Source organism: Gossypium arboreum, chromosome 12, assembly GCF_025698485.1.
Source record: "Gossypium arboreum isolate Shixiya-1 chromosome 12, ASM2569848v2, whole genome shotgun sequence".
In the NCBI taxonomy this organism is placed as follows: Eukaryota; Viridiplantae; Streptophyta; class Magnoliopsida; order Malvales; family Malvaceae; genus Gossypium; species Gossypium arboreum.
In genome coordinates, this window is record NC_069081.1 from 15,673,382 (window position 1) to 15,817,560 (window position 144,179).

The following is a 144,179-nucleotide window of genomic DNA, read 5'->3' on the forward strand; positions in this document are numbered from 1 at the left end:
ATTGTCACACCTTAACGTCATGGATATTTCGCAAACCGATTTGATTATGTCATTTTTAGGAAAAGTGATTAATTTTGGAAAATACTTTCATTGGAAGCTTTGCTTGTTGTCATGTTATTTTGAAATCAATTGTTATTTTTGAAAACGCGCCTAAAGCTATCCAATTTCAACAGTTAAAATAAGTAATACCTATCTTAGTAATACATATTAAAACCATCAAAAATAATTAAGCGGCCTTATTACATTTAAAACCCAAAACTTCAAACGTAAATAATAGGATGTCCAGTTCACCGAAGAAAACCAAACATTCGTAAGCGGATGGCCACTCCAATTCTCTCATGACTCCAAGCCCACTATAGTTGGGGATTTCTACGTGGATGAAAATAAAAGGGGTGAGTTTGGGGAAACTCGGTGTAAGGAAAACCCATTCAAAGCCCAAGTCACTCAAGCCTATTGGGCCTAAGCCCATTCAGTAATAAAGTGGTAATTGGACCGAGCCCTTTTCAGACATAATAAACCGGGCCTTAGCCCTTATTCAGATAACAAGATGACCCATAGGCCCATTCCAAAATACATGCAACATCAATAACATATGCAAGCCCATTTGGGAGACTACTCAACCCACCAACCACTACACTCCACCCGCATCAAATTTCTACACTCTATGTGGGGAATAGCTCAACCCACCCAAATTTCAACACTCAGCTTGCACCTTTGCTCGTCAGTTATCAAAGAATTGAGGCAAAGCCTCCAAAGATGTGGACAAGCCACTTTCAGTACTTCCTCCGTCAATATCCCAATCCCATGCATTAGATAATAACAACATGGCATGCAAGAATTAACAACATCAAACATGCACTTAGGTCAATTTAACCCTAGGGTATTTCGATAATTTATCTACTAGGGTAAAACTATAAATTTTCCACTTTTAAAGGTATTTCAATAATTTATCTATTTTAGGGTTTTTCATGCATATTCCTACTTTTCACGTACTAATGTAATCACGCATCGAGGGTTCTTCTTGAATTGGGCTGTTGGCCTATCATTCCAATTTTGGCCCATTAAGCCCAAAAATATCGAGGGCATAGAAATCATGCACTTTGCGGTCAAATTTTGCAGCTTACCAAAAACATTAATCGATTTACCTCACGAGCATTCGTGACACTCGCAAATCTACAAAATACCGGTTTTTGGCATTTCGCTTTTCGACTTTTGCGGATCCAGACTAAGAAAGAGGGTGTTAGTTACACACCTATTTGCGACGATATGTCGACGAGATCCACACACTAACGCCTACAATTGGATTACTAACACATTAATCTAACTATTCAAATACGAACTACGATTAACCCCTTACAATATTCGCCAACCACACCTACAGATCGAGTAAGCTTATAAGAAATCAATAAGCAACTCATTAACAAATTTTTGTCAGTGTTTACCACATAATCATAATTTCACTGCAAGCTGTCTTCCTGAGCAACAGTCACTAAATCATTTATAACTGGAGCTACGATACCCCAAATCAAGTGCCGTTAATTTTACCTGAAAATAGACTCATATATCTTCTATCCATAAAATTTTTAGAATCTTTGGTTTATCTAATCAATACCAGATTTTTCTCAAAGTTTCGCATGTTTCAATGTTTGACTAATCTGACCACTCTTCATTACGAATCAAATTTCTCATTGTACAGAATTCAAAATATGTTCTCGTTTATTTCATTTGAAACTAGACTCATTAAGCTTTAATTACATAATTTATTCAGCTTCTAATTCATCTCTCACAATTTATGGTGATTTTCCAAAGTCATGTTACTGCTGCTGTCCCAAGCCGATTTTTTACCAAATCACTCTTTCACACATACCTTGCATGCATGTTATTTAAACATGTATATCACCAATCAATCATTACATATCTATGATTTTACTTAAGTATAATCTCCATTTCATCATTTTAAAGCACAACGTGTTAGCCGATTTTTCCCTTTAGCATCTAAGGCACATGCATGCTCATTGGTTTGGCTCAACTTCACCTATCTTCCATTTTTCATCAAAAGAACATGAAACAACAACCATTTCCTTCATTTTAATTCATGACTAAATGCTCACAACACAACTAAAAACCAAAATATGCTTCAAGAGTTAAGGTAGAATCAAGAAGAACTCATGAACCTCAAGATAGAAGCAAACTACCATGAACTTACCTTCAATTTTCTTCCCCAAGTGACCGAACATTCAAGAGCTTTCTCCTCTCCTTTCTCTTCTCTAACTTTAGGCTATGATGAATAAAGATGGACAAAACTTTGTTCTTTTCACCCCTTTTTTTTAATAAAATTTCATATTTCATCCATTTAATTCTTTAATACAAAAGACATAAAATTCCCATCATGAAACATTTACCTAACCCATTATCATGGAATATTTACCTAACCCATTATCAATTTGTATCAATTTGTACCATAAATTATGGATATCAAGTGCACATTTTGTCTACAACAACATGATGGCTAGTCACTTCATGTAAAATGGGAGGTTTGTCATGCAAATCCTCCTATTTTGCACTCCTATTTACTTGGCCACTTCAATTTAGCCTATAGCATTTTCAAACATTTTCACAGAGGTTCTATTTCATAATTTCACCCCTTTTTCTTATGGAACAAAAATTAACTAAAATTGTCGTGTTCTATCTTAAGCTTGGGCCTTCTAGAGGCCCACTAACATAATTAAACCTATGCCAACATTCACAAAATTCCCGAAAATTGGGGCGTTACACTTGTGGCGTACTATGATAAGTCTATGTTAATGGTATGATCTATATGAAGTTATTTTGGTTTGAAAAGTTCTATGATGTAATCGCATAAGCCTTGAAGGAAGTTTCTTGAAAATAAGTATGAATCTTTATGTTAAAAATGGATATCCGTTGTGGTTATCTGTCAATTTAGAATATAGGCGTATCTTCAGCTATAAGGGGTATATAAATATCCATTTTTCTGATTTCTTCTGAGTTATGTAGGGTTGGAAATTTGAGATGTTTGGTATCCGCCATATCTAAATAGGATATTGTTTCGATTCTAAAATAATATTGTATTTGAGCTATTTGTTAATTCGAGTATTTTCGTGCTTATAGTAAGAGTTATGAAGAATTCTTCTGAACAATCTAGTTAGTTCATTATTAGTATGATCTTGTCTTGAGTATTGAATTGGGATATGAATTGATTGGTTAACTGATAGTATCAACTCAACATGGAAATCTGAAAAATGTGTAAGCATCTGCCAGTGAATAATACCTGTGATTAACTATTTTGGATTAGCTAAAGAAACTCGTCTAAAGAAAAGAGAAAATGTGGTATTGTTTGGTAAGATCTAGATTCATCCATTTAGTTAGATGAAAGATGACATGTTAAGAAAGTATGTGGCATATAAACATGTGTTATCCGATGATGTGAAGGTATCCGCCAAAGATGAGAGTGGGTAATCTAAAATAATCAGGATTAAAAGTTTAGCATGAAATGTTTTAAGGTAAGTTTTATTTTAAATTCACCAAGTTCATGTAACTTATAAGTGTTATGTTTATATTTCAGGTTATGTTTTATGAATGAGTTCACCAAGAGAGACAAGCTAGGGGTTTGCCAAGAAAACGGTGATATGAGATACTATGCCTACAATGGGCAATTTGGAAAAGTGGCGTATTGTAGAATTACACCCTAAAGAGTATGTCTTTAGTAAACCTATGTGTTGTAATAAGTTTGATATATATATTATTTTTAAATACTTCTGTTTTTTCCTCTAATAGTGAGAATTTAGATAAAATAATAAGAAAAATGTTTTAAGCCAAGAGTTCAAGAAAGTTGTTTGGATAATTGTTAAGTTTTACGTGTGGTAATACCCGAGATTTGGACTTGGTGACTTAAGTTAGGTTAAGGGTGTTACAAATACAATGAGAGGCCAAAATCTCCATCATAATTCATATGAGGGAAGCCCACCCTATTAGCCCCTCTCTCTCTCCTAGTTGGATTAGGAAGATATTCTTCTATTTGAACTAAACCTCTACAATTCAACAAGGATTCTACCTTCTCTCCCTATAAATAGATGGCACCGATAAAGCTATTCACATAACTTGAATATATTGTTACTCTGCTAAAAAATAGAGAGAATTAATTTTCAACTATTATATATATATATTTAGAATAATAATTTTGCTGATTTCTATTTTGAAGAGAGAATTTTTGTTTTCACCCCAAAAGTAAGGTAAATTTATTCTAGTTTTGTGTTTTGATTCGATTGGTTCGAGCCCACACTCAAAGCAATTCGTGGTACGAGAATAGCGGAGAAGATCACTTGGTTGAAAGCCGAAAAATGTCAAGGATCCACTTATTAGAAAACATAGTTATGATTTCGGTTCAAAGTATATTGCTGCAAATATCACAAACCGGGTCAGTTTTCAAATTTTAATTTTTCGCTGTACAAGAAAACTATTTTCAAACCAGATTTTTTTTTCAATAGTAGCATTATTCAAAATAGTGGAATTCACAACCCAAGTTATGGATAAATGATATCCTCTCATTGGAATTACATAATAGATGAAAAATAAACGTGACCACAGGTCTTTTGTCTTTGCGATAAATGACTTAATTAGTATTTAATAGTTATTGAATTTTTATGAAGGAAGATGTAATGATTACCATGAGATAAAATTTGGAGAGCGAATAATATCATAAAGAGATTAAGGATATCCTATGAGAGTAACATACTTATGGCAAGGTCAATAGACGAGCACTAATTGAGTAACTTTTTAATGGTATGTGATTAGGAAGAGCTCAGTCACGATACTATAGTGGTATGACTTCGTGACAAAATAAGTTTATAATTAATAGGCAAAAAGTTGAAACTTAATTATAAATCATTTGGACCCTAATTATATATGTTCAATCGGTCCTTCCTCTAGCTTGCTGGAACTAGAAATTAATTGCATGTATAGTCAAATGAACAAAAATGGATGGAAATGATAAAGTTAGAGAAATAGATCACATTCACAAATGAATGTGTTTTCTCACTAAGTATAGAAATGACTTGATGATTGCCATTTATTCTCTTGCTTTTAAGTTAATGATGACGACTTAATTTTGTAGATGCTAGATTAATTGCAATTCCTTGACTTATGTTATTCATACTCTGCTAATGTTGTTCTAAGCATTTGGTTTATTTATTCAATCAAATAAATCATTTTCATTTTTACTTATGCATTAATTAATGTTGGGAAACATATGAACTAATTATTTCATCCAAACAAGATGGTAATTAGTGGGCATGTAACAGCCCGTTTTCCAGCGGTTTCGGGACCACAATTTCAAAGTGTCAGACCGCGAATAATAATTATTTAATATTTACGAGGTTATTAGTGTCGTATTAAAATTTGGCTAAGAAATTTTAATGTTTAGATAATTAATTAAGAAAAAAGACTAAATCGTAAAAAGTTAGAAAAGTTTTTTGCTATTGATTTTTTTTCTTAGCTAAATGACTTAAATATTTATGTTGGTGGATCTATGATGCAATTAGACCATAAATCAATTGATATGGCAGTTGGTGAATTCTTTCTTTCATTTTATTTTGGTCGAACACCATTATTAGGGAGGAGGAAGCTTCTGTTTACTATTTCCCTTGCATGTAAGTGTATTGGATACTCGTTTTTCATGAATTTTATGTTTTTGAGATTGTTATAGCTAATCTAGCTAACATGAAAGTTAATTTGTGAAATTGTTAAATGTTTTTGTAATAGCCTGTTTCTAGTGATATCAAAAATAGTAGTTTCGGGACCACAATTTTGCTGATTAAATTATCATTTTATTATTATTTTAATCTCCTCAGTATTATATTAATGTCGTATTAAAATTTTATTAAGAAATTTTGATGTTTTCATGGTTAATTAAGTAAAAATGACTAAACCGTAAAAGGTGAAAAAGTTTAGTTCTATTAGTTAAAAGGGTCAAATGACTATGAAATCTTAAACTGAAGGACTTGAATGGTAAATACACCATTTAATGAGTTAGTGGATAAATTTGGACACAGTTATGTTAGTTTTAAGTTATATTATTAAGGTCAAATTAGTAAACTAATAATTAAGGTTAAAATAAACTAAAAAAAGTGTCATCTTCCTCATTTATTTGTTTCAACCAAGATTGAGGGAGAGAATAGCCATTGCTAAGGCTTGAAGGTTTGACTAGAATAGGTGTTGCATATAAGTGATTCTGTGCCCTTTATGTTTTTGTGATCGTTTTAGCTTAATCTAGCTAGCTCGGCGGTTAATTTGTAAAACTGTTATAGGTTGAGGGACTTTCCATGGATTTTTTTTGCTAGGTTTTTGATCATGTGATGTGATACGTGCAATAAGTTTTATAATTTATGAATGTCCATTCTTGAAAACTAACTATTATCATGATAAAGGCAAGCGCACCTTATCGAACAGTAGTATAGCTTATGGCAAGACCGGGATGTCGAACCCAAAGGAACTAAAAGTACTAGTATTAACTTTCTTTTTATTATCTAGCCTAAAAATAAAGGGGTTTGTTTATCTAAACTAATTACTAAACTAAGAATGCACAGAAAGTAAATTGGGGAAATAACTTTTGGGAAAACTGAATGATTTGGACAATACCTAAGGGAAAAATCCACCTAGACTTCACTTGTTATTGACTCTGAATCAGACGATTTGTTCACTTGACTTGATCCGTAGAAATCCCTAAGTTATATTATTATCTCTCTCGAGACTAACAACATCAAACCCTAGGTTGATTAATTGAAATCTCTTTCTAATTAAAACTCCCAGTGTTGCATTAACTCGATCTATGGATTCCATTATTAGGTTTCACCCTAATCCAGCAAAATTATGTCACCCTATCTTTAGGCGTGCAATCAACTTCACTTAATTATGTTAGATCTACTCTTAGACAGAGACTTTTTCTCCTCTAAATAAGCACATCAATACTTGAATCAATATCCTGGAATATTAAAGCAAGAATTAAGAACTCATAATTTAGAACAAGTCAAATATTTATCATATAATTCAGATAATAATAACAAGATCCGTCTTAGGTTTCATTCCCCTTAGGTATTTAGGGGGTTTATTTCATATTTATGAAATAAAACATCTCAAAAGAATAATGATAACAAAACATAAAGAAAATCCAAGAACTCTTGAAGGGAATTGAAAGGAGATCTTCAGTCTTAAAGGTGAATCCGGCTTCTGAGATGGATCAATCGGCTTTCTTCGGGTAATTCCTTGCCTTCTACTCCATTTGTGTCTTTTAGGTACCTCCTGGGTGTTTATATAGGCTTTAGAATGCTTCAAAACCCTCAAGAGTGGGCTTTTCCGAATAGGACTAGATTTGGGCTCGACAGGGACACGCCCGTGTGACATGCCCGTGTTCGATTGCTTCAAACCGTGTTTTAGTCTGTTGAATGGACACGGGCGTGTGAACTACCCGTGTGAGGAAGTCCAGGCCGTGTTGATTCCCACGTTGATCCATTTTCTCTATTTTTGGCTCATTTCTCACTCTTTTTACTCTCCTATGCTCAGCTAAGTATAAAACATGAAATTAAAGGATTAGGAGAATCGAATTCACCAAATCTAAGGATAATTTATCCAAAAATATGCTAAGCATGGGATAAATATATGTATAAATTACGATTTATCAAATATCCCCACACTTAAGCGTTTTCTTGTCCTCAAGCAAAATCCTCAACTCACAATCAAAATAAATTCTTTTCAACTTATAATTCTCATCAATAGTATCTCAAAATAATCCGTAAGTAATCATACATTGAAAATTCAACTCGAAGAACATCAAAGTTTCAAACATTCCAAGTTGAACATTTTATCACGAAAACATAGGTGTCTCCCCTCATCTAAGTAATCACCTTTGATTCAAAACATCACAGAGTTTCATATCCTCACTAAAGATTCACTCAAATCACTCGAGGTGTTTAAAGAAAAGAAATTTAGCACTCAACAGTCAATATGAAAAGTTATTACCATAGGCTTGCATGAAAATCAAATCTCCACCACTATATATTGAGATGATACATCAATCAAAAGGTCTTTAAAGGGTTGTAACGTGGCTTTGGTTAAGGGGTGTGGCTACAAGCTGAAAAAGAAGGTTAGAATCGAGATTGAATTGAAAAATTACCTTGCTAGAAAAAGACTACAACTTGATAAATTACATTTCTAATTAGAAAATCCTAGAATTGAGCTTTTCTTCATGGGATAAGGAATTTAAATACTTAAGCTTAAAAAACAAAGAATTACTACTAATATGTATATATGTTGTTGTTGTTGTGTTTTTTTTTATTATTTAAGAACAAGTCAAATACATAGAACTTTGCTAATTATTACAACGAAAAATAAAACATAGCTAAGAAATTAATTCAAATAAAATCTTGACAAAAATAGGGATCAAATTAGGGGATTTCAACAATAATGGGTTATGGGTTAATATTGAGAGTAAATCAATGAATGGCTTGTTAGGCTCAAAGGGGTTCACTAAGGGTTAATTATGATGGTAGGCTTTTATGGAGTAAGTGGGTTAAACCTAAGTGCCTTTATCATCTCGACATATCAAATCAATGGTGTGGTCTTGACATGCATAATCAAGCAAGTTCTAGAATAACGATTCGATATTGACGCACTCAAAGCAACAATAAAAGTGAGCATGAAAGAAATAATATATGCTCTAAAGGCTCAAGATCTCACAAAAATTATGGCTTGTCGATGTTTAACCTGTGAATTTCAACTCAAGATAATACCTAAACTTGGGGAAACAACCTAAAAAATTTTTAATTCTCATGAATCAACTTTTCATACTTGATTCCTTAATTCCTTTAAAGTTTAAACAGTCAATGCATAAATGCCTGTGTATTAATTCAAGACGTATCAATAAAAATCATAAATTAATCAAGATCATTCTAATAGTGATATGAGTGATTCACGTGAGAATCAGACAAAATTCAGGGATTTTTTTGATAATGATATAAATAACCCCCCACACTTAAGATGTACATTGTCCTCAATGTACAAAGATAGTATTACTGAACAATATATATATAAGAGAGTGAGAGAAGTGAAACTTCCTGAATTTTTGGATGAATTCCTTGAATTGGAGTTATGGAGAATAATCGGTCAAGGCAATGATGAGAGTGGAGGAGGATCCTCCGGTAGTGGTAGAGGTTCGTTAGTCCATAAGTCCTGCACCAAAAGAATATTATATCTGGTAGTAGCTATGGTCATAGTCGAGCAAGACATGGCAGTTGTGGAGAACCTTTTCTAGTGGAGTTACAATTTCCTAGTTGCAATTTCCTAAGTAATAATGAGCTTTGGAGCTCTTTATAACTGCGATAAAATCACTAACTTTTTAAGAAATATAAAGAAGCATAATCACTCGTAAAGAAATAGCCGAAAACATAAATTATCTAATATTAGTTATAAACTGAAAAATGGAATAGTATTAAATGGAAGTAAAATAAAAAGTACTATAAAGATATAAATAAAGATAAAAGTAAAAATAGAAATAATAAATAAAAAGTCTTTAAACATCGTCATCATTGGATGGTTCGCGAGATGGTGGTGGATGAAATGTGAAGGTGCTGAAAAATCTGATGTAGAGTAGCATCAATGTGATCAAAGTGCTAAAAAAACTCCTGCTCAAATCGAGTAAGGTGCTCAGAGATGTCAGAGTATGAAGCTGCCACATGAATTGGACGATGGATGGGTGGTGGCTGAGACGGTGAGTCCTCATGACATGGAGGGACATCATCAGTAATGTCCTCTGGGTCCTCCTCCTCGGCGGACTGGACTAGGCGGTAATGGGGAGGGTCAACTCCATGTTGTCGCTTGATCATCCTCATATATAGCATACTCGAGATGCCCTGTGGGGACATCTGACCAATGAGGGTGAGGGAAGATGCTTGCGCCGCCGTGTTGAGGAGACCTAAATACCAGGCCAGACGAGTCACATAAGGGCCGATGGATATGACTCTATTCCTATACCGTTTCGTCTGATGGCGAATGGCAAGGGCAATGAAATAGGTAAGGCCGAAAATGTGCCCGTTCGTCATACTCTATAAAACGTAGACGTCGTGAGTGTTGACGACGCTGGTGCTCTCTCGCCGCCCTGTCAGAGTGTGGGCCAAGATGGCGTGTAAGTACCTCAGGGATGGGGCGAGGGCCGATGCCTTAGAGCGGCTGGGGTCATAGGTGGCTGAGTCAGGGACTAAAGCACTCCAACACTTCAAAGGAGAATAGTGGATATGGTGATGGAGGGTGCCGAGTTCGTTGTCGTCCATGAACTCCTCCGTATACAGTCCTAGTGCAATTCCGAACTCAGGTACGCTTAACTGGAGTACTAAATTGTCGAGACAGAACTGGACTATTCCAGGATCATCGAACTATGTCATGACGACTTGAAGGTGGAAGGTCGTACAGAGTTCGAGTGTGAGCTCGAGGTACATCGGCTCAATGATCTCAAAAAAGAGGCCCCATGGTCAGAAGGGCTCAGATCGCGTCAGCCAGTTGGATTTGTTCAAGTGCTTCCCAATCAATGCAGCGGCCCACACTTAAGGGTCAGGCCCGTAGTATCTGAAAAAGTTCCTCTTGTGGTCTCGAGGTAAATTGGAGGAATGGATGCCTGATTTTTGCGGTAGGACCCAACGATGATACTGCTCCTTTCCTCTTCTTCGAGATGAGGACGGCGATTTTCTTGCCACATGGATTTGACATGTATCTGCAATAGCAAGATGAAGTTATAGAAATACCCCCCAAGAATAGCATGGAAAGGTATGTAAGCATGTTAAAATTAAAGAAGAATACTTCATGGGCATCATAGGCAAAAGGAAAGATGTATCGAAAAGTAACTAAATCCTAATGGAAAGATATATCAAGTCATTAGTAACAATAAGAACATGAGAATGGTGCTAAATGGAATACCTAGTGAATGAATGCATGTGTGATTGATAATATGTAATATGGTGTGAGTAAGCATAAAATCCATGGAAATAAGAGAAAAATGGATGAATGTAGCATAATGTATCGACTAAAATGACAATTTTCTAACAAAGAGCATAAGCATTACTATCATTAGAACCATGAATATTAAGCAAAATAGTCAAATAACACAATAAAAAAATCATAAAATTAGTAAAAGAATTGAAGAGAATAGAGAGAAAATAGTGAACAAACGCAATAGCTTGGTAGAGGGAGGAGCTTGGGTCGTCGATGATGGTGTTGTGGTCGGCGCACGGGCATGGCAGGGAGGTTGTGTGAAAGGATTTCGACGGCTAGGGTTTAATATTTGGGGAAGGGGATGATGAATAGTGGGGGGTTTATATAGATTTTGGGGCACACGGCCATGGGACACGCTCGTGTATCCTAATTTTAGCCTGTGTGTATCATGATTTTTAAATTTGGGCACGTCTGAAATTCGGCCCACGCCCGTGTTCTTTGGGCGTGTTGATGCACACAGCCGTGTTCTGCTTCGTTCACTTCTCCCACACCTGTGTATGTACATCCACGCCCGTGTTGTTTTGTCAGTCTTGACCATGGGTAGTGCGACACACCCTTGTTGTTTTTTCAGTTTCAACCATGGTCTTTAGACACGGGTGTGTCGCGCGCCCGTGTTGTTTTGACAGATTCACCCATGGCTGTGGCAACTTATCGAATCCTGTGTTGGGGAAAATTTTTTCCCTGTTTTGACACAGCCATGTTACCTTCTGTGGTATGGGCACGGCCTAAGGCACGCCCGTGTGCCTGGCCGTATGGTTCTGGAAAACCTATGTTCAGTGACTCAGTTAGTGAATTAAATGTTAAAAACTAAAATTTAAAGAAGTTAACACTGTTAGTGCTCGGGTTGCCTCTCGAAAGCGCTTATTTATAGTCTAAGCTCGACTTACCTCTCTGTTGCGTGGTCATAGTGGTACGAGGAGTTTTCACTCCTCATCCCTGCTATCAATTTTATCAAAATAAGGTTTTAGACGAGTACTATTTACCTTAGACGTACCGAATTTGGGATGAATTACCTCGACTGTGCCGTATGGGAAAATGCTAAGTATTGTAAGAGGGATTTCTCCATTAGGTACAAAGGTGGCAATCCAAGGGTCTGCTGCATCTAATAGTACTTTGTCTCCAACCTTAAGTTGATTTGGTGAAATATTGAGCTTGTCATGGCGTGATTTTGGTTTATCGTGTGATATCAGTTTCTGTGTCTGCCATTCATCTAGTTCCTCGACATGTAGCCTTCATTCTTCATAGATGGGTCCTTTTTCGTTACTCGAACGGCTCAGGTGTGTTCTTTGAATGTGTTTCCTGAAAAGAAGGTTTCACCACATGATAAGTATTAGTAGTACGATTTATACAATCACTCTTGATATTTGATATGTTACTTGAATTACGAGCTTGAAGAGCGATTGTTTCCTCACCCACACGAAGTGTGAGTCCACCTGTACCAACATCAATTATAGTTCTAGCAGTTTCTAAAAAGGACCTTCCTAAAATTAAAGGCACGTCACTATCCTTTTCTATGTCTAGAACAAAAAAATCAACTGGGAATATGAATTTGTCAATTTTAACGAGTACATCTTCAATAATACCCCTAGGAAATCTGATTGTTTTGTCTGCTAACTGAATGCTCATCCTAGTTTGTTTCTTTTTGGGTTTCCCAAGACTTAGTTGTTTAAACATTTTGCAGGGCATGACATTAATATTGGCCCCTAAATCAGCCAAAGCATTACTAACGTCTAAGCTACCAATTAAATAAGGAATCGTAAAACTCCCTGGATCTTTCAATTTGTTGGCCAGCTTAATCTGCAGAATGGCTGAGCAAACTGCATTCATCTCCATATGCGACGCCTCATCCAACTTCCGCTTATTTGCTAAAAGCTCTTTTAAAAATTTAACTGCGTTTGGCATCTGTGAAAGAGCTTCGATAAACGGTAAGTTAATATGCAATTTCTTTAATAGTTTAAGGAATTTACCGAATTGTTCATCTGTGCGGTCTTTCCTTGTTGCATTGGGGTATGGCACCCGTGGTTGTACTCTTTACTTACCGGTTGTTACTCACTGTGGACTACCTCACCTTTACCTTTACTGACCACCATTCCTTGCCTTGGTTCTAGTTCAGGTTCAACTAACCCTTCCTCACCTTGAGTGGTAATCACATTGAGTTGTTCCCTTGGGTTAGATTTAGTATTACTTGGCAAGCTACCTTGTAGTCATTCAGAAATTAGTTTGGCGAGCTGTCCTATCTGAGTTTTGAGCCCTTGGATCGATGCTTGTTGATTCTTAAGTGCTGTTTCGGTGTTCTGAAAGTGATTTTCTGACATCGAGATAAACTTTGTTAGAGTCTCCTTAAGGTTCGGCTTCTTTTCTTGTTGGTAAGGTGGTTGTTGAAAACCCAGAGGATGTTGTGGCCTTTGATTCCCTTAACCACCCCACAAGAAGTTGGGATGGTTCCTCCAACCTGCATTATATGTGTTACTATATGGGTTATTTTGAGATCTAGAATTATTATTACCCATATAGTGAACTTGTTCCTCCTCGGTGCTAGGATTGAAAGGCTGATATTATGTGTGCGTTCCTCCTCTATTTGAATCACACCTCATCACTGGATGTACCTGAGTAGAGCCATACAAACCGTCAATCTTTTTATTTAAGATTTCTACCTGGTTAAACAGCCTAGTAACTGCATCGAGGTTGAAAACACCAGCTGCTTTCTTCGGCTTTTTCCTCATAACTTGCCACTAATAGTTATTCAGTGACATCTCCTCAATAAATTCGTAAGCCGCTTTAGGTGCTTTGTTATTCAAAGTTCGACCAGTGGCTGCCTCGATGAGTTGCCTCGTTGACGGGTTCACACCGATGTAAAACGTCTGAACCTGTAGCCAAAGTGGTAACCCATGGTGAGGCCACCTTCTCAAAAGATCCTTGTATCTCTCCCATGCACCATAGAGTGTTTCTAGATCCATCTGCACAAAAGAAGAGATGTCATTCCTCAACTTAGCCATTTTAGCCAGCGGAAATTATTTAAGTAAAAACTTTTCAGTTATTTGTTCCCAAGTAATGATCGACCCTCGTGGTAACGAGTTCAACCACTATTTAGCTTTGTTCCTCAATGAAAAGGGAAACAACCGAAGGCGAATGACATCATGAAAAACGCCATTGATTTTAAAAGTTTCGCAAAACTCTAGAAAATTCACCAAGTGATTGTTTGGATCCTCATCTTGCAAACCATCAAACTGAACAAACTATTGTATCATTTGAATTGTGTTAGGTTTCAGTTCAAAATTATTTGCAGCAATAGAAGGTTTAACTATACTTGACTCAGTTGTTGTTAAATTAGGTTTAGTTCATATTTATGAAAGAAAACATCTCAAAAGAATAATGATAACAAAACATAAAGAAAACCCAAGAACTCTTGAAGGGAATTGAAGGGAGATCTTCAGTCTTGAAGGTGAATCCGGCTTCTAAGATGGATCAATCGGCTTTCTTCGAGTAATTCCTTGCCTCCTACTCCGTGTGTGTCTTTCAGGTACCTCCTGGGGTGTTTATATAGGCTTTAGAATGCTTCAAAACCCTCAAGAGTGGCCTTTTCTGAATAGGACTAGATTTGGGCTCAAGAAGGACACACCGGTGTGACACGCCCGTGTTTTAGTCTGTTGAATGGACACGGGCGGGTGAACTACCCATGTGAGGAAGTCCATGCTATGCTGATTTCCCACGTTGACCCATTTTCTCCGTTTTTGGCCCATTTTTCACTCTTTTTACTCTCCTATGCTCACCTAAGTATAAAACATGAAATTAAAGGATTAGGAGCATCGAATTCACCAAATCTAAGGATAATTCATCCAAAAATATGCTAAGCATGGGATAAAAATATATATAAATTATGATTTATCAGTTTTTATGTTAAATGATAAATTATGAATCTTTGTTGAGAAATAAACAAGTTTTGTTAAGTGATTTTTTGATGAAATTGCATTTAGGGATCTATTTGTGAAAATAGTAAAATTTCATGTTAAATTTATGAAATGATGGTTTAATTGATTGATATGAGTCCCTAAAGAATTCGGTTAGCCTCTAAAGGGGATTAAAATGGTTAGATTTCAAATTATGAACTTAAGGACTAAATTGTGAAAAGTTAAAATGTTGGGGGCAAATTAGTAGTTTTGTATAATTATGAAATGTGGATTAAATTGAATACTAGAAGAATTTAATTGATTGAAATTATCCATTTAGATCAAGATAAACCATGTTTGGATTTAGATCGGAGAAAAGCTAAAGTTTCGGATTAGTTCGATCTAACTTCTACGCCCCTAGTTATCGAGGTAAATTCATATGAACGATTATCATGTTAATATTATTTAAATTGAATGTTTACTATGTTATGTTTAATGAAAAATGATCGATATATAAACATATCAATGCTATGATGAATTGACGGATATCGAGTCTCGGTTGAACCTTAGGAATTCTTAGGATACAAATGACATGTCATTAGGGATTTCATGTTTCGGGTGCTGCTCTTAAATGTCCTACTGAGGTTGAGGTCTTGTATTTGTTGCGGATTCTTCACAACTCATGTAAGCATGACCACTTCACAGTCGTGTGAGCAAATATATAAAGGAAAGGTTACGGTTATGTAAAGGCACACTTCGTGTGAGCTTTCCTGAGTATCCGATATAATTCTAGATGGTTCAACAGGCAAGAAAAATGAACGAAATGGTAAGTATGTAAATACAATGAATCATGATATTATGGTAACAATGGTGTTGCAAAATGCTATGTTTATACATGACAAACCACATGTCTTATAGTTGATTTTATATATATATGAACAATTGTACTAACTTGTGAATTGATGATGTTGTATAGGCTTATGCCAAGCTTATGGTTTCGTTGATTTTATACTTATGTTTTATATTGTGCAAATGAAATGGTAAGGTAAGTTTTGGTTTATACGAGCTTACTAAGCATTCATCACTTACATAGTTGTTTTTCTTATGTTTATAGATCATCGAAAACTCAATTCGGTTGGAAGCTCGTCGGAGATCTATCACACTATCTAGCAGACAATTAGATAGTTTTTGAGCATTTGGCCAAGGTTTATAATGACATGTATAGGGCGTTGTGTATTGGTACTTTGATGTGTTAGGTCTTAAAGATTATGTTTGGTTGGTGCACTTTTATGTTTACCAAATGTTATCATTTTGGGTATTTGTTAAGGTTTGTAGATATGGTTTTAAAATTTATCAAATAACCAACCTAATATCCTAACCAACATATCAACATAGGTATTTCACAAATATTCACTAACTCAATTAATTTAACTTTATTCAAACCTAACCAAATTTAATACTAAATATCAAAATTTTCATATAGTAACTTCATTCATACTTAAATCAAAATATGCCATTTTGTAACCTTATCATAACACATAATCTATGTTTAAGTATATAAAGGGTTAATATTATTCTTTAACATTTTATACAACCATTTCTTAAAATGATATACATTTAACAACCTAGGTACATGCCATATACCAAAAAGAAAAGTACTTCACCACAATGAGTTCAGATCGGCCTTGAATGCTGATTCAAAGTTCGAATTTTAACTTATCCTGTGCACAGAAACAAACCGTACGCTGAGTATAAAACTTAGTGGTATTTCTATAATCTGAATACTTTAAACAAGAATGTATAATATTTAAATATCTAAATACACATAACAATAATCATTCAAAGAAATATCAATTTCATAAGTAATCGTTCAAAATACTTTCAATCCTTATCTCTTACTTATTCAATTTCATAATTGCTATTCATATAGTTTTTCTCAATAGGATACACATATTATCTCACTTTCATGAACCCATTGGTTCAAACATTTTAATTTCATAACTCAATTCAATATCTCAATCCATTTCATATTCAAAATCATCCAACAATATCATTCAATATCATTCATATTGTCAATTCATTTATTTACCCCTATTAACAAGAATCAGACTTTAGCGGATACATGGATCCAACCAAAACACACCAGTATGGCACCTAGTGCCTCATCAGATAATTCGAAGTAATAAGTTGACACCCAGTGTCTCATTGGCCTTGCCAAAGTAAGTTGGTACCCAATACCTCATCAAATTTATCCGAAGTAAAAATATGACACCCAGTGTCATTGACTCGAAGTCGAAGTTTCCTTGAACACTTCCAATCCTATGACATGCCAACTATATCCGACTCAACCTGATACAGTTAATAGGGTTTTCAATTCACTTTTCAAATACAACCAATATTCAATAATCAATTGTCTTTAATATTCACATTTCAATATCAATATACATTTCAAACAATCACAAATTCAACTCAATTCAATTCAATTTTAATTCAATTTAATACCAATACTCACTTAAATTCTAGTTACCATAAATATAAAATAATAATAAATACAATAATTAATTATTAGTTTCAGATTATAGAAATATAAACCGTAATTCTCAAGCTACTCCTCATTAATATTATCTTTTCCTTTCTTAGCCGCGGTCTCCGGCTCAACATTAGCTACGAAAATCGAAACAATTAAAATTGATCAATACACTACAATTTCGCATTGCATATTTCAATTTACATTCAACTTTTGTGTAGATTTCAATTTAATACCTAACCAAAACAACTTTATTTCTTTACAATTTATTCTTTATTTTTCATTCAATTTATCACTTAAAACTAAATTTAACTCTCTAATTTCACCATAAAACCCTAATTTCAAATTTCTCTCAATTTAGTCCCTATTACTCAAAACTTATGAATTGTTTTACAATTCAATCCTTTATTCAATTCTAACTTGAAATTCTATCAATTTAACCCCTCATTCTTCATTTAATTCAACATAAACTAAATCTAAAAATTCACTAACTTTCAAAATTCTAACATAAATCAAGTAGTATTTTGTTTTAGGAACCTAAAAACTCAAAAATTACAAGAAAAGGGATTAAATTAACTTACCATTTAAACTTCAAACCTTTAAAACCCTAATTTTCCTTTCTTTTTTCTTTCTCCCTTTTTCTCCCCTGTTTCGTTTGCCTTCTGTTCTTTCTTTTATTGTTTTGTTTCTTTTATTTATTTATTTACTTTACTTTAGTTATAATATAATAATATAATATAATATTTTCTTAAATATTAAGTATGTATATATTAGTATTTTATACATATGTACGTTGTTTTTCCACATGTATTTTACACTTACCATATGGTTTATTTTCTCATTTAATCTCTCAACTTTTCTTTAATCTATAATTATACTTACACACTTTGTTCAATTTAATCCTTATACCTAATTACTCTTAATTTAAACAAATTCTCCTAACCAAAACCTAATTAAACTCACAACTAACTTCGTAAATATTTTTAATAAATATTTACGAATCTATTTTACGAAAATAGAGGCCCGAAAATACACTTTTCGATTTCTCGACTATCAGGTCATTATAATTCTCCCCCTTAATAAATTTCATCCTCGAAATTTAACTGAAAAGAGATGGGGTACTGAGATCTCATAGTTTCTTCCAGTTCCCAACTTGCCTCATCAATACTATGACTACACCTAATACATTTACTAAGGGTACTCGTTTATTACGTAATTCTTTCACCTCTCATGCTAAAATCTCAACCGGCTCATCTTGATATGATAAATCCGGTCGGATTTCAATATCCTTTGTGGAAATAACATGAGAAGGATCTGATCTATATCTTCTGAGCATTGAAACATGAAAAACATCGTGAATCTTCTGTAATTCAGGAGGCAAAGCTAAACGGTAAGCAACTGGCCCAAATCTTTATGTGATCTCATACGACCCAATGAAACAAGGACTCAACTTTTCCTTTCTACCAAATCTCAAGATTTTCTTCCAAGGTGGTACTTTAAGAAATACTTTATCGCCAACAGAATACTCAATGTAACGCCCCAAAAATTGGGCCTAGAAAGAATTGGGCCTTAAGTTTGGGATTCAGATAGAAGAAAACCTGAATAATTAAGAAGTTTTAAATATTATCGTTTAAGAAAAAAAAATTTGAATTACTACTAGAAAATTTTTATCTGTATTTATTATTACGGATATTTTAAATTTTATTAGTATTATGGGATAAAATTATTACTATTAGAAAAAAATATTATCAGATGTATGTTTGAAAAATTTTATGAAAATTTTATTTTCAGTATTATTTGAAATTTTATTATTAGATATGTTTATAAAATTATTATTACTGGTAATTAAATAAGTAACGAAGGGCTTATAGTGTGGGGAAAAGTCCAGGGTTCGGCCCACAAAATTCTTAAATTTGGCCTCTTAAGGAAATCTGGGTAGTAGGCCTTACTAATAAATTAGGCTGAGTTTTAGCATGAAGGAACGCCTGGCCCAGTGGCTAAGCACGCTAGGAAAGCCATGGGAGGTGCCTGGGTTCAAGGCACGGCGCATAAATGGTTGTTTTTTTACAACCAAGAATTTTCGCAAGAAGGCCTTATAAATATTTCAAGAGGAAAGGTGACACAAAAGAGGCATATGGTCAAGTGGCAAGGAGGTGTTAAGAGTGTGCATGTGGTTAGGAGTTCGAGTCTGGTAAGTAGCATATTTTGTTTTATATTTAAACAAAATCGGGACTGCAGCAGATAAGTCTTAAGATTAATTGTGAGCAGATTATATCATGAGAAGAGCTTCAGTGCAGTGGCAGCAGCGCGTTATAGGGACTGAGAGGGCACGAGTTCAAATCCAGGTGCTGGCGTTATTTTGGTTTGTTTTAGGCGGACCAAGACTTCAGAGTAAGGTTTAAAGTTAATTGCATCATCATATATCCAAGAGCAAGCTACGATGCAAAGGCTGCCAGCGTGCCTATGCGTGTGGAAGGCCCAAGTTCTAGTCATTGAAGACGCAGATGCCCTTTTTGCTGCATGCGTGTGGGAGAGTAGTAGAGTTGGACCAAAACTCTTCCCAGGCAGCAGGCTAAAGTGGTCAAACGGTGGATAAGGCTGCTAAGTGGTTGGATGAATTTCAAATGCCTAATTCATGGAGCAAAGCAAGGGAATTTGAAATCAAACGGTGGATAAGGCTGCTAAGTGGTTGGATGAATTTCAAATGCCTAATTCATGGAGCAAAGCAAGGGAATTTGAAATTAGAAAGAATTTTAATAAGCATTAAGTATCAGATTTGTTCTTTTAATTTTGGCTTTTATGAATTATTCCCTTTTTGTTCATCTTTCCTTCATCGATAATAACCGAACTTATCTTCTTCTACTCTTCTTTTCTTTCTTTTCTTTTATCTCATCTCTTCCTTCTTTAATTTCCTTCAAAGCTGAATCTGTACTGTCATCTCCTCTTTTCTATTTTTCTATTTTTCTATTTTCTCTTTTTCATTATACTAAAATCCGAAACATCCATACTTTGTGATTCGGGAATTAATTTTTAGATCTATTTCCTACTTGCGATTAAGATAGATTCACAGTGGATCTAAGATTTGAAAAGTGTTGGAAACGTTTCTGACAAGAACGTCTTTGGTGGTAAGCATTCAGATCTTATTTTTTCTTTATTTAGTAATTCGAGGATAAGCTGAAAACCCCTAAATACTTTAGGGAGACTATCGATTTTTGCCAAGATTAAAATTAAGTATTTTTCATTCGATTTTTTTTATATGTGCGCATTGAAGGCTAGCGATCAAGATCTATTTAGAGGCTAGTAAGATCAAAAAGGTTAATCGTGGGGGAGATCTCGTTAACGAATCGTCATAAAACAGGTGTGTAAACGACACCCACTCATAGACTAGATCGGTGAAAAGTCGAAAAGCCGAAATGCTGAAAAGCCAGCATTTTGTGAACTTGTAAGCGTGCGAGCGCTCGTGAGATGGTTGTTTGTTAGTTTTGGTAATCTAAAGCAGTATGATTGCAGAGTGCGCAATTTCGTGCACTTTGGTATATTTGGGCTTAATGGGCTGAAAACGGGTTAATGGGCCAACGGGCCCAATTCAGTAAAGACGCTCGGTAAGTGTTTCTGTTGATGCGTTAATGGTTGTAGGATGTATGGAAACCCTAAAATAGTAAATTTTACTAAAATACCCCTAAGTATGAAAATTACCATTTCACCCCTAGGTGCAAAATGACCGTTATACCCCTAAGGTTAATTTTGACTGAAATGCATGATATTCTGATTCTGTTTGTTGTATGCCATGACATGTATATCTGTTGCATAGGATCTAGGTTATGTTATGGAGGAAGAACTCGTTCTGGTGGTTGTGCCACATATTCTGATATAAGCGCTTTTGTCATGGATTATAGTTAGTGCCAAGAACCGGTGCTAACAATCGTAAGTGTAGGGATGGCGTGGTGATTTATTCCCAGTGAAGTGTAGGGATGGACGGAGGCAAGTGCGTGGTTGGATGGGGTTATCATGCATTAATCATATGAGATTGTATTGAAATGGGCCCAACTGTGTTGATATGGGCAAGGCCCAATATATCTCGACTTGTAATAGGGCTACGGCCCAGATTGATACTGATATGGGCTAGGCCCAATATACTCTGATACTGTAAAGGGCTATGGCCCAGATTAATATTGAGATGGGCTAAGGCCCAGTTAACACTAAATTCTGAATAGGGCTTAGGCCCAGTAAAGCTTGAACTGATTTGGGCTCTGGTTGGGATACTTTACACACTGAGTTTCCAAACTCACCCCCTTCCTTAACCTTGTAGGTGAGCCTTGATGTGGGGGCTTGGAGCCGGAGGGGATTCAAAGTGGCCACGGTGATCGCTTTTGGGCTTTTGAAATAAGTGATTGGTTTTCTTAAGTTTACCTTATTTATTATTTATTTTTGGGTTGTAATAAGGCCATTTTAACTTTATTTTCTTCTCTTTTCTGGGATTATTTTATTTTAGTAACTTTAAACTGGTTGATAATAATTCAAATGGGCTAGACTTAGGGCGCGTTTTCAAAATGATACTCGTTTTCAAATAACACAACATCACGATTAATTGGTTTATCAAAGATATCCACTCAAATAAATTTCAACTCGTTATAACCAAGTGTGGCAATGGTTGTGGGCATGTCTAGGATTGGATCCAATCGAAGAGCTTGGTACTTAAGCAGCCTTCATGGCTCACCTCCTCTATTATGGATACCTACCTGGTGCCCAGCTTCCATTCACTTTGTTAGCTTAACAAAAGTTGGTTTTTAAAACACTAAAAACGAAACATGGATTTTAAATTTCAATGTGGCACATCGAATTCGACCATAACGTGTGGGCTGGGTTTGGGGTGTTACACTCAATGTCTCGACGTTTTAAGTCTACATATGGTTTCTGTCTGTCAAAAGCAACTTTGAGTCTATTTTGAATCTTCTTAATAGTATCTTCTGTTTCTTGGATTAACTTTGGCCCAATCATCTTTCTTTCATTCAATTCCAACCAACATACAGGTGATTGACATCTTCAACCATAAAAAGCTTCATACGAAGCCATTTGAATACTTGATTGAAAACTATTATTGTACATAAATTCACTAATAGCAAATAATGTTCCCAACCTGATTCAAAATCAATAACACAAGCTCGGAGCATGTCCTCTAAAATTTGAATAACTCGTTCAGATTGTCCATCAGTCTGCGGATGACAAGCTATACTAAAGTTGAGTCGAGTACCAAGTAATTCATGCAACTGCCTCCAAAATCTCGATGTGAACCACGGATCTCGATCAGAAATTATCGACATAGGAATTCCGTGCAATCTTACTCGAATATAAACCTCAACAAGTTTCTGAAGTGACCAATCAGTTCTGACATCTATGAAATGAGCCAATTTTGTAAGCCGATCAACAATCACCCAAATAGCATTTTTCTTACTTGCTAACAATGGTAACCCCGTTACAAAATCCATCGTGATACAGTCCTATTTCCATTCAGGAATATTAATAGGCTGAAGTAGTCCAGTAGGAACTTGATGCTCTGCTTTAACTCATTGACAAGTCAAGCATTTAGCTACATATTCAATTATATCTCTTTTCATACCTGGCCACCAATAAGATTCACGTAGATTATCGTACATTTTCGTTCCACTCAGATGCATCGCGAAAGAACCATCATGTGCTTCACGAAGTATCAACTCTTTCAGTTCAGAAATAGCTGGAACACAAATCCGATTACGAAATCTCAGGCAATCATGTTCATCAATGCTGAATTTTTCTGACATTCCATTCTGAACCATTTTTTTCTTCTTCATTAACTTGTCATCTTCTAACTGTGCTGACCTAATCTGATCAAACATCATCGGTTTAACTTTCAATTCGGCCAACAGACTTCCATAATCATTAATACTGAGTTGTGAAAACATCTCTCGTAATCAATTGCTGCTTTTCTACTCAATGCATCAGCTACAACATTAGCTTCACTAGGATGATAATCAATAACACAATCATAATCTTTTAAAAGTTCTATCCAACGACGCTGTCTCAAATTCAACTCCTTTTGAGATAAAAGATACTTGAGACTTTTATGATTAGTATAAATATAATATTTCTCACTGTATAAATAATGTCTCCAGATCTTCAGTGCAAAAATCACAGCAGCTAGTTCCAGATCGTGCGTCGGATAATTACGTTCATGAGGTTTTAATTACCGAAATGCATAAGCTATCACCTTTTCATCTTGCATCAAAACACACCCGAGACCATTCAAAGAAGCATCATTGTAAATAACAAAATCCTTTCCCGACTCTGGCAATGTCAAAACTGGTGCATCAGTTAACATTTGTTTCAACTTCTTAAAACTTTCTTGGCATTGATCATCCCAGACAAATGGAACATTCTTTTGTAACAACTTTGTCATCGACAAAGCTATCTTTGAAAATTCATTTACAAATCTCTGATAGTAACCAGGCAATCCCAGAAAACTACTTCTTTCTGACACACTTCTCGGTGCTTTCCACTAAACAATCGCTTCAATCTTCTTCGGAACAACTCTAATTCCATCTCCTGAAACCACATGTCCCAGAAATACAACTTCCGATAGCCAAAATTTATATTTGCTAAGTTTTTTGTACAACTATTTTTCCCGTAATATTTGCAAAAAAATTCTAAGATGTTGCTCATGTTCAGATTCAGACTTTGAATAAACTAAAATATCATCAATAAAAACCACAACAAACTGTCTAGGTACGGTTGAAAAATACGGTTCATGAGATCCATAAAAGCAACTGGGCACTAGTCAATCAAAAAGGCATAACTAAGAATTCATAATGGCCATACCTTGAACGAAATGTTGTATTTGGTACATCACTTTCTTTCACCTTCAACTGGTAGTAACCCAATCTCAAATCAATCTTTGAAAACATAGAAGCTCATTTCAACAGGTCAAATAGATCATCAATACGAGGTAACGGATATCGATTCTTAATAGTCACTTTATTCAATTTTCGATTATCAATTCACAATCGTATTAAACCATCTTTCTTTTTAACAAATAACACTGGAGCTTCCCAAGGTGAAATGCTAGGACGTATAAAACCATGATCTAGTAAATCTTGCAATTGTACTTTCAATTCTTTTAGCTCAATAGGTGACATATGGTATAGAGGTATAGATATCGGAGCTGAACCAAGATAAACTTCTATTGCAAACTCATCCTCTCGGTCTGGTGGTATTCCTGGTAATTATTCAGGAAATACATCAAGAAATTCACAATCAGTTCTGATTTTATTGCATTGACTTTCAACAGAATCTGAATTAATAATATAAGCCAGAAAAGCTATACAACCCTGATGAAGAAGTTTATGAGCCTGCATTGCTGAAATAATATGAGTCGACCCAATGGTTCAAATACCATTAACTTCAATCTTATCGCCATTTTCACCCTGAACAGTGAACTTCTTTTTATAGCAATCTAAAATCACCTTACCAATCCATTCCCAGAATTATATCAAAATCGTCAAACGACATTATCAACAAATCAACAGGAAAGATTATGTTTTGTATCATTAGAGGACACCTCTTACACACCTGATCTATTAACATAGTTTGCCCCAATGGACAAGACACTACTATTGATTCTCTAGATGTTTCAGATTTTAAATTTCCTATCTCAACTAATTTTGTATTTACATATGAATGTATAGATCCCGAATCTATTAAAACATAAACAGGTTTAGATTGCAATAAAAACATACTTGTCACCATATCATGTGCATCACCCTCTTCACATGTCCACACGACATATGCTCAAGCTGGTACTCTAGCTTCTGATTGTTGAGTAGCTACACCACTTCCTCTTCTAGCACCACATCTAGAAAATGAACCAGTTCTGCTAGATCATCGACCTTTAGAAGTAGGCATTGATCTTTGAGATGTAACAGGCCCAGCATTTTCATTTTTCAGACAATCTCTAATAAAATGCTCAGTAGATCCACAATGGAAACATTCTTGAGTTAATTTTCAACATTCACCTCTATGCTTCTTCCCATAATGTTTACAATCTAGTATCTTAATATCCCGTGATAGACCTCGTACACTTCCAATAGAAACTATTATTTGCCTTCCACGATTTCTATCACCTCTGTCTGATCTAAAACTCAGTCTCCAGCTACCACGAGTTTCTTTAGATCTTTTAGGTTGCATATTTGAACTAGTAGTTCCAGTTTGTTTTCCAATCAGACGAGTATTTACAGACTTTTTGTCGAGACTCAGTACTTGTTCAACCATCTTTGGTCCCTCAACTAAATCTGCAAATTCTGTAATTCTGAGAGATACCAGTTGTACTCGTAGTTCATCACGTAAACCTCGTAGAAATCTCTTACAACTATCAGCTTCGGTTGGTACAAATTCAGCTGTATATCTATTGAGTCGTGAGAATTCCATTCATAGTCAACCACTGCCATTTCGCCTTGTTTTAACATCATTAATTCTTGTTTTCTATCTTCAATACATAGTTCACTGACATATTTCTTCTCAAATTCTTTTTGAAATAAATCTTAGTTTACCTGTTCTGCTGGTATATGTCGAATTATCGATTCCCACCATACATATGCCTCACCTTGTAATAAAAATACGGCACACCATAAACTTTCCCGATGAGTGCATTCAAATTGTTGCGGAATTCTTGTTGTAGACTCCATCCAATTTTTAGCAGTAGATGGACCGACTCCCTTTAAACCCAAAAATTCAATGGCACCATACTTACGTAGTTCATTAATCGAAGCTCGTCGGGTAGTAGGTATAGATGTTGTATCAGATGCAGTCCCTGCTACTCGTTGAAGGGCATCAGCTATAACCCTGAGTAGCTGTAAATCATCTCTCTCTAACATTACCTCTTTCAATGTTAGGTGGTTCATTTCTTACCAGATTTACACTAGGTGTTACTGACTCGGTTTCATCCCTTTCATATGATTCATCATCTCCATTGTACATTTCTTGATCAGTATCAGCAATATATTCATCCGACATCTTTAACTATAAAACAAAAACAAACAAATATATCAGCATCCAATCTCGACTCAATTCAACTTAATTATGGCATGTACCTCTAGACTCAATTTCAAGCTCGATTTAGTCTAAGAATCGGCTAAACCTGAATAACTCTGATACCACTAAATGTAACACCCCTTAACCCTTATCCGTCGTTGGAATAGGGTTACAGAGCATTATAGGACATTTCAAAATAAATAAAAATAATCATATAATATTATAACATACACATCATAATTTAATCATAATGTCCTTTTATTGAGCCCTCGAAGCTCAATTCACTTGTTAGAAATAAATCGGGACTTAATTGGAAACTCAAAAAAAAATTCGTGAAATTTCAAATTTTTTTCTATATGTAGGACTCACACGCCAGTATGGTTCAAGGACAAGCCTATGTGACCCTAAACACATCCTTGTCTCAGGCCGTGTCTGACCCCGTGTAACTCTCTGACTTACCTCACACGGCTAAGACACACGCCCATGTCTCTGCCCTTGTGGTAATACCTGAGTATTCTGTTTTAAATTTTTATGATGTGGGGGACACACGGCCTAATCACATGCCCATGTGAAAGCCGTGTATCTCACACGGTCTGGTCATACACCCGTGTGCCAAGCCGTGTGGACTAAAAATGAACCTTATACCTCAAGTTTACTAACCCTGCAAATCTTGAACCTCAAGCAACACAAAAACCAATCATTCAACCAATTCAAAACACATTCAAATACTTCTAAAATTTATCAAATAATCAACCTAATAACCTAACCAACATATCAACATAGGTATTTCACAAATATTCATAACTCAATTAATTTAACTTCATTCAAACCCAACCAAATTTAATACTAAATATCAAAATTTTCTTATAGTAACTTCATCCATGCTTAAATAAAAATATGCCATTTTATAACCTTAACATAATACATAATCTATGTTTAAGTATATAAAGGGTTAATAATATTCTTTAACATTTTATACAACCATTTCTCAAAATGGTATACATTTAACAACCTAGGTACAGGCCATATATCAAAAGGAAAAGTACTTCACCACAATGAGTTCAGGATCGGCCTTGGATGCTGATTCAACATTCGAACTTTAACTTATCCTGAGCAAGGAAACAAACCGTACACTAAGTGTAAAACTCAATGGTATTTCTATAATTCGAATACTTTAAACAAGAATGTATAATATTTGAATATCTAAATACACATAACAATAATCATTCAAAGAAATATCAATTTCATAAGTAATCATTCAAAATACTTTCAATTCTCATCTCTTACTTATTCAATTTCATAATTGCTATTCATATAGCTTTTCTCAATAGGATACACATATTATCTCACTTTCATGAACCCATTGGTTCAAACATTTTAATTTCATAACTCAATTCAATATCTCAATCCATTTCATATTCAAAATCATCCAACAATATCATTCAAAATCATTCATATTGTCAATTCATTTATTTACCCCTATTAACAAGACTCGGACTTTAACGGATACACGGATCTAACCAAAACACACCAGTATGGCACCTAGTGCCTCATCGGATAATTCAAAGTAATAAGTTGACGCTCAGTGTCCCATCGGCCTTGCCGAAGTAAGTTGGTACCCAGTAACTCATCGAATTTATCCAAAGTAAAAATATGACACCCAGTGTCTCATTGACTCAAATTCGAAGCATCCCTGAACACTTCCAATCCTATGGCATGCCAACTATAATTAATTACCATAAATACCAATACTCACCTTAATTCTAGTTACCATAAATATAAAATAATAATAAATACAATAATTAATTATTAGTTTCAGATTATAGAAATACAAATTGTAATTCCCGAACTACTCCTCGTTAATCTTGTCTTTTCCTTTCTTAGTCATGGTCTCCTGCTCAACGTTAGCTACGAAAATCGAAACAATTAAAATTTATCAATACACTACAATTTCATATTGAATATTTCAATTTACATTCAACTTTTGTATAGATTTCAATTGAATCCCCAACCAAAACTAACTTTATTTCTTTACAATTTATTCTTTATTTTTCATTCAATTTATCACTTAAAACTAAATTTAACTCTCTAATTTCACCATAAAACCCTAATTTTGAATTTCTCTCAATTTAGTCCCTATTAATCAAAACTTATGATTTGTTTTAAAATTCAATCCTTTATTCAATTCTAACTTGAAATTTTATCAATTTAACCCCTAATTCTTCAATTCATTCAACATAAACTACATCTAAAAATTCACTAACTTTTAAAATTCTAACATAAATCAAGTAGTATTTTGTTTTAGGATTCTAAAAATAAAAATTACAAGAAAATGGATTAAATTGACTTACCACTTAAGCTTTAAACCTTTAAAACCCTAATTTTCCTTTATTTTTCTTTCTCCTTTTTTCCCTATTTCTTTTGCCTTCTCGTTCTTTCTTTTATTATTTTGTTTCTTTTATTTATTTACTTTACTTTAGTTATAATATAATAATAATAAATATAATAATATTTTCTTAAATATTAAGTATATATATTAGTATTTTAACATATGTACATTATTTTTCCACACATGTATTTTACACTTACCATACACTTGTATTTACTTTTTACTATACAAGTGTTCCATATGGTTTATTTTCTCATTTAGTCTCTCAACTTTTCTTTAATCTATAATTAAACTTTCACACTTTATTCAATTTAATCATTATAACTAATTACTCTTAGTGTCCATTTGTTTGCTAGGAAAACATTTTCAGAAAAATGTTTTCCTTGTTTTCCAGTGTTTGTTTGACTGAAAACATTTTCCATTTGGAAAATGATTTCCAAGGCACAGGTAAAATGCCTTACGTTTTAGGGAAAATGTCTTACTAATTTCATTTCTGTAAGACATTTTCCTGTTCCTCCCTCATCCAGGTAAAAGTCTTTCTCCTTGTTTCGTTCTTCATTCCTTTTCCTACTTTTGTTCTTCATCTTCTAGTCCATCGCATATGTTCTCTTATTAGGCTACTGTTTCATTTCCTCTCTTTCTCTCTTTCTCAGGCAAATTTCATTCTTCTTCGCTAGGTCTTGGCTTAAGGTATGGCTTAAAGCTCTTTTTTTTTTTCTTCTTGTTCTTTACTTGTCCACATTTTTATCGATTTTATGCTTGAAATTTTTCCTGGGTTTGGGTAAATTCTATCAATTCAGGGTTTTGGTGTGGATGATATTTCAATGTTAGGAAATGGTTGCCTCTATCTTCTTTCAAGTTTCCTGTGCTTCATATCAATTTTGATACTTGAACACTATAAAGATAATATGCAAGTATGCCAATTATAGCTTCTGTAATTACAATATCATTTCAAATTTTTATGTTGGGTTTATGTTTGAGCCAAATTCCATGAAATACATGTAAGTCTCTGCGAACAGTAGAGAAAGGTTTTTTTTTTCAGTCATTACAGTATCATGTTTTAAAGTCTCTCCAGTCACTTTTGGTTGAACTGGGATTACTTAAATTAAAACTTAGCTTATATTAGGACACCATTTTTCAATTCATCAACCCTTCCCCACTACTTGTGCTTCAGTTTTGGGTGCTTTCAGCATTGCTTTGCTTTGTTATATATCTTCCTTAGGCAAAACAAGCAACCTTGATTAGTGCCTTAAAACAATTCAAATCTTACCAACTTTCACTATTAACAAAAGCAAAATATATATACATACACACACATATATATACACAGTGCTTGAAAGCTTGTATTGTTTGCTTTCTTTCCTTTTTTGCTCTTTTTATCAAACTGAAAAAAAACTGCCTTTTTTTTTTGTTACTTGGAGCTTTCAAGGTCAGGGATTAAACGGGTGATTAGCCCTTTTTTTTGGTTGATCTTTCTTAGATCCAATTTCCTTGAGGTAAGAAAAAAGAAAAAAAAAAGAAAGTTCATCTTTTCAATTTTTCTATGCATAAAAGTTTGCAACTTTCTCCTTTGCTTAATACCCAATTAATTCCCAGTTTTGTGCTAAAAGATTGAATTTTTCTTTTGGTTTCAAAGTGTACAAATTTCAAGAATCCTATCAGTTTTGTCTCTAAAATATTTGTAATTTTTCATTTTTGATTGATCTACTCTCAATCTTTTATACTATTTGAATAAATTTTGAATTTTAGTTAAGCTGTTTAAGGCCATTTATTTCGGTTATGGTATTTTTAAATGCTTTCTTTATTCATTTCTTTTCCATGTTTATATTCTTAATTTTATGTAATCATACCTTTTAAATTTGATTATATGCAATAATTATTATTCATAAATATTAAAAAAAGAAAGGTATTATATTTATATTATGTCATGAGAATTAATGCAATAAAAAGACAAAGGAAAGTATATGGTCCTTGTTTTCTTCTTCATTAACTTTCACATATAGAACAATCAAAAATTTTATTATCATAATTGGAAATAACATTACCAACAAGATATTTGTATATATTTTAAAAAAGGGAGTCATATCATAGAGTAAATCCTCGGCAGGCTAATTTCATATCCTCATATAAATATAACATTCACAGAGCTAAAACTATAGCAATATGTTTTTGTTTATATATATATATATATGGTAGATATGTTTTTGTTTATTTCCTTTGTGGTGTGATTTAAGTAGCTACAACTGTGCTAGTTCGAATAGAGTAACCTTGAGCTTCATTCGGAGATGTAGACTCCATTTGACCCTTCTTTCTCATAGCTTTCATGAGGAAGAAAGGTTCATGTTCTTTTCTTTAGTTTCATCTATCTCGATTTGTTCTTGTCTGCAATCTTCATTGCAGAAAGGCGTGTAGAATAATCAAACATAATTATACCCTTCCACCATTGCAACATCATTTAGCAGATTGAATGGGAAGTTTAGGAACGGGTAGAATAGTCAAGAATCTCGTGAAGTAGGAGTAGGGGCCATTGCCAACAAATACAAACTAGTAACTTTGGTTACTTGAGTAGCTGGGACTAGTAGAGCCTCTTGATTACATAGACTAGTAGAGGAATTCTTGAATAATTAGCCTACATTTTTGACATGGTTTTATAATGTTTTAGTTGCATCTTTTTTTAGGATGATTCTCGAGATAAGTTGATGTTTTTTACTAAACTTTTTTTGTTTGAAATATGCAACGTGATTTGTGGTTTCAAATTCGCTTAATCCATTGATGTAAGAGTAATTACTAGATTTGATCATTTGATGCTTGAGATTCGACTTTTTCTGTTCTTTCTTCTTCTTTTTTCTTTTTTGACCTAACAAAAAGTTAATCTAATGTTTCAATTTTCTATATTTTTTTATTTAATTCACCCAACTATTTTCTTAAAGTTGAGCTCAACTTAAAATTAAAATGAAGAAAATACCCCAAGTACTATGATAGTAACTAATTATTAATGTTAACAAAATACCCAAGTTTAGCTAAAAATGGAGAATCAGATGAGGTTTTGGCCCATTTTTATATGCTCTTGCTAGGTTTTTTTTTTTTATTTGGTAATAAACTTTGTTTTGTTTGATAAAAGTTTACTGGGTCCGCTCTGTATTGTTATTTTTATTAAAGATTTTATAATTTTAAATTTTCTATAACATTTTTTTAATAAATTTTGTTTATGATTTTTAAAAATAAATTTTAAATTTTAAAATGGCTTAATTAATTTTGTTCTATTGGGTACTACAGTTTGTGATGAATATGTCTTGAATTATGCCTTTTTTTGTCATATGTGTGATATTATCAAAAGTTCGCATCTTTTTTGTAGTGGTCAAATATTTGTGTGGCATTATTTTGTGTAGATGGAACGTAGTCAAAATCAAAATACAATTGTTGGCTTCAGTTTTAGCTTTTGGGGCTCTCTGGATTAAAAAATTAAAAACTAGGAAGGAAATTGCTTCTCATCCTCGTGTGAATCGGGATTATGAAAGAGAAAATTATATTAATAGTATTTTATATAATGGTGACCAGCATTGTATTGATGTGATAAGGATGAGACCGATACCCTTTTTTAATTTGTGTGATATTCTTAGTAGGAATAATTTGTTACAGACAACTAAATCAGTGAATATTAGGGAGCAAGAAGTTATGTTTTTACATATAATTGGTCATAATGTAAGGTTTCGAGTGATTGGATCTAGATATTATAGATCAATTGAGACAATTCACTGTTACTTTAGGGTTGTATTGAGAGCTATTTTGAAATTGTATAAGCTAGTTATTAGATTACCTGATAAGTCAACTCCTAGTGAAATTAGAAACAATCCAAGGTTTTATCCTTATTTTAAAGATTGTATTGAAGCATTAGATGAAACTCATGTTCCTGCATCCATTCCACTTAGCATTCAAGGAAGATTTCGTAGCCGTAAAGGGGAGACGACACAAAGTGTATTGGCTGCCATTACATTTGACTTGAAATTTTCCTATGTTCTAGCTGGTTGGGAAGGTAGTGCACATGATTCTCGTATTTTAAGTAATGCACTTTCAAGCCCAAGAGGATTAAAATTCCGGAAGGTAAGAATTATAAATCATTAAATACCAAATATTTCTAGTAAGCTCATAATTTATTAGTAATAATTATGTTTTGTAAAATTGTAGGTAAATATTATCTTGCTGATGCTGAATTTGGCATCCAAAATGGATATATTACCCCATATTGTGGTGTCCGATATCATTTAAAAGAGTTTAGTGCTCAGGGGCCTAAAAATGCAAATGAACTCTTTAATCTTCGTCATTCATCATTCCGAATCACTATTGAACGTGTTTTTGGAATTTTGAAGAAACAGTTTCGTGTATTAGATGCTGAACCATTTTGGAATTTTCAAACTCAAGTAGATATAGTTTTGGCTTGTTGTATCATTCATAATCATATAATGGGAGTTGATCCTAGTGATTTACTTAATCAAGGATTATACGAGGAGCCTGAGTCTGATTTGATAATACCAACTCTTAAGGAGAGAGAAGAAAGAGAAGAAGCAAGAAAATGGTCTGCTAAGAGAGATGAAATTGCACAAACTATGTGGACTGATTATATGGCTAGAAATATTAAGTAGGTTTAGGGCTTAGGGTTATTGTTTCTATGTTATGTATGTTTTAGTATTAAAATTGTTTGTGTTTTTTTGTTAATGTTGGTTGGATAATTATATTGAAATTTTAGTTTGTTGGATTTTGAAATTATTATGTCTTGAATTTATTATATTGAAATTTTAGTTTGTTAGATATTTAATTTATTATGTTTTAAGCTTGTTAGATATTGAAATGTTTGACAATGAAAATTATTAATGTAGAATGGGTAAGGGCAACAAAGAAGGGACCTCCAAGCAATTCAGGCGGGCAAAACTGATGGAACATCTTTTTCTTGAAATTCTACCAAAGGGGACCCAAAAAGGAAATAAACCTTCTAACACTTTCAAAGCAATTTCTATTAATCAAGTTGCTGAAGCTATTTCTAAAAGATTTCAAGTCCAATGCGATGTGAAGCATGTGGGAAATCATTTGAGGATTGTAAAAAACTAGTGGTAGATTATATGCACAATTCAGGGTGAAAGTGGTTTTGGATGGGATGATAACATGAAAATGATCACATGTGATAGAGCGACATATGATGCAGCAGTGATGGTAATATATGTATATATATGTTAAGTATATTACAAGTGTTTTTTACTTGTTATTCTAATTGTGTATAATATCCAACAGGCACACAATAAGTATGAACCACTTTTGAATAAAAGTATTGATCATTATGATGAAATGGCTTTGGTTGTTGGCAGAGATATGGCAACAGGGATTTTTGCCAAAACATTTGCTGACATAAATTTGGATGATGGTAACTGAGATTCAGTGCCTATAGACTGCGACAATGAAGAGACTGAAGAGGTAAGAACAAAAGTATCTTCATCTGGCACATCCAAACGTAAAAGAAAAAATACTCAAAAAAGTGTCGTTGATGAACAAAGTAAATTTGTGTGTGAACAACTTGGCAAAATTGCTAATGCTTTGGAACAATTTACTGCGGATAAGACACCACATCTCTACGAAGAAGTGATGTCGATGGAGGTAGAAGGATTTGATGATGACTTCCTATGTCCTGTGTTTGATTATCTAGTGAGTCATGAATCCGAGGCCAAAGCTTTTTCAGTTAAAAGTAAGAAGCATAGAAAAATTTGGCTTCAAAAAATTTCTCAAGGTTGAATATATTGATACTTTTAATGTGGTGTAATATTAGTTATGCACTTGGACAATGTTGTTACCATGTGGTGTACTACGAATTATGCATTTGGATAATATTATTAATTTGTAGTATTAATTGTGGTTTGGAAGCTAATTTATAATTATTCAATCCTTGTTTTATTTTTTTATAACACAATTAGAAATAATTTATTTGACTTTGGTTGTTTTCAATTTATGACGGTTAATGTTCTAGCTTAATAATTGAGTATTATTATATATTTAATTTGATTTATTTATTTATAAATAAATCATTGCAATTTATGTAAAAACAATTTAAAATATAAATTTATTAATATATGTAAAAACAACTTTTTCGGAAAATATTTTCAGGAAATCTACCAAACAACAGAATATACTTTACATAAATTCATCCAAACACCAGAAAAGTAAATCATTTCCAGAAAAATAAATCATTTTCCAGAAATCATTTTCCGAAAAACATTTTACTGGCAAACAAATGGATCCTTAATTTAAACAAATTCACCTAACCAAAACCTAATTAAACACACAACTGACTTTGTAAAACTTTTTAATAAATATTTACAAATCCATTTTATGAAAATAGAGGCCCGAAAATACACTTTTTGATTTCCTTTTATCGGGTCATTACGATTATTTCAACACTTACAAAAGGTTTATATCAAACAATCAAAACAACTTGATATGAACATATTCACACCAAGATTAATGGCACATATACAAGCAAGCTAATACAATGCTTAAAAATCTTTGCATCAATGTCATATGTAATGCATGTAAATATTCAAAACATATACAAAACACACCTATTAAATGCAATATAACCCAAAATAAACGTATCAAAATCTACCAAAATATATCTGAATAGTGTGATCTTCAAGTTAATCCAACCGTCTGACTCCACAAAAAGTTATCTGCAAGGAACATGAAAAATGACACGAGTAAGCTTTAATAGATCTTAGTAAGTTCACAGGTTGAAACGATAAAACTTACCTAATAAACATAGCAAATCATTTAATAACAATGTTAATAGACATTAATCTTGTCAACCACAATCATTCAACGGCGAGTTATATATATACAAGTTGTAATATTTCATTTAGTCATACAAAATCATTTAATATCAAGTCACGATATGATATCAGAAAACATGCAAACATTTATACAATTCAATCACAAGTCTTTCAACCACTGAAAATCTACCCAATGAACGATATATCAAATACGGATACGCGATTATCCACCAAAACACACCAAAACACTCAAATGAGCCAAACCAATCGAGAACACGCCTTGGCACCAAGTGCCTAGCCCATAGACTAACATCCCTCTGGTAACACACCTACACATTATGTGCCAAGCCCGAAGGCCTTACATCCGCCCTTGGTAACATGCCAGATTCACTGTAAATATAACATGATAGTCCACAACAAATGCCGGACTCCGGTATATTCAATGGACAGGAATAAGTTTGGAATCATCATCTCATCACATGTCAAACCCGTATAGTATGCTATATAACTTATTGGCATGCCAATTGTATTCTATCTAAAGTTCATCTAGCTCGATACACGTAATCATATAACAACTTCCATCTCAATCCATTTCTCACCAATTCAATCATAATTTTTCAAATATAACCAATGCCACCAAATTACATAATTATAAGTAACAACATTTTTAAAAATACTCGAAATAATACCGTAGAACTTACATAGGCCAAAATGCAGAAATAACAAAAATTCAAGAACTATTCGGCAACCTTCCCTTTTTCCTTGTTTATCTACTTGTTCTTGATCTATAAAATAGATCATTTCAATTTATTAGCCTCAATTTTATTTAATATTCAATTTAGTACATATTTCATCCTATTACAATGTTTCACTTTTACCCCAAACTTTTACACTTTATTCAATTTAATCCTTAAGACCAAAACATGATTATTTACACAATTAAACATTATTCCCTCTAAACCAAATTTATAACTACTCCAAACCAATCCTCACATGTTGAAATTTCATAAGAATAATATGTCATATTTTCACTAGTTTCAATTAAGTCCCTAAACTTAAAAATTATACAAAATTACTTTACAAATTAACTTTATTTAACAACCAAGCTTAATAACATACCACATAACTTCAAAAACACATCAAACTCATCAATGACATGTTCCAAAACTGTAACATCCTTAACCCATCTCCGTTACTGAATTAGGGTTATAGAGCATTATCGTACAATCAGAAACATTTAAAAATCACATCATTTAGTAATTTGAATATATCATAATCCATTCATTCACATGCATACTATCCCTAAATCTATCACTCAAGGCCCTAAAAATAGCTTAAGAGCAATTCAGAACTAATTTGAAACATAACAGGAAGCTTAGGAAAAAGTCACAAAAATTGGAAACAGGGGTCACACGGCCGTATAGAATCACCCCAGGCCGTGTAACTTTCGAACAAGGGACACATGGTCGTGCCCCAGCCCATGTCTTCATCACTGTAACTCTTTGAATAGGGTCACATGGTCGTGTCACACGCTCGTGTAACTCTCTGAGTAGCCCTACAGACTCCTGTGCTAGGCCATGTAACTCACTGACTTAGACCTTAAGCAATCTTCAGATGACGCACGATCATGTCGCCAGGCCATGTACGTCACACAACTGAGTTACACACCCGTGTATCGGGCCATGTGAACCTAAAATTTACCTAAAATCAAACCATTTTATACATAATCATTCAATCTAATTGTGCACACTTTCAATGGACTAAAACATCATCCAAGAAGACAAATAATTGCCATTTCCAAGTCCCTAATTCAACTAACCAATATACCATTCAAAGGCACCACAATTAGCATCCAAACATCACTTATCTAAACATGTTCACATGTCTCATTTCATACATATAAACCTAGTCCATTTAGGTACTAAAACATACCACATTTAAAGTATTTGAATGTGTTTTAAATTGGTTGAATGATTGGTTTTCGTGCTACTTGAGGTTCAAGATTTGCAGGGTTAGTAAACTTGAGGTATAAGGTTCATTTTAAGTCCACACGGCTTGGCACATGGGCATGTGACCAAACCGTGTGAGACACACGGGTTACACATGGGCATGTGATTAGGTCGTGTGTCCTTTGCATCATAAAAATTTAAAACAGAATACTCAAGTATTACCACACGGGTAGAAACATGGGTGTGTGTCTCAGCTATGTGAGGGACACAGCCTAGCACGTGAACGTGTGGCTTTGCCGTGTGAGGTAAGTCAAAGAGTTACAAGGGGTCAAGCATGGCCTGAGACAAGGACATGTTTAATGTCACACGGGCGTGTCCCTGAACCACACGGGCGTGTGAGTCCTACACATAGAAAACAATTAAAATTTCGCGAATATTTTTTTGAGTTTCCATTTGAGTCCCGATTTGTTTCTAACACATGAATGGAGCTTCAAGGGCTCAATAATGGGAAATTATGATTAAATTATGATGTGTATATTATAATATTATATGATTGTTTGTATGTATTCTGAAATGTCTGGTAATGTTCCGTAACCCTGTTTCGGTGACAGATAAGGGTTAAGGGGTGTTACAATCATGGCATGAATGAATGTGAATTAATAAGAAGAAATGGAAAGTTTGGCATGCTTTTTATGGATTAACTTATGAATTTGTATGCAAATTAGTTTGGTGTGACATTTGAATTGAGGTTGATAATTGAATTCTAGTGCCATTGAGGTCATATTGGTTAAGCACATAATTTGAATGTTTTGGCATGTTTTTTGTGACACCCCTAATCCATATCCATTGCTGGAATAGAGTTTCGGAGTACTACCAAAGTTTACCAATCAAACAGACATAAATTTTAAACATTTCATATCATCAAAACATGTCATCAAAGTATCATTTTAATCCAAATTATAAACATACCAAATCCAATCAATTTACCTAGTTCATGAGCACTTAAACATCAATTTAACATGCTATAGTAAAGTTTCAAAAGCAAACATGTGTTTATATGTATATACCAAGCCAATATTAAACTTATAACTTCATTTACAATCAAACCACAAAATAACTATTATTTAGACACCCTAGGTACATGCCGACACAAAGGATAAACATCACCACATTTGAGTTCAAGAGTGTTGTTGGATGCTGAACCGGCAATCAAATTTGAAGTACCTAATCTACGCACGGAAAACAAAACCGTACGCTGAGTAAAACTCAGTGGTATTCCTATAATTCAAATATTTAAAGGCAAGATAATATAATATGCATATTTTAATTATAAGCACATTTGAATATTTAAGACCACATTTATTCATACTATGACATTAGCCATTCAATATTCAATTCATAAATACATCATTTCATACCATTCTCAAATCTCATCACTTGCTATATAATAGCTTTTCACAATTTAATATATATTTAAACAATAATATTATTCAATCCATATCCAACATGAATACGTAATTCATGTGTCTCTTTTTCATGTTTCAATTCACTATCCCATTTTCATTTCACATATAATATCATCCAATATCAATCATAGTACTATTTTATTTAATTACCTCTATTAACACGACTCGGACTCAGACGGATACACAGATCCAACCAACACACCAGTTTGGCATTCAATGCCTCATCGGATAAATCTAAAGTAATAATTGCGCTCAGAGCAATATAAATTTGACACCTAGTGTCTCATCGGTTAAACTGAAGTAAATTGGCACCCAATGTCTTATCAACTCAAAGTTGAAGAAATATCTAAACTCTTCCAATCCTATGGCATGTCAGCTATATCCGACTCAGCCCAATATAGTTAATAGGGTTTAATTTCACTTTCCAAATACAACCAATATTCAATTATCATATTTGCATATATATATATATATATATACACATTCATTTCAATTCAAATAATCAATATATTCATAATATATATATCAATTCAATCCATTCAATCAGCTTTTAATTCAATTCAATGTCAAAATGTCAAATACTCAGCTCAACACTTACCATATGCATTAAATAAAAAATACAACAATTAATAACTAGTTTCAGATTATAGAAATACAAACTAGGAATTCCGAGCTATTCCACGTCAACTTTATCTTTCCCCTTTTTAGTTGAGGATTCTGGTACGACGTTAGCTACGAAATTAAAACAATTAAAATTCATCAATATAACACAATTCAATTTCATATTGAATATTTCAATTTTTCTTCAATATTTTCTTAAATTCCAATTTAGTCCCTAAACTGAGACTAATTTTTATTCTTCACAATTAATTTTATATTTTCATACAATTTCCACTTTAAATTTAACTCCCTATTTCACTTAAATCCCTAAATTTCAAATTTCCACAAGCTAGTCCCTATTACTCAAAATTTACAATTCATTCTATTCTAACTTAAAAATCTATCAATTTAATCCCTAATACTAAAATTATTCAACATTAACAACACTTAAAAACTCAATAATTGTAAAATTTCAACATGGATCAAGTAGTACTTAACACCCGGATTCCAAAAACATAAAGATTATAAGAAAATGAGACTAAATTGACTAACCACTTGAACCTGGAACTTTGAAACCCATAAGCCGTGGGTTCTTCTTTCTCTCTTTTTCTTCTTCTTTCTTTCTATTTCGTTTTGCTTTTATCTTTCTTTATTTCTTTTATTACTATAATATATATATTTACTTAAATATTAAGTAAAACATATTATAATATTTATTTTAACTTTAATTTATTAATAATATATAATAATTTTACACTTTATGTCGCCTCATTAAAGAATAATGGCATAATTGCTTCTTTAGTCTCTTTGATTATTATTTAATCTATAATTCAATTTTCACCCTATATGCAATTTAGTCTTTATACCTAATTACTCTTAATTCATGCAAATTCACTTAATCAAAATCTAATTAACTACACAACTAACTTCGTAAATATTTTTAATAAATATTTACTTTAAAAATATTTACTAGTCCAATTTATGAAAACAAAGTCCTAAAAATACACTTTCTGACACCCTTGACTATCGTGTTGTTACATTTTAGACTTATTTAAATGTGTTTTTAAAGTACGGAAATGGTTGGTTTTGACTTGTCTTGGTACCTAAGTGTTGGATGAAAGTTTGCCTTGTTTTGGAAGCTTTTTAAGGTGCACACGGGTTGTTACATGACTGTGTGCCTTATTAATTTTAGGTGCGGGCACACGGTCACAATTAGTTACACGATTTGAGCACACGGGCGTGTGAGGTAGCCACATGGCCATGTTTGAGGCCACACGAGCTAGTCTATTTCACATGGCTTGTCCTCACTGCCGTGTGACCCCTATTTTTAAAATTTTTTAAAATTTTCTTGTTTTTCTATTTTGATTCAAATTAGTCCCTAGTTGTTTCCAATTTATTTTTAAGGCCTCGTAAACTCGATTTTAGGTTCGTAAATATATTTATGCTATGAATAAAATTTAGTTTTGATTATTAATATTTAAATTAATATTGAATAGTTTAATGATGTTAAATGTTTCAATATGTGTCATAATACTTCGTAACCTTAATCCAACGATGGAAACGAGTTCAAGGTGTTACAACACACATTATTTGAATGGTGCATGTATGATTTCCTAGAAATTAACTTAGTAATAGTATTTAGCAATATTCTTACCTTGCATAACCATGACGTTTGCTTATGAAACTTTTAAGTTAATTGAACATAGAAATATATTAAAAAGACTTAAAGGCTAACAAGTATGACTTCATAACTTAGAAATTCTAGGCTAGTAAATAGCCAATATTGCCACGGATTTTCCATAACATCATTAGCATTGTTTTCAACAATTTTTATGTTAAGGGAAAATAATTATTCTAGCTCTTTCATGTCATAGTAATTAAATCTTGTGGTTTGCTGCTTAGAATTCTGTGTTAATTGTCGAAACCATATTTTTTATTTTTAAAAAAACGGGGATTGACTTTAAAATAAGGTATTGACTTTAAAGCAAAGTATGGAGTCGCCACCAATCCTTTTGGTTTAGGTGTGATCAGATCACCTAATAAAACATTTTATTTTATTAAAATGCCAATTTTGGCCTACGAAATTTGAGAAAATAGGTTCGGGAGTCAGTTACGTATGAGGAAGGATTAACACCCTCGTTACGCCCAAAATTGGTACCAAATTGATTAAATAATGTCCTTATGTCTAAAATTTTAAAAAGATTTTGAAATACGATTTCTTTTAAAACATTTGAATAACTCAAATTGGACGTTAAAAATCTCTTGTTTTGAAGGAATACAATATCATATCCAGCACGTTAGGACATGATCTTTAAACCCTCGAACCCACGAGCAAGTCTTAATTTCCAAAAGCTCATACATTTGCAAATTACAAAAGGCTATTTGATTATTTGATCCAATGAAAAATCAAAACCCAAACGTTAGAGCACGATTTCTTGGATTTCCAAACATAGAATATTGCCTTGTTTTAAAATTTAGAAAACACGGATGAAATTTTAAAGGGAGATTTGATTATTTTGGACAAATGAAAGATCGAAATCCAGCACGTTAGGGTACGATTTCCTGAATTTCCAAACATCAAACATCACCTTTGTTTTGGCGGATTTTCAAATAAACAATTATAAAAACCAAATCAAAATATACTTGTTTGGTTTGTTTAGGGATAAAAGACACTTGATATTGAGTGAATATGAGAATTAGAAACATGATGCAATAACAAGAAATAAAAACATAATTACAAGCATGAAACAATAATATGTGAATACAACATTATTCAAATGAATGAAAAAGATATTAATACTAACATGGAATTTGAAATACAAATAACAATAATCCCACAATCCTATTTTGAAAATAAACTAGCATTGATAATGAAAACTAAAATATAGCTAATTAAAAACAGATTAGAATAAAAATGTGACAAGTTTTCAAACATGAATGAATAAAATTTAAATAATAATACTGACGACTAATAAATAATATATATGTAACGCCCCAATTTTCGGGAATTCTGTGAATATTGGCAAAATTTCATGCTTTGATTTTGTTATTTGTGAGTGAAATTATGAAATAGGACCTATGTGAAAATGTTTGAAAATGCTATAGGCTAAATTGAAGTGGCCAAATAAATAGGAGTGCAAAATAGGAGGATTTGCATGACAAACCTCCCATTTTACATGAAGTGGCCAGCCATCATATTGTTGTAGACAAAATGTGCACTTGATATCCATAATTTATGGTACAAATTGATACAAATTGATAATAGGTTAGGTAAATGATCCATGATAATAGGTTAGGTAAATGTTCCATGATAATGGGTTAGGTAAATGTTTTGTGATAATGGGTTAGGTAAATGTTTCATGATAATGGGTTAGGTAAATGTTTCATGATAAGAATTTCGTGTCTTTTGTATTAAAGAATTAAATGGATGAAATATGAAGTTTTATTAAAAGAAAAATGGGTGAAAAGAACAAAGTTTTGTCCATCTTTGTTCATCATAGCTGAAAGTTAGAGAAGAGAAAGGAGAGGAGAAAGCTCTTGAGTATTCGGTCATTAGGAGGAGGAAAATTGAAGGTAAGTTCTTGGTACCTTGCTTTTATTTTGAGGTTCATGAGTTCTTCTTGATTCTACCTTAACTCTTGAAGTATATTTTGATTTTTGGTTGTGTTGTGAGCATTTGGTCATGAAGGAAATGGTTGTTGTTTCATGTTCTTTTGATGAAAAATGGAAGATATGTGAAGTTGAGCCAAACAAATGAGCATGCATGTGCCTTAGATGCTAAAGGGAAATCGGCTAACATGTTGTGCTTTAAAATGATGAAATGCAGATTATGCTTAAGTAAAATCATAGATATGTGATGATTGATTGGTGATATACATGTTTAAATAACAAGCATGCAAGTTAGGTGTGAAAGAGTGATTTGGTAATAAATCTGCTTGAGACAGCAGCAGTAATGTGACTTTGGAAAATCACCATAAATTGTGGGAGCTGAATTAGAAGCTGAATAAATTATGTAATTAAAGCTTAATGAGTCTAGTTTCAAATGAAATAAACTATAACATATTTTGAATTCTGTACAATGAGAAATTTGATTCGTAATGAAGAGTGGTCAGATTAGTCAAACAGTGAAACATGGGAAACTTTGAGAAAAATCTGGTATTTATTGGCTAAACCAAAAATTCTGAAAATTTTATGGATAGAAGATATATGAGTCTATTTTCAGGGAAAATTAACGGCACTTGATTTGGAGTTTCGTAGCTCCAGTTATAAATGATTTAGTGACTGTTGCTCAGGAAGACAGCTTGCAGTGAAATTATGATTATGTGGTAAACATTGACAAAAATTTGTTAATGAGTTGCTTATTAATTTCTTATAAGCTCACTATGATCTGTAGGTGTGGTTGGCCGAATATTGTAAGGGGTTAATATGTAGTTTGTATTTGAATAGTTAGATTAACGTGTTAGTAATCCAATTGTAGGCGGTTCGTGTGTGGATCTCGTCAACATATCGTCGCAAACAGGTGTGTAACTAACACCTCTTTCTTAGTCTAGATCGGAAAAAGTCGAAAAGTCGAAATGCCGAAAACCGGTATTTTGTAGATTTATGAGTGTGCGAATGCTCGTGAGGTAAATCCATTAATGTTTTTGGTAAGCTGCAATGTTTGGACGCAAAGTGCATGATTTACGTGCCTCGATATTTTTGGGCTTAATGGGCCAAAATTGGAATGATGGGCCAACGGCCAAATTCGTAAGAACCCTCAGTAGTGATTCTGTTAGTACGTGAAAGGTAGGAATATGCATGAAAACCCTAAAATGGATAAATTATTGAAATACCTTTAAAAGTGGAAATTTTACGCTTTACCCCGGAGATAAATACCCTAGGGTTAAATTGACCTAAATGCATGTTTGATCGTTGTTATTTATGCATGCCATGTTGTTATTATCGATGCATGGGATTGAGATATTGACGGAGGAAGTACTGAAAGTGGCTTGTCCACGTCTGGAGGCTTTGCCTCAATTTATCGTTAATCGAGCAGCAAGGTCAAGAATCGTGGAGTGTTAAATGGGTGGGTTGAGTTATTCCCCACATGGAGTGTATGGCTGGTACGGTGGAGTGTAGTGGTTGGTGGGTTGAGTAGTCTCCCAAATGGGCTTGCATATGTTCTCGATGTTGCATGTATTTTGAAATGGGTCTATGGGCCATATTGTTATCTGAATAAGGGCTACGCCCGCTTTATTGTAATCTGAAAAGGGCTCGCCCAGTACCACTATTACCAGATGGGCTTGCATATGTTTATCTGATGTTGCGTGTATTTTGAAATGGGCCTATGGGCCATACTATTATCTGAATAAGGGCTAAGGCCCGCTTTATTGTAATCTGAAAAGGGCTCGCCCAGTACCATTGTTACTGAATGGGCTTAGGCCCAATAGGCTTGAGTGACTTGGGCTTTGAATGGGTTTTCCTTACACACGAGTTTCCCAAACTCACCCTTTTATTTTCATCAACGCAGAAATCCCCAACCATAGTGGGCTTGGAGTCGTGAGGGAATTTGAGTGGCCACCCGCTCGAAAGTTTGATTTTCTTCGTGAACTGGACATCCTTTTAATTACGTTTGAGGTTTTGGGCTTTTAAATGTAATAAGGTCGCTTATTTATTTTGATGGTTTTATATGTTTTATTAAGATAGATAATATTTATTTTAACTGTTGAAATTGGATAGCTTTAGGCGCGTTTTCAAAAACAACAGTTGATTTCAAAATAACACGACAACAAGCAAAGCTTCCATAATGAAAGTATTTTCCAAAATTAATCACTTTTCCTAAAATGACTTAATCAAATCGGTTTCCTAGAAATATCCATGACGTTAAGGTGTGGCAATGGCGGTATGCATGTCTAGGATTGGATCCGAAGGAGCTTGGTATAGCAATCCGATGGACTCACCACCTCTTTTCGCTTTCCTACCGGTGCATGACTTCCTTTCACTTTAACCCTTAATGAATTAATCTTTTGAACATCAAGTACGATTTTCTGGACTTAGAATGGAAATTTTTTTTTTTACGTTTTGATGTGGCATGCCGGATCCGGCCATAACTTCTGGGCCGGGTTTGGGGTGCTACATTTAGTGGTATCAGAGCCTAGGTTGCAACAACTCGGCTGTGGAATGGGTTTACAAAAACAAAGATTTTTGAAAGTGAAAATTTTATAAAGACTGCGAAAAACGCAGTTTTCAAAATTTAGATCTTTAAAAGGTGGCATTCCGAACCTCCGGCTCAAGCCTGTAAGTATTACTCTGAACTCTTCTAAATATTTTTCTGAATTATTTGTATGTACTGAAATCCTGCTAGGATACTCTAGATAGGGTGATACTGAAACCATAGGAAAATCTGATAAGAGACTGAAACTGTAGCTAGACTTCGATTCTGCGAAAACAAACTTTGAATTACTGTCTGATTCATAAAACATCTGTAATAAACACTGGAATATTGAATTGATTCATAAAAATTCGTAATCAAGATAAATCGATATGAGTACGAGAGCTACTCAGGGAAGAGACCGTGGTCGAGGCCGAGGTAGTACTCAAGCTGGATCTTCGTCTTCTAAACACATACCCACTGGAGTAGTACGACCACCACCGGCGAATGAGAATGGGCCGTATGATCGGGCTGCCGAGGATGATGCCCTGTCATAGGCAATGCTTCGTGTTCTGGAAAGGGTTGCCGGGGCAAGTACGGGCAATGGAGTTCGGGGATCTATTTCTGAACGACTTCGGCTAACTGAGCGGAGATCTTTAGGGCGTATCTGGTATAGCCCCGAATGTGGCGGAATATTGGTTGGAGGCCACAGAACGGATTATGGACAACTTGGACCGCTCGAGGAGATTGTGAGTGGGGTATCTGTACTAAGTCATTTGAGTCACTTTCGGTTAGGGTAGACAAAGCGTATAGGGATGTACCCTTAGAAGCTCAAGGTAAGATTTTCCTGGAGATCGATGGAGTTACCGTTCGGAGAGTTTGATCTCATTTTGGGAATGGACTGCTTGTTAAGCATAAAGCGACTGGATTGTCTTTGCTAAATGAATGGTGTTAAGGACCACAAAGGATGAGAAGGTTATGGTGATAGGTGAGCGAAGGGTTTATTTGTCCAATGTAGTGTCGGCTTTAAGAGCCGAAAAGTGGATTCGGAAAGGTTGTGAGGCCTATTTGGCATTTATAAGTCGGTCGAAGAGGAGGGACCGGTGGATAAGGTTAGGACCGTAAAGGAGTTCCAAGATGTTTTTCCGGAGGAGCTTCCGGATTGCCTCGAACCAGAAGTTGAGTTTGGAAAGATTTGTTGCCGGAACGGCGCCGTGTCCATCGTACCGTATAGGATGGCATCGAAGGAGTTAGTAGAATTAAAGACTCAAATTCAAGAGTTGTTGGATAGGGGCTTCATTAGGTCAAGCGTGTCTCCATGGGAAGTACCGGTGCTATTCTTGAAAAAGAAGGATGGTATGATGCGGATGTGTATTGATTATCACCAGTTGAACAAACTGACGATTAAGAATAAGTATCCACTGCCAAGGATTGACGATCTGTTTGACCAACTTAGAGGAGCTTTTGTATTTTCCAAGATCGACCTTCGATCTGGATATCATCGATTAAGGGTCAATAAGGCGATATCCATAAACAAAGATTCGTGACTCGGTATGGTCATTACGAGTTTCGGTTATGCCATTTGATGATTTAACGCTCTGCAGCATTTATGGATTTGATGAATCGTGTGTTCCAACCATTTTTTTTATCAGTTCATAGTCGTCTTTATTGACGATATCCTGGTATATTCTGAAACTGAAGCGAAACATGATGAGCATATCTGTATAGTGTTGCGAGTGTTAAGGGAGAAAGAACTCTTTGCGAAGTTCAGCAAGTGTGAATTTTGGTTGAGGGAGGTAACCTTCTTAGGACATGTGGTCTCTGCTGAGGGGATTAAGGTGGACCCTCGAAAAATTGAAGTGATTTTGGAGTAGAAGCCGCCTAGGTCAGTGTCAAAAATACGGAGTTTCCTAGGACTGGCAGGATACTACAGAAGGTTTGTAGAAGGTTTTTCTGTGATGGCAGCACCTCTGACAAAACTCATAAGGAAAGGAGTACCGTTTGTATGGACTAAGAAGCAGCAAGAAGCTTTTGAGAAGTTGAAGAAAGTTCTGACTGAAGCACTTGTGTTAATTCAGCCGGAGTCTGGAAATGATTTTACTGTGTACAGTGACACATCACACGTGGGTTTGGGCTGCGTGTTAATGCAAGAGGGTAAGGTGGTTGCATATGCATCACGATAGCTTAAGCCTCATGAGGGAAACTATTTGACTCATGATTTAGAGTTGGCAGCAGTGATATTTGCACTTAAGATTTGGAGACATTACTTGTACGGAGAAAGGTGTATTATATACACTGACCATAAGAGTCTTAAGTATTTGTTGACTCAGAAGGAGCTGAACCTTAGGCAAAGGAGATGGATTGAGTTGCTTAAGGATTATGACTGTTCGATCGAGTATCACCCAAGCAAGGCTAATGTGGTAGCCGATGCTCTAAGTCGTAGAGCTGTATCTTATCTGAGAGCAATGTTTGCTCGTCTGAGTCTGTATGATGATGGAAGTCTGCTATGAGTTGCAAGTGAGGCCAACCTAGGTGGATCAGATTAAGGAAAAACAGTTGAACGATGAGTCTTTGGTCGCTCGTTTTCAACAAGTTAAGGAAGGGGAAACTTCTGAGTTTGGGAGCCAGAAGAGACGATGCAACAGCAATACCCTCATCTGTTTGGATTAGGTAAATTTCAAGGACGAAATTTCTTTAAGGAGGGTAGAGTTGTAACGCCCCAATTTTCGGGAATTCTGTGAATGTTGGCAAAATTTCATGCTTTGATTTTGTCATTTGTGAGTGAAATTATGAAATAGGACCTATGTGAAAATGTTTGAAAAAGCTATAGGCTAAATTGAAGTGGCCAAATAAATAGGAGTGCAAAATAGGAGGATTTGCATGACAAACCTCCCATTTTACATGAAGTGGCCAGCCATCATATTGTTGTAGACAAAATGTGCACTTGATATCCATAATTTATGGTACAAATTGATACAAATTGATAATAGGTTAGGTAAATGTTCCATGATAATAGGTTAGGTAAATGTTCCATGATAATGGGTTAGGTAAATGTTTCGTGATAATGGGTTAGGTAAATGTTTCATGATAAGAATTTCATGTCTTTTGTATTAAAGAATTAAATGGATGAAATATGAAGTTTTATTAAAAGAAAAAGGGGTGAAAAGAACAAAGTTTTGTCCATCTTTGTTTATCATAGCTGAAAGTTAGAGAAGAGAAAGGAGAGGAGAAAGCTCTTGAGTATTCGGTCATTAGGAGGAGGAAAATTGAAGGTAAGTTCTTGGTACCTTGCTTTTATTTTGAGGTTCATGAGTTCTTCTTGATTCTACCTTAACTCTTGAAGTATATTTTGATTTTTGGTTGTGTTGTGAGCATTTGGTCATGAAGGAAATGGTTGTTGTTTCATGTTCTTTTGATGAAAAATGGAAGATATGTGAATTGAGCCAAACAAATGAGCATGCATGTGCCTTAGATGCTAAAGGGAAATCGGCTAACATGTTGTGCTTTAAAATGATGAAATGCAGATTATGCTTAAGTAAAATCATAGATATGTGATGATTGATTGGTGATATACATGTTTAAATAACAAGCATGCAAGTTAGGTGTGAAAGAGTGATTTGGTAATAAATCTGCTTGAGACAGCAGCAGTAACGTGACTTTGGAAAATCACCATAAATTGTGGGAGTTGAATTAGAAGCTGAATAAATTATGTAATTAAAGCTTAATGAGTCTAGTTTCAAATGAAATAAACTAGAACATATTTTGAATTCTGTACAATGAGAAATTTGATTCGTAATGAAGAGTGGTCAGATTAGTCAAACAGTGAAACATGGGAAACTTTGAGAAAAATCTGGTATTTATTGGCTAAACCAAAAATTCTGAAAATTTTATGGATAGAAGATATATGAGTCTATTTTCAGGGAAAATTAACGGCACTTGATTTGGAGTTTCGTAGCTCCAGTTATAAATGATTTAGTGACTGTTTCTCAGGAAGACAGCTTGCAGTGAAATTATGATTATGTGGTAAACATTGACAAAAATTTGTTAATGAGTTGCTTATTAATTTCTTATAAGCTCACTATGATCTGTAGGTGTGGTTGGCCGAATATTGTAAGGGGTTAATATGTAGTTTGTATTTGAATAGTTAGATTAACATGTTAGTAATCCAATTGTAGGCGGTTCGTGTGTGGATCTCGTCAACATATCGTCGCAAACAGGTGTGTAACTAACACCCTCTTTCTTAGTCTAGATCGGCAAAAGTCGAAAAGCCGAAATGCCGAAAACCGGTATTTTGTAGATTTGCGAGTGTACGAATGCTCGTGAGGTAAATCGATTAATGTTTTTGGTAAGCTGCAATGTTTGGACTGCAAAGTGCATAATTTCTGTGCCCTCGATATTTTTGGGCTTAATGGGCCAAAATTGGAATGATGGGCCAACGGGCCGAATTCGGTAAGAACCCTCGGTAGTGATTCTGTTAGTACGTGAAAGGTAGGAATATGCATGAAAACCCTAAAATGGATAAATTATTGAAATACCTTTAAAAGTGGAAATTTTACAGTTTTACCCCTGGGAGATAAATTACCGAAATACCCTAAAATTGACCTAAATGCATGTTTGACTGTTGTTATTTACTGCATGCCATGTTGTTATTATCTGATGCATGGGATTGAGATATTGACGGAGGAAGTACTGAAAGTGGCTTGTCCACGATGGAGGCTTTGCCTCAATTTATCGTTAATCGAGCGCAAGGTCGCAATCTGTGGAGTGTTAAATTTGGGTGGGTTGAGCTATTCCCCACATGGAGTGTATGGCTGGTACGGGTGAAGTGTAGTGGTTGGTGGGTTGAGTAGTCTCCCAAATGGGCTTGCATATGTTTACCGATGTTGCATGTATTTTGAAATGGGTCTATGGGCCATATCATTATCTGAATAAGGGCTACGGCCCGCTTTATTGTAATCTGAAAAGGGCTCGCCCAAGACCATCATTACCCAAATGGGCTTGCATATGTTTACCGATATTGCGTGTATTTTGAAATGGGCCTATGGGCCATACTATTATCTGAATAAGGGCTAAGGCCCGCTTTATTGTAATCTGAAAGGGCTCGCCCAAGACCATTGTTACTGAATGGGCTTAGGCCCAATAGGCTTGAACCGACTTGGGCTTTGAATGGGTTTTCCTTACACATTGAGTTTCCCCAAACTCACCCTTTTATTTTCATCAACGCAGAAATCCCCAACCATAGTGGGCTTGGAGTCGTGAGGGAATTGAGTGGCCACCCGTTCGAAAGTTTGATTTTCTTCCGTGAACTGGACATCCTTTTAATTACGTTTGAGGTTTTGGGCTTTTAAATGTAATAAGGCCGCTTATTTATTTTTGATGGTTTTTATATGTTTTATTAAGATAGATAATATTTATTTTAACTGTTGAAATTGGATAGCTTTAGGGCGCGTTTTCAAAAACAACAGTTGATTTCAAAATAACACGACAACAAGCAAAGCTTCCGCAATGAAAGTATTTTCCAAAATTAATCACTTTTCCTAAAAATGACTTAATCAAATCGGTTTCCTAGAAATATCCATGACGTTAAGGTGTGGCAATGGCGGTATGCATGTCTAGGATTGGATCCGAAGGGAGCTTGGTACTTAAGCAGTCCGATGGACTCACCACCTCTTTTCCGGTTTCCTACCTGGTGCACAGCTTCCTTTCACTTTAACCCTTAATGAATTAATCTTTTGAACATCAAGTACGATTTTCTGGACTTAGAATGGAATTTTTTTTTTTTACGTTTTGATGTGGCATGCCGGATCCGGCCATAACTTCTGGGCCGGGTTTGGGGTGCTACAATATAACAATAATATGTGAAACAATATGGAAACCAAAAACGACACATAATATGCAAAACAATATGAAAACTAAGAATCAATGTGATATAAACAATTTAAAGACTATTAAATATATGAAAGTTTACAAATGAACAACACATGCTAGGGTTTGAAATAGTTTACATACAAAAAATAAGAACATAATATATAAATGATTATTAAAATAAATATTATGAAAGAAAATGTTGGAAGTAAATAATGTACAAAATATTTAAAAAGAAAACAAGACATGGCTATTTAAAGTTGATAATATACATACAAATGCAAAAAAACATAATTTAATGTAAATAATATATACAATGATAATATACGAAAGAGTTTTAATGATAGAATATGTTTTATAGAATAAACTATATACATAATAAGTTTGAAAGGAAATACGATATATATGAATAAATTTAAAAGAAAATATAGCCATAAAACAACATGAAATCAATAATTTATATTGAACAAGACTAGTTTTATCATAAGCAATATGTATAAGATTAAACAATTAAACAAAAAATCAAATGAAAGTAAAAAAACCAAGTTGAAATAAAGTAAAACTATTAAACTAATTCAAAATATATACAAAAAATAAAAAATGAATGTTAAGTGAGTTTTAAAAAAATGAATGGTGCAAAATTAAAAAAAAAACCTCAATTAAAATCAAATTAAACTAAAAGGGACTAAAGCGCAATGCTTACGAATGCCCAGGGATCAAAATTGGAAATGTTCCAGCTCCCAAAACACTGCATTTGAGCACGGACCAAATTGAATATATGCGCGACTTATAGAGATTAATTAAAAAACAAAGAAAAACAAACAAAGCCCAATTGAATAACCACTCGAAAGGGAGGGATCAACTGCGCAAATGTTCCCTTTAAGCAGAACGCGCGGATCCTCCTGGGTAACCGGATCGGGTCGGGTCGGGCATGGTCTATACGGCATCGTTTTGAAGCCATTGAAACAGGCTTAAAACGGCACCGCTTTTGCTCCTTTATAAAAGCTAAAACCAAGCCAAACTCAGCCGAATCAACCCTAGCCCCCTTCCTTCTCATTTGGAAAACCCTAAATCCCTTCTTTCAAACACTGATTTACCTCCATAAGCGGCAACCAGTGCACTCAAGCTTTAGAAGGATGGCTTTTCAGCCTTGAGATCCCTTTTCGGCTTCGATTTCAACGAAGCAAAAGGAAACCCATGGCATATTCACAAGGTAAGACTTTCTCTTTTCTGTTTTTGAATGCAATAATGAAAGACCCAAAGGAAAAAAACTGAAAGAAAATTCAAAAATTTCAAGAAACTTGAACTAGAATTCACCTTTAAATTTTGGTCGAGTTTTTTTGTATTTCAGTATGCGTAAAAAAAATTACAATGAAAAAGTTCTTGGCTTTATAGTCGAAATTCGAAAATAAAAATACAAATTTTATTTTCCTTCATATTTGTTGTTGTTCTCTTGTCTGTTTGCAAGTACGTGGTGTGCATGGCGTGTGTACAGAGCATATGGAGGCCGTACGGTGGTGGTACAGGAGGCTGTGGGTTGCGGCGCGAAAGCTGTAGCTAGGGTTTCTGAAAGTTTAGCATTTTGGGCCTCTGAGTCTAGGGTTTTAGCTAGGTATTGGGCCTTAGGTTAGGATTTGGGTTATGTTTTTGTAATTGGGCCCCTGTGGTTTTGTAATGGACTTGGACTGCTGATTTGGATTTAATTTTATTATAATTTGTTTTTTGGTTTTTGTTTTGTATCTGTATGGGCCCGGGCAGATTTGGGCATGTACAGTAATACTTTCATTTTTTCTTGCACTTTTAGTAATTTTATTTAGGTTAATTAGATACTTTATTCACATTTAATTATTTCTTTCACCAACTTGCTATTTGATAATTTCACAAACATAGCCTTACATATACATTTCCTGTGGAGATGATACTCTTTACTCAAAACTTTGTTACTTGTTGACGACTGTGTATCCTTGCATATCATTTGAATATCTCGCAAACAATAATACAAGTATCATCAAAAGGTGATGGCTACCTTGAAATCAAGTAATAAAGGTTACACTAATGAAGCTAATATACATTGTCAGGTTAAGGAGTTTGAAGAGGGAGACTAGGTTCTTATACATTTGAGGCGAGAAAGGTTTCCAAAGGGTACTTAACACAAGCTTAAGTCAAAGAAGTTAAGGACATGTAAGGTGTTGAATAAAATAAGTTCTAATGTTTATGTGATTGAGCTACCAACAGATTTTCATCTCAACCTAGTTTTTAATGTTTCTGATTTGTACTCCTTAGAGGGTTTTGATGGAAATGCTTCTAAAATTTCAAACCAAGTGCACCAAATTCCTAATGCTAAGTTGGAGGTTTTCAAAGATATATCGGATGTTAAAGAAGTAAGGTATATAAAGGTAACAAATATATAAGACTTTTGGTGAAATGGTTAGGCAAACCGGCTAGTGAAAGTACTTGTATTGTGGAAGAAGAGTTGTACAGGATTGATCTAGAGGTTTATACTGAAGTTGTAAATGTCTTTTCATTAAAGTCAAGTTTTCCAAGCCATGGAGAATTATGCGAAAGCTTAAAATTAAAAATATATTACTATTATTTTAGTTTATTTTATTTAGTTTAAGGTATTATATATGTTTTTTACAACTAGGATTATTATTACTTGGGGGTTAAGTTTAAAATTATTAATTTAAATTGATTTGCAAGGAAGAGTAAAACTTTATTTCAAGGAAATCTCTTATATATATTCTCTAACAAAATTTAAAGTACTAGGCTTTGATTATTATTATTATTATTATTATTATTATTATTATTATTATTATTATTATTATTATTATTATTATTATTATTATTATTATTATTATTATTATTTCTTTGAATTTAATAAAGAAACGTAGGGTTTTCTATAACCCTAAGTTCTCTAAAGTTTCATCTTCTTTCTTACTAAATTGCTCAGCCCTAATTTCTTCTTTTCTTATTTTTTTTTCACCTCACTACGTCATTTAGTGTAGTAATTGTTCTAATGTTATCTTTTTAAAATGATTAAATGATGTTTTTCTTTGTTAAATTGTTACTTTTATAATTTGTTCAAAATGCCCGGTCAAACTAGTTGGAAATTCTTAAAATATAGTCGACATACCGTAAAGTGTAGGGATCCCCATCATTGATAATTGTTACAGCCTGATTTTGGGCTTAGTCAGAACAGTGGTTTCGGGACCACAAATTCGAGGTCAAGAAATTATTTAATTATTATTTTGGTGTTATAGCATGATTATGTCAGTGCATGAAAAATTTGGTGAAGTAATTTTAGCGTTTGTGAGCTTACTTACGAAAAAAGACTAAATCGCATAAAGGAAAAAAATTGTGATTTGCTAGCAAATAGTGTTAAATGGCCATGAATTAGAAATTAGGGGTATTTAAAGTGAAAATAGACCCTAGGATGGTGCTTGGCCGGCCATGAGACAAGGAAATTAAAATAGTCAAATGTTAGGTGAAGTTTGGTGACTTATTTGGCCAAAAAGAAAATAAAAGAAAAGAAAAATGGTATCATCCCTTTTTCATCTTCTTCACCAAAAAACACCAGCAAAATAGAGGTTTGAAAGCTTGAAAATTTCAGCAACTTGTACCCCTCACAAGTAAGTGATTTTGATGGTCTTTCTTGATTATTTTTGTACTTTTAGAACCCTTGTAGCATGAGTTTTCAAATGAGAGGACTATTTTGCAAAATGGTTAAAAATCTATGGTTTTACCATGAGAGTGTTCATGTTGTTTTCTGAAATTTTATGGAAGAAAATGAATCATGGTTGTGAAATAAACAACTTTTGTGAAGTAGTTTTCATGGAAACCCTAACTAAGGACCATTTTGCATAAGTTGTAAAATAGGTAATAAATGTGTGAAATAGTGAAAATTGTGGGCTTTTCCTAGTATAAAAAGTATTCGGCTAGGCTTGATTAATGAGAAAATGTGATAAAAATCGATTTTTGAGTTTAGGGGCAAATTGGTCATTTTGCCCAATTATAAATTGTTGAGTACCTAGATCGATAAAATTAAAATTGTGAATTCTTATTATTTTAGATCAAGAAATACAAAATCTGAACCTAAACCGGGGGAAGGCCAAGCAAGTAGATTAAATCGTCTAGTCGCCTACATTTTGTAATCCAAGGTAAGTTGTATGTTAATAATGCAACTATATTGCTATGATGTATGATTGAATTCATATTGCATGAACTGCTTGATTGTGATTATGAGAATGCATGTCGAGAAATTAATGTAGTAAAGACTTCCAGTTGAGCATTAGAATAGACTTGGATATTCGTACCATGACATTGGGTGGTATGTGAGCCAGTGTAAGACATGTCTGGGACATGCATCGGCCACATTATGAAAGCCAGAGTAAGACATGTCTGGGACATGCATTGGCCACATTATGAAAGCTAGTGTAAGACATGTCTGGGACATGCATCGGCCACGTTATGAAAGCCAGTGTAAGACATGTCTGGGACATGCATCGTCATTGAAACGAGAGCTAGTGTAAGACATGTCTGGGACATACATCAGCCTCGAGATATACAAGCTAGTGTAAGACCTGTCTAAGACATGGCATCAGCTTGTTGTTTGTAAGTTTAAGACCTGTCTGGGACATGGCATCGACACCGATAGATGAGAGCCAGTGTAAGACCTGTCTAGGACATGGCATCGGCCTCGATATATAAAAGTCAGTGTAAAACCTGTCTGGGACACGTCATCGACTTTAATGTAATAGCCCATGTAAGACTATGTCTGGGACATGACGTCGGCATCTTATCCCATGTTCGGGTTTATTGAGTATCCGGTAATATTCCAAATGATTCAACAAAATATTTATGATTTGTATCAAAATGAGAAAATTTATGACTATTTGGTGAGTGGTATAGTTACCTACTTGAAATGTATGAGATGTGGGCTCAATATATGCCATAGGATTTGTATTGGATGGTGATGAGTAAGTTGTACTTATGTCTATTTATTGTATTCATGGACAAACTATGAAATGTTATAAGCATATTGTTGTATGATAATTAGTTGATGTTTATTTTCATGTAACTTACTAAGCTTTATGCTTACCCTATTTTTCCTTCCATTTTCTTATAGTGCCACCAAAGTAGCTCGAGGATTATCGCCTACATCAGAGAAACCAGTCACACTATCATCTGAAGCACTTGGTATAGTCAATTCTTTTATTTTGATTATGGCATGTATAGGAACTTTTGTTTTGTTTTAGTGTCACACTGTTTTGGGGCCAAATGTGTTGGCTTGTTTTAGCATTTGACTCATTTTGTATAAGGCCATGAAAAATGGCTAATATTGAAAGTTGTTATATGAATATAAGAAGATCTTTCATGAATGAGAAAATTGTTGGTACGGTTGAGCTTGTGAATTTCAGTGTATGGATAGCAAAGTATATAAATTAGTCGCTTAAACATATGTAAAATATATATAGGTCTTAGTTATGGTTGCTTGATTGGGAAATCATGTTATGATAGACTTTAGTGTGATGGCTGATATTATATTGTGTTTCAGGGTGGCAAAAGGTTTGGTAGATAGCCTTATATTATCCACACGGGTAGACACATGGGCTTGTGTTTGGGCCGTGTGTGACGCAAGGTCAGCCCTATGAGCATGTTGTTCGACTGTATGTCCCCTGCATGTAAAATTTGCAAGTCAAAATGCATGGTAGTAAAAACATGGACAGAGGCACGACCGTGTGACTAAGCCGTGTGAAGGATACGGCCTCTGGCCACAGGCGTCTGCCTTGGTCGTATACCTCTATTTGGTTGCTAACGTCAGAAATAGAATGTCAAGGTTTTTAGACACGGGCTAAGACACAGGCGTGTCATGGCCGTGTGAGGGACACGGGCCATAGACACGTGCGTATGTCAGGCCTTGTGAAAACCTCTGTAGGTTCAAATTTAGAATTTAATTCACACGGGTTCGGACACAGGCATGTCCCCTTATGCTTAGGCCCTGTTAACTACACGGGCCATCAACACGACCATGTCATAGTGGCCACACAGGCGTATTGCCCTTCCACACGGGCGTGTGGCCTGTTTCAAAAATCATTCTTATATGGTTGGTTAAAGTACCCGAGTTGGTCTTGAATGGTTTCCAATGGATGTTTGGGGTCTCGTAAGTCCATGTTAAGGAATTTTAAACATAGTTCGAAAAAGTTTTAAATTTGAGCGAGTCTTGGTGACTCGAAAATGTGATATGTACGTGTTCAAGTTTAGTAACGCCTTGTAATCTGTCTCGGTGTAAGGCACGGGTGTGGGGTGTTACACTAATTATTCATTGTGCAGATTATCTTAAGCATCCAGGAGTTTTGTCATTGTTGCATTTTGCACATTTGGTATTTGATTGATCATTGATTAAGTCGTGTTTATCGCGCAAAGAAGTATAGACATTGTTGGTGCTTATGCCATTTTTCATTAACCATTTGGTGATTGGTTGGACACTCATGTGTCCGAATGTTTTTCTTTCTCATGTTACTTGCACAAAATGGTTAAATGAACTTGAACATTGAATCGAAATGCTATCATTATTTATTTAATGTCTTGATAATATTTCATTGTTATTTTAAATGTTATTTTGTGACTAATTTATGATTGTATTGTATTTTTGAAAATTTCTATCGAATGTGACTTTCACTCCAGAAATTATTTTATATATATTTATATCTTATTAGAATGATTTTATTTTAACTATACACATTAGTAGTCTAAAATGTATTGGATCACCACTAAGTGCAAAAATCTTAGTACTCAGGTTTTTAGTTCTGTGTGTAGGTAATAATTGGATCGAATTGTTCATGATTGAGTAGTATTGCCAAAAAGTCCTTGCAAATGTTAGTTTGTAAGGTTGTCTTTACTTTTTTTTAGCCTTGGCATGTACTTATGATTTGTTAATTGATCGATTTAAGTGCTTTGATTGTTATTTTGGAACTTATTGATTGTTTGATCAAGTTTTGTTAGATGATTTATTACTTGTGTCATAATTTCTTTTAAAAAAATTATGTTTTAATTTGTAATGAGTGAATCATTGATCTAGTTAGTTGTTTTGGCAACCACTATGACGCTCCGAATTTGACCAAGCTTCCGAGTCAGGTTTGGGGTGTTATAGTGATCTATTATTACTATGCACAAGTTAGTTGTTTTGAGCATTTTCTCTTCTTTTCTAGTGCCACTCTGTCTCAGTTTGCTTTTAACACTATGAAATTTGAACATTTATTGTTGTCTTCTCTTCTTAAACTATTGTTTTCTCTTATTAATGCTTGTTTAATTATATATTTGATCTTTTGAGAAGGCATTGGATTGATATGAGTTGTAAATTGGTTTAGTGCTTAATTTAGTTTTCTTGTTTGTAATATTCTCGACACCATTCCCATTTGAAGGGTGCAAATCAGTTTTAGTTTATGTTCATTATTGGTTACAATTGTTACTTGTATTCATCATGGTAACATCATCAACTACTTCACCAAACGCTAATTCTACACATGTCTAGCATTTGGTTGTTGTTGTTACTTTTACTCAGGGTAACATTATTAGCTACTACACCAAATATTAATTCTACACATGGTGGCAACATTCAACGAACCAATCATGTTCACTTGTTAATGTTTCTCAACATGACATGACAACCCTCCTTATACAAATGATGGTTCTCATTTTACTTTAGATATGAATTGTTCTAATTTTGGAATGGTTCTAAATTTGGTGCAAATATTGACTCTAGCATTGATCTTAACTTTGTATTCTATCATACGTTAAAATGTGTTGGTCATCCATTTGTTGTGTTTAGAGATTACTGGCCTAACAACTAAGTTTTTTAGACCTACTTTTCAAAATGGAAACATTTCTTGATTAGATCTAACAAGCTTCAAATACGCTAGTGGAATGTTAGTACCCTAGCAGCTTAGCTTCCGAAATGTTTTTTTTTTCCCTTGTATACACTTGTAATGGAAAGCTAAGTAGGCTAACAACCTAACTTCCAAGAAATATATTTTAAAAAAGAGAAAAGAAAGATGAGTGATTGATAGAAAGAAGGAACAACTTATGATGAATGATAACAAGTATGTTGAATGATAGAAGAAGAAGAAGAAGAAACATAGAGAATGTTATAAAACAAAGCTAGTTAGTGCACAGGTTAGGTAGTTAGCATTTAACTGGTAAGTTGTTGAAAGTTGTTCTACTATTAGTTTTTTGTTAAATCTAATTACCATTTGTAATTTTGGTTGTAAATGGTGAGTTGTAAGTAAGTATTTTCAATAATATATATTATAAAAAATCCCTAAAATTTGAATTCATGAAAATTTAAAATGAAAAACTCCAACATTAATCTTTAATAGAAACACCAAATCAAAATATCAAATTCAAAAAAAAACTTATGAATGAATCAATAAAAATATGGAATATGTCAATCTATTCTTACTTATTTGACATGAAAGGCTCAAATGACATTATTTAAAATTAATTTATCAAATGTAAAACTTAATTTATCAGGATTTATCATATCGGTCATCAAAATACATTAGATGCCAAAGCTATGTGAATTCATTAATATGTTGAAATTTTAGCCATATGGTATTAATATTTTAATTAGCATATAAGTTTAGATGATGAGATCTCAAAAGTTATTTTAGAACTTTGGCAGATCATAACTCTAATATTTAACTTTGGTATGTTAACTTTAATTTTAATTAGTTTGGCATCCATAAGAAATTATTTACTTGAGTATCTACACATATTCAACTCATTCTTTATTTGATAACTGAAACTCAATTGACCTTTATTATATTAGACCAAGTTTAATTTAAACTAGATTTTGTTATTATATTAGACCAAGTTTAATTTAAACTAGATATTATGTTTAACATAAGTTTTATTAGAATATAGTTCTAATTCTTATTTAATTTAATAATAATTAAAATATTTTTATAACTAATTAGATTTTTATTATTTTAATTAAATTTATTTAATATAATTATCATGGTTGTTTGAATTGAGTCAAACCAGTTGGTTGGACCGAGAACCAATTGAGGTATCGATCCAAAGAAAGGCATTAAATCGATTGACCTAAGAATTGATAGATTTGGTTGAACCGGTGGTTATACCAATTAAACTGAATTTTTTATTTTTTATAATATATATATATATTATTTTATGTTTTTTAATGATTTATTTTATCAAATTGGATGGACTGATCGAATTGGTCGAACCAAAACAACTGATAAACTAGTGGCCTGACTAGTTCGATCACCATTTTCATTTTAAAACCTTATTAATTATTGAAGATGACAAAATAAATAGAATAATAATAAATTGATAATTGGTAAAGTTATTCTTTTATTTAAAATTTATTTAATAACTAAATCTTAGTGTCTATTGTATTTTTCATCAAACTTTAGGTAAGTGCACATTATCAAAAAGGTAAGGGGAAGGGCGAGGGCAAGGGTAGAGTAAGGGTCGACAGGAGCCCTAGCCCCACCCTAAAATAGAATTATTTTTAGTTTTTTTATAATTTATGAAATTTTAATTTAGTATTAATAAGATTGTGCTTTGGCTTACAAAAATAATAAAAAAATTTATTTAGTCACTTAAAGTTACAACTATATAAGCTATTAAAATAATGAAATTATATTTTTGCTATTGCAAAATATATAATTTAATTCGACCCATAAAAAAAATTCTGACTTACCCTTGATAAGGTGTAACTAGATTTTTTATCAGTAGTCAAAAGGTTTTAATATATTAAAAACGGGAGGTGGTTGACGGGTTTTGCCATGGTAACAGGGGTGGCAGAAGTTTTCTAGATTGAAGCACGAGCGATTGTTGAAGGGTTGAAACTGGCTTGGTTGAAGGGATACAAACAGGTTGAGATTAATTGTGATGATGCAATGTTTATAGATGTTATCCGTAATGGTTTTGCATCAATTAGTAACATTACAGAAGTCCGTTTAATCCACGAATGGTGCAATAAGGATTGGAAAGTGAAGTTTAGGCATATCCTGCGAGGAAGTGACAAGGTAGCTTTGGAAAGTGAAGTTTAGGCATATCCTGCGAGGAAGTGACAAGGTAGCTTACTGTTTGGCAAATGCAGCAATAGGGAACCTTAACCAATTAATTCTCTTCACAGACCTACCTCAGTATGTTATACGGCTATTAGAGGAGGATGCTCATATTTTCTTACCAGAAGGGATCACTGTTTTTGTTCACTCCTAGTTACTAGGCGTGTTTTTTTTTACCAAAATATATATATTACTATTTAAGTGTTTGGTTAAGTTGGTGTTACGAATTAACTCGACAACAATTTAATTTTAGAAACTATTAAAAACTAAATTTTAAAATAAATAATAAATATAACAATAAATGTTTAATAATGTATATTTAAGCTTAAAAAGAAAACTTGAATTTAAATTTTAAAAATAACATAGTTGAAAAAACAACACAAACTGAGATTATCTTCTTCTTTTTTTCTTTTTAATTTTAATCACACCATTATGGTGACTTTAGTTGATACGAATAGGAAACATTTTCAACGCACTGGCGTCTACTTTCTCGCTGAAATATAAATACCGTGGAGTAAAAAGAAGTTGTTTCCCTTTTTATCCCTTATGGGTTATAAAAACTAATATGTTGTATAATATAAATACATGTTAGGATAAATTCTATAACTATATATGAATTATAGTTTAATGTGTAATTGTATATATGAATTTTAATTTGATTTAATTTTTATATATTATTAATACAATTATTGATATTTAATACAATTATTGATATAACATCATTTTATGTTATATATTATATACACAAAATAATTATATTTATCCAATATGATTATAAATTGATGTATTTATTTCTTTAAATGTGTATGATTAAATCAAAATTAAAATTTTAAGTATACATTTGAACCACAATTAGAGTTTCACATGTACAATTACATCAAATTAAAATTCATATATAATTTTAAGATTTATCTCAATTTATCATAAATAATAATTATGTAAATTTATTTTTATAATTTAATATATCGTAAATATATTTTTAATTATCATTTAATATAAAACAATTTATATATTTTATTATTTATTTTAAAATATTTTAAATTTGATTATAAAAATGATTTTAATAATTTTTAATTATTCCACAATTACACTTTTAATTTATGTTTTACAGTTTAATATATATACATATATATATATATATATATATATATATATATATTCATATATATATATATATATATATCGGTATTTTATTATATTCGATGTACAACGTAAATCAATGTTTTTAGTTATTATTTTTATTTTAGTTTTTTCTGTTTAAATCCAACTATATCGCTCATATTAATTTTAATCTTATTTTTATAATAATTAATTTCATTATCATCGTTATTTAATCTCATCAAGCTAAACTTACATTCTATCCAAAAGAAATTTAGTTGCACACAAAAAAATTATTATATGATTGTTTTATATATTTTTATATAAAATTTATAAAAATAAATTAAAAATCTAAAAATAAATAAATGTTGAAACTTAAATATAAAATTTAAATTCTCAATTTTATCATTTCACCTTAAATAATTAAAACCCGATATGTCTTATATAATTTTTTTTCAGTAATTTACAATGTAACCCAATTATTAAAATATTCAAAATGGTGACCCAACTAATAAGATTTTTTTTCAGTAAGTATTGTAATTTAATGGAATAATAAGATGGCATTCCAAAAATCGATATAATAATAAATCTATCTCTCAATTTTTATATATTGTATTACTTTAGTCATAAATTTTAGAATAATTAACCTCAACATTATAAATTATCTCAAATTTCTTTAAAAAATAAAATATTAAAATACTCAAATATTCTAAAATTATAATAAATTAAAAAATAAAATGTACATTATATTTCATTTAAAAGAATAGATAGGTTAATCTAATAAAAAAATGCCACTTTATAATAAAAGAAAATGACGCGCACACAGTATAGGAACTTCAAACAACGTGAGCGAATTCAGATGATTGTTCCATAAATTCCTCTTCAATGTCGCAACGCAACTGAATAACCGAACAAAGATCTAATCCGATGCCGACAACAGTACCCTTGCCCTAAAACAAGTGGCAAGATGGGAGCATTTCCTGTTACAAAAATAGCCACTATCAGCCACGTTGTCCATTGCAAAGCCACGTTTCACCATCACTGCTTTTTTCTTCCTTCCTTTTCCTATAAAAACCTTAAAGATTTTGAGAAATAGAACAACACTTTAATATAGGATCTTCAAGGTTCTTAATCTTGTTTTTGTTACCGTTTTTAGATATTTTCTTTTTCAAGAAAAGAAAACCAATACGCTTGTAGAGGCAAAGATGATGGAGAAGAAGAAAGTGGTGGGAATGCTGGTAATGGTATTGCTGTCAATGGTAGGGGTTTGCTGGGCCTGGGGATGGCAAGAGATGACAAAGGAAACTGTGAAGGACTCCTTGCCTGATTCGGGACTTGACAACTTCCTCGTGTAATGATCAAACAATTACGTATATCATACTGCATGCCTTCTTTTTTAAAATAAAGATTCACATATAATTGGAAATGCCATTTTAAAAATTGGAAAAATTTCGTGGGCGTCGTTGGTTAGGTTGAGACTTGAGACTCTCTTTCCTTTTTTTTTTTTTTTTTCTTTTAATTGTTTTCATGGATAAGCTAGTAGTTCAATGATCTACTTGATAGTAATTAGGGTCCCCCTTTTTTCTTAATTTACCTACTTTCCGGGTTATATACCAGAAATGTATCTCTCTCCAATGTATCTGGTTGTGAAATTCTTAAACAATGAAGGAGAGTGCATGATTCAGTTGACTATATTATGAATAAATTAGATACAAAAAATGTTCCATTATTAGGATTGATTAGGCCGGTTAGATGGATCCGTTTGGCTTATAAATTGTGTTGACAGACATGTGTGGTTAACTTCTTGTGTCTCTTATAATGGTAATGACTCTGCCAGGGTTATGGGACAGAAATTTGAGAATGCAAGAGAGGCGGCTAAAGATATGATGGATAAAGGTGGAGATGGTGCCTCAATGTCTGCCTCTGGTAATTCATCTCATGCCTTTCCTATTAATGTTATTATTATGTCTATTCGGAAGCATCAAACTATGCTGCCAAAATATCTAGAGAGGAAGTAAACGCAGCTAACCAGATGCTTAATATGGCTATGGATGTAGATTCGAATCAGGTTGATAATGGTCGAGAGACAATGGCATATGGGGAAGACAAAGGAGACGATGCCAACGACGAAGCTCGGCATGAAGCTCATCATGCAGAAGAAAAAGTTGCAGATGCGATGGAGCATGGAAGAGGTGAAGCTCATCATACGAAAGATGAAACTGCAGATGCAATGCAGCATAGAAGAGATGAAGCCCATCATGCGAAAGATGAAATTGCAGATGCGAAGGAGCATGGAACAGATAAAGCAGCAGATACAATCGATGATGCCAAAGAACCATTGGCAGAAACCAATAAAAATGCTAGAGATAAAGCGATCGATGCCTATAAAAAAGGCAGTCAAGAAACTAAGGAAGCAGTAAATCATGGATCATCTGCTGATAGGATCTTCAGTGAAGATGCTATGGCTAAGTTTGAGGCCTGGAAAGAGAAGGCTTACCATGTTATAAGTGATTATGTAGCTTGGACCATGATTAAGGTTGTACTATCGCACGGAAAAGATGAAGCGAAGGCTTGTGATCTTGTAAGTGATGATGTAGCTAGGATTATTGATAAGGCTGCAGCCCATGCCTATAATGAAATAGGAGGATATACATATGCATCTGGTGATAAGATCATGAGTGAAGATTTTATGGCTAAGTTTGGTGATAAGATCATGGGTGAAGATGTTATGGCTAAGTTTGAGGCTTTGACAGAGAAGGCTTCCCATATTATAGCTGATGGTGTAGCTAGGATCCTTAAAGGTAAGGCTGCAGAATCAATCTCGCGTGGAAGAAATGAAGTTTCCCATGTCTATAATGAGGTAGAGGAAACATATGTATCTGGTGATAAGATCACGAGTGAAGATGTTATAGCTAAGTTTGAAGCTTTGACAGAGACGGTGTGCCATGTTATAGCTAATGATGTAGCTAGGATTATTAAAGATAAGGCTGCAGAATTAATCTCGCATGGAGATGAAGTTTCGCATGCCACATATGCATCTGGTGATAAGATCATGAGCGAAGAACTTAAACCTAACTTTAAGGCCTGGGAAAAGAAGCCTGCCAATGCTATAGGTGATGATGTAGCTATTAAACATAAGGCTGCAGAATCAACGTCGCACGGAAGAAATGAAGTTTCCGATGCCTATAATGAAGCAATCAATAAGGTAAGAGGAACATATGTATCTGCTGATAAGATCATGAGCAAGGATGTTATGGCTAAGTTTGAGGCTGCCATGGAGCAGGCTTCCCATGCTTTAGGTGGTGCTGTAGGGGTGATGGAAGGTGAGGAAGCAGAATCAGAATCACATGGAAGAGAAGAAGATTCAAATGCTTATGATGAAGCTAAGAATGAGTTGGGAGAAACATATGCAGCGGCTGATAAGATCTTGAGTATGGATGCTATGGCTAAGTATGAGGCTGCCAAAGAGAAGGCTTCCCAGGCAATGGGTGATGTTGGAGCTAGAATGAGAGCGAATATTGCACGGGTCTGAGTTAAACTAGTTATTTGTTATCTTAACTTATTTACTAGCTTATGAGTTAAGCTATTTGATGTAATTGTAAATTGTTGAGTTATTTGCTTTTAGTTTGAGACTTCTGAACGTTTGCATAGTGGGTTACTTCATATAGCAATTTCTGTTGCAACATTAAATAGTAATATTTAGCAATATTTCTGTATATTCTTTTGTAATAAACTTAGTTGATTTTTTCTATTGTTTTTAACTAATTTTTAATAGTAGTAATTTATCTTTAATAAAGAAAATTAAATATAATATTGATGAGAATTAAGTAATTTCAAATTTAGAGAATTTATTTGATGTATAAGTTTATGCATTTACATTAGTAATTAAATAAAATAAAATAGTGGAAGATTTTATCTAATTTTATTATTAAATAAAATGAAAAATAGTGAAAGACATATCCAGAACTTAAAACTTGAGACTTTAGACACACCTAGACATCTTACATCTGAAAGTATTAATATTTTATTCATAATAGTTTCTTTCAAATGTTTTATTACAACTGTCCATTCCTTTTCTCTAATTTAATTTATAGCACATAAAAATTAAATTATTATAACATTATTTATAATATTTTTAATTTTTATAACATTATTTAAAATTATTAAAAAATATTAAGATAATTAAATTTATTGTTTTAATAAATAAATTTATTTTAAAATGAGTTTAGGTTAACTATTTACAATTTAGGTAAGTATAAAAGTATTAATATCAATACTTAAGTTCAACCACGCTACAAACACCTCTAGATATAATAAAATTAATTTTAAATTCCTTTAATTAGATTTGCACAAATTACTTTGATCACATTCAAACTTTCAAGTGTTACAAACTTAATAATAAAGATTCTAAATGATTTTAAAATTGAGATAAATCTTAAAATTATCCATAAATTATGGTTTAATATGTAATTTTATATATAAACTTTGATTTTATGTAATTTTATACATTAAATTTTAATTTGATCCAATTCTTGTAAATTATTAACACAATTATTGATATAACTTCATTTTATGTTTATATATTGTATACATAAATAATTATATTTATTCAATATAAAAATAAATTGATGTATTTATTCTTTAAATTAAATTAAAATCAAAGTTTGACATATACATTCGACTAACAATTAGTTTCTCATGTATACAATTGCACTAAATTGAAGTTAATATATATCACATCAAATTAAAGTTCATATATAATTTTGAGATTTATCTTTTAAATTTTTTCTAAAAGGTTTTAGAACCCCAATCTTTTAAAATGTTTTTAAGGCTTGTTTTAACTTTTCCCATATTTTTCGTCTATATGCGAACATCTGAAATGGAAATATTGCAGTAAATAAATATAAGATTAAACAATAGTGTTCGCAAGTATACGAGTTAAATTGTAATATAGTAAAGAATGATAAAACGAACCACTTCAGGAAACATTCCGAAGATCGTATCCAAAGGAGGTTGAATTAAACTTAAATTAACTTTCTTGACCAAGACAAATTATAATTTTCTTTGTAAACTTATCTCTCGATCTCATTGATCCTTAATTACTTCCTAAGGGCGTTACTTCTTAGGGTTTAATTGCACATAATTTAAGCCAACTAACTCGGATTTGAACCTAATTTATTCGTTAATTAGTCATACATTCATTTATTAATCTCCCTAAGGTAACAAGCTACTCATGGATCTACATACAATAATCCATAAATTCATATTTAACATATAAAGCAATAAATTAAATAAAAGAAGGGAATAAGAAAATAAATCCATTTCGATATCGAATTGTGCGCGGGAGCGGGATTTCCTTTAAGAATTGCGAGGATCACTCCGATTGCAATTGGAATCCTAAAAGAATTAATGAAAAACTATTAAACTAAAAGCTTAAATTGAAATTGAGTCCAAGTTAAACAAGAAAAAAAATTATTTAAAGGACTAAATTGAAATAAAATAAAAATTAAAATAGAACCCTAAAACTAACTAAATGGCCCAGTTGGCTAAGCCTCTTAAAATGAGGCTAAACATGCCTATTTATAGAGTTTATGCTCTGACTTAATTAAGGTTGTTTACAAGCCCAAAAATTTTATTACAATTCTTCGTGTGGAAAAAAATACCTAAAATTAATTTTCCTAATCGTCGCTCAATGTTGCGACACCACAAAACCGATTTCACAACACTGCCTTCATTTTTTTGAATATTTTGGCTTTGAAATCCGGTGTTATGACACCGCTCCTCGATGTCACGACGCTGTAGTCGTCCCTCATCTTCTTAGCTCGAAAAAAGTGTCTTACATACTAAATAGAGTCGTTAAATCATCTTTACGCCTATAGTGACCCATTAAGACATGACATAACTCAAAATTGCATAAACATGCTTATTTTGCATACTTGATACTAAAAATAAAAAACAAAATAAAAACATATAAAAATACCAGAAAGCAAGTTCATTAAATACCGGAAAAACCTTAATTTGTCACAACAAATTGTGATAGATCAAACTTCCCCTTACTTAAGTTGTTGCTTGTCCTTAAGCAACAAAATAAAAACACACAAAACAAGAAAATAAAACAGCTACAAGTGCTTGAGCATGTAACACCCCGGTTTTTGGGGTTAGAAGTTTGAGATTCTAAGTAAGGGTTAGTGAGTAGGTCACGCACTTGGAATAGTTTGTGTGTTTAAGTGACAGAATGGGCCTGTTGGTCTGGTGGTTGAGTGAGTGTTAGTGTACCTCTGAGTTCTGGGTTTGAGTCATTGTGTATGTTTTGGGTGATGTATTTTTATATTGATTATAGTAGACTTGTTTTAATTTTAAAATATAATTATTAGTTTTATTTTTATTATTTTGGATTTTTATTTTTTTGGGAAGTTCACGTTTTTTCTTCTTCTCTTGGCTTTTCTTTTTGGTTTTTTGGTTCTTCTACATTTTCTTTTTGAAAATGGTGTTACTTGTGGTTTTTGGAGAGTCCCTTTTTTGTCGTCAAGTCGATGTCCGGACGTCTTTGATCACGAATCAGGTGTGAGTTTTGAAACTTTTCTATTTTATTTGTGAATTATAAATTTGATTTTGATAGAATGTGGCAATCTTGGTGTCTTTCGGAAGTTGGTTTTCGAAGTTCGAAAGTGCTGTTGACTGACATGGAAATCTGCTCTGGTTAATGTGTTTCTGAGTCCCATCGATTGAGGGTCGATTTAAGGATAGGAAAACTTGATTTTCAAGCTGTTTTAGGGTGGTTTTGTGACCACACGATTGGCCACACGGGCGTGTGCCAATTCATAAGGTCGTGTGTTTTTGGGAATTAGGGTTTCCAGGCTATTTGGGCACCACACAGTCGTTTGGTCGATTTGGGGATTTTAGTCGATTTTCACACGACCGTGTCCCTTGGGTAGACGGGTGTGTATGATTAGGAATTAAAGATTTAGTGTTTTGGTACCACACAATCGTGTGGCTAATTTGGGGATTTAGTGATCCCACACAGGCGTGTGTTTTGGACACACGGCAATGTGTCTAGTGGGCACACGGACGTGTGAAACCCTCACACGGTCATGTCTGTCCTGTACTCTATTTTAGCTCTATTGGACAGTGAGTTACACGGCCAATTCATACGGTTGTGTCCCTGGTTTACACAGGCGTGTACCTCCTCCACACGAGCGTTTTGACCTTACACGACCTAAGTTTTTCTACACGGCCTAAGCACACGGCTGTGTGGTTCTAAATCACTAATTTTGGTATTAGTGTATGTTTTGTTTTGATTAAGATTCTATGTGTTCCAACCCTTAGCTAGTCTTTAGTGAGGGTCGATAGGATTCTGATCTGGGCTTCGGCTTATGGGTTAATTGTGACTATTGCGAGTGATGTCTAATTCTGAACCTAGTTTGTTGGGTGTGTGTGCATATCTGAATTTGTCTGATTTTTTGTTGACGTGATTATTGTTTCTGTGGGATTGAATGCATTCGTACACTTGCATAAAGTAAATTTTTGGGGTTGGTTGTGAAGAGAAGGAAGACTGATTCTGATTGATCTAACAGTTCTACTGCAATTTTTGCGTACAGTTGTTTACCCACTTATCGCATGTACGTCAGCTTGTTGCGTACCATTATCTACTTTGGCAGATTAAACTATAATGTGACTATATAGCAGACTACCGCATTGCACTGTACTACATATACGCTAGCCCTAATGCGTATTATATTCTGAGCGGCTTAGTCAACATTCTTGGAGTGTACGATTGGATAGGCCTTTCGAGGTCCTAGTTGGTGTGATTGGTTGGATGAGCTTTAACAGCTCTTTTGGGGGTGTGATCGGGGGACGTGAGGTGTGCTGGCTGGATGGGTGAGTTTTGGTACTTGACTGCATTCATGTGCATCTATTTGGGTGTAAGATTATTTGACTATTTTCTGTTGCCTGAACAACAGTGTTAAATGTTCTATGTGTACTTAGTGTGCTCTGTTCTGATTGCATGTTGGGGCGTTGGTTCATTGTCTGGTATCTGTTCCTGCTTACATCTGTCAGTATGTTTTGTTTTGAACTGCTATCTGGTGTTCTCTTCTGAAATCTGTTTTTAATCGTTTTGAACTCACACTAAGCTCATGTAGCTCACCCCCTTTAGTGTTTCCCCTTGCAGGTACACTTCCATTTTCTGCTGTTTGACTCAGTACACGGAGGTCTCGGACAATCTAAGTTGAAGATAATTTATCAGTAATCTTTTCAGTTTTCTTTTTGTTTTATCGTTTTGATCTGTATGGTTTTATAAAAGCTATGGTACAAGATCTGTTTGGAAATTTTTCAATTATACATTTTGTTTTGGTTATTTATTAAACTTAACTATAATTTTACTAACTGAATTCTAAACAATTAAATGTTTTTGGTTCGTTGTGATAACTTGTTTTGTAAAAACTTATCTACCAGCACTTTGGTGATAAATGTGATCTCTGGAATTCAGTCTAAACTCTTAGGCTGGGTTTTGGGGCGTTATAGAGCATGCCATATACAAAGATTAATTCGAAGTTATATATATAAAACAATGTGAATAAATAAGTAACTCTAACATGATATACAATTGACTATTGATCTTTAATATCAAACACATTAGTTCTTAAAATTACAACGTAAGCAAATTCAAGAATGTTGAGTACATTACTCCATCAAAACAGGTACATAAAATTTACATTTATGCTCGAACAATACAAGTAGTTAGAAATGTCAAAATTCAATTAATTTTCATCCATGAATAGTATCACCTAGGTCACATAGGTTTTTTTCAGCTTGTAATGTTCTGCGACTTAGGTTGGTTTGGAATTAAAAACAGACATAATAAAATAGTTTAAACATGAAAATAGTTTGGCACATTATATTGACCCAGATTCTTCCTCGATTAGACCCTTTAGCTCACACCTTATATCCCCTTCTATCACTTAACTTTTTTCTCTGATTCCTAAAGTATAATACAATGTAAATGAATACAATCATTTTAGCAAAATATTTGTGTAAAAATGAGAGATTTTTCTTTTCTTTCTTTCTTATTCTTTTCTTTTCTTCTCACTTCGCTTTTCTATTCTCTCGAAAACTTCTCGTTTAGCTATGTTAGTCTTTTTCAAACCTTTTCTTTTAATTTTTTTTTTATTTTTCTACTTATGTACAAGTTTACCAGACTTGCACTCACCATACTATACTATCTGTAACAACCCTGTAACACCCCTAACCTGTATCCGTAGCCAGAATAGGGTTACGGAGCATAACTGGACTTATTTCTTAAAAAATCATACATTTCACATTCATTTCTCAAATCCATACAAATGTCATTCAAATACAGCCATATAGTCCTTAACACGAGCCCTCGAGGCTTAAAACAAGCATTAGAAATGATTCAGGACTAAATCGAATATTTAATAAATTTTTAGAAAAATATAGAAAATGTTCAAAGTGTAGGGGACACATGCCTATGTGGCCAGGCCGTGTGTCTCACACGGCCAAGAGACGCTTGTGTCACAGGCCATGTGGACATTCAAAATGAGATCATATAGCAATGTCCCAGCACATGTCCCAGCTCGTGTAACTCTCTGACTTGGGTCACACGGCCAACCACACGCCCGTGTGACTAGCCCATGTACCCTTCAAAATGACCTCACACGCCCATGTGCCAAGCCGTGTGCTAGGCCGTGTGAAAACTGGAGGGTGTACTGACTTGTGCCACACGGCCAGGCCATACGCCCATGGGCTAGGCAATATGAAACTATTGACTTGATTTCTAAATAAGTACCAAGGGACACACAGCCGTGTCACCTGGCCATGTGTTACACACGGCTGAGACACACGCCCGTGTCTCTGCCCATGTGGACAAAAAATAGGTCATTTTTCAATCCTTATACACCCAAAGTGGCACCAACCTGCACATACCAAAAGTATTATGACCATATCATCAATAGGCATTCAAACCAATCTCAACCAAGTCCAAATCTTGCTATACCAATACCAATAACCATAATGTTCATATGAAAAAATCTGTCATTTGAAAACCTACCAATATCACTTTCAAGGATTCACCTAAATGGTCAATTTCATATATGCATTGTCTTGCCTAATACTTAGCATACTAATACATTTTCAAGTCCAACCATTTGCTACCTAATTACCAATTCACAACAAGGCAATCACATAGCAATTATAAATCACATATAAGAGGGTCATGTATACATATTTACATATCAAAACATATTACTACTTACAAGTCAATTCAAATGGCCAAAATTCATCAAGACATAAAGGCTACATTAGCCAAAAGACCTATACATGCTATATAACCACATTGCTCAAAGTTCAAAAGTACCAAAAAATTGCTGGATAATGTGATGATATCTCCGACAACTTCCAATCTGAGCAAGCTTCGAAATCACTATAAAACATGGAAAAGTAAACAAAGTAAGCTATTAAGCTTAGTAAGCTCGTATGGCTAAAGAGTACATCTTACCATTCATTCACAATTTAAAGTAAATAAACATAGCATAATGCAACTCAATTTGAATTCAAAAGCCCAATTAATAGGTTAGTCATGAATTCAAAAATCTCATAGATTCAATGCTTATACAATTCATGAATGTACCTGTACTGATACATATCAATCTCTTACTCTTTCATATCATCAATATACTCGTTGAACCATTTGGAATACTATCGAATACTCGGGAATCTTGCACACTAAATGCCGAAACATGGTTGAAACCATCTCAATCTCATATATCATATAAATGCTCACTCTCGAGCTATCACTGGGTTTGCTCACACAAGCTGATGGTCAAGATGTAACTAAACAATGCTGCTCACACAAGCTGATGAGTAACCGCAACACATGCCAAAAAACTTAGCCACTGGTAGAACGTACAGGACCAGCACCCAAAACACGATAACCCCTAATGACATGTCATTTATATCCTATCTATTCCTGAGGTTCAACCGGGATATATACATTGTCGATAACTCGCCGAGAATTTCCATGGTATCATATCATCTCAATTATAACAATTAAGCATTCAAACACATATAATTTAATGCTTATTAAACATATGAACTTACCTCGAATTAATACAGAGAAAATCGAGCGATCAATCCACTATTTTGTTTCCCCCCCCCCAATATAATTCCGAACGTAGCTTTTCTTGTTTCTAGATATAATCAAATTTAACCAATTTATGACTTATTCCATTCCATTCAATTCGGTTTCATGTTATAATAAAATTACTATTTTGCCCTTAAACATTTAACTTCTTTACAATTTAGTCTTTAAGCTCGTAAAATGAAATTCATTCAATTTTATACCTACCCAAGCCTAGCCAAATATTAAAAATACTTATAGAAGCCCCTATATCTCACATATTCACACTTTTACCACACAATTTATCACATTTTTCAATTTAATCCCTAATTTGCAATTTCATTCAAAATCATTTAACAAATGTTGTTTATCTAACAACAACCATTCATTTTCTACCACTAAACTTCAAAACACATACACATTCAATAATGGTGAAACCCTAATACTTTAACAATTTCACAAAGTAGTCCTTGAGCTAGCTAGATTAAGTTATAAAGACTCCAAAAACATAGAAATCATTAAAAACGGATCAAAATTTCATATCTAGATAAAGAAATGGAGATGGCCGAATGAAGAATTCAAAAATGGCTTCCTCCCTTAAATTTTCGGTTGAAAATTAGATAATGGAAGATGATGAAATTTTTTGTTTTATTTAATTAACCTTTATTTGTTAATTTCCAAAATTAACCTTTAAAACATTTAATAATTACACAAAATACCAAGCCATTATCATCCACTAACTCATTAATGGGATAATTACCATAAATCCTCCAATCATGTAATTTCATAGCTATTAAATCCCTTTAGCTTATAGAACTCCAACTTTCTACTTTACGCGATTTAGTCATTTTTATCGAATTGAGCATGCAAACGATTAAATTTCTTAACGAAATTTTCATATGACTCAATTAACATGATGCAGACACTAAAATAATAATAAAATAATTATTTTTACTTTGGATTTGTGGTCCCGAAACCACTTTTTTGATTTCACTTAAAACGGGCTATTACAAACCTGTTTTCAGTGGTGTTAGAAACAGTGGTTTCGGAACCACAATTCCAACAAGTGAGTTACTTAATATTATTTGTAACGCCCCAATTTTCAGGAATCCTGTGAATGTTGGCATAGGTTTAATTATGTTAGTGGGCCTCTAGAAAGCCCAAGCTTAAGATAGAACCCGACAATTTTAGTTAATTTTTGTTCCATAAGAAAAAGGGGGTGAAATTATGAAATAGGACCTATGTGAAAATGTTTGAAAATGCTATAGGCTAAATTGAAGTGGTCAAATAAATAGGAGTGCAAAATAGGAGGATTTGCATGACAAACCTCCCATTTTACATGAAGTGGCCAGCCATCATGTTGTTGTAGACAAAATGTACACTTGATATCCATAATTTATGGTACAAATTGATACAAATTGATAATAGGTTAGGTAAATGTTCCATGATAATAGGTTAGGTAAATGTTTCATGATAATGGGTTAGGTAAATGTTTCATGATAAGAATTTCATGTCTTTTGTATTAAAGAATTAAATGAATGAATTATGAAATTTATTAAAAGAAAAAGGGGTGAAAAGAACAAAGTTTTGTCCATCTTTGTTCATCATAGCTGAAAGTTAGAGAAGAGAAAGGAGAGGAGAAAGCTCTTGAGTATTGGTCATTAGGAGGAGGAAAATTGAAGGTAAGTTCTTGGTACCTTGCTTCTATTTTGAGGTTCATGAGTTCTTCTTGATTCTACCTTAACTCTTGAAGTATATTTTGATTTTTAGTTGTGTTGTGAGCATTTAGTCATGAATTAAAATGAAGGAAATGGTTGTTGTTTCATGTTCTTTTGATGAAAAATGGAAGATAGGTGAAGTTGAGCCAACAAATGAGTATGCATGTGCCTTAGATGTTAAAGGAAAAAATCAGCTAACATGTTGTGCTTTAAAATGATGAAATGGAGATTATACTTAAGTAAAATCATAGATATGTGATGATTGATTGGTGATATACATGTTTAAATAACATGCATGCAAGGTATGTGTGAAAGAGTGATTTGGTAATAAATCTGCTTGGGACAGCAGCAGTAACGTGACTTTGAAAAATCACCATAAATTGTGGGAGAAGAATTAGAAACTGAATAAATTATGTAATTAAAGCTTATTGAGTCTAGTTTATAATGAAATAAACAAGAACATATTTTGAATTCTGTACAATGAGAAATTTGATTCGTAATGAAGGGTGGTCAGATTAGTCAAACAGAGAAACATGGGAAACTTTGAGAAAATTCTGGTATTGATTGGCTAAACCAAAAATTCTGAAAATTTTATGGATAGAAGATATATGAGTCTATTTTCAGGGAAAATTAACAGCACTTGATTTGGAGTTTCGTAGCTCCAGTTATAAATAATTTAGTGACTGTTGCTCAGGAAGACAGCTTGCAGTGAAATTATGATTATGTGGTAAACATTGACAAAATTTGTTAATGAGTTGCTTATTGATTTCTTATAAGCTTACTATGATCTGCAGGTGTGGTTGGCCGAATATTGTAAGGGGTTAATACGTAGTTTGTATTTGAATAGTTAGATTAACGTGTTAGTAATCCAATTGTAGGCGGTTCGTGTGTGGATCTCGCCAAGATATCGTCGCAAAATGTGTGTGTAAATCGACACCCTCTCATAGACTAGATTGGCAAAAGCGAAATGCCGAAAAGTCGGTATTTTGGGAATTTTTGATGTCTGAATGCTCGTAAGATAGTTGGGTTTGTATATTTGGTAATCTAAAGTAATAAACTGCAAGATGCGCGATTTCGTACATTTTGATAATTTGGGCTTAATGGGCCAAAGATCGGGTTCATGGGCCAACGGGCCCAATTGATAAGTATGCGTGTAAGTGTTCGATAGTACGTAAATAGTTAGGATATGCATGAAAGCGCTAAAAGTAGCTAAATTACTATAATACCCCTATGTATGGAAAATTACTGTTATACCCCTAGGTGTAAAATTACCGTTATACCGCTAGGGTTAATTTTGACTGAAAAGCATGACGATCTGATTCTGTATGATGTATGCCATGATTATATATCTGTTGCATGGGGACATGGGTTATATTATGGAGGAAGCGTTCGGTGGCTCGCCACAAATATCGATCTGGTGGCTCGCCACATATATCGATACCGTGGCTCGCCACGATTATCTCAGATCCGTGACTCTGTCACATTATTCGCTCGCAGCCATGCTGCAAATTCGTGGTGTGTAGCGGTTGGGTGGGTCGAGTTGTCTCCCACACGGTGTAAGGTTGGTATGGGGTGTATACGATTGGATATGGTTGGGTTTCGCATAAACATGTAATATCTGTTCTATTCGCTATGGGCCTATGGGCTTTATTCGAATTGCTCAGGCTAAGGCCAACTTATTCTATTTCGTGGTTTGAGTGATATAGGCTATGGTTGGGTTAATTTACACACCGAGTTTCCCTAAACTCACCCTTTTATTTTTATCCACGCAGTAATCCCCAACCATAGTGGGCTTGGAGTCGTGAGGAATTCAAGTGGCCACCCGCTCAAAGTTTGATTTTCTTCTCGTGAACTGGACATCCTTTTAATTATGTTTGAGGTTTTAGGCTTTTAAATGTAATAAGGCCGCTTATTTATTTTTGGTGGTTTTTAATATGTATTACTAAGATAGGTAATACTTATTTTAACTGTTGAAATTGGATAGCTTTAGGGCGCGTTTTCAAAAACAATAGTTGATTTCAAAATAACACGACAACAAGCAAAGCTTCCGCAATGAAAGTATTTTCCAAAATTAATCACTTTTCCTAAGAATGACTTAATCGAACCGGTTTCCTAGAAATATCCATGACGTTAAGGTGTGGCAATGGCGGTATGCATGTCTAGGATTGGATCCGAAGGAGCTTGGTACTTAAGCAGTCCGATGGACTCACCACCTCTTTTCCGGTTTCCTACGGTGCATGACTTCCATTCACTTTAACCCTTAATGAATTAATCTTTTGAACATCAAGTACGATTTTCTGGACTTAGAATGGAAATTTTTTTTTTAACGTTTTTGATGTGGCATGCCGGATCCGGCCATAACTTCTGGGCTGGGTTTGGGGTGCTACATTATTTATTTAATATTTAAAATATTATTAGAGTGTCATATTAAAGTCGGTTTGGTAATTTTGACGTTTGGATAGTTAACTAAGGTAAAAGTACTAAATCGTAAAAGTTGCAAAAGTTAATTGCTATTAATTTATATGTGTTAAATGGATATAAAAACATGAATTGAGAGCTTTGAAATGGGCATGATCACATGAGTTGTGGGTCCAGATGTTAGGCTAAACGATGTTGTTTACATGAGCTATGAAGAATCCGCAACAAATGTAAGATCTTAGCCATTAGTAGGACATCCAAGACTAGCACCTGAAATGGTAATAACCCTAATGACATGTCATTTGTATCTTAGGCATTCACAAGGTTCATATGGGCCTTAATTCATATCCATATCATTTAATTACTTATGCATTAGTTCATCACATGAATTCAACTATATAAATTTTCATTTTCAATAATAACCCGCAATTATAATATCATTACAATTTGATTCATTCCACAACTAAATATTTACTATGCAAATAAATCCAATCATAAACACACATAGATATGTATTAATTCACAAAAACAGAAACTAAATCAATTTATTCACCATATGAACTTACCTAAACTGAATTTACAGCAAACACAACATCGATGACAATGGCGAAGCCAGAATAATTTTTTAGGGGGCCGAATGAAATTTTAATTTAACTAACCATTAAAATAACTTAAATATTTAAACTTGTGCATATAAACCCTTTTATTATTATTTTATAATTTTATCCTAAAATTTTACATTTTATATAATTTAGTCTCTAAAGCCGAAACTTATATATTTTTCACAATTAGCCTAAAACCCTCTATGCCGAATTTATTATGGTCCTTCTATAGCCCTTAAGCATTTGCATTTTATAAAATTTCTTTGTTAATTTCAATATTATAACAATTCGACCACTAAGTTCAAAACTAACTAAAATTATTTACAAAATAATCCTATATGATCATCAAACTCATGAATCTATCAACTAACTTCAAAAACACTTAAAGTAATTAATGGCAAGTCCCTAAACTTTTAACAATTTTACAAAAGTATCCCTAGATTAGCTAGATTAAGCCACAATGATCTCCAAGATATAAAATCAATAAAAATGAGCTAAAAACACCAACCATCAAGAAGATTTAAAGCGTGGTTGCTTCTCCCTAACAATTCAATGGTGTTCCGATTTTGGCTAAGTGAAAAGGAAGAAGATGACAATTCCATCATCTTTTGTTTATGTTATATTTTTTATTAAATTATTAAATTACCCTTAATTAAACTTATAACATGACAAAAATGCTAACCCATAATCCACCATAATAATTAAGGTATAATTAACTAATAAGGTCATTCAATCATGCTTCTTTAGCCATTCAACACATTTTAACTAATAGCGATCGACTTGTTAAATTTTTACGATTTAGTCTTTTTTATTTAATTAACTATTCAAAAATCAAACTTTAATGCGACACTCTAATGGAATTGTAAATACTAAATAACTAATATTTACCGACTCACTGATCAAAATTGTAGTCCCCAAAATCACCGTTTTCGATACCACTGAAAAATGGGTTGTTACAACCTTGATAGTGTTAGAATAATCAGTTTAAAAAATAATATTTTTAGGCATAACGAAAGTTTAGTTTTTTTTTTTTTTGTGAAATTGAGTCATTGTGATATTTATAGAAAAAAAATTAACTAAAATTGTACATGTGCTTTGTACAAGATAGTTAAATTGATTCTTGTAATGACCCAAATTTTACTATTATCGGAAAGTGAATTTTCAGGTCTCGTTTCTAAAAAATAGATTCGTAAATATTTATTAAAAATATTTACTAAGTAAAATGAGTGGTTAATTAGAGTTTTATTAAGTGAATTTAGCTTAATTAAGAGTAATTAAGTAAAAAGACCAAATTGAATAAAGTGTGAAAGTTTAATTATAGATTAAAAGAAAATGAAAAGGACCAAAATGGAAATTATGTCATTTGTCCTAAGTGGTGACATAAGCATAAAAATCTGAGATTTTATGTGTTAAAATATATTAAATTATTATTAATTGATTAATTTATTATTATGATTTTATTATTAAATTAATATTATATGATGAATATATTAAGTTATGACAAATGTATGGTTATAAATGGATACAAATGTATTAATAATATACATATGAATAAATAAATATTACTTATTATTTAAGTATAAATACATAAATATATATATTATAGATGTGGAAATTGAATATTGAATGTATGTTATATTGAAAATTAAATTGATTGGGAAGTGATGAAATAAATATGAATATGTGATTAATGTCGAATTTGGAATATTTGTTACTGAAAAGTGAATTGAATTATATTGAATTATGAATTTATGTGATTACTTAAAATGTAAATTAATTAAAAAAACTGAAAGTTTACTGAATACCTTATTAACAGTATTCGGGCTAAGTCGAATATAGTTAGCATGCCATAGGATTAGAAGTGTTTAAGGATATTCCGACTCTATGTCGATGAGACACTATAAGTGTCGCCTTACTATTACTGTTCCGGATTCGTTCCGGAAAGATACTCCGTACCTTCATATCTTTATCGTTACTATTCTAGATTTGTTCGATGAGGCACGCTGTAATCGACATCATATCGTTATTGTTATTACCGTTACGGTGTATTCCGACTCTGGCTGATGAAACACTGTATGCTATCCCGGTGTGTGGGTTAGATCCGTGTATCCGTCCGAGTCCTAGTCATGTTAATAGGGGTAAATAAATGTACTAAATAACTGACTATTACTGAAAGACTGTATGTTACTGAATAATTGACCGTTACTGAAAAACCGATTGCTGTTGAATAATTAATTATTACTGAATGATAATGATAAGTTGATTGATACTGAAAAATATTGACTGATATTGGGCTTGAAATATAATGGATTATTGAAGAAAATGTGATAGTTAAATATTATTTACGGATACTGAATAGTGAACTAAAGTATGAGAAAGACATATGAATGAAAAATATTAATGTTCAGATGATTTGAGAATTTATTTGAAAAGTTAATCGAGTTAATAGATGATAAAGATTAATTGAGTTATAAAGAATTTATCTATGAAATGAATGATTGAATATTTATGATCGTTATATGATTTTAAGTGTACGTTATGTTATTAAGTGTTTGGATTATAGAAATACTACAGAGTTCATACTCAGCGTACGATTTATTTTCGTGCGCAGGTTAGGTTAAGGTCAGATCGTTGAATCAACATCTTAGGCCGATCCCGAACTCAATAAGGTAAAATATGTTAATTATTGATAATGGCATGTAGGTAGGATGTCTTAAGTGTGTTATTTTGGATTATGATTGTAATAGTGAAATAAATAATTTCATAATTGATAATGATACATGATAAATGTTTAAAGTCAAGTATTGGATAATATTTAAAATGTGTTTGAATTGGTTTTGTATTGGTTATGGATTAAAATTTGCAGGGTTGACTACTAAAGTGTGGCAGGCTCATTATTGAGTCCACACGGCCTGGTACACGGGCGTGTGACTAGACCGTGTGAGACACACGGCTTGCACACGGACATGTTGTTAGGCCGTGTGTACCCTACACCTAAAATGCTACAAAACAGATTACCACACGAGCTGAACACACGGGCGTGTGTCTTGGCTGTGTGAAATTAATTTCTTCATAGGCAAAAGTTAGATAGCTCCACGGGTAGAGGGCACGGACGTGTCCAGGCCGTGTCCCGTGTAAGCTACACGGGCGTGTCACATATTCCACATGGGTGTGTGGTACTGTTCATAAAAAGGAAATTTAAAAATTTTATAAAAAATTTTATAAGCTTCCGATTAAGTCCCGGTTTGGTTTTAACATACATTTTAAGTCTCGAGGGCCCATTAAAGAAACATTAAGATATATTTTATGAACTGAATTGTATTTCTTTCTCTATTATTTGCACTCGAAATGTAGTGACCGGCAATATTCATAATTGTATTTCTTTCTCTATTAATTGCAATCGAACTGTAGTGACCGGTAATACTTCGTAATCCTGTTCCGACTACGGGATAGGTTTAAGGGGTGTTACAATCCCGACTTTTTACTAAACGATATTCTCTACTATTCTCGAACCACGAACTGCTTTGAATGTGAGCTTAAAGTATCATGAACCAATCTCAAAGAATGAAAATTCTTATTTAACTTTCAATAAGAAAATTAATTCTCTCTATAATCAAAATTATGCATTTTTCTCAAAAAAGAGACTTTATTCTATAAAATAAATTACCACTATTTTTGACAAAATGGTGACATAAATAATGTGTGTAAATAGTTCAATACATAGTTCCTATTTATAGAGAATCGGTACAAGACTTCCGCTTAAATATGATATAATTAAATAATAATATTTTAATAAAAAACAACTATTATAAGTAGGAGTATAAAGGGTGACAACACACCTTATAAGATACTAGGGTTTGCATGTATTAGGTTCAAAAAATGAAAATAAATGTTTGTTTATCTTTAAAAAGGTAAGGAATCTAATGAAAATATATAAGCAAAAGATAAACAAGTTTGCATTTTGAATTATAATTTAATAAAGCAAAACATAAGTCAATATAAGAATTTATGGATTCAAAAATTACCTTATTCAAATTTTTGTAACATCGATAACTTCAAGGAAAGAGAAGGTTTATGTTGGAATAAGAAACGTTAGAAACATAGGTGAACAACTATGGGATACTAGGATTTAACGATTGCGACATCTGAAGAATGAAATATAGTGAACGACTAAAGAAAAAGAAGATAAACAAGTTCTCATTTTAAATTATAATTTAATAAAGCAAAAAATAAGCCAATATAAGAATTCATGGTTTCAAAAATTACCTTATTCAATTTTTTGTGACATCAATGACTTGAAGGTAAAAGAAGGCTTGTATTAGAATACGAAACGCTAAAACTATAAATGAACGATTGTGTGATACTAGGATTTAATGATTGCGACATTTGAAGAATGAAATGTGGTGAACAACTGAAGAAAAAGAAGAATGTAAGAAGCTAAGGTTGGTTTGGTTTCAAGATACGGATGCCACTTTCATTTTCGTTTTATTGAAAAAATGCAAAAATTCAAGAACATGTGTTTAGTTGAAAATTTTAAAAATAAATTTTGAAAATAAAAATTAAAATATGTGAAAATTATAAAACAATTGTTTCTATTGTTTTCCCTAAAAATGTTTTGCAAAACTGAAAATAACAAAAACAATGTTTTCATCTTGAAATGAATTGGCTCTAGTTCAAATCCATATAAATATAAAAATATTCTCCTCTTTTTCTAAATAGTTTTTTATATATATTAAATCTCATTCTCTCATTTAAATTTATATAAATGTCATTTTTTAATTTTATTTCTCACATTCATGTTTTAGAAAATAGATGCCAAACATGTTTCATGCTTTTATTATTGAAAATAATTTTTGATTTCTAAATTTACCAAACATGTTTTTAAAAGAGAAAACTTTTCTTTTTGAAAATAAAATAAAAATAATATAGAAAATATTTTCAAATACCAAAACAAAGCCTACTCCATTAGTTTTTAAAAATATTTTCTATTTTTTCTAGTCTGCCATCCCTGGCACTTTTCTTTTCTTGGGTTTTGGTTTTTGTTTGTGAGTGGAGGGGCGACGGCTTAAATCCAGATTATAGGGTTTCTTTCTGTATAGTGTTTTGTTTCAATCAGGATTTACACCTGTAATCAATGGAAAACAAATTAGCAGGGCTATCACTTAACGAAGAAGAAGATGCCATCCTACAGGTCCAAAGTGAACCGAATATAGAAAGAAGAGAGGAGATCTTCAGGTTAGTAGGATGTTTTTTAACTGCTAATGTTATTTATTTTCCTGCAATGAAAAGTATAATGGCAAATCTTTGGCATCCTGTTAGGGGTGTTCATTTCAGGATTTGGGTGAAAAGAGATTTTTGTTTCAATTCTATCATATCATGGATTTGGATAGAGTGTTGAAGGGATATCCATAGGCTTTTAATAATCATTTGCTAGTTTTACATAAATTACAATAGGGAGAAGATTCTCTAAAAATTCCACTTGTCATGGCACCGTTTTGGGTTCAGATTCATGACGTCCCCTTTGGACTTTTTTTGAAAAATTTGGCAGCCCAACTGGGAAATTTTATCAGAGAATTTATAGAGTATGATGGATCAAATTTGGGAAAGGGAAGTATAAATTATTTGCGAGTACGAATACAGATTGATGTGCGACACCCGTTAAAAAGGAGGAAACCAATTTTGTTTAGCGAGAATTGTACCTATGTAAATTTCAAGTATGAGCGACTTTCCTTTTTTTGCTTTTATTGCGATCGGCTAGGGCATAATGATTAATTTTGTGAAGCAAAGATGATGCTAGAGGTGGAAGTAGCTGGGTTGGGATTTGTCCATACGAGCGCAATCATGGAGGGTTGTAGCAATGAACAGTGTGGTTGAGAGACGAAAGGGATGGGAAAATGAATTACAACGGGGGAAACACAGTTAGAAAATGGAGTATTTTTCAGACTGGTACAAATACAAAAGCGGGTTTCGGACAATCTTTTGACCAAGTCTTGGGGTTCAACCTGGAAGGTCGGAGAATACTAGGAAATCACATGGGGAGTAACTCATTGTCAGTTCCAGATTTAACTGATGGAGCACGACCTAGAAAAAGGTGCTCTGATTGGCGAAGAAAGGAAGAAGCAGGCTAGAGAGGAGATAGAGGGTGCGTTAGTATTGAGAAAGGAAAACTCTTCGATGGGTAGAAATAGGAGATTGTTGGAAAGAAATCAATTTGTATCGATAGCTGCCAAGAAGCAAGCCGACTGGGCGCAATGAAACTGTTAAGTTGGAATGTTCGTGGATTAGGGAACCCACGAACAGTTCGAAGACCTCGATATATGCTAAAGTTACAAAATTCCCAAATGGTCTTCTTCATGGAGACAAAAATATGTAAAAGTCAAATGAAGAGGATTCATAATAGGTGTGGGTATGTTCATGGGATTAAAGTTGACTCGGATGGCATTAGAGGTGGATTATGTTTGGCATGGAAAGCGGAGGTGTGTTACACTTCGACAATACTCGAAAAGGTTTATTGATGTGGTAATAAATGACTCTGATGTAAGAGGTCAATGGAGGGTTACTGGATTTTATGGGTCCCCATATGTACATGATCGAAATAATTTCTGGGATGCGTTAAAAATTTTATTCAATGGGGAGAGATTTCCGTGGTCTGTTTGCGGGGACTTTAATAAAATAATGTAAGGTTTTGAAAAAAAAGGAGGGCTACCGAGAGATGAAAGAAGAATGAAGTTATTCTGTAATGTCTTAAGTGATTGCAACCTAATGGATGTAAGATTTTGAGGTAGATAGTTTACTTGGGAGAGGGGTAATTTACCGGAGACAAATATACCCGAAAGACTTGATAAGGGCGTTGCAAATGAGGAATGGATGGCCATGTTTTCTGAGGTAATATCAAACACCTCACTCATTCATTCTCTGATTATTGCCCCCTATTGATAAATACAACCAAGGTAGAACAAGGGTCAAAGAAGAAAGCTTTTAGGTTTAAAGCTTGGTGGACAATAGAGGAGTCGTTCGAGGAAGAAGTCAAAAGTTTTTGGAGGTCATCTTCGAGTAACTTGTTGTAGAAATTAGACTTGCTTAAGCATGGTTTGACGAAATGGGCTATTCGGATCCAAGCTAAACGAAAACAGCGTAAGTCAATTCTTACAGACAGATTAACAGAATTTTTAACAGATGAGAGAGATGATTCTAATATGGCAGAGTTGATCAACACAAGAGTTCAACTGAATCTTGAAATAGACAATGACGAACGTTACTAGGAACAGAGAGCACGCATAAATTGGCTAAAGTATGGTGATAGGAATACTACTTTCTTTCATAGTCAAGCCACACATCGGAGAAGGAGAAATTTGATTCACAAAATGAAGGATTGGTAGGGAAAGGAAACAGAGATTATCCCAGAAATAGAAGGCATTGCACGGGCTTACTTTTAAAGGTTATTTACATCAGAAGGAAGGGGAAATCATGATCAATTTTTACTAAAAGTTGGCAGGTGTATATCTGAGGAGGATAATCAATTGCTAACGCATCCTACACAAAGGACGAGATTAAAGTCGCAGAGTTTGAGATGGGACCCATTAAAGCCCCAGGGGAAGATGGATTATCGACATTATTTTATCAAAAGTGTTGGCATATTATGGGAGAAGATGTCACCAAATTCTGCTTACAAACTCTAAATAAGGATAAGGATTTTGAATAGGTAAATTCTATACACATTGTGCTTATTCCAAAAGTTGCTGACCCCGTGAACATGATGTAGTTTAGACCAATTAGCCTATGTAATGTGATTTATAAAATCATGGCGAAAGCTATTGCCAATAGGCTTAGAGGGGTTATTGGGAAATGTATTGATGTGGCACAAAGTGCTTTTGTACCAGAGAGATTGATCTTAGATAATATTCCATTTGCTTATGAAATTCTTCACACATTGAAACATGAAACAGAAGCGAGTGGGGTAGAAAGGTTTTATGGTAGTGAAACTTGATATGAGTAAAGCATAAGGTCGAGTTGAGTGGAAATTTATTGAAGAAATAATGATTCGTATAGGCTTTGCCTCAAACTGGATTGAGACTATTATGAAGTGCATAAATTCTGTTACATATTCGGTAATAGTTAATGGATTTGAAGGGGAAAATTTTCAACCGATGAAGGGGCTGCGCCAAAGGGATCCACTCAACCCTTTTATGTTACTTATATGTGGGGAAGGCTTATCTTGTCTAATAAATCGTGCAATGCGTGAAGGGTTGTTGAAAGGTGTAAAAGCTAAGGAGTGGACCGCAGGTGTCACACTTACTCTTCGCTGATAACTGCATTTTATTTAGTGAAGTAACGAGTAGAGGAGCTAATATCTTAAAAAAAATCCTTAGAAAGTACAGAATGTGTTCAGAGCAATGCGCTAATTTTGACAAATCAGTAGTCTTTTTTAGCAAGAATACACCTGATGTTGATAGAAGAGTGGTGGGGTAATATATTGGGAGTACGAAGCTCGAGTGACCCAGAGTGTTACCTAGGATTACCTAACATGGTAGGCAGAAAGAAAAGGGAGTCGTTTCAAATTTTAAAGGATCGAATTAAGCAGCGCATTGATCAATGAAGTACGAGACATTTATCACAAGGAGGGAAAGAAATATTTATTAAGTCCATACTCCTAGCCATCCCAATTTACTCAAAGGCCTGTTTCCTTTTACCTAAGACATTGTGCAGTGAGATTGAGAATATTATTGCCAAGTTTTGGTAGCAGAAGGGCCATGGAAGAAGGGGTATACACTGGTGTGCGTGGAGGAACCTTTGTACTTTGAAGGAAAATGGAGGTATTGGATTTCAAAATATTAGTCAGTTTAATATCGCTATGTTAGCTAAACAAGGGTGGCGACTCATTAATTATCCAAATTCCTTACTGGCAAAAGTTCTTAAAGCTAAGTATTATCCAAGTTCAGACTTTTTTAATGCACAGTTGGGAAACTCACCATCTCTTACCTAGAAGAGTGTCTGGGCTACAAAAGGATTGTTACGAAGTGTGCTGAGTTGGAGAGTTAGAGAGTTGGATGGGGAACTGGAATCTCAGTATGGAATGATCAGTGGGAAACAGGAATTGATACGATTGTTAGGAGCCACGGAAACAACAATGAAGTCCAATTAGTTTTAGATTTAATTGATGCAACAAATAATATGTGGAAGAAAGAATTAGTGCTAAGTACCTTCCCAGTAGACACTGCCCAAAAGATTTTGCAAATTCCTCTGGCGGAACTCCCAGGAGTTGATTTTCAGGTGTGGAAGGGTGAGCTTTCTGGTGAGTTTTCGGTCAGAAGTGCTTACAAACTATTACAAATCACTAGCTCGAATCCTAACGACTGATTATTACAAACCGATTTAAAAAATTTCTACAAAAAGCTCTGGAATTTACAGCTCCCCTCAAAGATTACTATTATAGTTTGGAGAGCATCATAGAACTATATGCCTACTCTAGTTAATTTGCGATCTAAACAAATAGCCGACACTGCTGCTTGTCATCGATGTAGATCTGGGGAGGAAGATATATCTCATGTCTTTCTGTATTGTCTTGTAGCAATAGAAGTTTGGCAAATGTTAGATATTCCTTGGGTTAATAACTTTTTGGTTCAAAGGTTCTGGGAATGGCTTACTTGGATTTTCCAAAAGAGCACTCCCAAACAAGGTCGATTGATTTGCTGTGGCATATGGGTCCTGTAGGGGTCAAGAAACAAGCTCATGCATGAAAGAAAATTTGTGTCAGGAAGAGAGATAGCATCAAAAGTTCAAAGGTATGTGGCCAAGATTGATGGTCTAACAGAAAAAAAGAGTACCTTGTATACAGCTACGAGGGCCATTCAAAGCAAAACGAGTTTTGGGATGACGATTCACTTTGATGCTGCCTTTAATCGAAGGGATTTCAAATCGATGGCAGGCCTGGTGGTTCTAGATCATATGGGAGTAATCCTTGCTACGAAAACGGTCTTAAATTCAAATATTTCAACTTCTTTTGCAACAGAAGCTTATGCAGGTCTTCATGCGATTAATCTTGGACTTTCCATGGGTATACACTCAGTTACGGTAAAGGGGGACTCACGAACCGTCATAAAGAAATGTCAAACATCAATGCAAGATAAGTCAGTTATAGGAGCAATAATCAGTGATATTCAAAAAAAGTCAAGAGTTTTTTCAAGAAATCAGATTCCAATTTATCAATAGAACTGAGAACGTCTTGGCTCACAAAATTGCAGAAGAAGCGCTAAGAAGGGGAGAAAAAACACACCTGGAAGGAGAGGTATTACACCGCCTTTATGTGCGCTCGGAGGGAAGATAGAGTAGGCTCCCAAATTGAGAATGGCTTTTTGTGAAAGATGAAAAAGAATGGATAGCATACTATGGAAGAAACTGAAAAGCTATCAAATGCAGCAGATGGGTGTATTGGAAATGAAAGGACGATTTGTAAATGGTGTCCAGCTGCAATCTGATTCGACTAGTAATTAGTACCCTAGGTTTCCTATTTTCGTAGCTTTAAGTATTCTGCTTTCCACTAGTTTTTGTCTCTCTTTTATTTTTATTTTTATTTTTTCTTTAATGGACAGGTTGGGGTATACCCAATAGGCCCATGTTTTAGAACCCAATTTCTGTTTTGTTTAATTTTAATTAATGACTACTCGATTTTTATTCAAAAAAATATTTTCTATTTTTATTTAAAAACTTCATTTTTATTTTTAAAAAATTTAAATGTATTTGATAAATTGAAATAAAAATTTGTTTTAATAATGAAAATATAAAAATGCAGTTGGTAACTTTTTTTTCTTATAATAGAATAATATGAAATAAGATAAAAAAATTAGAACTAGTGTCAAAAAAATTACATTTAAAAATTATTGAAAATGAATACTTTTGTGTTTGTGTGAATTTGAACCAATGTCAGTTCATCAAAGTTAAAAACTATTGTTTTTAATTTTAAAAATTTTGAAAATAGTTTTATTGAAAACAATAGAACAACTTTTAATTTTAATTTTAAAATATTTTCATTTTCAAAATTGAAAAATATTAAAGAAAACTAGCTTAGTTCATTTTTTAAAAATAAAAACATGAGAAAAAGAGCATAAATATTCTACATTTATATAAATTTAGATTAGGGCAATAAATTTAATACTTGAGAAACTGTTGAAAAAATATTTTTGTGTTTATATAAGTTTCGATTGGAGCCCATTCATTTAAGTTAAAACCCTTAGCTTCATCCTTTTCAATTTTGCAATCTATTTTAATAAAAATAATGAAAATAACTTATTTTTATTTTTTAAATTCTCATATATTTTTATTTTTGAACAAGTTATTTTAAAATTTCAATTAAACATGTTTTTTCATTTTCAAGAAAACGAAAACGAAAACGAAAATGAAATTGACATTTGTTTTCTGAAACCAAACGGAGCATATTACTTTTAGGTTTTATGTTTTATTAGATTTTTAAAATTTTTATTTTGGTTGGGTATGCTTGATTAGGCCTTTAGGTAATAGGTTTTGTTGTTTTTGGGTTACTGGATCTAAGTATAAATACATATAATTATTATATTTTAACATACATAACTAATATTAGTATTTCTATTATATGTGTACGTGTGTGAAAATCACGTATTTAAAATATAAGTATAGTTTTAAAATAACATTTAATAAACATATGATTTGAAATTAATAATAATATAAAATAAAAATATAAAATAAAAATAAAAGTACTATCGTAATAATATAACTTATTTATAATATGTAAGGTTATTTCAATGATTTTCTTGATTGAATTGGTGTCAAGTTGATTTATAACATCAATCGAGTCGCACACTTAAATAATGATATAGATATACAAAAATGTGGATGAAACAAGCATCCATAAAAATTGGCATGTTTCTCTCTTTTTAATATTTTAATATATCTCTATAAGATATTTGTTAACCCTTAAACCTACTTGTGGAGTATAAAAACTCCACTAGCAATGTACCAAATAAATTTTCAAAATTAAAATATATAAAAATATTAAAATAAAGTTTTGGTTAAAATGGTAAAGAAAACAACTATATCGTAAATGTTAGCGACATATGTTCAAATATTAGCATTTGCAATTTTTTTATTGGTTTTAAAAAAATAAGAAAATGATAAAATACCCACAACTTATTTAAAATTTGTTAGACTATTTTAGTAATTTTTTAATTAATTCACACACTTGAATAATAGTATAGATATACAAACTATGTAGGTGAAAATATTTGTGTAATAATATTAAAATGTAAAAGAATAACAAAATAAAAGTACAATTGAGTGGTAAAGATAACATTTTGGGAATGTTGGTGATATGAATTTAAATCTTACTATGTGTAAGGTTTTTATTGGTTATATTAAAAATATAAAAAGACAAAAGTACAATAGTAATAATATAATTTATTTTAAATATAAAATGATATTTTAGTAATTTCTTAAATTAAGTTAGTGTTTAGAGCTTAAATAATAATATACACAAATGATAGAAGTAATAAAATATATATAATAAAATTAAAACATTTAAATTATTTTAAAATAAAATTTTGATTAAATGATAAAGTTTAATTCAATTTACCATAAATGTTAAGGGTTTCTCATTTATTATTTTTAAAATAAAAGAAATAAAATATTATATTTTAATTTAAATAAAAATATTTTTATAATTTCTTTTACAAAATTAATATCCACTAAACCCATATCGTAATGAAAATCACTTTTGACCAAGCTTTCTGGGCAGTGACGATTTATAAACAACACTACCTGTGTACGTATAAATTTTAAATTTATGCAGAAAAAATTGAAGTTGTGAATGGAAAGCAAGCAATTCCATTTTTGGGAGTGTCCCAAGATGTGCATTAGACGCCACTTTGACGGTCAAGATTCAGAAAAATGAGTGGTTTTGGACATGGCCAAAATTCTTAATACGACAAATTGTTTACTGTATGTCTGAGAAGCACACAGTCCTCCCTCACTCACAACAATCACAAATCGTTAACACATTAGTAATTGGTCCCATTCGTATTTACTAATACATCAAACAACTTACTTTAAAGGTGGTGATAAAATAATATTAATTAATTAAGTCGTACAGTTGGTTAAGAAAAAGCAAACTCAATTTATGCACTTTACTTACTCAGCTCAAATTTTTCTTCTTTTATTTCAATAATAATGTTGATATCAATTAAATTAAAATTTAATAAATTTTAAATTTTAGAACTTAATTCTTTTATTTATCTAATTTAAAGTCCAACTGATAACACTAATAATGAGTTTATATTTGATGCATTAATAGTGTATATATTCATAAGTGAACTATATTAAAGCATATTATCAATAAACTAACAAATACTTTAAAAATATAAAAATAAATATAATTATCATATTTTCAATACATGTATATTGTGATTTACCTTTCTTTTAAGAGTTAAAATATTTTCTATGTTGATATTTAAAATTAATCATTTTGGAATTCATTACTGCCCTTTCCAATAATATTCTTTCTAAAGTTCAAATCAAAGTTTTCAAAATTGGGTCGATGGTTGAACAGTTCATATCATTAATTTTTAGACCTATTCATTTGATTTATTAAATAAATTATTAAAATTCATAAAATTAAAAAATAAATATTATTTAAAAACAGAAAAACCGGTTCAATCGGTTTTTAGTGTAGTTCAACTAGTTCCCAATGGTTCATGAGTCAGTTGATCTAATTCATCCCTCCTGATTTAATCAATTCAACCAATTGATCCTGTCCAATTTAAACAACATTGATTCAAGCATCTTGTGATTTACTATAACATCATATAAACTTACATTGTCAATACATCAAATATAAATACATTAAATTATCTATATCAGTAATTTTAGAACATTAAAATGTTACTTATTCAAATATATTAAAACTCATTAACAATAATATCGATTAATTTTTTTTTTTTTGTAAAAAGCAAAATACAACTCAATAATCAAACAATAGGAAATCTCATTACATAATTCTTATCAATTAATTATACCCCTGTTTCCCTGTCTCTTTGAAGCTTGACAATTCTGTCTGCAATATTATTCTCTTATCTGGGAATATGCTGAAGATTCCAATGACTCAAAAACTTCAAAACCAAAACAATTCTCCTAACTAAGGTAGAATTGGAACCACCGAGAACACCTTCATGAATGAGGTTAACAACTTCAAGGTTGTCTGTTCGAATACTGGCATTCCGAAAGCCACGATCAAGAACAATTCACACCCCATCAAGGATGCCCCATAATTCTGAATCAATGACCTCACAGTCACCTAAATACCTTGTGTATCCAACAATCCAATTCCCGTCTTGATCTCGCAATAATCCTCCAGCTGCAGCAAACCTATCAACATTTTTAACCGAACCATCCGTGTTCAAATAAACCCATCCATTCGAATAAGGAGGGACGAACTCCGATCTTGAAGTTCTAATGCCCTGCGAACCAGACACCGAAACATACTGCTTAGCCCAACAAAGGGAAGCTTTGATTACTTCGTCAGTACTCCATGAAAGCCCTTGAAATATGCGTAGGTTCCGATTTTTTCATATGCGCCAAATGATAATTCCGAACAAACAGGCCTAATTAACTCCACACATTAGGTTCACTTTTTGCTTGTTCCAAAAATTAAGCTCCATCCATTCATATAAAAATCCTGCAAAAAAGACAGACTGTTTACCTGGAGGAAAAAGCTGCATCCAAATATCCCTTGCAGTTGTGCAATCCCTTAGAACATGAATGAGACTCTCATAATTTTGACCACAAGCCCCACAAGAAGTGTCTGGACTCAATCCTCTTCTTGCTCTTTCCATATTAGTGAGTAATCGATGGTTAATAGCAAGCCAAATAAATACTCTAACCCTCTGTGGTCCCTGATATTTCAAAATAGGGGAACTCCTAGATACGAACCAAGATTCTGCACCACCTGAAATCCAAAAATTCCACTAATGTGCCTTTGAATACCTTCATTCACCCCCTAAAAAAAAACCATATTTGACTTCTGTAGATTAACAATATGTCCTGAAGCACTACAGAAAGTATCTAACACTTCCTTGATAACACGTATTTGTTCTTCTTCCGTCTTACCAAAAAGAATCAAGTCATCTGCAAAAAAAAGATGAGAAAGAGACGGACCTGATCTAGACAGCCGAATAGGTGTCCATCTACCTTCAGTCATAGTCGATTGGATACCATGTCCTAACCATTCCATACACAAAATAAAAAGGTATGGTGAAAGTGGACATCCTTGACGTACACCTCGTGCCGGCTTAAACTTCTGGGAAGGCACTCCATTCCAAAGTACCTGCATAGTTAAACCAGAAATAGCAGACATAATGATAGTACGAAGGAAGTTAGGAATACCTGCAGCCTGTAAAGAAACGTCTATGAAATCTTAATGAACACGATCATAGGCCTTTTCAAGATCGATTTTAATGGCCATCCACCTTCTATTCTTTTGTTTACTTTTCATAGAGTGTATGACTTCTTGGGCGATTATGATATTGTCATTTATGTTCCTTCCTGTGACAAATCCAGCTTGTTCAAGTGCAATGATTTTTAGGAAGACCACTTTAAATCTATTAGCAATAACCTTTATCACAAGCTTATATAACACCGAGCAAAGATTGATAGGACGTAGTTGCGAGAAGAATTCTGAATGCTGCACTTTAGGAATAAGGACAATAAGCGAATTATTAAGATCTGAATCGATGATATTACCAGATAATACCCGTTTAACCCACTCACAAATGGACGGACCAACGAACTCCCATTGACTCTGATAGAAAATAGTATGGAGTCCATCACTGCCTGGCGCTTTTAAAGGCCCCATATCAAAAAGGGCCTTCTTAATCTCCTCATTAGAAACTGTCCTACTAACGAAACGGACCTCCTTCTGAATGAGAGATAGGAAGGCACTACACCCCAACCTACCTGTTCTTCTTGGGCGCTCACCATAAAGGTTCTTATAAAAATTGACTGCTTCATTCTTTAAGTCCTCTTCATCCATAACCCAATCTCCTGCTTGATTTTTAAGGGCAACAATATGATTATGCTTCTGTCTTTGTAAAGTCCGCCTATGAAAGAATTTTGTATTCCGGTCCCCAAATACAAGCCAATCACACCTAGCCTTCTACTTCCATAACAGCTCCTCATGATGAAACACTGACTCCAGCTCTTCTCGAATTTCTAACTCAATCTGATTTAAGAAGGACAAGCTTTTCCGATCAATCGCCTTTTGAACATTCTCTAACTTTTTCTTCAAGAGATTCTTTTGATGCGTAATGTGACCATAAACCTTTTTATTCCAGAGTTTCACATCATCAGTAAAGGAAGCATGGGTAGTCGACATATCACCCATAAATTTTCAACTATTTTTAACAAAGTTCGAAAAGTCAGGATGCTCAATCCATCCTGCCAAAAAGTGAAACGGTCTCTTTGAAGAAGAAAGAGCATCAGGAAAGAGAGATAATTTAAGGGGTCTGTGATCCAATTTAAGCTTTTCTAAATGAAGAACTTTTGACAAAGGAAACTTAAGGCACCAAGCATCATTACAAATTGCTCTATCCAATCTCTCAAAACCCCCTCATTTATTCCAAGTAAAGTTTGGACCACTAAACCAAAAATCATAAGGCCCATAGAATCCATAAAATTACTAAAAAGAGCACATCCTTTTTTCCAATTGCACGACCACCTCTTTTTTCACTAGAAGCAAGAATAGCGTTGAAATCACCAATAGCTAACCATGGAGTCCCATCTACCGGTATAGTATGTTTAAGGGCATCCCATAACTGTTTTCGCTTCTGGCCATTAGGACTGCCATATACGATAGTGACTAAAATTGGTTGACGGAAAGAAATTACAGAAATTTTGAGTAAAATAAATTGGGAGTGATTGCCCAAAATATCCACCGAAATAGAATTTCTCCATCCTATACAAATACTACCAGAAAATCCCACAGCCTCTACACGATGAGAATATTCAAAAACGAGTTTAGCAATAACAGAGTTAGCTTTAACACCACTAACCCTCGTTTCTAAAAGACCAACCAAATCAGGCTTATGTTCTCTGTTATACTCCTAAAAAATACGAGGGAACTTCAAACCAGCACATCCTTGACAGTTCCAACAAAAAATAGTAAAATTCATATTAAAATAATTTTAAATAAAATAAAATTAAAAATACCACGAAATTATGCAGGTGCAGGACCAATGTCACCAATCTGTTCATCAATGTTACCACTATTTGCATCTGCTCCAAGACCAACTTGCGAATTGATGAGGTTAGCCATGGAGTTTATCGCTTTTGTTAAAGGAATTTTAGAAATCCCAGCCTTTTTTAATTTCCCTCCCTTTTCTTTAAAAGTGCGATTAAGAGGAGGGCCACCACGATTATTGCTAACTTTGTTCTCAGGACCTCGCCCTCTGGAAACAGAGAAAGATTTATTAGTGGTAGCTAAGATATTTTTTTTAATACCTTTAAGCGGTTTAGCCACATTATTATCATTGAAGGTAACAGTTGAATGGTTTTTGGGATCCAGAAGATTCACATCTAATTGGACAGCAGATTCACAATGTCTTTCGAACATAGGATTATTTAGGATTAAATTATTTCCCTCACTCCTCGTTGATGCCGAATGCTCATCTACACTATCAATGACCTTATCCAGGCCACTAGAAAGGGGTCCATCGGTCCTTAAAAAACCAGCCTGTCCAGGCCCTTTCGCACATGGCCCATCATGCTTCTCCATCGACAGCCCACTGCCCTTGGAATCCCCCTTTAAAACTTGCGATGTACCTGTAGGCAGAAGAAAGAAATTAAAATTAAAAAAGGGAAAATTTTTAATCAGGTCCTTGTCTTTTTGGGGAAACATATCTGACTCCACAGGCCTTTTCCCCAAAGACTTAGAATTAGGGCCCCCTTCACTCTGGCCCGTCACAACATTTCCTGGCCTGGTGGAAACGAAGCCCAAAGCAGACCCAACTGAAGGCATAAAGCCTACTCTATTCCCATGGGTCACCTCTCCAACCTGACCCAAAAGACTCTTAGAACTAGCCCTACCCGAACCCCCTTTAGAAATAACCCTATCTTCACCACTACTCCTTTCACCAGCAGCACAAACAGTGCCTTCCTTCTCCAAAATTTCCCCAGCAGCTCCACTAATTTCGCCACCTAAATCAGCTTCCACATTTAAAGGCAAAAATCTAGAACCCAACGTTCCCTTTCCCAAATTTATTCCTTCGTTAAACCGAGAACCCCGTTGACCATGCTGGGATTTTCTCTCCACCAACATCCATGGCCCATAATCACTTTCCTTCCCTTACCACCTCCACCGTCATCACCACCAATAGATGCTGTCGTCGCAGCCACAGGGCTCCCCGGGCTCAGATTCACCCCCACCGATGGACACAACTCCTTTGTATGTCCATATTTTCCGCAACTAAAGCACACCGTCGGTGGGGCTCGTATTCAACCTTTTGCACAGCGCCATCAACCAAAACATGAGATATCAGATGTTTTTCAAGATTGATAAGCACTACCAATCGAGCAAACTTTCCTCTAGTTCTGTTATCCGTTTGTACATCCAGCTTGACCACTTTTCCAATTAACCCTCTAATAGCTTCAATGATCTGTTTTTTTGTATAAGTAGCCCGGAAGCCCCGGTAAACGAATCCAAGCCATCACCACACTGGGGTATGGTTGTGCTGGGTTAAAAGACTTTGTCTATGGTTGTACCGTAAGGTACTGACCAAAAATGATCCATGGACCCTGTATTAAGACCTTGTTATAATCAACAATGTCCTGAAACTTAACCAAGAAATACCCATTAGTAATATCCATTAGATAAAAAGTTTTCACATGTTTCCATAGATTAGTGATACGATTATGAAGCGCATTATATCCGATGTTACGCCCTAATAATTTGAGAATCACCGTCAACTCCATCTACTTAAATAGCAAGTCTTTGATTCGATCTGAGAAGTCGATTGCAGGGATCCTATTAACTATGGACTTGTTAACATCCCCATCCATTAACTCAAAATCACTCTCATTCTTATCTAAGTTTCCTTCAAGATTTCCATCAAGAAAGGCAACACCTCCCCCCAAAAGTTTGTCTTTAAAAGACAAAATCGGCTGTTGGTCGGAATCAACTGCCATGTTGCTTATTTCTCCATCAACCGCTTCCTTGAATCTTACTTTTTTTGTATTTCGATCACCACCAGAATGAGATTCACTCTCAATACCATTGCCCGAAATCTCTGTCTCCATTCTCTGCAGATTCTTTTAAAATTTAATTTTTAAATAAACAAGTAAAGCTCTAAAAATAAAAGCAGGAAGATTAAATAAAGAGTGCAAAGATTGTGTATAATTAGACCAAATAGAAAAAATACAAAGAACTTGCGTAAGATTCGAGAGTCGCATCTAACTAAACTTCAGTTCATATAACATGAAAAAGAAAACCACTTTTGTTTTTGGTTAGTGCATAAATTGCCTCTTAAAATATACTAATAAAGTTTATTTTGTTATATGGTTTTTCTCAAAGTATTAACACTCTTAAAAAAACAACAGCCTCCTATCCTACCAATTAAAACCTGCCACTTCTCTCTCCTCACTTTTAATTATTATTATTTTTTTAAAATTTAATTTTTATGGAAAGCTTTAGTGTACCGTCAAGATTTTTAAAATTATTCGTAACTTTTCTCTAATTTTTAAATAAAAAAATATATTTTAACACATTCAATTTATATCTTTTTATATTAATAAAAAAGTTGATGCCAACTGAATTAATACTCAATCTACTTATGATGTAAATAAACTTTTAAGTCTTGAACTGTTGTGTAAATTTCTTTATGTACTAATTTGAGAAAATCTGTATACTTCAGGGGCAATTTGTGCATTAAGTTTGTTTGTTTGTTTGTTTTTGGCATATATAAGGTAACACGTAGTTCTATATTACATTACATCAGGGAAATCAGTGAAAAAAAACAGTGCTGAAATTAATTGAACTCTCTCAAATCTCCTAAAGTGAAAGTGAATCACTTGCAAAAGAAAAATGAAGATACGACCTACTACCATTTAAGCATCCACAGCATCGTCATCGTGAAACGTTTCAGTCATTGCTGCATGATCTTGACCGTCAATGAGGGGTGGGGTTTCTTTTCTGTTTCTTCTTCTTCTTCCTTTTTTTTCCTTCTATTTTCTTCTTATCTTGTAAGGTCATGGACATTGAGTCTCCAAGAAAGGAAGGAAATGCCAGTAGCAGAATCTCGATCAGTATCTTCAATGAACCTGAATCCATTGACAGGTGAGAAACATGGAATTTTCAGGCTTTGCGAGTGATGAACCCGTGAATTGTTCTTGTTCTGGTGGTGATGATAGCCAAGATGTTGTAATTGCTCCAACATTGAACCTGTTGCACCTGATGACTTGATTGCATTTGTTGCTCTTCTTTCTTCTTTTCTGAATCGAATTCCACAGGCATTGCAAAGTGACTGCAACTAAACAATAATTTCAAAAAAAAAAAAAAAACAAAATAAAAGAAAAAAGAACCAACTATACTTGTTTACAAAGATAGAATTGTTAATTTGTGATGTCTATTACCTTTGGGCCTCTTGGACCATTCCTCCAAAGCGGTGTAGAAGTGGTGTCACAGTTAGCACATCGGCGAGCTAAGAGAGGATCATTGCCTTTCCCCGAGCTGTTACTACTGCTATTTCCATTGCTTCCACGGCTATCTTTTGCGCTTTGCAGTGGATATGGCATGTTCTTGTTCTGTAACAAGTCCAAGCAAAAGTTAGACACGCAAGAATTACCCGAGCTGCGGCCATGGCGCAAACGCTTGTCACTGTCGTTTACACAAAGGCGTGTGGATGGAGTTCCCAACGAGAGAGTGCAGTCAACAGAAGATGATGAAGAGGACGTGAAACGGTACATGTCTGTTTCATCAAATGATTTGTGGTTTGGCATGGAAAATAGCATAGAGAATGAGTTGTTTTCGCCATGAAACAGACCACATGAACAAGGGCCCAATACCATGTCTCCCTGAGAACTACTGCACTTGCGCATCATTTCTCAAAAAAATTTTGATCTCTATGATTTTACGTCACTCTTTAATCACCTCAGTTTTAGCACTATGGGATATCAAAAAGATCGAATGGGGTTGGTTCAAAATGTTGATTATATCAACCAACAATTGCCAAAAGAGAGAAAACAGGAAAAACGAAAGGGGATTTAAGATTGAAGAGAAGACAGGCATGAATGCAATTGAAAAAGAGATGGGATGGTGAGTTTATAGGTAAAGGATAAAGGCAAGGGTGTACGATCGAGTTAGCCAAACAGTAAAACTGAGAGGGAAGTGCAATAATATAGTGTTTTGAGTAATAATTAAACTGAGAGAGGTGAATGGTACGGGAGTGGAGGGGACTGAGAAGAGTTGTTGTCTGGTAGCTTTATAAGCTAATAAAATGGCAAAATACCAGTCAGCATCTGCAGTCCACATTGTCGTCAGATGCAAATGGAGATCTGTACATGCGTTGCCAAGAAATATATTAGGAGAATTATTCCAAAACGGAAAGATCTTAAAAAAATTAATTGGTAAGAAAAAAATGAATCGATAGATGATGTCGTCTTGGTGACGGATCAAGCATAAGTTTTAGAAGCATTGGTGTTTATGCTCCCTAAAGTGTCCCGATGCTTAAGTTAGGAAAAGGTCCAATGAGAGTAGGAAAGCAAGCTGGCTTAAAGAGCAAGAAATTGTAAGTGTATACGATCAAGATGAGGGTCGTATTTGGGTAGCTATACCAAGCAGTCGAGCTGCCTAGATGGTTGGCCAAAGCACGCATCATCAGTTGCTTGTCTGACCGTACCGGTGCCCTAGCCTACCCAATTTGCTTAGTGGTCAGTTTCTTGGCCTTAGGGTCCTTCTTGGCAAGATCGTCAGGTCTTTATAGCTATTTGTTGTTTCAGGTGTTCCGTCTCCCTAGTTGACAGTCAGACGAGTTGGATGTTTAAGGCCTTGTGGGTTTCGACTTTCTTTCGGCTTGAGCCAGCTAATGTTTGGTAGTGACTAGTTAATAAGGAGAACAATCGTTCCCCTTTGATTCGGAGGCTAGTTATAAAGTAGCCAAACGAGGACCTAGAATTATGGGTTAGAAGCGTTGGAGATGAGATAATCTAAAAAGTAAAATATATTGGCCATTTTAGCTTCGACCTCTAGAGGGGTGTCCTTATGGCTTTGCGTGGTATCATCAGTTAGATTGACAAAATGGGTAGTTTTAGGGTAGTTTTCGAGCCTTAAAGTGATACGCGGAGCAAGTTTTGGGTTGTTGTGGAACCTTTAGATGCTGCATAGATTAGGTTTCGAAGCTACTTTGGAGCCTTAATGTGCTACATGAAGTAGTTTTTGAGGGTTTATTATTATTATTTTTTATCTTTAATGTGCTATAAGGAACATGTGGGGCTTTGGATATTTAATGAGTTGCACAGAGCAAGTTTTGAACCTATTTTAGAGCCTAATGTGCTGCACCGAGTAGGTTGTGGGGTTGCTTTAGAGCCTTAGTGTGCTACATGAAACAAGTTTTGAGGCTACTTTGGAGCCTTAATGTGTTGCGTGGAGCAGGGTTTAGGCTGCTGTGAAGCTTTAATTGCTACACCGGGTAAGTTTTGAGTGTGCTGGTTATAAATGGTTTTTGTTTTTAGGGAAGTGGAAACTAATGAGTGCGCATCATGATTATATTTTAGGTCTCGCATTTCACTTGTTTCTTAGGTGAATTTACCTGATTGCATAGCATTTTAGTTAGTTTTGCATTTTCATCCCATGAATTTCATTTCTATTTTTCATGTTTTTATTGCTATTTTACTACTTTTAGTTAGTTTTTATTTGTAATGACTGGTTTAATGGAGTTTAGAAAGAGTATCTGTAGATGCGAAAAAGCAATAAGATTGAGCGAAAGAAGTTGAAAATGTGCAGCAGAGGAAGACCACGAGATTTGCAACGTTGCAGCGCCCCAAGCTTTTGTGATTTCGGTCATGCTTCATTTTCTTGAAACATGTTTTGGTCTTTTCGCATCTAGACAAGTTCCTAAGAACACATTTATATACATAGTTTTATCAGAATAAAAAGGGAGGGAGCATTAGGATAGTAGACATAATCATTTTTACTTATCTTTTCATTGTTCTTATTTTATGACTGATTCATTGTGGGACTTCAATCAACTCTAAAATTTGGTATTGAAGAAACTTCTGCTTCATTGGAACAAGATTTCTAATCTCTCTTTATTTTTATTTTTACTCTATCTACTGTTTTAATTATGTATTTATTAATGTTTGAAGTTTATTTGAATTTCCATACAAAAAAAACTTTAAAATGATTAGGGAATTGTAAGTTAATGGATGATGGTAATTAAAATAGACTAATGATTGGTTTAAATGTTGATGGATTAGCTATTCAATTTATAACTAGTAAATAATTTTATATGAAAAATATTAGAAGAGATTGTGACCAGACGTTGATCGGACTCTAATAATTTGATTGAAAAATTACCAACCCAGCTAAAATATTTACCATCTAATAGGTCTACCTATGAGATATACACAAACTTAGATATTTTCTAAAGACCTATAAGCTATATATCAACTCAATTACCTATACCTTAATATCCATTCGCATTAAAACTTATAAATTTCACTATTAGTTGAAATAGAATAGTAAGTATATTATGTCACGTTCTTTATTTTAATTAAATTATATTTGTTTAGTCATTATGATTGTTGCTTTGACAGAGCATTACTTCAATCTGGATTTACCTAGATTTATTTTTTGTAACCTATATTTTGCTGATTAATAAAAATATCATTTTAGCGAGAAACTTGTTTCTTTTATCATGTCATACTTAGAAATAGATTTTAATATTTAATAGTATAAATTAATTATTAGTGTCTAAACAATTTCATTATTCTCTTTTAGAGTTGATATTCAAAATAATTCTCTCAATCAAGCTCTTTTATTGTAATTTTATTACTTAACAATGATCTCATCATATACTTGCGAGTTGTTGCAAAACTCATTTGTTACTTAACTCTGCAACTATTTTGCTCATTTCAATTTATATTTGACTGGTATTTTTACGGGATTCTGAGAGATTATATGTGCAGCAAATTAATATGAGATATTATTGATGATAATAAAATTATTATATGGATAAATCTAATTTACTTGTTAGGATCATCGTGTGATATGCAATCAAGCTAAAGTATTGTTAATGGGGGATTGACTTTTGCAAAAGAAGTTTTCAAAGTGTCATTCTTAAGGACGTTGAGCTAGTCCCTCAACAACGGAAGGTATTGTCTCCCGAGAGGGTTTTGCCCCTCCCCTTCACAAAGTGTTGTGTATGGTTCACAGAGGGGGAGCCTCAACTGTACGTGGATGTACAAGTTGTACTGATCGGCTGTTTAACGTCACAACAATACTGTGTAAGCGTATACTGTTGATGCAAGTATAGTAAACATATATGAGTCTGTTGGATATTGATCCCACGAGGATGATTGTCTTTTGTCTATCAATATCAGTGCAATAAATAGATAGAAACGAGATAAATTGTGAAAGTAGTTGTCGAAGCAATAACTTGAAAATAGTAAAATAAAATATGATAATGATAAACTGGGATCCCTAACATGAATATTCAATAGAATACTAAGTGCTCACAACGTATAAAAGGATAGGTGATTGTTGGTGCATTAAATTGCAATGAATATCTTACCAAGCTTAACTTCTATATTTAATCTAAGACTTAAACATGCAAATTAACCACACCTTCCGATGATGAGAATGAAACACTGTTAAAAACAAGTGGATTAGATTCTTCTAATCTTCAAGCAACTTCTGTTGTCATGCTTGTTAGCTTGAATTGTCTCTACACTTTCCAGTGTTAGTGACTGCAATAACACTTACATGCTAAAAACATTCAGACCCAAAGATTAAACAGTATAGAAGCAGGATTGAATAAAATAACATTTAACCCAGAAATCATGTGTACTTTCGTACAAACATGAAATAGAAATTAATCACCATCATTTAGAAAAGAAATATAAAAGAAACAAGTGGAGAATACTATTCCTAGACAATCTTGACTTGAATACTATTCCTACACAATCTTGACTTGAATCTCTCCATTCCCTCTTGTGTCGCACTTAAGGGTCCTCGTCAGGAGCTAATTTGCATTCCTTTCACATCAATTCACCCGTAGGAGACTTAAGCCGCCATAGCCGAAAAGCTTCAGATAGGTTGAAGAAGATAATACCCCCCAAAAAGCCTCCATTTTTTTCCTTTTCACGTGAATATTTATATTCTTCCAAATAGCACAGGTGTCCTTTCATCATAATCATGTTGCCTCTGTACGTACAAGTTGGTTATACCAGACTGGACAGCTCATATATTTTTGTTCTTATCCGGATAGCTGTCAGGTGCGATGACAATTCTAGGCACAATCTGGAAATACTTATGCAATGACATCGGTACCAAAACATGAAAAAATTAAGGATAAATAGACTAAGATCCACTGAGTTATAAAATGCAATTTACTGAACTAAAAATGCTAAAATATGTGCTAAAGATAACTAAATGGGGACAAATTAACCAATAAGTAGGGAGAAAACATATGTTCTTTCTAATACTACCAGGTACCAAATACCCCAACAGGTGACTTATATTCCATAGTTCAGGGGTTTGAATCCCACCAAGGGTGAGACGCACATATCATCTTTTAGTGGGTGGTCGTACGTACACATACAATCGAGATCTTTTGTGAACCGTACACAACTCTCCGTAGAGGGGGTAAAACCTTTCCATTAGGGACAATAGCTTCCATTGTTGAAAGATCGAGTCGATGTTCTCGAGGATGACACTTCAAAGTCTTTTCTCAGAGGAATTGATCCCCTCTCAACAAGTATGTATAGTTTTAATATTTTCATATTACCCAAGCTATAAAAGATAATTGATTTATTGACATTCATGTTATCAAAATGGTCGTCTTAAGCTAGAAGCACTGATAAATGCTAAAAATAACATGTTTTAACCTCATTCTTAATGCGTTTTTGGGTGATTACCTGATGTTAATTGTGCATTTTGTGCTCTTAATATTTTAAACTCATGTTTTAATGCTTAATAGAGCACTTAGGAGTAAAATGAGCCAAAAAACCAATAAAAATCGGAGCGTCGAAGCAAGTTGCAAGAGCTACACGAGCTGAATCATTCCACATGACCAGACCATACCGGCATGTGATAGGTCATGTTGATTTCACAGAATTGCATACCGAATTACGACAAAATCACAATTTTTAGGTTTTTCGGGTATTCTAAGATGTATATATGACAAAAATAAGAAGATGAGAGTGAGCCATCATAGAATATTCAAGAAAACAACTCAAAAAACACTATTGAAGTCGACTTTGAAACAAATTTCCGCCAAGATTGAAAATTTCCATTTGATTTCTTAGGAGGTTATTATGATTTTCTTTATTTCTTCCGATTATACTATATCTTGAATGTTTTTATTTTCAAGTATGAATTAATTTTCTAAATACCTAGGGGAAATGAACCCGGTGATGGATTCTATCATTTAATTTTTATTTTACGCAATAAATTCTTAGTTTCTTATTCTCAATTATATATGCTTAATTCTTGATTTATCTAAATTATTGATTCATGTTCAATCTGCTTAAATTGGTGGTTGAATAGACCCTGTTTAAGAGTAGATCTTGCGTAATTGAGGGAAGTTGCATGCAATCCTAAAATAGGACAACATAAATCTACCAGATTAGAGTAAAATATAATAAGAGAATCCATAGCCCAACTTAAGGCGATAATAAGGGTTTTAATTAGAAAGAAATTTCAATTAATCAACCTAGAGTCAGTTGCTCTTATGCTCGAAAGAGATATTTACATAATTTAAGGATTTCTACGGATCAAGATACTAAGTAAAAAAATTGTGTAATTTAGATTGATAGTGACTGATGTAATTTAGGTGAATTCTTTTCTAGGTATTGTTTTGCTTCTTAGTTGTTAATCGATTATTTTGTGTTATTTATTTATTTATCATGTTCATTAGTTAATTAAATTAGTTAAATTTAGATTTAATCAATCACTCGAATTGTTCGATTAAATAATAGAAATACAAGAATTACTAATATTTTTAGTCTTCGTGGGAACGATACCTTTGCTCACCATAGCTATACTATTAATTGATAGGTGTACTTGCCTTAATTAAATTTTTAGATAGTTTCGCGATGCACTAAGTTTTTGGTGCTGTTGTTGGGGACTAAAATATTAGAAAAACTTGATTTCTATTAATTTACCCTTTTTTATTTTTATTTTAATATTTTTATTTTTAATTTAATTTTTACATTCTAATTTTTTCTTTTATTTGATTCTTATAGGTTCTTTTCGTTTATGACTAGAAACAACCTGTTGGAGCCATTAGTTTTTAATAGTGAGATCGAAAAAAACTGCTCATAGAAATCACAAAGACGTTAGAGAAGCAAGGCAAGGTCAACAGATTTTCATAGACGATCAAGAGTAAAAGGACATTACTGTGGAGATGGATAATAATCTTGGTAATCAACAACTTCCTATACGTCCTACTCCTTGGACTATGTATGACTATGCTAAACCAACTCTGATTGGGGCTAAATTGAGTATTGTCAGACCGATCAAAAAATTTTGAGATTATGGTGCAACAATATTTTCAGTTTGATAGGTTGCAAGATAAAGATCCAAATACTAATTTAGCTAACTTTCTAGAGATTTGTGACACATTTAAGATCAATGACGTTATTGATGATGTCATACGCTTATAGTTGTTCCCATTCTCTTTTAGGAACAAGGCAAAATAGTGGTTGAATCCATTTCCACAGGGTTCCATCACCATTTGGGCTCAAATGACTGAAAAATTTATGTTAAAGTATTTTTCACTGGCCAAAATAGCTAAGTTGAGGAATGACATCTTTTCTTTTGCTCAATTTGAGTTTGAGACATTATACGATGCATGAGAGAGTTTTAAAGATCTTTTGAGAAAGTGTCCTCATCATGGATTACTTTGTGATTTCAAGTCCAAACATTTTACAATGGTTTGAATCACTCGATTAGATAGATAATTGATGTAGCAGCTGGTGGAACATTGAATAATAAAACACCTGAGGCAGCCCAAGAATTTATTGAAAAGATGACACTAAATAACTATCAGTGGCAAGTTATGAGAACAAAGTCTACTAAGGCAACCGACATTTTTAATATAGATGCAGTTGTTATGTTGGTAAGTTAAGTAGAAACACTGAGTAATGTTTGAGTTGTAGTAAACAGGTGAATCCAATAATGCAATGCGATACGACTGGAGTGGGAATGATCAATCCAAAATGTTTGCCCTTCAAGTCTAACATGGAGCATGAGCAAGTCAACTTTATAGGTGATAATTCTAGACCTTAAAATAACCCCTACAATAAAAGTTATAATCTGGGATGGCGGAATCATCTGAATTTCTCTTGGGGTGGTCACGAAAACCAAAGGTCACAACCCCTTCCTGGTTTTTTAGCAACCTTACCAACAAAAAAAGAAGTCAAATCTAGAAGAGATGTTGACTAAATTTATTTCAGTGTCAAAAACTAGATTCCAGAACACTAAAACAGCTTTGAGGAATCAACATACATTTATTCAGGGCCTCAAGAATCAAATTAGTCAGCTTGCTGAATTAGTTTTAGAGAGACAACAAGGCAGTTTGTAACAGCCCGATTTTTGGCCTAGTCGGAACAGTGGCTTCGAGACTACTAATCCAAGGTTGGAGAAAGTATTTTATTATTATTTTAAAGTTATAACATGTTTATAGTAGTGCATGAAAAATTTGGTGAAGTAATTTTAGCGTTTGTGAGCTTAATTGCGAAAAAGGACTAAATCGCATAAATTTAAAAAGTCTTAATTTGATAGATAAGGGTGTTAAATTGCCATGAAACTTAAATTGGGGGTCTTTAAAGGGAAAATATACACTTATACTATAGCTTGGCCGGCCATGAGACAAAGAAAATTTAATGGTCAAATGTTAGGTATTTGATGACATAATATGTGATAAAATAATACCCTAAAAAGCCTAGCCATCATCCTTTTCCTCCATCCTTTCTTCTTAACCGAAAATATCAACCATTAGAGGGGTTTTTGAAGCTTTAAATTTCATCCATTTATTCTCTCTACAAGTAAGTGATTTTGATGATTTTTCTTGATGATTTTTGCACTTTTAGAACCCTTGTAGCATGAGCTTTCAAATGAGGGGACTATGTTGTAAAATATTTGAATGTCTAGGGTTTTACCATGAGAGTGTTCATGTTGTTTTCTGAAATTTTATGAAAGAAAATGAATCATGATTGTGAAATAAACAGCTTTTGTGAAGAGATTTCTCATGAAAACCCTAAAAAGGACTATTTTGCATAAGTTGTAAAATAGGTGATAAATGTGTGAAATAATGAGAATTGTGGGTTGCTTTTAGTATAAAACGTGATCGTATAGGCTTGGTTAGTCAGAAAATGTGATAAAAATTGAATTTCGGACCTAGGGGTAAAATGGTCATTTTATAAAAGTTTAGAGGCAAAATGGTCATTTTGCCCAATTTTAATTTTTTGAGTATTTAGATTAATAAAATGATTAAATTCATGAATTTTTATCATTATAGATCAAGAATTACAAAATTCAGGCCTAGATCGAGGAAAAGCGAAGCAAGTGGACTAAGTCGAGCCTGTCGTCTACATTTTGTAATCCGAGGTAAGTTGTATGTAAAGAATACAACTATGTTGTTATTATATGTGTTTGAATTGATATGGCATAAATTGCTTGTTTGTGGAAATAATTATGCAAGATGAACATTGAGATAATAGAACTCCCGTTTGAACCTTAGAGAATAAATTGGATATTAATGCCATAACATTCGGGTTAATTGTGTGCTAGTGTAAGACATGTCTGGGACATGCATCGGCCAAATTACGAGAGCCAGTGTAAGGCCATGTCTGGGACATGACATCAGCATTGAGATGAGAGCTAGTGTAAGACATGTCTGGGACATGCATCGGCCTCGAGATGTAAGCCAGTGTAAGACATGTCTGGGACATGCATCGGCTACGAGATGTGTCAGTGTAAGACCATGTCTGTGACATTGCATCAGCACGGATATCTGAGAGCTAGTGTAAGACCATGTCTGGGACATGGCGTCGGCCTTGATTTCGATAGTCAGTGTAAGACCATGTCTGGGACATGGGATCGACTTGATAGCTGAGCCAGCGTAAGACCGTGTCTGGGACATGGCATCGACATTATACCCTATGTTTGAGGTTTAATGAATATTCGATAGCATTTTAAATGGTTCGACTATAAGAAATTCAGTTTAAGTTTAGCGAGAAAAGTATAACCATGTTGTAAGTGATACAGGTACCTATTTGGATTGTATAAGATGAGAGCTTAAAATATGCTATGTGAATTGTATTGGGTTGTGACAAGTAAGTTGTGCTTATGCCTACTTTTGTACTATGAGCATGATGATGGATGATAAAGTTATTGCTATATTTATTTGCATGCAACTTATTAAGCGTTATGGTTACCCTATTTCTTTCCATTTTCTTATAATGCCGCCTAATTAGCTCGTGGATCAACGGTCGTCGAGGCATCGATCACACTATCAATCGAAGCACTTGGTATGGTTAGACCTCTTTATTTTGATTATGGCATGTATAGGCCTCTTTGATTTTGTTTTAGTGTCACATTATTTTGGGGCCAAAAGTATCAGCTTGCTTTAACATTTGACTCATTGTGTACAAGGCCATGAAAAATGGCTAATATTGAAAGTTATTATTTGAATGTAAAGTAGTCTTTCATGAATGAGGAATTGTTAGTATGGTCGAAATATATGAATTGTATATAGACCTTAGCTATGGCTGTTGTTATGTTGTGTTTCACGGTGGCAAAGGGCTTGGTAGATAGCCCTATATTGTCCACACGGGCAGACACACGAGTGTGTGTCTAGGCCGTGTGTGACACATGGCCAGCCCCATCAGCATGTTGTCCAGCCGTGTGTCCCCTGCACGTAAAAATTTCAAGTTAGTATGCATGGTAAAACCATGCGGAGGACACGGCCTCAGGCCATGGGCGTGTGCTTCGCCCGTGTGCCTTAAATTAGATGCTGACGTCAGAAACATAATGTTAAGGTTTTTAGACACGGGCGTGTGTCAGGCCGTGTGAAAACCCATATAGGTTCGAATATAGAATTTAATTCACACGGTCATGGGACACGGACGTGTCCCTAGTTGCTTAGGCCGTGAGAGTCACACGGGCCATCAGCACGACCATGTCTTAATGACCACACGGGCGTGTTACCCTTCCACACGGGTGTGTGCCCTGTTTTTCAAGGGTTAATTTTCTAAGTTGAATAAGTACCCGAACTGGTCTCGAATAGTTTCCAATGGATGCTTGAGACCTCGTAGGCCCTGGTTAAGAAATTTAAACAAAGTTTGAAATTTTTTTAAGTTTGATCAAGTCTTAATGATTTCGAAAATGTTGGAACGTATGTATTTAAACTAGGTAACGCCTTGTATCTCGTCTCGGTGTAGGACTCGAGTGTGGGGTGTTACATTTAGTGGTATCAGAGCATGGTTTAGTTGATTCTAGGACTAACCTAGCGTAAGTACGAGTCTAGCTAACATGCCACAACTGTATATTGATAGTGTGACGACTCCTGACGAGATAAATTGTATTTTTTCATATAGTAAATGGATCTTGACATAGTTACAGCTGATGATGTGAAGAGCAATATGTCGGCTCCCACTGAAGGGATCGCGCTAGTAGATAATAAGCCAGTGACGATGAGTTAGGGCGAAGGAGCTAGAGAAGCTTACCTCCATATGATGGATACTTGGTATACGGAGTTTGTTCGTACAAATCCAAACACTCCATGTAACACCCCGTACCCGAGACCGTCGCCGGAGTCGAACACGAGGTGTTAATAGACTTAATTCATTACTTAAACAGCTCAAACAATTTATTTTTAAAATTTTCAGTCAAGGTAACAATCTGCGTCATAGTCACTTAAAAATTCATATCGCAAGTTAAAAAACTCAAAATCCAATTTTGTAAATTTTCCCTAAAACTAGACTCATATATCTATTTAATAATTGTTTTATAGAATTTTTGGTCAAGAAAATTAGTACATTTTATTAGTTGAAGTCTCCCATGTTTCAGAGTTTGACTGCTCTGACCTCTGTGTATTACGAATCAAATATCTCCCTGTACAGAGTTTCAATGACTATACCGTTTGCTTCTAATAAAACTAGACTCAATAAGGAATCTGTACATATAAATCATGACTTCTAATTATCTTTGAACAATTTATAGTGAATTTCCAAAGTCAGAACAGGGGATCCAGAAATTGCTCTGGCCCTGTTTCACAAAAATTTAAACATCTCATAAAATATAACTCATATACCTGTTTTGTTCCATCCATATGAAAATAGACTCATAATTCTTAAATTCCATATATTATTCATCATCTAATTGTATCTCTACTATTTTTAGTGATTTTTAAAACTCAAGTCACTGCTGCTGTCTGAATCTATTTTATGGTAATTTTACCTATTTCATGGTTTCCATGGATTAGCTAGCAATTTAGCATACATAACACCAAATATGATCATGATTAGCCATTCCAATGGCTAATAATTACCAAGCATTTCCATACCACTCAATAACCATATCATAAGACCATATACACAAAATGATTATAATGCTTTACATGCCATACTCAAAATATACAAGCCATTATGCCAAGATGGTATACGGATAGTGTGAGCGTGCCTCCGACCGTTTCGATTTTCGAAGTGGCTTGTCAACACTACAAGGAATGAAAAGAGGAGTAAGCATAAATGCTTAGTAAGTTCACATGTAAATAGCAAGTAACATAACTATATAAGCAAACATAAAACATCATTTGCATAATCATCACCGAGACATTCATATCACATTTTCTAAATATCATTCATCATCTTACGATCTTACCGTTGTTGTATCTATTTCCAACCCGAGGGTTAAGAACATACCTGTCTAAAGTGTCCATTTCACAAAACTTACCAATACGTCCCTTTCATCTCGAGTATTCCTCCGCTTGAGTAGAATTTTACTCGTTGAACACATCGGAATATAATTCGGATACATGGAAAGTTTGCACATAAGTGCTACATATGTAGTCAAGCTACCATGTAACCCGCTCATAAGTGAACTCGGACTCAACTCAACGAGCTCGGGCGTTCGCATCCATAAGTGAACTCAGACTCAACTCAACGAGCTCGGATGCCTAGTTACATCTCTCGAACTCAGACTCAACTCAACGAGTTCGGACATTTGCATCCATAAGTGAACTCGGACTCAACTCAATGAGTTCGGATGCCCAAACATCCTAGTGACATGTCACTTGTATCCTAATCTATTCCTAAGGTTCAAACGGGCATTTTCCTCGATCACACATCTTTGCCATCTTCCACAGAATATCGAAATTGATACTTCGGTGATAGTTCATACTCATCAAGTAATTCACATAATTACATATTATTCAACAATAACCACAAAGCATAATATTTCATGATAATAATCAGCATCATATCATATAAACAACATTAAATTGCTTAAATGACAATTATGTTACTACATTTACACATGAACTTACCTCGTATGCGAAAATGGCTACTTTTACCATTTCGTCCACAACTTGGTATTTTCCCCATTTTAGCCCGAATTTTAGTTTTCCTTGCTCTATCATTTAAAATATAGTCTAATTAGGACTCACATTATTCAAATTGACCCAAAATCATATTTTGGAAAAATTACAGTTTTGCCCCTAAACTTTTGCATATTTACACTTTTGCCCTAAAGCTCGTAAATTAAACTTCAGCCTATTTTCTTATGTTTTATGACATGCTGTTCATTTTTCCCTTCTATGGCAACATCAAATTCTCACTCTAACATGTACTTATGACTATTAGGTATTTTGACCGATTAAGCCCTTTTGCTAGTTTTCGCTTAAAACCGAGTAGCACAAGTTGTCTAACGTAATTTAAAACCTCATATTCTATCATAAAACACCAAAATACACAAATTTCACCTATGCGTATTTTTACAAATATGAACCCTAGGTTGAATTATTGCTAGCATAAGCTTAATCGAGCTACTGGGACTCCAAAAACGTAAAAATTATTAAAAACGAGGCTAGAACGGACTTACAATCGAGCTTGGAAGCTTGAAAAACCCTAGCCATGGTTTCTCCTTGCTATATTCGGCCATGGGGTTGAAGATGAGCAAAATTGGCTTTTAATTTTGTATTTTAATTCATTTTACCCTAAATGACCAAAACGCCCTTACTACTAAACTTTCCAAAAATTCCATCCATGTCCAATTTTTGTCCATAGACTTAGAAATTGGTAAAATTTCTATTTAAGACCTCCTAATTAATATTTCAAAACAATTTCATACTAGAAAATTCTAGAATGCAAGTTTTACAAATTATTCGATTTAGTCCCTAATTTCAATTTAAGCACTTTATGCATAAAATTTCTTCACGAAATTTTCACACAATTATGGAATCATATCATAGACCTCAAAATAATCATAAAATAATTATTTCTATCTCGAATTTTGTGGTCACGAAACCAGTATTCCGACTAGGCCCAAAATCAGGATATTACACTCCACCTCCCCCACCTCTTCCAATTCCTCAGTATGCCCTTGTAGCTTCACAAGGAGTAGATATGGTTAGAAGAGAGAAATCTCCAGTGGATAAAATACGGAAGCAACGGGCCGAGGAATTTCGGGCTAATTTTAGTGATGACCCATAAAGAGCAGAGTTCTGGTTGAAAAATACCATTAGGGTATTTAATAAGTTATCTTGTACGCCAGAGGAGCACGTGAAGTGTATAGTGTCACTCTTACTAGACTCGGCCTACCAATAGTGGAATACTCTTGTGTCCATTGTACTGAGAGAGAGGATAACATGGGAATTTTTTCAGGAAGAGTTTCGAAAGAAGTATATCAGTCAAAGGTTTATAGATTAGAAGAGGAAGGAATTTCTAGAATTGAAGCAAGGCCGAAAGATCGTAACAGAGTATGAGCGTGAGTTCGTGAGGCTCAGCAAATACGCTAGGGAGTGCGTGTCTACCAAAGCCATCATGTGCAAGAGATTTGAGGACAAATTGAATGAAGACATCCGATTGTTAGTTGGCATCTTAGAATTGAGGGTATTCATAGTGCTCGTGGAGAGAGGATGTAAGGCTGAGGATTTGGCCAAAGAGAAGAGTAAAGCTGATATTGGGTTCTGAGACTCAAGGAAAAGATAGATGGGGAAGTCACATAAAACCTCATCTAAGAGATCGAGGGAATTCATTACCTGATCAAATGTTTCAGGGGGATTCTCGAGTAAAAACAAGAACAAGTAGTACACGTCATCTAAAGCTCAAACCACTTCCATCGCAAGTGTTGGTAGTGCTAGCCCAAATAGGCCGGAGTGTTCGCAGTGTGGTAGGTGTAACTTCGGTGAGTGTCGAGGAAATGAGAGAGGCTGTTTTAAATGTGGGTCGTTGGACCATTTTATTCATAACTATCCCAAGTTGGATGAGAAAGAGAAAAAGCCAGAGGTGAGGGCGAGTAGTGCTCCTTCGAGGGGCAGACCACAAAAGAACCCGGGCAATGGGGCTAGCAATAGAGGTGCCCCTAGAGACTCAGCTATGAGGTCTGAGGGCCGTGCGCCTGCAAGGACTTATGCCATACATGCCCTTGAAGAGGCAGAGTCTCCGGATGTGATGACGGGTACCTTTTCTATCCACGATATTTCTGTTGTTGCTTTAATTGATCCGGGGTCTACCCATTCTTATGTTTGTATGAAATTAGTGCCCAGTATGAAAATGCCAATTGAGTCTACAGAATTTGTAGTAAAGGTGTCAAATCCATTAGGCAAGCATGTGATAATTGACCAAATATGTAGAAATTATCCCTTGACAATTAAGGGTCATAGTTTTCCGTCTAACCTCATGTTGTTTTTATTCGATGAATTCGATGTAATCCTTAGAATGGATTGGTTAACTTCTCATAATGTTGTAGTGGACTGTGGGGGGAAATCTATTGAGTTGAAATGTAAAGATAGGAATATTTTTCAGGTTGAACCAGAGGAATCAGATGACTCACCTATAGTAATATCATCTTTGACTACCGAGAAATATTTAAGAAAAGGGTATGAGTCCTACCTAGCATTTGTGTTGAACACCAAAGAGTTGGAAGTGAAAATTGAGACAGTGCCGGTTGTAACACCCTTTACCCGTATCTGAAGCTGGGACAAGGTTCGAGGCGTTATCGGATTTAAACGTACATAATTTTGTGAAATCGGGCCATAAAATTTCATTTAAATTAAAAACATTCAATCACATGCATTAAAGGCGGTTTGGGACTAAACCGAGAATTTTGAAAAGCTTTGGGAAAATTTAGAAAAATTTTCAAAAAATAGGGTCACACGCCTGTGTGGACACAGGGACACGCCCGTGTGTATTCAACATGCCCGTGTCCTCAGGCCGTGTAACTCTTTGTTTATGACGTTAGCAAAACGAATTGAACCACATTGCCAGGCCAGGCGTGTCTCCACACGGCTGAGACACATGGCCATGTCTCTACCTGTGTGGCTAGCATTTATGCTATTTTCCAAGCCTTTTTGTTACCATTAATACCTCACATACTTAAATACATTATAGACACATATAATGTAGCATCAAGTAAATAATTAAACATCCTCCATTAAGACTCAATTGTAATATTCATATATCACCATACATGTGTTTTGCTTACTCATTTTATACCAAGTCTAAACACACCAATTCACAATCAATTGAACATGTCATTTTGATTATCACTTATACACTTACACCATGCTTGCCTAAGTCATTCCACACCAATCTCATGTTTAAGCATTATTGACTTATTTTCATATCACACTTTTATTCTCTGATTATAACCACTTCGTTTGGTCATAAGACATTCATCAAACACACATACCGTAATACTAACCATTCATATCAAACAAATATAATCACGTGACCACATCACAAGGCATTAATACTTAGCTTGGATAAATAGGCTTAAAAAGCCATGACCATCATAAGCCACATCTCATGGCTATATACAATGTACTAATATAAGCCAACATCTTGGCCAAATCATAAGAACACATATCAATAACTAAGTTCCTGTACATGCCACTCACTTGGAGATGTTTAAGATTCATCAATACCCCGAAAGCGATGACTTGATAGTGTGATGCTGCCTCTGTCGATCTCCAACCCCGAGCTAACCTGACAATACTAAAAGAAATGGAAAGGAGAGGGGTAAGCTTTATAGCTTAGTAAGACCGTATGAAAATAATAAGCAATTTATCAACTTGTTTCTCAAGATAATACAACCCTATTTGCATTTTTACTTATGTCCCAGTCAAGCTATTTTCTCAAGTCATAGTTACTAAATTATTTATATCTTGAGCTATGGAACCTCAAACTAAGATCTGCTAATTTTTCTTGAAACTAGACTCACATATCTTCTTACCATAAAATTTTCAAAATTTTTGGTCTAGCCAATAAGTACATTTCATTCCTTAAATTTACCCATTTTTGCTGTCTGACAGTTCCGACCCCTCTTCACTAAAAATTAATTATCTCATAATCGGATGATGTTCTCGTCTATTTCTCTTAAAAATAGATACATTAAGAATTCTAAGCCTATAAATTATAACCCATAAATATTTTTGTACAATTTTCAATGATTTTCTCAAATCAGAATAGAGTATTTCAAAATCATTCTAACTCTATCTAACAATAATTTAAATATTTCATAATATGAAACTCTTTTCTTACCTCGTTTCTTCTATGTGAAACTAGACTCATTAAAATTTAATTTCATATTTTATTCAGCCTCTAACTCAATTTCCACAATTTTTGGTGGATTTTCAAAGTCATACAACGGCTGCTATCTAACACTATTTTGGTGCAATATAATGATAACTATCATAAGTTTACTTTTGACTAATCATGAACTCACCATTTCATGCATTCCATGTTCAAATGCACAATATAAGTTAACATGATATTGCAACAAAATTTATAATCATAATTCATACATCTTAGCTCACCGATGTCTCAACATTTCAAAGTCTCAATAGCCATAAGCTTAGTGTACATACCTGTACTCATCGTAATATATCATATAACCATACCTCTTTAACATGCCCTCTTTGGGACTTTCATCAGGTCTATTGCATTACCTGTTGAACACTTAGAATACTATTGGATACATGAGAAGTTTGCACTTAAGTGCCATGTAAGAAGCCAGAGCTACCTCATACTATGTAATGCTTGCATTTTGAGCTACTCACGGGCCTATTCATCAGTTAGTACCCAGACCCCATAGTACTATCATGTAACACCTGCTTATTGAGCTACTCACGGGTCTGTACACAAAGTCAGCACCCAGACCCATATAGCGTTGACATGAAATGCTCACTCAACGAGTTACTCATGGGTTTGGTCACGAAGTCAGTACCCGGACCCACATTACATATAAAATTTATCTCATGAACTTAGACACAACTCATGAGTTCTAACCACATAGTTCCTCATGATATACCTTTTGCATCTAAAACTATTCCTGAGGTTCAACGGGATTTCATATCTAACCTGATGTCGTCGTACTTGTTCATAATGAAGGTTACTCTTATATCACATTATTTATACTTTCGTGGTAACAAGTAAGATTATGATGCATGATAACAATAAAACATTTAAACATATATATATCACCTATTTCCTATATCACTTGTCATATATCATCGTTTTCTTGCATTTCATCTAACATTCTTCCATGTCATATTTCCACATCATGTACACCATTCCATCAACTTTCCAATGTATTCAATCATACAATTTATGTAATAATAGTAAAGAATTACAATTCAAACATAATATTAACATTGCATTATTATTATCAAACGAACTTACCTCGAATCCAAGCACGGCTAATTATTTCATTTTAGTTCATAATCTCGTACTTTCCCGATTTAAGCCCGAATCTCGATTTTCTTGATCTAAAATAATAAAAATCATTACATTAATCATCATATTAACCAATACATTCCATAATTTATACTTTGGCCAAATGACCATTTTGCCCCTAGATTTTCACAAAATTATGTTTTTACCCCTAGGCTCTTAAATCGATTTTCATCAAATTTTCTCACTAACCAAGCCTAGCCCAATTCTTTTTATACTAAAAGTAACCCACAGTTCCAATTATTTCACACATTTACAACCTATTTTATAAACTTCACAAAATGATCATTTTAGGTGTTTTCATGAAAATCCTTTCACAAAAGTTGCTTATTACACAACCAAGACTCATTTTATTCCATAAAAATTCAACAAAAAATATAAATGCTCTCATGTAAAAACCCTATACTTTCAACCATTTTGCAAAATAATCCCCCCTTTAGCTAGATTAAGCTACAAAGGTTCCAAAAATACAAAAAATAACAAAAACAACCACAAACTTCACTTACAAACAAAGAATTTAAGTTGCTGAAAGTTTGAGCTTCAAAACCCCCATGTTTGCTGCCATTTTGGTGGTTGAAGAAGAATAAATAAAAAAGATGACAACCTTTTTTCCTCATTTTATTTTATTACCAAAAAGTCACCTAATGCCACAAACCTTTGACTTTTCAAATTTTTTTGTCCTTATGGCCAACCATCACTCTCCAAAAGGGCCTATTTTCACTTTAAAGACCTTCAATTTTGATTCCCTAGCTATTTAACATATTTGGGTAGTAAAAAAAAACTTTTACCCTTTATGCAATTTAGTCCTTTTTTGCAATTAAGCTCACAAACGCTAAAATTAATTCACCAAAATTTTCATGCACTCACATAATCATGCTATAACATATAAAATAATATTAAAATAATTTATTGACCTTGGATTTGTGGTTTTGAAACCACTATTCCGACTAGGCCCAAAATCGGGCTATTACACAGTTGGTATGTGAGTATCTGGATGTGTTTCCAGAAGAGTTACCTAGATTACCTCCAACCAGAGAAGTTGAGTTTAGCATCGAGTTGGTCCTGGTATGACACCTATCTCGATTGCTCCGTATAGAATGGCTCTAACGGAGTTAAAGAAATTGAAGGCTCAGTTACAAGATTTAACGGGTAAAGGTTTTGCAAGACCGAGTTATTCACCGTGGGGTGCTCTGGTACTTTTTGTGAAAAATAAAAACGAGTTGATGAGATTGTGTATAGACTATCGACAGCTCAACAAGGTAACTGTGAAGAACAAGTATCCCTTACCAAGGATAAATGATTTGTTCAATCAGTTGAGGGGAGCCACTGTGTTTTCCAAGATCGACTTAAGGTCGGGCTATTATCAGCTAAGGATTAGGGAACAAGATGTACCGAAAACCGAGTTTAGGACAAGGTATGGGCACTATGAGTTTCTTGTTATTCCTTTCGGTTTAACGAATGCTTCTGCGGTGTTTATGGATTTGATGAACTGTATTTTTTGAACGTATTTGGATAAGTTTGTAGTGGTCTTTATTGATGACATACTGATTTATTCACGTGATGAGAGTGAGCACATGGAGCATCTGAGAACTGTTTTACAAACCTTGAGAGATAAACAATTATATGCCAAGTTTAGTAAGAGTGAATTTTGGCTTAAAGAAGTTGGATTCCTAGGACACATCGTGTCGAGAGATGGAATCAGAGTTGACCCAAGTAAGATCTCGGCCATTGTTGAGTGGAAACCGCCAAGGAATGTGGCAGAGATTCGAAGCTTTTTGGGTTTAGCTGGGTATTACAGAAGATTCGTAAATGGATTTTCTATGATAGCTACTCCGATGACGAGATTGTTACAAAAATATGTCAAGTTTGAATGGACAGAGAAGTGCCAACAGAATTTCGAGAAACTAAAGGCTTTGTTAACCGAAGCCCCAGTCTTAGTACAACTGGAACCGAAAAAAGAGTTTGTGGTGTACAGCGATGTATCCTTGATTAGGTTAGGGTGCATGCTAATACAAGAAGGCAAGGTAATAGCCTATCCATCGAGACAGTTAAAACCATACGAGAAGAATTACCCAACGCACAATTTAGAGTTGGCTGCCATCGTATTCGGATTAAAGATTTGGAGACACCATTTGTATGGTGAGAGATGTCGAGTGTTCACCGACCATAAAAGTCTCAAGTATTTAATAACTTAGAAGGAGTTGAATCTACAGCAATGAAGGTGGCTAGAGTTGATAAAGGATTATGAGTAAGTTATCGGCTACCATCCAGGAAAGGCAAACGTGGTCGCCGATGCTTTGAGTAGGAAATCGTTGTTCGCCTTGAGGGCTATGAATACTCAGTTGTTAGTGACTAATGATGGTTCAATTCTGGCAGAGTTGAGAGCTAGACCGATGTTCCTGCAAGAGATTTAAGAAGCCTAGAGTAACGATAATGAATTGCAAGCCAAAAGAACTCAGTGTGAGTCAGGTGTTGAATCAGATTTTCGGATTAGTACCGACGGATGCTTGATGTTCCAATATAGAGTTTGTGTACCCAAGGATAATGATCTCATCCAGAAGATTTTACAAGAAGCACATAGTAGTTGTTTGTCTATCCATCTGAGTAGTGTGAAAATGTACAATGACTTGAAGAAAATGTACTGGTGGTCGAGAATGAAACGAGACATTTTTAAATTTTTTTCTAAGTGTCTAATTTGTCAATAAGTGAAAGCCGAACACCAAGTACCTTCGGGTTTACTTCATCCTATCATGGTTCCTGAGTGGAAGTAGGATTGGATTACTATGGACTTCGTGATGGGTTTACCGGTAACTCCGAGGAAAAAAGATGTTTTGTGGGTTGTGGTTGATCGACTGACGAAATCGGTTCACTTTATCCCAATACGTACAGACTTCTCACTTGATAAGCTAGCCGACTTGTACATTTTCGAAGACTTCACGGAGTGCCCTTGTCGATTATTTCAGATAAAGACCCGAGGTTTACCTCGAGGTTTTGGAAGAAGTTACAAGAGGCTTTGAGAACAAAACTGAATTTTAGTACAGCATTTCACCCGCAAACCGACGGTCAATCGAAAAGAGTCATTCAGATTTTAGAGGACATATTACGGTGTTGTGTTCTCGAGTTTCAAGACAGTTGGGAAAGGTATTTACCACTGGTCGAATTCGCCTACAACAACAGTTATCAATCAAGTTTGAAAATGGCACCTAATGAGGCTTTGTATGGGCGTAGGTGTCAAACACCTTTATACTGAACCAAGTTGAGAGAGAATCAGATTCATGGAGTCGACTTAGTCAGAGAAACTGAAGGAAAGGTTAAAGTGATTTGCGATTGTATAAAGGCCACGTCGAATAGACAGAAATCCTACGCGAATTTTTAATAGAAGGACATCGAGTTTCAAATCTGGGATAGAGTGTTTTGAAAGTATCCCGTGGAAGAAAGTCCTTAGATTCAGTAGAAAAGGCAAGCTAAGTCCGTAGTTTATTGGACCTTATGAGGTGATCGAGAGAACTGGGCCGGTAGCATACCGATTAGCCTTGCTTCGTGAGTTAGAGAAAATTCATGATGTATTCTATGTATTGATGTTGCATCACTACCGATCTGACCCTTCACACGTGATTTCACCGAAAAATTGAAATAACTCGAGTATGACCTATGGTGAAGAACCGATTAAGATTTTGGATCGAGAGGTCAAGAAATTGAGGAATAAAAGTGTAGTACTCGTAAAGGTTTTGTGGCATAGGCATGGAGTCGAGGAATCGACGTGGGAACCCGAAGAGACTATGCGAGATTAATACCCGAACTTGTTCACTGGTAAGATTTTCGGGGACGAAAATCCCTGAGAGGGAGAGAATTGTAACAGCCCGATTTTGAGCCTAGTCAGAAAAGTGGCTTCAAGACCACTAATTTGCGGTTGAAGAAAGTATTTTATTATTATTTTAGAGTTATAACATGTTTATAGTAGTGCATGAAAAATTTGGTGAAGTAATTTTAGCGTTTGTGAGCTTAATTGCGAAAAAGGACTAAATCGCATAAAGTTTAAAAGTCTTAATTTGATAGCTAAGGGTGTTAAATTTCCATGAAACTTAAATTGGGGGTCTTTAAAGGGAAAATAGACCCTTATACTAAAGCTTGGCGGGCCATGAGACAAAGAAAATTTAATGGTCATTTGTTAGATATTTGATGATATAATATATGATAAAATAATACCCTAAAAAGCCTAGCCATCATCTTTTCCCTCCATCCTTTCTTCTTAACCAAAAATATCAGCCATTAGAGGGTTTTTGAAGCTTGAAATTTCAGCCATTTAGTCTCTCTACAAGTAAGTGATTTTGATGATTTTTCTTGATGATTTTTGCACTTTTAGAACCCTTGTAGCATGAGCTTTCAATTGAGGGGACTATGTTGCAAAATATTTGAAAGTCTAGGGTTTTACCATGAGAGTGTTCATGTCATTTTCTAAAATTTTATGGAAGAAAATAAATCATGGTCGTGAAATAAACAACTTTTGTGAAGAGATTTCTCATGAAAACCCTTAAAAGGACCATTTTGCATAAGTTGTAAAATAGGTGATAAACGTGTGAAATATTGAGAATTGTGGGCTTCTTTTAGCATAAAAAGTGATCAGCTAGGCTTGGTTAGTGAGAAAATGTGATAAAAATCGAATTTCAAACTTAGGGGTAAAATGGTTATTTTGTAAAAGTTTGGGGCAAAATGACCATTTTGCCTAATTTTAAATTGTTGAGTATTTAGATTAATCAAATGATTAAATTCATGAATTTTTATCATTATAGATCAAGAATTACAAAATTCGGGCCTAGACCAGGGAAAAGCGAAGCAAGTGGACTAAGTCAAGCTAGTCATTTACATTTGTAATCCAAGGTAGGTTGTATGTAAATAATACAGCTACGTTGTTATTATATGTGTTTGAATAAATTGCTTGTTTGTGGAAATAATTATGCAAGATGAACATTAAGATAGTAGAACTCCCATTTGAACCTTAGGGAATAAATCAGATATTCATGCCATGACATTCGGGTTAATTGTATGCTAGTGTAAGACATGTCTAAGACATGCATTGGCCACATTACGAGAGCTAGTGTAAGACCATGTCTGGGACATGGCATCAGTATTGAGACGAGAGCTAGTGTAAGACATGTCTGGAACATGCATCGGCATTGAGACGAGAGCTAGTGTAAGACATGTTTAGGACATGCATTGGCCTCGAGATGTAAGCCAGTGTAAGACATGTGTGGCACATGCATCGGCTACGAGATGTGTCAGTGTAAGACCATGTCTGTGACATTGCATTGGCAAGGATATGTGAGAACTAGTGTAAGACCATGTCTGGTACATGGCGTCAACCTCAATTTCGATAGTCAGTGTAAGACCATGTCTGGGACATGGCATCAACTTGATAGGTGAGCCAGTGTAAGACCATGTCTGGGACATGGCATCGACCTCAATTTCGATAGTCAGTGTAAGACCATGTTTGGGACATGGCATCGACATTATGCCTTATGTTTGAGGTTTAATGAATATCCGATAGCATTCTGAATGGTTCGACGGTGAGAAATTCAGTTTAAGTTTAGCGAGAAAAGATAACCATGTTGTAAGTGATACAGGTACCTATTTGAAATGTATGAGATGAGAGCTTAAAATATACTATGTGAATTGTAGTGGGTTGTGATGAGTAAGTTGTGCTTATGCCTACTTTTGTATAATAAGCATGATGGATGATGAAGTTCTTGCTATATTATATGCATGCAACTTACTAAGAGTTATGCTTACCCTATTTCTTTCCATTTTCTTATAGTGCCGCCTAATTAGCTCATAGATCAGCGGTCGTCGGGGGCATCGATCACACTATCAATCAAAGCACTTGGTATAGTTAGATCTCTTTATTTTGATTATGGCATGTATAGGACTCTTTGATTTTGTTTTAGTGTCATATTATTTTGGGGCCAAAAGTGTTGGCTTGTTTTAACATTTGATTCATTGAGTACAAGGCCATGAAAAATGTCTAATATTGAAAGTTATTATTTGAATGTAAAGTAGTCTTTCATGAATGAGAAATTGTTAGTATTTGAAATATATGGATTGTATATAAACCTTAGCTATGGTTGTTGTTATGTTGTGTTTCAGGGTGGCAAAGGGCTTGATAAATAGCCCTATATTGTCCACACGGGTGGACACACGGGCGTGTGTCTAGGCCATGTGTGACACACGTCCAGCCCTATGGGCATGTTGTCCAGCCGTGCGTCCCCTGCACGTAAAAATTTCAAGTCAGTATGCACGGTAACAAACACCCAAGCAGACACACGGCCGTATGTCTCAACCATGTAGAGGACACGGCCTTTGGCCATGGGCGTGTGCTTCGTCTATGTGCCTTAAATTGGATGCTGACGTCAGAAACAGAATGTCAAGGTTTTTAGACACGGGCTAGGACACGGGCGTGTCATGGTAGTGTTAGAGACACGGGCCAAGGACACGAGCGTGTGTCAGGCTGTGTGAAAACCCCTGTAGGTTCAAATATAGAATTTAATTCACACGGTCATGCGACACGGGCGTGTCCCTAATTGCTTAGGTCTTATGGGTCACACGGGCCATCAGCACGGTCATGTCTTAATGACTACACAGGCGTGTTACCCTTCCATACAGGCGTGTGCCTTGTTTTTCAGTGGTTAATTTTCTATGTTGGATAAGGACCCGAACTAGTCCCGAATGGTTTCTAATGGACGCTTGAGGCCTTGTAGGCCTTAGTTAAGAAATTTAAACAAAGTTTGAAAATGTTTTAAGTTTGATCAAGTCTTAATGATTTCGAAAACGTTGGAATATATGTATTTAAACGAGGTAACGCCTCGTATCCCTTCTTGGCGTAGGACTCGGGTGCGGGGTGTTACATAGTTTATCTAGTAACACTAAAACCAACCTAAAAGAGCAAATCCACACAATCACTGTACGAAGTGGAAATGTGTTGGTCGAGCTTGAAAAGAAGTTGAACCTAAAAGCTATTGAGAAAAATGATGGGGTTGAGGAACGCAAGAAAGAGCATAAACCGGTGGTCAGAGAATACAAAATACCAATTTCATATCCGATAAAGTTGAAGAAAAACTGTATGAATGAACAATATGGTAATTTTCTAAACTTTTGAAAAATTGCATATCAAATTACCTTTTGTTGAAGCTCTTTCACAGATACCCAAGTATATAAAGTTTTTAAAGGAGTTGTTAACAAATAAATGGAAGTTAGACGAACTGTCCATTGTGGAGCTTAATGTGGAGTGTTCAGTCATTCTCCAAAACAAACTACCCACCAAGCTTAAAGACCTAGGGAGTTTTACTATTCCTTATTTGATTGGTAGCTTAAATGTAGAAAAAGCGTTAGCTAATTTGGGTGCTAGTATAAATATAATGCCTTATAAAATGTTCAAACAACTTGGTTTTTGGGAACCAAAACTGTTAATCCAAGCTTTATTTGATAAAAGATTTTGATATAACAAATTGAAGTATTTTTTAATGCAAGTTAAAATTGACAAAATAATTTTTAAATTTGAAGTCTAAGAGATAAAATTTTGAACACTTACATTAAACTCTTAGAAAATTTTAAAACAATTTTAAAATAAAGTTAAAATTATTTTAATCAAGTCAAAATGATTTCAACCAAGTTAAAATCATTTTAACACATCAAAATGATTTTCAAACAAGCCAAAAAGTATCAATACCACTTTGGCCAAGTATTGATAATTTTGAAACTATCGATACCTTTAGAAAAATGCAAGTTTGGTCTCAATTTGTTTCTTACAAACCCTACATAGTATCAATCCAATATTGATATCTATAATGGCCTAAATTCAAGGTTATCGGAACAGTGGTTTCGTAACCACAAATCCGATTTAAAGAGAAATTTATTTTAATATTTTTGCATAATTGATATGACAGGAAAATCGTTTGAAAATATCGATAGAAAAATTTTTCCAATTCAGTGGTTAGTTAGAAAAAAAAATTATTGAAGAAATTGGGTAAAAACAAAGTATCGAGACCTCGATCTCATAAAATCAAGCTAAAAATATTTTTATAAATATTTATGAAATGTTAGTAATGTGATATTAAAATTTCGTTAGGAAATTTTAATGTTTGGATAGTCAATTAAATGAAAAGGACTAAATTGGAAAAGGTGTAAAAGTGGCTGGGATGATTAAATAGCTTAAGTGTCTAATGATAAATGATTTAAAAGGAAATTAGAACCAAAATTTATTTGGGCTGGACGGCAAGGGCATGTAATTAACAAGAAAATGGATGATTTAAGGGCAAAATTAGAATATTGCATAATTAACTAAATAAAATTAGGACTAATATGGAAATATCTAGATTTCTTGTGATTTCTCTTCATTCTCATTAGTAAAAACACCATAGGAGGGGTTATTTAAGCTGGTATTTCATAATTTTTTCACCAAATGAGTTAATCCTTGTTTTTTTCTTGTAATTTTTGTGTTTTTAAGACTTTTACAACTAGGTCCTACTATTAAATTCATTAGTTTTTGATTTCATGGATGAAATTAAAAGTCACCATGGTTGAGTGATGTAAGTTTATGATGAAATAGCATGAAATTGAAGCTTTAATTTTTTTTATAAGATGATTTTATTAGGTAATTTCAATAGAAATTGATTTTTAGGACCTAATTATGAAAATGTTTGGAATTAAAGTCTAGTGCTGGAATTCTGATTCCCAAAGGTTATAAAGTAGTTTAAAGTGGTAAGATACAGTGTTAATTGAGAAAAATAAGCTCAATTGAGAGGTTAATTGAGCAGGGAAGAAATTATCATTTATTAAAAGCTTAGGGGAAAATGGTAATAAACATCTTGCACTAAAACAGTTTTGGACAACAGCAGTAGGCTAACTTTGAAAAATCACCATAAATTTTGAAAATCGAATTAGAGGATGAAAAAAATATAGAATTAAATCTTATTGAGTCTAGTTTCTAATAGAAGAAATGATGTAGCCAATGGAATTTTAAATCATGAGATATAATAAATTTTGTGAGACAAGGTTAGAATGAATTCGGGTTCCCCTATTCTGATTTTGGAAAATCATCAAAAAATGGAGAAAAATAATTAAGGGTTAAAATTTATATTTTTAAATTATTAATGAGTCTATTTTCAATAGAAACAAACAAAAACATCATCCAAATTTTTTACTAAGATATAATTAATTTTTAGCAAAGAAAGGTCAAAGCTGTCAGACAGTAGAACAGGGGTAAATTTGAAGATTTTACCGTACTTATTGGCTGAACCTAAAATTCTGAAAATATTATGGCAGAAAGGTATTTGATTCTAGTTTCAGAAACATTAAGCAGTTTTTAATTTGAAATTCTGTAGCTTGATATATAAATAATTTAGTGACTACGACTCAAGTAAACAATTTTGAATGAACTATAAATAATAGTGGAATTATAGAGAATATTACATATGAACATGAAATGTATTAATTTGATAATTAAATTTATTTATTTAGATCCAGAAAATTCAAATACAAAGCTAGATCGAGGAAAGGAAAAAGTTCAGGATTAGTAGATTTTTGTATACGAACAAGTTCGAGGTAAGTTCGTGTAACTTGAATTATATTCTTAAATGCTTGAAATGTATGTTATTAATGTGAATATGATTTGAATGTTCATTGTATGAAAATTGATGAAACATTGATATATTTAATAAAAAGGGGAAGAAATCTCGGTTGAATGGAAGGAAACTTTGATGGATCTCTGAAAAGGAATTGACGGTAAAATAGATCTAGCCCGAATATGTGATCCTATCCTGATATAGCCCTCCCGAAGAATATGAGTAAAATGGATTTAGCCCAGATGGGTAATCCTCGAATTAGGGTCTGAATTTAGCCTGGACTGGTAATTCAAATCCAAGCTTATTAGAGTAATTGTCATTGCAGGGGATTTAGCCTGGACCGGTAATCCCGACAATACTCTATGAGTTTATATTACAGGGGATTTAACCTGGACTGGTAATCCCGCTGTAAGAATGAGGTTCGCGGGAGTGTGCTCTCTAAAATGGAAATATGCGCACATGAATATGAATTGACGGACCCAGAATTGTACACTAAAAGTGTACCTCTGAAAATCAATCAAAATTTCGAGAAATTCAATGGGATAAATATGGGAAATAATAAGGGTAATAGAAAACATGGAATTGATGAGCTCATCAATCATTAATCTTTGTATTGAACTCATATGATGCTATTTGATTAATGTTTTGGTTGAGTTTGTGTGTGATAAGTAAATGGTAAATTGAATGGATGTATGAATATTTATTGTATTGTATTGAAAATATTAGGTAAGTATAATTCTTGTTACATGAGCTTACTAAGCACAACGTACTTACCCTGTTTCTTTTTTCCCTATTTTGTAGTATTAAGAGCTCGGAGGTCAGATTCAGTTGGAGACACATCACACTATCAACCTCAACATTTTGGTATATCAAGAAACTTTATTTTGGAAATCAATGGCATGTATAAGTTAATAAATTAAATGTTAATGTGAAATGAATGTAAAGTTAGCCATTGGTATGCCTAACAAATCCTGGTTTTGGTATGTGATGAAGTTATCTTATGGATATGCATTAATCTATCTTGAAAATATGTTGAATTGGATTGGTTGATTTGAATTGGTCTAGGTTTAAAATTGCAGGGAAGGTTAGATATCTATAAAGGGGTTATATTGAGTCAAAAAATTTGGGGTTTTGCGAAAAAATTTCCTATGGTTTTGATTTAATCTCGATTTGGTCCCGATGTATGTTTTGGGTTTCAAAGGCCCATCTAAGGGACGTCATAACATGTTTCGATAAATGAATAGTATTTAACTCGTAATAACAGAAAAATTAATTCAATAAACTCCAGTAAAGCCTCGTACCCTATTCCGGCGACGAATATGGGTGGGGGTGTTATAATATCTTTTTCTAGAAGTACCAATAAAATATTTTTGGTATCAATTAATAAATCCCAACAGTCACTGAATTAGCATTTATTACAAAAAAACAAATCGATACCATTTTATTTGGTATTGATACTCGCAGTTGTAGGTGAATTAAATGCTCTAGTTTTACATCCCCAAAGACCATATTCATTACACCAACAACCATAACGATTGGAAATCTATTAGGGGATATAAATACCATCCTCAAAAGACCTACAATAACAAGAAAGAACTTTCAAGAAAAAATTATCAATCAAACAACCTTAAAGCTTAATACTTTCATATTCTTCTTACATACACTTGTGAGCTTTATTTCTATTCTTTTTCTCAAGTATATTTTATTATAATTGAGCTTTACTTCAACCATTACTTAAAAGGCCAATTCACCCCCCTCTTGGCATTTTCGGTTTGTTCTATCGAGCTAACAAAACCCACTAGGATGAGTATTCAATTAGTTGACAGATCAACTAAATATTCTAGGGGTATTATTGAGGATGTACTTGTTAAAGTTGATAAATTCATATTCCTTGTTGATTTCGTTATATTGGACATGGATGAGGATGTTGAGGTACCTATGATTTTAAGTCGACCCTTTTTAACCACTGCTAGAACTAATATTGATGTGGGTAATAATGAACTTGTGCTGTGGGTAGGTGATAAAGAGGCTACTCTTTATGCACGTACGTTGTGAAAGTTTTTAGTGAGTGAGATGACACTAGTTATTTTGTAGTAATCATGCAGCTCAACACTCTTTGCAGGAAATCATTCACGAATACATGTTAAAACTATATGTTTTTCAAGGTGATAAAAATCAAAGGATGAGTGGAGAATGAATGGTTCAACTTGATGAATTAGATGAATGGCGACCAAAAGCTTATGAGAAATCGAGAACATTCAAAGAAGTAACAAAATGATGCCATGGTGTTCATTCAAAGAGGACAAACCAATTCAAAGATGGAGACAAAGTGCTGCTAAACAATTTAGATCTACTGATGTTTCATGAAGAGCTTAAGTCAAGATGGTTGAATCCATTTGTGGTACAAAACGTATTCTCATACAAAACCATTGAGGTAACACACCCTAATTATGACACATTTAAGGTAAACAGTCATTGTCTCAAACTTTATTTTGGCGATGATATTGATAACGAGAGGGAGCAGCTCTAATTTCAAAATCTGACTTAATCGAAAGCTTAAAAAGTGAAGTCGAGTTTAGATTTAAATAAGCGCTTCTCGGGAGGCAACCCGAGTTTTTTATTTTATTGTTATTTTATTTTCCTTTAATTATGTTGCATTCTTAGTACATTTAACTTTTATTACTTGAATTTTTTTTTTAAAAAAAGTGGTCCATACCAGCTGAGGTAGAACACATGGCCTAGACACATGGGCTGTGTCATGGACCGTGTGAATACTAGAGCGAATTGGTAAATCTTTTTTTGTGATACATACAGTTTGAGTAGATTCACATGGCCTAGTGACACGACCAGGTGAGCCACACACACTTATACGCGGCCATGGGAGAAGTGCACAATACCTCCACACGATCTTAGTAAATCTACATGGCCTAGAGACATGACCATGTGGTATACACGACCTAGAAACACATGCGTGTCCCAAGCTGTGTGAACACTGGAGTAATTTTTTAAAGTTCCAAATAGGCCACACAGGCTCAGAAAGATACACGGCCTGGCCACACAACCGTGTAGCATACATGGTCTAGCACATGGTCGTGTACCCTCTTCTAAAACTATTTTTTTTTCTTTTGTTTCCTTCCTGCCCTATTTCACCGAACCTAAACCCTAACAGTTGCTTTCTCTTCATTGTCGTTACACACCCAAAAGTCCCCCGAACTATCTTTATTTTTATTTATTTTATTTTTCAGACTTATATGTTTTTATTTTATTTTATTATGCACTTTATTGTTATTGTTTTATCGACTGTTTCTCAATTTTTTTTATCTCTTTATCTTATTTTATTGTTTGTCTATCTTCTTATTAGTGTGTTTGGAACCATATACTTTTAGGCTCACCTACAATTCTGGATTTCTCCATTTCAAAAAAATCATCCAAATTCAAGACAGTTTCGATTCTCTCCATCTCTTATGATATTTCACTTAATGTGTTTATATTTATTTGTACATTAAGGGAAATGTACATCTTATGTGTGAGGAGGGTTTTATATATTTACGCGATATAGTCCTTGAATTGTTGTTGGTGTTTAAGTAATTTTATCACACATACCATTACAGTTAATTTTTCCAAATTTGGAGTTTTTATTGATTCTGTTTGGGTTTAATTTGTAGATTTTTTGTGCTTTGTGTGATTTATATTTTAAACACGAGAGAGTCAAGCATGATAAGTCATTTTTTAGAAATTGTTATTTTAGATTGTCTCCCTAAACTGAAGTGTTATATTGAAATTTTAATTTTACAAGTTTAACATCAAAACCATAATTTTTTGTGAGCTCTTGATCCTATAGAGCATTTACTATTTCATGTTAATTTTATTTTTGATTGTGAGTATGTCAATTTGATTTGTTATTCTAGAATTTGCTTCGGTTATACATGTTGAGACCACATTGTTGATTTGATATACTGAGATGATAGAGACATTTAGGGTTTAACCCGCTTAACTTTTACACAGCTTACTTGTTGTATTAACCCCTAGTAAACCCCGTTGATCCTAACACATTTTTTTTCTTAATAACCATTCATGTTAACCCGTAAATCACACTAATGTTGTATTAGTTTTTCTACTCCCTTTTTGTCGAGATTCAATTTGGTTAGTCACCTAACTATGTTTCATCATTTGCATTGTTGAATTTTCTATTTGTTCTTAAAAAAAAAGGAAAATGAAAATGAAAAAGAAAAAGAAAATTGATTGAGTTTGAATCGTTAATCTCATATTTTGTGTAAAAGCTCATTTCCTCTCTTTATTTCTTGTTGTCAAAAATTCTTTTTAATTCAACAACTGATTTTTTTAGTTTGGTAACTTATCAACTCGATTCTCGATTATAACCAACTCTTCTAATTTTTTCCGTACCCTTAACCTAAGCCTCATTACAACCTTATAAAGACCTCTTAATTGGTGTGTCATCTCGTTATATAGTGGTGGAGATTTTATTTTCAAGCAAGCCTATGGTAATAACATTTTTTGTTCGACTGTTGAGTGCACATTGTAACACCCCTAACCCGTATTCGTCGCAGGAATAGGGTTTCAGAGCATTAGCGAATAAACGTTACCTAAATTATTCATTTCAAAACATTTCAATAATCACAACATAATTCATCATTAAGTATGCATATCATCCCTTATTCAAGCCTTTGGGGCCTTAGAATCAGTTTAGAAACGATTTGGGACTAAATCAGGAACATTTGAAATTTTAAGGAAAAAGTTAGAAAAATTCAACTGCAGGGGTCACACGGCTGATACACACAGCCGTGTCCCAGCCCGTGTCCGTAAAATTTAAGGAAAAAGTTAGAAAAATTCAACTGCAGGTGTCACACGACTGATGCACACTACCGTGTCCCAGCCTGTTTCCGTGCCCATGTAACTCTTTAACTTGGATCACATGGCCAAGCCACAAGCCCATGTGTTAGGCCGTGTAACTCTTGAAATGGCCTCACATGCCCGTGTGTCTAGCCGTGTGTCTCACATAGCCAAGTCACACGCCCGTGTGGACCTAAATTGTACCTTAAATAACAAGTTTACCATTTCCTACTTGTTTGGGTATTAAGCAACTCAAAAACCGTTCGTTTAACCTAGTCAAAACACGATCAAACATACTCAAAACATGCCAAAACAATCATCCTAGGTGCCTAACCAATGTACCATCATTGGTACCACAAGTTATATTAGCAAAACCTTTCAACAATACATCATTCAAATCAAAGTTTAAAACATACCAAAATCACTCAATTTAGCCTAATGTATAACCACCTAAACATCAATAATAAATTCACATACACCTAACAAGCCTTGGTTCAAAACAACATGCCAAATTATGGCTTCAAATACAAACATATGTTTATATATACCAAACCAACATTATACTTATAACTCTATAACAAACCATTCACAAAATAACTATCAATTTAAGACATCCTAGGTACATGCCATCACAAAAGGTAAACATCACCACATTTGAGATCGGGATCATTGTTGGATGCTAAGCCGGAGATTAAAAGAAAAGTATCTAACCTGCGCATGGAAAACAAAATCGTACACTGAACAAAATCCAGTGATATTTCTATAATCTGAACTTTTAAAGACATAAAGATACATGAATGCTCAATTTGAATTGTATAATCACATTACTATCTAACAAGCAATTGTAATTTATCACCATCTCAATTTCATGCATAATACCACATTATTTCATGATTTGCTCAACTTCACAAATATTCTTCCATTAGTTGGTTTAACATATAACTCAATTAATATCACTTACTATAAAAATAGCTTTTCATATATCATTCAACAATTCATTTTAACAATGGCATAAACCAACTATATTCAAGCCATGAGTACATTACTCATGTATCTCTTTTATGATCACAACATTTTCATCTTTCATATATCAATCCACTTTTCCATTTCCAATTCATATATTTTGCCATTTCAATATCGATATAGAACTTTTTTATTTAATTACCCCTATTAACATGACTCGGACTCAGACAAATAAACGGATACAACCAACATACTAGTTTGGCACCCAGTGCCTCATCGGATAAATCTGAAGTAATACCTGCGCCTATCGCTATATAAATTGACACCTAGTGTCTCATCAAATAAACCGAAGCAAATTGGCACCAGTGCCTCATCGACTCGAAGTCGAAGAAATCCCTAAACTCTTCCTATCCTATGGCATGCCATCTATATCTGACTCAGCCCGATACAGTTAATAGGGTTTCATTTCACTTTTCAGATACAACCAATATCCAATTATCATATTTGCACATTATTACATTTACACATATATTAAATAATCTATACATTCATAATGTATATACCAATTCAATCCATTTCAATCAATCAACTATAATTTCAATTCACTATCAATGTGCCAAATACTCACCTTAACCACTTACTATATGCATTAAACCAGAATAGAACAATTAAAAACTAGGTTCAAATTTATAGAAATATAAACCGTGAATTCCGAGCTATTCGACGTTGATTTTATCCTTCCCCTTTTTAATTGAGAATTTCGGTACGCCATTAGCTACAAAATTAAAACAATTAAAATATATCAATACAACACAATTCAATTTCACATTGAATATTTCATTTTTTACTCAATATTTGCTTAAATTTCAATTTAGTCCTGAAACCGAGACTAATTTTTATTCTTCACAATTAACTCTATATTTTCCATACTAATTTCACTTTAAACTAAATTTAACTCCTATTTTAAATTAAACCCTTAAATTTTAAAATTTTCACAATTTAGTCCCTATTACTTAAAATTTATAATTTTTCTACAATTTAATCATTTTCCATTTCTAACTTAAAAATATATCAATTTAATGTCTAATACTAAAACTATTCTACATTAACAGCGTTTAAAATCTTAATCAATGCTAAAATTTCAACATGGGTTGGGTAGTACTAAACACTGGGATTCCAAAAATATAAAAATTACAGGAAAATGAACTAAATTGACTAACCAATTTTAATTTTGAACCTTAAAGCCCTTAGGTTGCCCCAACCTCTTCTCCCTCTTCTCTCTTTGTTTTTCTTTCTTTCTTTTTAATTGCATGCATCCACTTTCTCTTATTATTTCATTTTATTATACTTTAATTTTTATTTATCATATTATATATTAAAATTAACTTAATATAATTATATGTATATTATATATATAATAGACATAATATATAAAATAAACAATATGAACCATTAATGACGTCCACTTAATGAAATAAGGCATAATTCCTTCTTTAGTCTCTTTAATTAATTTTTAATTTATAATTCAACTTTTACCCTATGCGTGATTTAGTCCTTATACTATAATAACTCTTAATTCATGCAAATTCACTTAATCGAAATCTAATTAACTACACAACTAACTTCGTAAATATTTACAAGTCTGATTTACAAGAACGGAGTCCCACGAATACACTTTTCAACACCCCTGGCTATAGGGTCATTACACACATTAATTGAGCCTTAAACACTTTGCGTGTTTTGAGTGAACTTTAGTGAGGGTGTTCATTCTTGTTGAGTTGAATTTCAGGTAATTATTGAGATAGGGGAGACGCCTATGCTTTTGTGCTTTAAAATTTTCTGCTTAGATTACTTGTATTCTTTAGTGTCATTTTAGTTTAAATTTCGAATGCATGATGATGCTAGAAAATGTTGGGAAGAGCTCATTGCTATATGCTGGCAAGCGTGACCAGCACTTTGTTTAAGCAACTAGAAAGCTGATATGGGTATGTATACCTAATGTATAAATGTTATGAGTGTACAGCTTCTATAGTATGTAGCGTCATTCACAATAGTGGAATTCATAGCCTAAAATATGGATAAATGATATCCTCTCATTGGCATTACATGGTTGATGAAAAGTAAACATAGCAACGAGTCCTCTATCTTTGTGATGGATGACTTGACCACTATTTGATAGTGATTGACTTTTCATGAAGGAAGATGTAATGGTTACCAATAGATAAAATAAGATCATATTAGAAGAACGAATATTATCCCAAAGAGATCAAGGATATCTTATGAAGGTAACACATTTATGACAAGATAATTAGATGATCACTAAGTAATTTCTTTCGTAATGGTATGTCATTGGGGAGAGCTCAGTCACAATACTATAATGGAATAACTTAATGACTAAATGAGTTTATAATTAATAGGCGAAAAGCCAGAACTTAATCATAAATTATTTTAGCCTCAACTACATATGCTCAATTGGTCCCTTCGCTAGCTCATTAAAACCAGAAATGAATTATGTGTTTCAATAGAAATGAATGAAATGAATAGGAAAAGAGAAATGAGAAATATTCAGAAATGATTATGGTTTTGTTCAAAATAAAGTAGTTGAATCATTTGGAAATGAATGTAGGTCCAAAAATGGAAATGGAAATAAAAATGATTTATTTGCAATCCTATATGGATTACTTAAAAAATATCGGAAGAAGGAGTTTATGTTTTTAGCCTATGTTCAAGGCCGAAAATGAAAATAAATCATTTAGTCATAGTGGGCATGTTGAGTTATGAACAATGAATATATTTTCTCAAAATTTTACCAGGGGCAATCATTAAAATTTTACCCTTAATCGTCGAAATTTTGTCAGGGGTAAAATAGGAATAAGAAAATTGTTCTATATATAAATATTAAAGTTTATTTTGTGAGATATAAAAACTGAATAGAGATAGATCACATTACAGAGTACTGGGTCAAAAAGGCCTAGGAAGTACTCGTAATTGGATCCGATGTGAGAGAGGCACAAAAACTCCTCATGGACATGAAGGGTGTGAAAACCTTAGTAGGAAAACTAGGGTGTGCCTTCCACCCTAGTCCTATTCTAAGTAGGATGTTTTTCTATTTGAAATAAACCATTACGACTCAACACGGGTTCTACTTTCTCTTCCTATAAATAGATATCACTGATAAATCTATTGAGACAACTTTGAGATATTGTTATTCTACCAAAAAATACAGAAAATTTATTCTCAACTATTACATATATTTTTTCCTGAATAATAATTCCATCGGTTTCTATTAAAAAGAGAGAATTTTCAGTTTCACCTTAAAAGGAATTTTTTTTTTCTAATTTTACGTTTCGGTTCAATTGGTTCAAGCCCACACTTGAAGTAGTTTATGGTACTAGAATAGAGGAGAAGATCGTTTGGTTGAAAGCTAGGAACAATGAACGTATGCTAAGCTGAAAACACAAGTAAGAATTTGGTTAAAGTTTATTGCTATAAATATCACAAATAAGGTTGATTTTCAAAATTTCAATTTTTCATTGTGCAAGAAAACTGCTTTCAAACCAGGATTTTTCTAACATTTCTTTCCTCATTTTTTTCTTGGTTTGTTTTGTTCTTCTCGATCTTATATCGGGTTGAATATGAATTAATTTTTAAAGGTTAATGTAACACCCCTTACCCGGTCCAGACGTTATGACCGGATCCGACATGCCACATCGAAGCATTCAAAACATTTTCGATCCAGAAAGAAAACTTACTGAGTGTTTTAAAAGATGATTTCATTATAGGTTAAAGTGAATGGAAGTCATGCACCGGTAGGAAACCGGAAAAGAGGTGGTGAGTCCATCTGATGCTTAAGTACCAAGCTCCTTCGGATCCAATCCTGAACATGCATACCGCCATTGCCACACCTTAACGTCATGGATATTTCTAGGAAACCAATTTGATTATGTCATTTTTAGGAAAAGTGATTAATTTTGGAAAATACTTTCATTACGGAAGCTTTGCTTGTTGTCGTGTTATTTTGAAATCAATTGTTGTTGTTTTTTTTGAAAATGCGCCCTAAAGTTATCAAATTTCAACAGTTAAAATAAGTAATACCTATCTTAGTAATACATATTAAAACCATCAAAAATAATTAAGCGCCTTATTATATTTAAAACCCAAAACTTCAAATGTAAAAAAGGATGTCCAGTTCACGGAAGAAAATCAAACTTTCGAGCGGGTGGCCACTCAATTCCCTCATGACTCCAAGCCCACTATGGTTGGGGATTACTGCGTGGGACGAAAATAAAGGGGTGAGTTTGGGAAACTCATGTGTAAAATAACCCAACCATAGTCTAAATTAGCTCAACCCACGTAAATGAATAAGTTGGCCTTAGCCCGAGCGAAATTGAGAATAAAGCCCATAGGCCCATAATGAGCGAGCAGATATTACATGTTTATGCGAAACCCAACCCGTTTCATCCATAACACCCCGCATCAGCCTTACACCATGTGGGAGACTACTCGACCCACCCAACCGCTACACACCACGTAAATCGCAGCGAGAATGCGGATATTGTGACGAAGTCACCAGATCTGATATTGTGGCGAGCCACGGAAGCAGATATATGTGGCGAGCCACCAGATCAGATAATCGTGGCATAGCTACCAGAACAGATATATGTGGCAGAGCCACCATATCAGATAATTGTGGCATAGCCACCAGGACACTTCCTCCATAATATAACCCATGTCCCCATGCAACAGATATATAATCATGGCATACATCATACAGAATCAGATCGTCATGCTTTTCAGTCAAAATTAACCCTAGGGATATAACGGTAATTTTGCATACATAGGGGTATTATAGTAATTTAGCTGCTTTTAGGGTTTTCATGCATATCTTAACTATTTACGTACTATCAGAACACTTATCACAAGATATTTACGAATTGGGCCGTTGGCCCATGAACTCGATCTTTGGCCCATTAAGCCCAAATTATCAAAATGTACGAAATCGCGCATACTGCAGTTTATTACTTTAGATTACCAAATATACAAACCCAACTATCTTACGAGCATTCGCACACTCGCAAATTCTCAAAATACCGACTTTTCGGCATTTCGGCTTTTCGACTTTTGCCAATCTAGTCTATGAGAGGTGTCGTTACACACACATTTTGACGATATCTTGTGAGATCCACACATGAACCGCCTACAATTGGATTACTAACACGTTAATCTAACTATTCAAATACGAACTACGTATTAACCCTTTACAATATTCGGCTAACCACACCTACAGATCATAGTAAGCTTATAAGAAAACAATAAGCAACTCATTAACAAATTTTTGTCAATGTTTACCATATAATCATAATTTCACTGCAAGCTGTCTTCCTGAGCAACAGTCACTAAATTATTTATAACTGGAGCTAAAAAACTCCAAATCAAGTGCCGTTAATTTTCCCTGAAAATAGACTCATATATCTTCTATCCATAAAATTTTCAGAATTTTTGGTATGGCCAATCAATACCAGATTTTTCTTAAAGTTTCCCATGTTTCACTATTTGACTAATCTGACCACTCTTCATTACGAATCAAATTTGTCATTGTACAGAATTCAAAATATGTTCTCGTTTATTCTATTTGAAACTAGACTCATTAAGCTTTAATTAAATAATTTATGCAGCTTCTAACTCATCTCCCACAATTTATGGTGATTTTCCAAAGTCACGTTACTGCTGCTGTCCCAAGCAGATTTATTACCAAATCACTCTTTCACACCTAACTTGCATGCTTGTTATTTAAACATGTATATCACCAATCAATCATCACATATCTATGATTTTACTTAAGTATAATCTCCATTTCATCATTTTAAAGCACAACATGTTAGCCGATTTTTCCCCTTAACATCTAAGGCACATGCATGCTCATTTGTTTGGCTCAACTTCATCCATCTTCCATTTTTCATCAAAAGAACATGAAACAACAACCATTTCCTTCATTTTAATTCATGACTAAATGCTCACAACACAACTAAAAACCAAAATATGCTTCAAGAGTTAAGGTAGAATCAAGAAAAACTCATGAACATCGAGATAGAAGCAAACTACCATGAACTTACTTTCAATTTTCTTCCCCAAGTGACCGAACATTCAAGAGCTTTCTCCTCTCCTTTCTCTTCTCTAACTTTCGGCTATGATGAACAAAGATGGACAAAACTTTGTTCTTTTCACCCCTTTTTCTTTTAATAAAATTTCATATTTCATCCATTTAATTCTTTAATACAAAAGACATGAAATGCCCATCATGGAACATTTACCTAAACCATTATCATGGAACATTTACCTAACTCATTATCATGGAATATTTACCTAATCCATTATCATGGAACATTTACCTAACACATTATCAATTTGTAACATGAATTATGGATATCAAGTGCTCACATTGTCTACAACAACATGATGGCTGGCCACTTCATGTAAAATGGGAGGTTTATCATGCAAATCCTCCTATTTTGCACTCCTATTTATTTGGCCACTTCAATTTAGCCTATAGCATTTTCAAACATTTTCACATAGGTCCTATTTCATAATTTCACCCCCTTTTTCTTATGGAACAAAAATTAACTAAAATTGTCGGGTTCTATCTTAAGCTTGGGCCTTCTAGAGGCCCACTAACATAATTAAACCTATGCCAACATTCACAGAATTCCCGAAAATTGGGGCGTTACAGTTAAGAACTATAATTCTTTTTCTAGTGAACTAAAAAACTTTTCTTTTATTTATCATACTTATACTTACATTAATAATGGATCAAAAACTTGATTATCTCCACTATCATCTTAACTTTTATTACAATAATATTAATTACAATTGAAATAATCACATTACATAGTTACTAATGTAATTTAATAAGTATTTTCTCATATTTCATCATCTTTTGCTTGAATTAGGTCTATTGAAAATCCCGTGATATTCAAATTTGCTTGATTTGAGTCTGGTAGGAATCTCTTGACCCAATGGTACTTTTAGTGAGACAAGGTTCGGTCAACCTTCATCTAATGCACCAGCTTAATAAATAGAATCGTTGTCACACGAAGACAACCATCAACTTGTGCCCACCATAATCAACACCTCCTCCCATAAAGTTTCCCTTGATAGTATAACCAATTTGAACCCGTGATCGCATAATCATTGCAAAAAATTTCTCATTACTCTCAATTCAGAAATAAAATTTGCAGGTGATTATGCACTCTCCAAACGAAAAATGAAATTTGTCGGTGTTCGAGCTCTACTGGATCACCATTAAATAAAACATACCTTCAAACTATCAAAATTTCTAACTAAAACAAAAACATAAACACAAAAACAAAAAAATATCTCCTCTCCTCATTTTCTCAACACTTAATTTTTTTTCCTATTATTTCCCTTACAATTAATACCAAAAATTTCTCCTTTTCCTTCATCTCCTCAACAAAAACAAAAAAAAAAAAAAAAATTACTTCAACATGCGCTGATCTTCCACTGGGTACGAGTATATAGTCTTTTCGTGCCACCACATAGCCTGGCGGGACAAAAAAATTCAAATTTTTTGACACAGGTGCTGCCAAGGAGAACGACAACACCAATTTTTTTAAAAAAATTTATTCGATGCCGCCAATGAGAATGACAACACCCATTAAAAATATATATTTTTCTTTTTCTCCTAAAATACTCGTATTTTTAACGGGTATGTAGAAAAATACATATTAGTGTCGCTAATAGCAAAAATCAAACAAAATAAATTTATATTTTTAAAATGACCAATCATTGGGTCATTATTAGGGGTGGTGTTGCCAATGGGGATGGTGACACCAGTGTGCACTGTAGAAAACATGTCATTCTCATACAAGATTTTGCACTTGAGTTATTTTTGTAATTAATCAATTCTTTTGGGTCAGTTTCAAAAAAAGGCCAACAAATCCACTTAAAAACCCTAATGACCTAAACACCATTATCGCCACAAAGGAGGAAGAGAGAGGACTAAGGTAAAGCAAGATGGCTGCTGAAACTGGCTGGAGAAAGGCGCCTTCAGATGAAGCCAACTATTGGAACTCACAAAAAACATTAAAATCGTAGTGGCGGCGATGAGATATCTAAGCAACAAAGGAGCAAAGATTGAGTCACACCTTTGATAGACCAACCATGATAGGCACTAGGTAAGGACTAATGGGATTACACCCTTCGTCGTCGAACACCATCACCTGTGGATCTTCAAAAGCAACACCAACACCCCAACGACAAAAATACATGAACGAGACATATATACATATTCAAGGCAAATTGATAGTTTTCAAGACAAAATATTCATCTCCATAAATAAACTTCACTTGTGACACAAGTGAATAAAAACAAATCTAGATACATGAACAAAACATACATAAACACGTTATAATAAGATAAATTCATATTTTAAAGGAAAATCAGCGGGACTAAAAGGAGATGAAAATGGATAAGCATCTGCATCTCATTTGGAGAATTTGTTGATCAGGTTAGGCCTTAACAAAATATATCTTCCATAAACACAAACTTATTTTCATAAGTTATATTCGTATTTTTTTCATTTTTTTTTATAAATAATATTTTTATAACGCTTTTATAATACATAAACTTTTTTTTATAATATATGACGCTAAATTTTAAAATTTTTGAATAATTAATTGATATAATTTTTATTATAACTTTATAAAATACACAATTTATTTTTATAATAAAATATTTTAAGATTTATAATATAACTTTATAATTTTTTTTGATTTAATTTCAGACTGGGCTTGTATTAATAAGACAAAAGAAAAATACATAACAAGACCAAAAGAAGCAGAAAGATAATTACCTAAAAAAACGGCCCAAAAAATTGCAAATGGCCCAAATAATAGAACAAAAAAAATCTAGATATTACAGCAGAAAAGTCTAGAACGGCAATTAATGTGTTGAACAAATGCCTAATCAGAATCGTTGAAATCTGTCGTATCATCTGTCCATCATTTCTCTATTCTTGTTTGATGATTTCAATAGTCAGGAAAACCTTTTCTTTCAAAAACTTATCTTTTCTTTGAAGCTTTCCTCTCTTTTTACCTTCATCTCTGAAACATTTCTTAATTTGGTTCACGCACCCCGTCAATCTTCTTTTGATTTTCAGTATACTCAGGGACATTCATTTCTAGGTACACCTCCTCTTTTCTTTTTAAAGTTTCCGTTGCGAATATATGAGCAAAGACATTTACAGATCTCGATATATGTTTGAACATGAAATTACTAGATTCATTTATTCTCTGTTGAATATCATATATATATATATGCTCCTATCAGTGATCGATCTTGACTCTTGGTTTTACATTTCTTGATTATTGCGAGGGAATCTCCTTCGATGATGATTGTCGGCCATTTCTTTTGAATCCCTATTTGGACTGCTTTCTAGCATGCAATTGCTTCAGCAGCCAAGGCAAAGGTAATCCCTTGATGGATTTCTGAGCAAGATAAAAGAACTTTTCCTTCTTCATTTCGGACCATAATACCTGAAGCTGAATGATTTTGACTCCAATCATACGCACCATCGAAGTTGATTTTAATGAACTCACAAGGTGGATGGCTTCAACTTCTAGTCTCCCTTGTATTTACTGATTTTCTTTTTTCAAAACCATTAAGTTCAGCACTGTAGCTGTTGATGAAGTTTGCTATTTCCTTGCTTGTACTAATTCACTTCTCATGTATTATTTTGTTTTGATCTCCCTATATTTCCTAGAATGCACAGCAGAAAAGGCGACAATGACAAGGGGTAAACTGATCAAACACCCAGGTAAGCCACTATACAAAATCCATATTAGGAACCATGATAATATTCTGAAATGATAATGCTGTCCAAACTTCCACTATAACAGGACATTCACAAAATAAATGATTGATTATGTCAGCTCTTTCTCCACATCGAGGGCAACTTGTGTTGCTTGCTAATTTTCTGTGCTGCATGTTCACCTTTGTAGGCAAATAATTCCATGAAAATCTCCAGATTGTAGTCTTGATTTTTGTTGGTAGATTTAGAAGCCAAAGTTTTTTGTAAAATTTCCTGAAGATGGTTTGTAAAGCGTAAGCTCTAGGATTTTCATCAGAACTTTGTAATAGTTTATAGGCACTACGAACCAAAAATTCACCCGAAGATTCACCTCCCTAGATAAGGAAATCATCATGGGGTTGTAACAGCCCGTCTTTAGGTCAAATTAGAACAGTGGTTTCAAGACCATAAATTTGAAGTCAAAATATTTATTTTATTATTTTAATAAGGTTTACAGCATGAAAAAATTATTATATGAAATTTTCATTAAGAAATTTTACCGTTTAAATGCTTAATTCGGTAAAAAGGACTAAATCGCGTAATGTGTAAAAGTTAAATTCTATTGTTAAATGCATTAAATAGTTATGAATCATTAAAGTAGAAGTCCTTATGTTGAAATTTGACCATGATTAAGGTTAGTGGACATTTATGTCCATGGATTGTATGATATTTGATGGTTTATAAAAAGGTTATTAAGGTAATTTAGTATTAAATGTTTAATTAAATAAAACAAAACCTATTTTCTATTGTCCATCTTCTTCACCACTGATTTTAAGGATAGGAAAACACCATTGAAAGGTTTAAAGCATTCGTTTGAGTAATCCCTAGCATGTAAGTTCATTTTTATTAGGTTTCTGATGATTTTTATGTTTTTGAGATCGTTACTTCGTATTCTAGCTAGC

The 144,179-nt window shown here is 33.8% G+C and overlaps 3 protein-coding genes, 2 long non-coding RNA genes and 2 other non-coding genes across 11 annotated transcripts; 4 read left to right on the forward strand and 3 right to left on the reverse strand.

The window, feature by feature from the left end:
• Positions 1–13,935: 13,935 nt before the first annotated feature.
• On the forward strand, positions 13,936–14,042 carry LOC128286021 (small nucleolar RNA R71). The gene has a single exon (XR_008276568.1). It is a non-coding gene; the product is annotated as a small nucleolar RNA R71 (small nucleolar RNA).
• Positions 14,043–31,941: 17,899 nt separating this feature from the next.
• Positions 31,942–34,336, forward strand: LOC108477913 (uncharacterized). The gene is made up of 3 exons (XM_017780382.1): positions 31,942–31,958; positions 32,683–33,016; positions 34,199–34,336. Exons 1-3 carry the CDS (start codon positions 31,942–31,944, stop codon positions 34,334–34,336), a joined length of 489 nt encoding a protein of 162 aa, XP_017635871.1.
• A 29,674-nt stretch (positions 34,337–64,010) lies between these two features.
• On the forward strand, positions 64,011–66,616 carry LOC108476987 (uncharacterized). Its single transcript, XM_017779383.2, has 3 exons — positions 64,011–64,277; positions 64,764–64,852; positions 64,984–66,616. Exons 1-3 carry the CDS (start codon positions 64,132–64,134, stop codon positions 66,456–66,458), a joined length of 1,710 nt encoding a protein of 569 aa, XP_017634872.1. The 5' UTR covers positions 64,011–64,131; the 3' UTR covers positions 66,459–66,616.
• Positions 66,617–82,424: 15,808 nt separating this feature from the next.
• LOC108479643 (uncharacterized) lies at positions 82,425–89,384 on the reverse strand. Of its 4 annotated transcripts, none has more exons than XR_001870487.2 (3): positions 88,443–89,322; positions 87,999–88,359; positions 82,425–87,853 (listed from the first exon to the last, which is right to left on the reverse strand). It is a non-coding gene; the product is annotated as an uncharacterized LOC108479643 (long non-coding RNA). The 4 variants fall into 4 exon arrangements; XR_001870488.2 differs by lacking the exon at positions 82,425–87,853 and having other exon boundaries at positions 88,025–88,359; positions 88,443–88,880; positions 89,072–89,358; XR_008276063.1 differs by lacking the exon at positions 82,425–87,853 and having other exon boundaries at positions 88,025–88,359; positions 88,443–88,524; positions 88,623–89,347.
• A 9,422-nt stretch (positions 89,385–98,806) lies between these two features.
• On the reverse strand, positions 98,807–100,096 carry LOC108477912 (GATA transcription factor 18-like). Its single transcript, XM_017780381.2, has 2 exons — positions 99,442–100,096; positions 98,807–99,332 (listed from the first exon to the last, which is right to left on the reverse strand). Exons 1-2 carry the CDS (start codon positions 99,907–99,909, stop codon positions 99,045–99,047), a joined length of 756 nt encoding a protein of 251 aa, XP_017635870.1. The 5' UTR covers positions 99,910–100,096; the 3' UTR covers positions 98,807–99,044.
• Positions 100,097–106,821: 6,725 nt separating this feature from the next.
• LOC128286032 (small nucleolar RNA R71) lies at positions 106,822–106,928 on the reverse strand. Its single transcript, XR_008276579.1, has one exon. It is a non-coding gene; the product is annotated as a small nucleolar RNA R71 (small nucleolar RNA).
• Positions 106,929–142,343: 35,415 nt separating this feature from the next.
• Positions 142,344–143,725, forward strand: LOC108479594 (uncharacterized). 2 transcript variants are annotated; one of them, XR_008276298.1, is made up of 4 exons: positions 142,345–142,612; positions 142,803–143,029; positions 143,191–143,244; positions 143,327–143,725. It is a non-coding gene; the product is annotated as an uncharacterized LOC108479594 (long non-coding RNA). The 2 variants fall into 2 exon arrangements; XR_001870480.2 differs by having other exon boundaries at positions 142,344–143,029.
• Positions 143,726–144,179: the final 454 nt, after the last annotated feature.

Excerpts from the sequence above, each read along its gene's own strand:
- LOC108477913 (XM_017780382.1), top strand. Across the intron at positions 33,017-34,198 it reads GAGGATTAAAATTCCGGAAG|GCACACAATAAGTATGAACC; the intron begins GTAAGAATTATA and ends AATATCCAACAG.
- LOC108476987 (XM_017779383.2), top strand. The coding sequence starts at position 64,132 with ATGATGGAGAAGAAGAAAGTGGTGGGAATGCTGGTAATGGTATTGCTG. Across the intron at positions 64,278-64,763 it reads GGACTTGACAACTTCCTCGT|GGTTATGGGACAGAAATTTG; the intron begins GTAATGATCAAA and ends TGACTCTGCCAG. Across the intron at positions 64,853-64,983 it reads TGCCTCAATGTCTGCCTCTG|ATTCGAATCAGGTTGATAAT; the intron begins GTAATTCATCTC and ends CTATGGATGTAG.
- LOC108477912 (XM_017780381.2), bottom strand. The coding sequence starts at position 99,909 with ATGATGCGCAAGTGCAGTAGTTCTCAGGGAGACATGGTATTGGGCCCT. Across the intron at positions 99,333-99,441 it reads ATGGTCCAAGAGGCCCAAAG|TCACTTTGCAATGCCTGTGG; the intron begins GTAATAGACATC and ends GTTTAGTTGCAG.